The sequence below is a fragment of the Mugil cephalus genome, chromosome 20 (assembly GCF_022458985.1).
Source record: "Mugil cephalus isolate CIBA_MC_2020 chromosome 20, CIBA_Mcephalus_1.1, whole genome shotgun sequence".
In the NCBI taxonomy this organism is placed as follows: domain Eukaryota; kingdom Metazoa; phylum Chordata; class Actinopteri; order Mugiliformes; family Mugilidae; genus Mugil; species Mugil cephalus.
Genome location: NC_061789.1, coordinates 16,130,483 through 16,274,661, shown reverse-complemented (window position 1 = coordinate 16,274,661; position 144,179 = coordinate 16,130,483). Strand labels below are relative to the sequence as shown.

General features: G+C 42.7%; 1 protein-coding gene across 1 annotated transcript; it reads right to left on the bottom strand.

The window, feature by feature from the left end:
* Positions 1-43,737: 43,737 nt before the first annotated feature.
* On the bottom strand, positions 43,738-125,057 carry hs3st4 (heparan sulfate (glucosamine) 3-O-sulfotransferase 4). The gene is made up of 2 exons (XM_047572981.1): positions 123,614-125,057; positions 43,738-45,874 (listed from the first exon to the last, which is right to left on the bottom strand). Exons 1-2 carry the CDS (start codon positions 124,207-124,209, stop codon positions 45,220-45,222), a joined length of 1,251 nt encoding a protein of 416 aa, XP_047428937.1. The 5' UTR covers positions 124,210-125,057; the 3' UTR covers positions 43,738-45,219.
* Positions 125,058-144,179: the final 19,122 nt, after the last annotated feature.

Genomic DNA, 144,179 nt, shown 5'->3' with positions numbered 1-144,179 from the left:
TCAGTCTCAGATAAAAGGAACAGCAATGCAAAATATGCACACTGATCACACATTTGCTTGTTAGGATATGCTTCAGTAAAACACAGTATACTCTGCTATGATACACCTTGTCTATTAGGAAATTTGAGTCTCACAGCATTTTTAACAACAGTAGGAAGACATGTGCTAGAACTTGTATAGAACGTACTTCCTGTGATGTGCACACTGAATAATTTAGTGTTTTTTTTTTCTTTTTGGACCCTTTTTACTCTAAAATCGCCTGAGTCTGTGATGCAACAGCATTTAAGGACAGCAAGAACGTGATGGATGTTATCTTTAATTGAGACTTTTATCTGTCTTCTAGTTGGCTCAACAGAATGACCCAGAAACGACAACTGCATTCACTTCAGTCTGTCTGCACAAAAAACTCCTTCTGATGGACTGTTTTTTTTTTAAAGAAATCGTTTCCGGAGAGTTTCTCTTCCTCCAGTGCTGTACAGCAAGAAGCTTTTCTGATAGCTGTGCTTGTGAAAATATTTATCACTGTGAGCACTATCACCGGTTTTTCCAAGATTTCTAGCTGCCAATATTAAACTCGTCCATAAATGCCCAAACAACTAGACACCATGTTCACTGTGTGTTCTTGGAGTTTGTCTCTGGGGACCTCCAAAACTTTCGCAATGAGTCATACAAATGTTTGTATCTCCAGACCTTGATGGGCTCCATATTTTTTGGTCTAAAACAACCCAATTATGGAGATGGAGAAGCAGCTTGAAATACTAAAGTGGAAACATGGTGCGTAGTTACTCAGCTGTCGTCGTAGTCTAAACCATCTATCAGCCATTAACAACAATCTAGTGCTCACTTCGTTATTTTACATAGGCTTGCAACAAACAGCAATCTTACCAAACCATTAATTTATTCTTTACGTTGTCAATTAAACTATTTAATCTGTCGGCTATTTTCTGAGTCGTCAGTTAATGTGGTTAACCACAAAATAATTTACAGAACCGCCGCATTTGTCTTTCATTTACAATCCTCACATAAAAGAAATACAAATGACAATCTGTACGTATACATATTACACGTAACATAATGTATGGCAAAATTGTGCAAAGATGAGAAAATTATGTACTAATGATGAAGGTTTATCTAATTACTTTAAGCAATAAACAAGGATTCATTTAGAGTGTAGCACTGCCCTCCACGTTAAATAGGTGCAAACCATTCATGCCAATAGGGAGTTAACATGACTAATGCTGCTAAAATGATCGTATTATATTATTTTACTTGCACTGGATGTCAACTGATTTCACCCTGTTATGTGAGGTGAGTGTCAATGTCGCTCTTTAAAATTGTATACAGGAAAAATAAAGTCATACCCTCATTAATGTGTATCTTGATCTCAAAAACGGCCAATGGCGCCTTACAAATGAATTAAGTTTGAAGTTAACCAAGCCTTATGCTAGCCTTATGCTAGCTAGTTATTTAAGCTCTAAGCTAGCTTAGAAAAATAGCAGCTACTGTCATATTTACTATGAAACCCATGTTATTTATGTCCACGTAGATAGCCAAATTTAATTGACACATAACTTTTCCTTGGTTATTACTAAGTTAATGCTGATGTTATATGATGTTGTTATATGATGATAATACTAATTATGATACTAAATAAAAGTAAGACTAGTTTAATTTTCACCATTTCTGAGTATTTATAATTTTTCTGAGTAATTTCAAACTTTTAACGGCAACGGATGAACATGGGAGACAGAGGAGAAGGTAAACACAGCTCCATGACTGATGAGGCGATTGGGCTACAAAGCACCTTAAAATATTTAAAGGAAGTAGACACTGAGATATGTAAATGAGGGCCTTATACATATTGACTGACAGTGGCAATAACATTTATAGGCCTGTTAATGGTGAAAATAAGCGATTTATTTCAACATAGCACATCTGCCCCATAGGGTTACACTGTAGAATCATCTCCGATGTAGCAAACATGGCATCCATGATGTGAGTCGGCCAGACTCTCTCTAATATATGGCTCTGCTGTAGTGTCAAAAGTGACGATGAAAGCAAGTAGAAACAAACAAGCAAAAATGACATTTTTATCATGTACATCTTCTAAGCCCAGGGCATAATTGTGGATGGACGTAAACATTGTGAAGCTTTTTTATGTGGTCAACACCACTCTCACCGTCAGTTAAAGACATCTCCTTTGTTTTTACCCATGTAGTTGTTTGTGTGTTATTCATGAAGATTCATAAAGGGACAGATGTCGCAAAATGCTATATATGCTGTTTCCCTGCCACGGGTTCAAGCTGCAGTATGTTGTATAGTCATCTCCATAAAATAAAAAATAATAATAAAAAAAGATAGATGCTTTAATTCAGTAAACAACAGATCATTTCTATATAAACCTGGGGAAAAAAAAAAAAAATCTTAAGATGTTATATAAGGTTACGATTTGATATTCGGCCTTAAAAGGTCTTCCTTCCTTGCCTGGAATGTAGGGGTGTTTTTATGCCTCCCGGTACGCCTATTAACTTGAACTACTGTCATTGCGCTAGTCAGTGTAATACTGCAGAGCATGCAATGTACAACAATGTGTAAATCTGGCACATGATAAAAGGTTAAGACATATGTCATGCTGGCACTAAATAACGCTCTGAGTCAAAGCGAGGCTCACACAGGAATGTTTATGTGCCGGATGTTGAAAATGAAATTAACCAGGGCACACAGCACATTCATGCACTGGAAGATTTTAGGTTGTGCGTTAGCGAGAAATAGCTTGCTAAGATGTTAAATTGTTTTCATTATATATATATATATATATATGAGGATACATTTTGCAGGTTTTTGCAAATAACAGTGAATACACACTAACGTTGTAGCTGCAGGAGACCTCATATTAATTGGCTTTGTTTTGTCTGTTTCATTTGAATTTCTGGAGCATTGCTGCTGCGGTTCAAAAAGTGAAATATAATGAAAATCCTGTTTGTGTATCTCTGGCCTGATCCCTGGCATTACGGTTTCAATTGCTATGCACAACTGGATTTTCAAAGTCTGGAGCCTTTCTTGAATGAGTGCTCGGAATCTGGCTCTGGGGGTTAACAAGGAGGCTCCATATACTGTTTAACAATTCAGTCCATGCTCGCGCCACGTGACGGCGCATGCAATAGGGCCTGCACTTGTTTATATCTCTGGATAAAGCATCCCACTGGCCGCAAATTAAGCATTCAGGCTCGGCAGCCTTGTTGTGCTCCAGTATGACGTGTGTGGAGTACTAAATCTCGCTCTGCGCCATAGGTACGCCGCAATCTTGTTTATGAGCTTCATGCATAAGTTCTAAAGATGCCGCATCCTTTGAAATGACTTCAATGCACATGATTTGCACTTGATATAAGGTTAAATGATGGCGTTCATTAAATGTAAAGAATGAAGCGGTTATTGATCGGGCCTACGAACTAGAAGCGCAGGTTTGTCAAGCAAAAAATTTGGTTAAAATATTTTGGAAAAATAAAATAAAATCTTGTTCGCCACAAGTTCTTCAGCTGCTCCTCTACTGACCGACAGCTCTCCCTCTGCTAAACTCTTTTTCTAACATTAATCCCGAGAATAAAGGTAGACTGATACACTGTGCATATTTGCCCGAAAAGTAATTTAAATTAAATGCGGCCGAGATAAATTCAGAGTATAATCAGTCATTCGTGCCGAGTCTGAGAGTTTAGCTCGCAAAGACAGCAGTGTCAGCAGAGGAACGCAGATCAATGGAATATGAAGAAATCCCCTCGAATGCGTTTGTGATGATACAGTCCCCCTCAATCACTCGCCAAACTTCACGGAGTGAAATCGCTTCCTGTCACTCAAAAACAAAATGAACTGCTTTTTTTAAAAATCTAATTGAGCCAATTTGCTCCAACCAAACATCTTGCCCCATCTCTCCTGATGAAAACAAAACAGGATGTTCACGTGCGTGAAGACATCTGAACGTGCTTTGCGTTGTTTCAGCTCAAAGCGGCGGATCACCTTAAGCATTTATAGATTACTCCTTCGCTTACGTCAGAGAGTTTGTATCAGAGCAATTAATAGACCTTATCGTGCACTGACGACATGGGAAAAGCTGGATCACGCACACTTAAGAGACAATTCCTCCGACAACATATTACACGCATAATTAAGCACAAGATCTCAGTTAAACGCTGAGAGGTGAGTCTCCAAGGATGATACATATGAGAAGAGACACATGTCCCTGTTTTATATTTTTAGCTCCGTCTCCGGTGATACTCAGCACCGCAGGCCAATGCGGACAAGTAGGCAAACTGAACTGCCTTTCCTTTTTATTATAACTCCGTTCCTCAATTAAAACTCGCCACATTTCCCAGAGATCAATACCAAAGAGTCTATAAAAATGTCGATACCTGAAGCATGGACTGCAGTTCCGGAGAAGCTGGAGATAATACAGCATCCCCCATGTGTGTTCGCCTAACAAGTTCCCCCCTTTGAACTTAATGCAGGCTTCCTTTGTGAAATACCAAAGCATTGATTAATCCATCTGTACTGATCTGAATTTTCTCCGAGTTTTGTTGCATCCCTTTGAAATATTCAAAGCAGAGCTCTTGGAATAACCATTATATGGACCTCTGCTCTCCTTGGGGCAAGCATTGAAAGTGGCTGCATACAAATTAAGTATCAGCAAAGCAAAGGGGGGAACGGAGTGATTGAAACCACACTTGCATAATCATGCCTTTACATGGAGAGAGAGAGAGAGAGAGAGAGAGGAAAAAAAACGGCAAGTCACTCATTATGGAGGGGTTGCAGACAGGGCTGGCTGCTTAATAAAGAGCTGCAGAGGTGTATCTGTGGCAGAAATATGTGTGATATGTGCACATGTGTAGTCACCGAAGACAGGCTGAATATATCTTGTCATAGCTGTCTGGTGCAAATGATGTGAAAATTAGGGGATTTTGATATATATATTTATATTTTTTCATATTTTAGCATATACCAGATGCCTTTAGATATTTTTGGTAGCTCATGAAAAGCTGACTTTCTGACACACGGTGTGTCATCCATAGGACAGCGAGAGTACGTAAAGGAATCCGAGAAATTTTAATGATTTTCTGCAACTAAGTAATTCAGTGCTTTATTAAAGGTTAGTTATTAAAAGATTGAGGTTAAGATTGTTGACCTATAAATGCACCATTACATCCACACCAAGTGAACATTTCCCTCTGACAGATGAGAGACCTGCACCGATCAGGCATAACATTATGACCGTCTTCCTAATATTGTGTAGGTCTCCCTCGTGCCTCCAAAACAGTTGTGACTCACCAGAGAATGGACATGGACCTTCTGAGGGTGTCCTGTGGTGTCTGGAAACAGGACGTTGTTAGTTGGGGGGTTTTGGGTCTATATGGGTTGAGGGGAGGGGATAGGTTCCTGACCCCCTACAACCCTATGGAGGACAAGCGGTTATATATGTCAGGTGAACAGCATATTCCATACAGATTCCAAGTTACACTCCTTTGCCACTTTATTAGGTACACCTGTTCAATTGCTTGTTAACACAAATAGCTAATCAGCCAATGACATGGTTGCAATTCAATGCATTTACTTATGTAGAGGTGATCAAGACAATGTGCTGAAGTTCAAACTGAGCATCAAAATGGGGAAGAAAGGGGATTTAAGTGACTTTGAACGTGGTGTGGTTGTTGGTGGAGTATTTCAGAAACTACTGATCCACTGGGATTTTCACGCACAACCATCTCTAGGGTTTACAGAGAATAGTCTGAAAAAGAGAAAATATTCAGTGAGCAGCAATTGTGTGGACGAAAATGCCTTGTTGATGTGAGAGGTCAGAGGAGAATGGGCCGACTGGTTGGAGATGATAGAAAAGAAACAGTAACTCAAATAACCACTGGTTACAACCAAAGAATGCAGAATACCATCTCTGAACGCACAACATGTCAGACCTTTAAGAAGATGGGCTACAACAGCAGAAGACCACACCAGGTGCCACTCCTGTCAACTAAAAACAGGAAACTGAGACTACAGTTCACACAGGCTCATCAAAATTCAACAATAGAAGATTGAAAAAAACGTTGCCTGGTCTGACTAGTCTCGATATCAACTACGACATTCAGATGGCAGGGTCAGAATTTGCCGTAAACAACATGGAAGCATGGATCCATCCTGCCTTGTATCAACAATTCAGGCTGGTGGTGGTGTGATGATGTGGGGGATATTTTCTTGGCCCCTTAGTACAAACTGAGCATGGTTTAAATGCCACAGCCTACCTGAGTTTTGTTGCTGACCATGTCCATCCCTTTATGACCACAGTGTACCATCTTCTGACGGCTACTTCCAACAGGATAATACACCATGTCACAAAGCTCATATCATCTCAAACTGGTTTCTGGAACATGACAATGAGTTCACTGTACTCCAGTGGCCTCCACAGTCACCAGATCTCAATCCAATAGAGGAACCTTTGGGATGGGGTGGAACGGGAGATTCGCATGATATATGTGCAGCCGACAAATCTGCAGCAACTGCCTGAAGCTATCATGACAACGTGGACCAAACTCTCTGAGGAATGTTTCCAACACCTTGTTGAAAGTATGCCAGGAAGAATTAAGGCAGTTCTGAAGGCAAAAAGGGGGTCCAACCTTTTACTAGAAAGGTGTACCTAATAAAGTGGCAGGTGAGTGTATATCCCTGAATGTAGCATTTCCTGATTAATACATGTGGGACATGCTGACATTATGGGGGGTTTTAAAAACATTCAGAATAGGCTTCTCGACTGGGTTTCTTCCTGAAGGTTAGGCCATATGGCATATGCACTATACACAAAACAACTAGGCAATAATTTGCAAGTATAAGATGCCTGTAAGTCAGGAGGAGACACACATATGCACTCTCATCAATTATCAACAGGTTTTTGGAAATGTGCTGGAACAAAAGCAGCATATGTTGTGCATGTAAAACCAGTGACTGTGCCTCTATCCTTTATTATCTCTTGAACTTTGAATGTGTCAGGTCATTTACTCAAGTGGTTGATGCTGATGATCGTTGATTTTTCTTGGCATGGCCGCGTCATTACTTTCACCCCCACAAATAACTCGGAGGCGCACAATCCTGGGTTGACACGTGTGCGCCGGGTTGGGATGCGGTCCCGTCCTGTTTAGCATATTTTGTCCGGGAACTGGCACACAGTGTCTACCGTGTCACGACTTATTCGGTATGATGCAGACAGTGTGCTCGAGGCACTGATGGATGTGCATTAAATGACGCTCTGCAGTGAGTCGGTGTCTGTTTCCCTCTCCTCACGCGGTTCAAATTTCCATCCCTCTCCCCATCTAATTGGTATAATCAACATTATTGTGCTGCAAGTTATATACAACAACGGCAACGTTTTGTTTGTATTCATGAAACAATATCATATCAGACGAAGCCTGCTGGTGAAATTTAATAGTTATGCTAATTGGGCCTGTAGCTTATATTTAAATTAATTCTATCTGCAAATAGATTGATTTGCAATATACATATTTAATGAGCAAATAAATCTTACCTTGATGATGTCCCACTGCTGTCACATTGGGAAGCAGAATAATATTTTAAGCTGAAATGTACTGAAACATTCAGTATTAGGGGTGTTGAGATGAAACTATTACACAACCCCAGGGAGGGTAACAAGATAGACACAAAATTACTATTTAGAGGAAAAAGCAAGTTAACTTTGGTGGATTTCCAAGATATGAGTGAATCAAGGAGCCAAGCGTTTATTGAAACTGATATTAGATTATATTCAGCTTTACTGTAATTTAGTTACATTCTATTTAATTTATGCAGTGTCCATAACAATAAAAAATGTTTTTTTACAATGGTTGACAAGTCCTGGTCTGATGTAAACACTAAGGCGACTCCTTTTTAAGAGGAAAAACCCTTGTGCCAGCTCACATGGTGGGACCCATACACCGATCCGTCATAAAATTATGACCACTGACAGGCGACAGGGTTTAGGAACAACTCAAAAAACACGAAAAAAGCCAAAAATCTGTTAAACCTGTCCTCCCAGTTCGCTAGATCCCGAACTGATCAAGTATCTGTGGGATGCACCACACCACGGGACACCCTCAGAAGGCCCATGTCCATTCTCTGATGAGTCACAGCTGTTTTGGAGGCACAAGGGAGACCCACACAATATTAATGACGTGGTCATAATGTTATGCCATGTATTTAGCATGAAGAAGGAATAGAGCTGACATTCGGAATATTCATATTCACTGAGGAAATGTTTAGTGGGTATTATGAGTTAGGTGGTATAATGCTACAGTGATTCAGCCCAAGAGGTATCATAAGCAGGTTGGGGGATTATGCTTGAAATATTAATAATAATTATTTTTACTGTATTGATTCCAAATGGGGAAATAGTTTCTCCGTATTTGACCCACTCATTCGTTCACACATAGTCTGTAACAGCGGGTGCGGGTAAGGTGTTTCTCTAACCACGACTCCACGGCTCAATAGTTCAAGTAGAAACAGATCATTTTAAGCCATGGACACCGGGCAGATCCAGGCTGGAGACAGTGGGAGGGGTGGGGGCTGAGGGGGCGACACACAGCTAATGATGTATTAATGATGATAGTATTCTCTTAATAGTACTTCAATCAGAATAAAAATGCCTCATGTAACCGTCTTGATCAGAACAAACTGGCCCGAAGGTCAGATTCAGAAGGTTGCTCTTAATGAATATGCATTGATAGGAAATAAATGTCACTCCCTATGCCTACCTTGAATTCGATTTCATTTGCAACCTCTGATGAAAACGTAAATGATTTGTGTTGGAGAAATATTGTCCATGGAAACATAGTTGATTTGATTCGACCTGCTCATGTTTTCCATTTAAACCTTTTATTACAGGGATTTCAGCGAGGCATACCAGTGACTACTGACATGCTTAGTAACTTAATAAAATAAATGGACTGGACTTGTTGTTATTAAGTGAATTAGGAGAATGTTTATATTTAATAAATTATGTGGTAAAATAAATAAATAAATCTCTGCTGTTAAGTCCTGGGTCTCAGTCAAATTAAGGTTAGCAGTTATTTTCATTGAGAAATCGCAGTCTGTGTCATTTTTGCCCTTTGCAAATTCATGCTGCACGTGGGCCAGATTAGACTCTCCAGCGGGCCGCTTTTGGCCCGCGGGCTGTATGTTTGACACCTGTGTTTTACTATTCGCTGTTAAACACATGAATAAAAGAATACGAGACCAAACAGATTAATATAGACCCTTTACTATTACTTGCCCTAGCCTGCATAACTGCATGTGTTATGGGCTTGTAAATATTAAAATGCTGTATACCCCAGACTGAACAGAGGGAACGGGGTATGTTTAGAACAAATAAGTGGCCTTATCTGGAATAATAATAGCAAAAAAAAAAACAGATAATGCCCGTCCCTTCCATTTCTGTTCCTAATAATTTTCTGTATTTGAATGAGAATACTGGAGGCGAGAAACACTTCATCACCGGGCTCTGCGTTGGCACAAAGCAACGATTTAAACACCTGGTTGCATCATCTGCAGCCCTCAAGGCGAAAGCTACCTGGACGCGCAGACGGACCACTGGCAGGCCCTGCCCTCCCTGAGACCCCAGGCGTCCGCAGCTCTGCCTCAGCTGCTTTCTTCTCTAATTTCGGCTTAAAATATGCAACAGTGTTAAGGCCTCATCCGTTATCAGCGTCCCTGGCTGTCTCGGCCTGGAGATGTAGGGTGTGTTTGACTTTTCTTAAGAGATTCTGCAACAGGGGTAAGCGTCTCAGCTGCCCTCGCTGTGTTATCTCTGGCGCGCTGCCAGAGTGATACAGTGCTCTGCACTCGGCTGGTTTCATCACATTAGAGGCCGACACACTCGTGGCACGATGGGGGGAAATTAGTAGTTAGAGCCAGCCGATGACTGCCTCGCAGAGCTCTACATCGCGTTAGCGGCGGACACTGTTGCTCGGCGCGACTTTTGATACGCTTGCGTCGACGAACTCTTTGGATTAATTAACTTGCATGAATAATCCCTGCCAGTGCATGCAGTCTGCCAGGCAGGACTAGTCGGTGCCGTTCTAAGGATGCAGCCTTGAGCACGCTGACCTCACTGATATGCCTCAGTACTCATCCACGGTGACTATTATGACTGGATACCTCTATACACAGATTACAATAGCTCATACAACTCACTGAAAAGGATGGTACAAAGCAATATTTTTTTCCCCTTTACAACTTATTTCTAGGTTATTCCGATGTTACAAGTTTTTCCTGTAAATATACTTACTTCTGGAGTATTATTTCAGCATATACATATCCAATATTAAATTCTGCTACCACGATGACACGCTAACACGGGGGTTTAGAAGTGTATATGCTTATTGAATTAATAATGTAAAACTGTAATCCAAGGATTCTAATTAAAATCTGTAATTAGTTTTTTTAATGAAGTCTCAGTTGACAAAGAGCAAATAATACGAGGCTGTGTACTGCAGCACCTTAAGAGCCTCCAGGGGCAGCATCGGTCACAGTATGAAATGCTAATGAACAGCTCGTTGAAAGCCGCGCGCGTGAGCGAGAGAATGAAACGTTCAAGTGCAGGTCCTTTACGGAGGCTGCAGAATGGAAACAGTCATGGGTTGTTTACTTTTTTTTTTTTTTTTTTTCTCTCAATAACAGAGACATGAACTGCCCGGGTTCCGTTTTTACTTTATCACCGTGCATAACAGCTGATGCACTAGGAATAAAATCCGTTCTAATGGTGTAGCTTTAGCAGCTGTGCAGCTACATGCTGATGCCCAGAACTCAGGGTTTTATGGGATCATTTATTTAACAGAGTAATCTTCCTACTGACGCCACTAATAAACATGATCTAAATGCAGTCCACGCTTTTGTCCTTAACCACCAACAGTCAAATCATGTTTCTTCAAGGAGGACTTTGCAGAGGAATTAAATGTTTCTTTCCTAGGGTTCTAGTGGGTGGAGATGTGCAGTCTTTGCTTATCGGCATCAAGGATCGAGGCTGGTGATGGCACTGCCTGTTTTCTTATGTTCTTTTTTCTTTTTTTTCCTCCTGCAAATTCCGAGCACCTGCCGGCTGTATGCTACTACTGTCTGCCCATTTGTGATCTCTGCATGGCTAATTTTGAAAAACTTTCCTGCACTAATGCGCACACTCTCTTTTTGATTACTTGGCATTACGGAGCTTTCGTGCATTGATCATCATTACAGTGAAAATTCATATTCATGCTTTGCATTATCAGGATTTTAGACTCAACTGCATTTGCATTCTTGATCTTTGTTGTTCTGTTTGTAATGAGGAACTGCTTAGAGGAGGACTAAAATGTGATAAGACTTTAGTTCAAAAGCAGGCAAAGACAAAGCTAAAACAAAATAGCAAAGAACTCAAAACTGAAATAAGAAAATTAATATTTGAACCTATATATTATTTGAACAGCTTAATATTAAATGCAAAAATTATATCTATAAATAGCATTGGACTGAGTCTAATATAGAACACATAGTAGTCTCCATCAGTTTGGGGGTCCTTGGCCTGAAAGCTGTTGAGACCCCTGGACTAGAACTTTTGTAGGGTGGAAAACTAAGACAAACTGAAAAAGTTGGAAGGAAACAAGGAAACTATATACATGGGGAGCAATGAGGCACAGCTGAGACACATCAGGGTGGGACTAACGATCAGGGACAGCAAACACACGGGGGAAGTGAAGACATTTGAAATGATAGAATTTACAAAAGAAATCAGGAAATGCCCAAAAACACAGAGAAACAGTTGAGCCTGACCAGGCGCTGCGGGGCAGGACGTGACGCTTCTGTCTCTTTATCCGATTTATTGTTTTTAGCCTCAGGGATGTAATCTTACATCTTACATTCTTGCCGTTCCAACAATATTTCTTCTTGTAATACTGGCTCAAAATTAAACTTGACGTGCTTTGTGTGTTACATAAGCTCATGGTCCATTTTTCCACACATTTATATACGCAGTTCTCCTGTACCATACTTCACCAGACAAGTGATAGCAAAAAGTCAAGTAGGAGTTGACTCCATGGATGACTCTCATCTATTCTTCTGCCTCAGTAGTGCATGAAAATACATATTCAAGTACTAACAGCTATGGGACTGCATGATTGTAATTGCAAACACAATACAAAAAACAAAAAACAAAAACAGTAACAGTAAACAGGTAAACTCTTCAAACAGTGTTTAAGATGTGCAATTTGCAAATTTGTTCAGACACTCTTTTGTTGGTGTTAATATTGCTGTCATGTAGGACTCAATGACTAAAAGATCTTAAGCCACCTGGAGATGTATTTGCATAACAAAGTGTTGTTATGAACAGCATTCAAGTGTCATGGTGAGGCATGGATCATATCTAAAAGGAGCTAGCAGCTAACGGCTAAGTTATTCCAAAAGGATTTACAGTCTGAGACTAATTTCTGTGCTAACACAAAACATAAGACGGTAGGTTCAGCTGGCATATGAAACATAAATAAAACCACTTCTTGCCTCCTCTCGTTATATTATATTTGCTTGCAGAGGAAGGCAGGGGATGAGGACCTGCAGTCCTGGGACTATATCATAGGTGCATGACAAAGTAAAATATTTAACTGAACACACTCGCTTGCTTCGCTGATCAAAGCAACGCATCAGATTTTTCTTGTCCCAATCACGCGGCCCTATTGCCACACAGGACAACCTGACATCCCACGAGACATGAGATTTAAAAGCCTCTTTCATATTCATTGAGACTTTAATGTGTGATAACATGGGAATAAAAGAGTTGACCACGGGGCATTTTAGCTATTGTAAGCACAGCACCGCTGCTCTTGCCTACTGCAAATGAAGTCTAGTCATTCAAGGTAAAAATGACATAATATTAGAGTTCGGGGTGTCTACTTCTATTGAATCCACATAAAACATAGAAAAACAAGAGACTATAAAACATTTATTTACACAGTAAAGCAGTAAAATGTCACGCTGTAGAGACACTGCCCTATGAAAATAAGACATAGAAATGCTTCTATGCTTTAATACGCAGAACATGGCTCAATCTCAAATATATTTATTAATATATTAATTAATCAATATATTAATATATATATTATATTTTATATTATATATATTAAGGCACTGCAATTTTTCAGATTTGTGGAGTTATGGAACAAATGAGTGGTTAGATGAAGCACTGTGGGCTTCAACTTCTCACCTATAAGCAGTTGATATAAGAAGCCTCAGGCAAAGACACACATGGCGTAGCATCGTCTGTCAAAGGATAGATAAGAGGTGCGGTTCAAAGAGGCGTTGTTGCAGTTGTTATTGTAGAGCCGCGATTGTCAACCACTGTAGTATGAGGAATTACCATGTGCGCTGTAGGAAATTGTCCAATTTCACTTAATTGGCCAGAAAATTATTTATTTACTGCAAACAATTAGTCTTCATGCAGAACAATCAAATACTCTTCCACTAGATGACAGAAGGTAGATAATTAACCCGTCTATCTAACTGTTGCCATTCAAACAACAGAATCATGATGCTTGGAGTAAGACAGAGATGATAGCGATGGATAAATACCCATCTCGACACATCTTCTACTATCCTCACTGGGGGTAATTCGCGTTCACACTCACACCTTGGGTCAATTCAGAGTCACCAATCAGCCTAATGAGCATGTCTTTGGAGGTGGGAGGAAGCCAGAGTAACCGGAGAAAACCCACGCAGACACAGGGAGGACATGCAAACTCCATCCAGAAAGGCAAGAGCTGGACTCGAACCCTAATAAATACTGGAAAAGAAAAAAGTACTCAATCTGAACTGGGACCTGGAGGAGGTTCTGACCCACATGAAGGTCTTAGTTTGAGTAGTGGTCAGAAGAAAGCAACAAAAAAAGGTGAGCTCAAGGAAAGTTCTCTTTCCCTTGGATTTACTTTTACTGTGCTTGGTGTGTGGGAAAAAGCTGTCTAAGGTCGCACCCACAGTAGGCAATCGTGCTGTACCCAATTAGGTTAGCCCCCTAAAGTCTGGATTCTATGGCTAATGTGAGCGCTTTAGTACGGTACAGTTGGGAGGGTGTACTTATGGCGCATTTCCACCAGCACGATACGGTACGGCACGGTATTTGCGTGTTTCCACTAGCACATAGTACCTGGTACCAGGTACTGTTTTAGTATTGCCTCAGCCCTGGTTCCAAGCGAGCCGAAGCGATACGAAAACGTAACATCAGCCCACTGCCTTCCATTGATTGGACGACGAGTGTCGTCACTGGAAGCGTCGACCGACCAGACTGTAAATAAACACAATAGTGTACCCCACCACTTTTTAAAACCTAGCCTGCAGCCATTATTGTACAATGTAAAGGCTAGCGTTAGCAACCATTGGCTTACCCTCAAACGTCGTCTTTTTGCAGCTCGTGTTCTCTCGTCTGTTGTTGTTCTGGTCTTACGGTTTTGCACGTGGCTTCGCGCAGTGTAAATGACGTCACGGCAGTTTCGCGCAGCCGTGTTATGACGACCCAGCCCATGTCGAGGAGGTACTATATGGTACTCAGTTGTAATGGAAACAGATCCAAACCTTACCGTGCCTTGTCTTGCCGTGCTAGTGGAAACGCGCCATTAGGCGAGCATGCACACAAGTGCTGTTATGTATGCAACGCACAAAACTTAACCATGGCCTAGGTAGATTTCACACTGAGTAAGTGTGAGTAAACTGACAGTAGATGATCATTATTTCATTACATATACTTTTTGTGACGTACGAGGTAAAATATGTGCCATGGCTCAAGAAAGGCTGGGAAACACTGTCGTGAGGTTTCCATAGGTTAAACAGCGTTCACAGTTCTTGTTTCAAAACCAGTCCAAAAGCTAGCCATCTGGGTGCCCCCTTTCTCAACTGTTTTTCACGCTGCGCCAAACAGTGGCTCGGTCTGCCCGTCTGGATGGTGTGCCCCTGCAACCAGGTAGCTCCTCTCATTGAGCCCTGCTGTTCACGGGGCTCGTGTCATGTGCAGAATAAAATTAGATCACAGTTACTCACAGAAAACTGGATAAAGGCCAGCTCCAGTCTGACTACTTTTCTAAAGGGATACCGGTTTGTTTTTCTGCCCCCACCATCCCGTGACCTGTTGTGAGAAGCATGCGTCGTCCTTCGCTAACTTCAAGCGTGACCATATCCCTCAGATCTAATATATGAACATGACAATTTAAAGTTAAAATTGAAAGGCTTCAAGTGGATTTATGACATTCGCAGTCAAAATAATGTCACATTTTGTATCTGTGAAAAGTGATTCACATGTAAAGAAACCGATTAAATGACTTCCCTGTCTATCACTGAGGACTGAGCACCGTAATCAGGCAGGGTTCACAGCTAATTGTTTTAAAGTGTCATGGGAATCCAGTCTGACACATCACTGAACGATGCTATCAGACTTTATGCAGAGGTTGTATTTCAGTTAGTAAAACTGGACGTCACTTATACTTTTATGAAAAACAACACAATTTAAATGATTTTTTGAACATGAATTTATAATCCAATCAGTGAGATCATTGAAAAGATCTTGTGAACCGTGACACGTACTTAAGCCACATCACACGACCATTAAGGGCCCACCCCAAATGGTAAAACAGCTTTCACAGCCTTGGATTATGTAAAACCTAATTTATATTGTAATTAACTTCTCCGAAATACTATGAATAGACTCTTAAACTGAAAGTATCTCATACTGCACCTTCAGGTTTCCCCATCCCTCTACCAACGTATCTGCTGCCCTAGGGCAATTAGCTGTCAGTGAAACAAACGGGATGGTGGACACCATTTATTTGCAGAGAGCTAAAAAGGGAGATAAAAATATTGCAGCAGACGAGCATGCATAACCTCCCCAACATGCCATCTTGCATATTGATTTAATTAATCGCTCACTGGCCACAGTGCTGTAACTATTTGCTAAACATTTGGCTACCTGACAAAAGTATAACACAGTGGTTGAGAGTGAATTGATTCTCCCGCCAGAAAAAGTTTTTTGTACTTAGAATAATACTTAATAATGTTTTCACGCTTGTCTCGTGATCAGAACTTCAGTCGTGCCTCTTGCATTTAAGATGTATCACTAAAATCAGAGGTTCCATCCCCACACATTAAAATGTAGCTCATGGTTTGCAACACAAATGTGCAGGGCTGCATTTTAAATGCAGGGATCCGCAAGGTGATGCCGCGGCCTGCATTTCTGAATTTTTGTCCTTCTTTAAAAACATTGAATCTATTTGGTCTGGTCGTCCTGAGAGCACGGTTACAATTCGAAGGGGACATATTTGCCATCTGTGCTCTAAGGAACACAACATCCCTTGATATTTGTCAAATTAAGTGGGCACTGTCATTCTTCAGTTCATTTAACTAGCCGGAGTTTTTGCTAATCAAGTTGCAGGTTACTCCCATGTCTGGCCAAATATATATCATATATCGTATAGTACGGATTATGCATTGTGGATTTATAATGCATTAATAATAGTTTGGTCTCCAACCTTCAGTTCATCATGTTAAAGGTAATACCAGAATGGGTGCTGCCACCACCACCACCAATGAGCCTGGAACAGGAACATATGCTAAAACCCAGGAAGGCCTATGAATGAACTATATAAAATAAAGGACTGTCTAACACAAGCAGTGTAGGCTTAAGAATGCAAATTAAACACCATTTATTGTAATATTGAAAGTCAGTTATTGAAAGTCAACCAACCATCATCCCTATACAACTATACGTTATGTATTAAATCTGCATAGGGTTTAGTGGAAAATGCAATTGGAAGACACATTTTGCTCTTGCTTTTACAATGCACATGATTTCAAACAGTCGACTTGCAACTTGGGTAAAGAAAAGCTCAGAGTTGCCGAACATCCTTTGTTGTTAGTTCAGATTTAAGATGAGCTCTGTGAATAGTCACCTACACGGAGATGTCAGGGACATACTGTACAGCTCTGTGTCAATTAAAGCAAGCTGACTCAGTTAGCAACCTGATGGAAAGCATTGCCACAACCACTAATTGAGTGATGAAATAGGGGAATAATGTATTTTGCTCATTCAAAGTACATACGACAGGCTGCAGCAAGGTGCTAATCACCGATCCAGGTTTTGAGGTAAGGCCATGACCAGAGGTTCTTGTCTCACTTTCTCTGACTACATAGTTATGCAACTATAGTGTACTTTATAGCGCCTTTGGCAGGGAATATACTGATGCTATTCTTCCTCCAAATTTACTTCAAACAGTGCAAATACTGTGGAAATGATGGCTGGCCACCTGCCAGTCTTTCTGGCAGGGTTGACAGGCTTTCGTTTCACTGCCAAGGATTCAGGAGCATTTGATTTGCCTGGTGGCTAGTACTAATTTGCCACCCCTATACTCCGATATGAAATACTACTCGTCAAGCCAGGCAAAGCGACTAATTGCAAAGGACTCGGTCTTTTGCCGTCAGGAACCAGGACCAGGCTCTTTTGTGCTGATTGATGGGCAACCGCCAGCCTAAAAAGTGTCATAATGAAACATAAGGCAGCAAAACACACTGTACGTCATTTAGTTGAATATTGCTGTTAAATACAAGTTGTGCAGAATATTTACTTTTAAATCATGCTTCAAGGCGTAATTCTTTTCGTTTCTGTATATGTGTTGCTTGTTTTACTATGTGTATGTTTGTTCTGAAACTTACTAACAAGCTGTAACAAATGAATGGATGAATGAATAAATACGACAAAAAAATGATCACCACGAAACTAGTTCTGCAACATGCAGATAAAAAAAAAAAACAATAATAATAATAGGTTCTGTTCTGCTTCATGTAGTACAGAGAGCCTTTTATTATAATGAAGTATTTATAATTTGACCTTTGTAACCAAGACACTGACTCAGTGAGCTGATGCTCCGATGCTCCTAACGCATTCAGGGAGCTAAAGCTACATAGCTTCATACTAACAAAAAAACACGGGGTTGTGACTTTGACCCAGGCCATTGGTGATAGTAGCACTTTTCACCCTGTGAATAAATAACTGTCCCCAAGCTTCCTCGATTCCCTTTTTCAGTTTCGTCTCCAGAGACAGATTGGCTTGGGATTGGAACACACTGAAAACCTCCATCTTTGGACCGCAACTGTGCTCACTTGTTTCTCTAGCAAAATAAATACCAAGTCCATTATTTACTTTGGACAGATGTCACCAAATATGTTCAACAACACAAACACCACTCTGGCTTCATCTTAAGACAAGGATTCAGTGCAGTTTTGTTTGGTGTTTTTTCCGCTCAAAGTCTGCCTTATCACAAACAAATCCCGTCAAGTGGCCCCTTTGGTGCATCTTAATTGGACCCACGGATTTACGGTGGATTTGGCGTCATGGTCTCTGCAGAACAGACTTTAGGCTCACAATTATCAAGAAGCATAAAGTATGGTCGGTCTCGAATTTAAAGCAAAAATCATTATAGTGGACAGGGAAAGAGATGAGGTCAGCAGCAGCAGTGATAAGGCTGTCTCCAAGTGTACCATTCACACAATGATTCACTGACTGTGAACAATAACCTACAATGACTAAATCTTCTGTAATTAATGGGATAACCTGTATTTGCTTGGGTGGAGATTCTTTCAACACAAAACACACTGAGAAGAGCTCAAAGAATCCAAGTAACAACAGAATGACTCCTGATTATTGAGAACACCATGGTTTAATGATTAGTATTAGTGTCAGTTTGCATTTCTTCCTTTGTCGCTTTATGAAATGTGACTACGGCTCCCTTCAGTGCGGTGTTGTCTATTCACTGCAAGGACTTTTGACAGTGACAGTGGTCAAATAACTAAGACGACTGATGACGGTTGTTGCCGCCGTTGTCAGTCTCCTAGCACTCAGCCCAACAAATGAGGGACTTCTCTGTGGAGAATTTCTCTTAATTACAGGGTAACGGAAGATGTACATGCATTAGCGTTGCTTGTGCGGATCCTTATTCTTGATTTCCTGAAGCTATGAACGGCACTGAACTGAACCGTGACAGAGATAAAGAGTTTGTTGTGCTTTTGTACGCACCACATTTGCAGATTTCTTTTTCTTGTTTTTATTTAACTGTATATTCCAAGTTTAAATAAGTAAAACAAAAATATCCCTTATCCTCTCTGGAAGGAATAGCTTTTATCTCTGTGCCTCGGTCAAACATTGTTTTTAACAAAGATCAGGAAAATGGAGAAAACAACAACTCATGGAGCATAAGAACATTAGAAACTGGTTGCTGCAATTCAAAATTAGTAAAAAAAAGAAATGTTATTGTTGTTTCTGTAGTGACCAGTTTTCGTTCCCAATTACCAGTGCAATTAAACATCCGAAAAAATGGAATTACCACTTAACGGTTGTATGCCTCTGCCAACCGATGATGTTCATATCTGTTATACAATACAAATTTTTGATTTAGGGTATTTTAACAAGGAGAGATCAAGTGTGGGCAGAACAAACATTCAACAGAAAACACGAGTGTGCTAGGTAAAGGTCTGCAGGTTAGTATGACAGAAGACTGATGGCGTCGTACGGCTGAATCCTGAGCTACAACAGGACATAGGGACATGTCTGCCGGAGTTTAGATGCTGGTGGTGTTGGAGAAGTAGAAGAAGTTGGCAGGCGTCCGAAGGAGACCTCTGATGAAGGCTTTCGGTGTGGCCATGGAGAGGGTTGGGCAATACATTGACAATGACAGTGACTATTAAGCACGAGGACGAAGGAATGATTGGCCCTGAGGAGGCAGGTGAATAGTTCTTTGGAGCAAAGTGGTGACGCTAAAGTTGAGGACAGACTTATTTTGACAGCACAACGGAAGAGGTAAGACAATAGAGCAATGGTGCACATTTAGAGAAAGCAAGGGATCTCGAGTGTCCAGATCTTCCTTATTGATCAGGATGCTGCAGCCTGACACAGACACACGCACAGAAACAGTTCAGGAACAACTCCAAAAAACATGAAGAACAGCACAAGGTGTTTACCTGGTCTCTAAATTCACTAGATCTCAAACAGATCAATTATCTGTGGGATGATCCACAGAGGCCCCTCCTCGCAACCCACAGGAACCAAAGGCCAACATCCTGTCACCAGAAACCACAGGACTCCTTCAGAAGGACCATGTCCGTACTCTGATGAGTCCCAACTGTTTTGGAGGTTTTGATTTGGTCATAATGTCATGCCTGTTCTTATATGTATGATTCCAGCGCTTAATCTCTATTTCCGAAGCTATTTTACACATAGAGAGAGTTTCGTCACACTGTGCAACACCATCCCCCGAAGCGCAACATCAGCAAAGTCAATGAGCTTGTTGAAGGACTTGCAGAAGGCCCCCTTTCCACGTTGTCATCCGGCAAAATGAAGTAAAGAAGGTGGACTCCTATTCGACATTTGTATAAAATCTCGTCCCTTTAGTTACGGCCATAAAACATGTTTTCTGAGGTCAAAGCGACCATAAGCTTTCACCACCAATCTCTAATCAGTCCCATGAGCCCGAGAGACTTTGGCGGCTTTAAAGACTTCCTGAGGTGGCGCATTCACAAGAATCCAGAAAACAGAGACATAATTAGTGAGAGACACTGACAGCGGATCAACACATTATTTGTGCTTCGCCACATACTGCTAACAGTCACATATTTTCTCATGGTGTAGTAAAAGAAAGGGTTTACTTCAGGAGTTATATCAGCAACATTTACTGCTTGTCACATGTATAACTGACCATGTCTGCTGATGTCGATTGGTGTCGACATTATATTATGACAAGAAAGCCAACTTCTCCATATAACATATACAAATATGTAGGTTAAAAACATCCTCAGATTAGTGCTGAGAGCATTGCAGCAACAGTCATACCTGTCTAACTGCAATCTGTGGCCTAGGACTCCTGGAGATTATAGCACTGTATGTGCTGACAGCACAGAGAACCGGGTTTTTTTTTTTTATTTATGATGCATAGCATCAAAGTGCGTCTCCTCTAAAGAGTGTATGGTTGATATCAAACGGGATCCTCTCAACATTTGAAGATTTTACAACCTGAGACATGACAAAACTAATACAGGTGTCTAAAGTCCTGGTGCCGTCTTTTCATCTCACTATTGACGCAAAAATAAAACTAAATTTTCCCCGTGAAGGGTAATAAAGGGGAGGAAAGGTGTGAATACAGCCCTACTTGCAGTGCCTCCGCAGATGTAATTGATTTGTATCATTCACAATACTTCGACGGATCATTTCTGTACACAAAATGAGAGGACACATGTCGAGTTCTGAAGCTTTTATATATTTAGACCTGCACTCAGCCAGGGATCATATAGATCTTCTCACAGCAGGGTGAGGGCAGAGCGAGGGCCCAGTGGCATACTGTAAGGATGTTGCATAGCACAACGGTTATTTTTGATATGCAGGCGAAGGCTTAAGGTGTTCTTGAGACTCCACTGTGGCCTACCTCCTTCCTTCATCCATGCTTCATGCCAGCAAACTTATAGTTAATGAGAGGATGTGTATCACAGGAGAAAACTGGAAAAAAAAGGAAGGGGGGACTATGCAAGACTTTCAGTTGAAACCAGTTTCGACAGCTGTAGTAAACTACGTCACGGTTTTATTGGTCCAGTATTAGAGGTCTTTGTGGTGTGTTGGTAAAAGATGTTTAAAATAATATGTAAGCCAGTGTTCTATATTAAACTCTATTATTATTATCATTTTGCATTCAATACTAAGCTATTCAAATAATACACAGGTTCAAATATTCATTCTTTTTGTTTTAAATATGTGCAACAGTAGGGTGGCCATGCAACTGCTGGAAACATAAACATACCTACAAAACACAGCTATACGTGGCTAAATTATTTAAACATAGCTAAATAATTGACAGTTCCAGGATTTAACTTTAAACATAGCTAAATGTAGAAGGAACACCGGCCATTTCGGCTGATGGGAGTGGGCTGCACTGTTAGCTTCTCTCCTGCTAATATTCCTTCTGGGGACTGAAGAAGCTCTCGACCAATTGTGGGGAACCTGACAGAATGAGGCGTGTGATTGTGATTGGCTCAGCAGCGATAGGGGCGGGTCCTACTGTGTAGAGGAGGCTTAGATTGACAGGTCTCGGCTAGTGCACGCTGTCCTGTATCGCCGACAGAAAGATAACGTCTACTGCCTCCATTGATGTTGTTACTGAAATATGTTGGATTCCCGTTCATGTGCATTTAAAGAAATTAAAATTTTTGGGTGGAAATTAAAAAAAAAATTAACCAAACATTTTGTGACCCCCTCTGCAGTACCTCCGCGGACCCCCTAGGGGTTGCGGAACCATGTTGAAGCATTGAGGTGTTTCCATGTGCCAAATGCTAACAGGGCAACTCCAAAACATTCAAACATTACTAAAAGGCAACTGCCACTAGTTGTTTGTGGGTGCTCCTCTATCCAGTTCTCGAGATCCTGGTCACAGCGAAAATGGGTTCATTCTTTTCAAGGAGGTCAATATGAAGACAATTTTAGCCAGTGATGTATTCTCACTGGTGCAGCCCAGCATTCCTCAACTGTCATCACCATCCTGGCTCAATAACTTTGAAAGATAGTTCTGGTCAAGGTCGGTCCTCAGTCACAGCGTCCTCGCAGCTTCCAGCCGATCTCAGTGAATTCACAGAGTGAGAGCTGGAAGGAGCTAAGCAGGCTACAGTGATCGACCACATGGCAAGTTACGGGATGCGAACTTGATAAGGACATAGAGAACAGCTCTACAACATATTATGTTTCAAAAAAAACAAACAAACAAAGACATGAAACTAATAATGTTCAGACAGATTTCACTTCCCCTCTCCCTTAAAACACATTATCTTTGGAAAGCCCTGTTTGTCTGACCTGACAGGAAACTGTCGGCAAAGCTCTCCGAGTGGGATGTGGCCCTGAATAAATGTCCTGATAAATTCCACTTGAAAAAAAAAGAAAGAAAGACAGAAAGATTCGTGCTGATTTACATGCAGGGAACACCAGTGAATGTCTGCTCAGATGTACAGAAGGCTGTGTCATTTATCCGCTGCTCATACTGAAGTCTGTTTTCATAAACATTCGGCTCCGTCTCCTTTTGCTGGGAATGAAAAGAGAAGACAGTCAGTTGTCAGATGTCTCAAAACAGGGGAAATCTAAGTGACGATAGCAAACATTAGCGGACTCCACAGCTGTCATTTGCTGAAACTGCTACTGGATGGTGTCACGGTGCGGTATACAGAGATGAACACAACTGAGGAGTATTTTCTGGAAGCCTTGCAACTGAGCAGCTGTGTGCTCTGCAAGTTCAAGTACACTCATTCTCCCCAAACAGTAAGGAGACGAATTACAGACAAAGGATTTTTTTTTTTACTTCACAGCTTCACTTGCAGTGTGCTCACTCATTAATATCGATGATGCAAAATCTTGGAAATGTGAATAACAGTGAAAACAGAACACAATATAAACCTTAATGTCCAACACTCGTAACAACCGATGCTGACAATAGTGTGATCATAGCTTAGCTGAAGCTGTACTCCGATAGCGTGTCACATAATGATTATAGCATTAGAGGGAAAGTCAGTAATTGCTGTTGAATGGTAGTCATTAATAATTAGCTATGTTTTTTTCCACAGTATATACAGTAAAAGGCCATAACATTGAAACCACTGATAGATGGGAGGTGTTCAAGTGAGGACCCAGATGCAGCACTAAACATGAGGCAGGGAGTTCAACAAAAAGTATTTAATAATTAACAAAAGGCACTTCGCAAGGTGGGAAAATACAAAAATCACAGAAAACAGTCATGGCACGGATACAAAGGACATGGCCATGGAAACAAGGAACGTAGGTAACATAATGACGCAACAGAGAACAAATAAAAGACTAGAGGGCTATATATACACAAGAGGGCTCAGGTGAGACGCATGAGGATAATCAACACAGGTGAGACCAATAAGCAATCCACACACACGAGGAAACACAACAGACAGGAAATGAAGTACTTAACAAAATAAAACAGGAAATACAAAACACGATACAAACAGACATCAAGACAGAAACACAAGGAGGCACGAGAAACAGGAAACTAAGAAACGTGACAAAATAAAAGAAGAAACACAAAACGTGGCACAAAATAAAAGACAGAACCATGATGTAAATTAAGTGATACCCTGTGACAATGCAATGTGCTACTGGAAAACTTTGCCCCCCCTTTAACGTGGGTGCTTCCAGTCTTGAACAACTATCCAAATCTTCACGGATCCAAATCTAGAGGTGGAATGAACATGGTGGAAAAGACCTGATGCATGATGGGCCCTCATCACTACCCAAAGGATCCGCTGCTAATGTCCTGGTGCCAGGCAACACAGGACCCCCAAGGAGCCCTAAGTGGCCCTTTTCATTAAATCAGGTTATTTTATTTTTTTTTCAGCAGTCGTGGTCTAAAATATCGACAGGATCGTCAGAAAAGGCAGCTTCTGGTAATTAGGAACTGATATCACGTAGTTATGGAAGCACAAAGTATGTTTAGGTAGGTGGTTAAGGTGGACGGATGTGAATGCTCTTGACAACAGAGGTGGGGTTCTCATTTGCCAGCTTTCTTTCTTTCTTTCTTTTTTTTTTGACAACCTACCTAATTTAAAGAATTAACATTTTAAAAGACCACTGTGACAGGGCCAACCAGAAATACCCGGATACTGAAAGTAAGTACGACAAAAATACGAGCAATTATGAAGCCATTATCGTTTTTTTCTTATCCCACGGCGAAACACAAAAGTGGCCTGTCAGCCCGCTCTGATTTTAACAAACATGGATTAGCTGCAGTATATCAGAAAATAAGAACAGAAAAGCAAGAACTGCCGGGATTGAAAAGAACACCTTTCATTGACAGGGATTAAATGAATGGGACTTTAAACATGAAAAGAACACTATGCCACCAGTACAAAGCATAACACTCAATTTCTCAGCAGTGGCTTGATATATCCACTGTGTAACAGTGACTGTACTCAGGGTTAATGATGGTGCCTTTCACTCTATTAGACAAATCCATAGAAACACGGGTTTCATACTGTGATTTTCTTCCACATCATCTATGTGTTGGCCTCAGATTACATGTGAAATGTGCACAGTCGGCTACGCAAAATGTCCATATCTCGCCTTCCCATTAAGACAGCCGCTGCGGCAACACTACCCACACTCAAAGAAATATGCATCGATTAAAAAAGAAAAAAAAGAAAGAAAAAAAAGTCACAGTCCCTTTCTATACCTTACCTCGCACGATGGCAGCTGAATTATTAACAGTTTTCAAGCTGAGACTGCAAGAGCAGTAGATGGAGTTCAGATTGTAGCGGAACATCACAAATCACACTGAGAGTCGTCTGCACAAAAATAAATCTCACCAGAAGGAGACAAAAATGTAACACACACACACACACATATATATATATACACTGTATATGTATACACACATGCACGAACCTCTCACCCTTGCCTGTAAACTGGCACCACGCCATCTTGTGATAAGGGATGGCAGGTCTGTAATATGAGACACAGCTGTTTGGTGTTATTGGAGAATACTTGGAAACGTGCCTGACCACAGACTAGAAAGGAATTCATCTTTCAAAAGATTTAATACTAATTAATATTATTTCCGGCTTTTTGATGTTGACATCGATTAGCTTAAAATATATCACACTGTTATAAACGGAACATTTAAAATCCAGTGCTTCTAGCACGTCTGACATGTGCCCATGGACAACACACGTTTTTTTTTTTGTTTGTTTTTTTTTTACACAGTCATAGTCTTATTTTCAGCTTTAGGCTACAGTACAAGCCAGAATAAAGTCTTTATTTCTCTTGCCAGGTTGTTATGACTCATGTTTCAAAATGGGCGGGTTTAATGTGTATTCAATTAATGAAACCCAGGAGTGTGTTCACGCCGGCTGTAAGGGGAGTGATATATGGATTTAGGACATCTATTAAGTCAGTGACCTGGAAATCTGGAGGATGCAGCACATAAATAAAACTAAATATCTTTGTCAATATAGTTTAACTGTACTCCTCTTGCTTATATTGCTTCGGGTCCCCTGCTGTATAAGTTCTGGTCACCCTTCGGCAATCTATTCATCAATACCTAAATGCTGCAATACACAAATGGATTCTTCTTAAGCTGAGAAATGTTCACTGGACCCATGCATCACTACAAATAACAGTGCGCGTTTAAAAATAAATATATATACAAAAATGGTGTTTTGAGAGACAACTGCCCAGATGAATCTGTTAAAACAGAAACTGGTGCGCTCTATAAAGCCCGGGCCTCGCTCTGTCCGCTTCCTAGTATAGAGTGAGTGAGTGCACTCCTGGGATGAGCAGCGGTGATTTTCAGCATATTGCAAGTCACTTTTTTTTCCAGCCCTGACATTGTAGGCAAATTGCAGGTGCATTCATTATCCCGTAATTACCCTGCTGTTAGTCTTCTGGTATATTATTCATTACATGCATTCTCTACACAGCGATGTGACAGGAAAGGTAAAATGAATGGGTACCATAGATAGGTTCAACTACACCAACCTGCACTGCCATCATTAATACTGCGCCACAGCCCGGAGAGTAACCTGTTTTCAAGGCCGCTGCTAAGTGACCGCTCTCTCTTTCCCTCTTTCTCGCGCACACTCAACCCCCTAACACAATCTGACACTGAAAGCATACGACGGCCGGTCCGGTAATATGATAAAAACAAATCTCTGAAATCTTTTGTTCACGGTATGCTGAGCAGATAAAATTCCCGTCTGCCGTTGTCAGCGCAAGTGGCTCTTCATTCTTGGAAGTTTTTCATTTTGGTACAGGAAAGCGCCACCGGCTGGAAAACGCAGTGTTTCCGTAAATGATGCTTCGCGCTTGACGGCGAACGCGACGCACGTTGACTGATAATGTTCCAGGGGGTTGAAAGCGGGCCAGCTCAGAAGGATTTGGTGGGATGGAGCGCAGCGACGGGACAGTGAATCACTCCGTAGGGATCAGTGCACAAGAGGAGCGGTTTACATGAGCGCGGGCGACGCTGGGGGAGCTGGATTCCTGTGAATAAGACAAGAATACATCAACTTTGTATTGATCTAGCGGTGGCTCCTGCAGGGAGCAAAGTGCACGGCTTCGAGACTACCCTCGTGGAACCTTGACACGTTATATATATATGATCCTTCTTATGCAGCATGAATCAGATGTTCTTTATAATGCAACAAAGTGTCTCTAGAAATGATGGTCATATTCCATTGATCAAGAATCATGACAAGTATTTAATGTTACTAAGTATTATATTATTTATAAACCTACAGTATTTTCGGTCCCACTGGGGGCAGTCCACCAGGACTTAATAGAGCTACTATATTGAAATGGTGAACAAAGACCAGCAGACACTGTACAACAAAGACAGTCATTTTGAATCATGTGTCTGCCCATTAGCCGAATGGAAGCCTAATAACCTATCTCTTTTTAACTCCATTAAGGGCTTCCCCACAAAAGATAGCTTTTTTTCGCTGGTAAATGCTCTCTGCTACTGGCTGGTCGCTAACTTTGCCAATCTGCCATTTGGTGCTGGGTAGGTAGTTTTATAGTGGTAGGCTAACTGAGAACAGCTTGCAAACTGCAACTGGGAGATGACCACGAGAGCTGTGAGTCTGAACCGAAACAGTAAAGCCGTGGGCCATAAACCAAAACAATCAGCTGAAAGAAAGTGAAATGCCCCATGACTTGGGATTGTGAGGTCACCGGTTCAACCTCTTCTATGTCCACTCCAGAGTTCAAGTGCCTCGGGCAAGCGCTCCAACGCTTCTCTGATGCTCATCAGAGAACGGACATGGGTCTACTGAGGGTGTCCTGTGGTGTGTGGAAACTAGTGATGTGTCGGTTGCAAACGAGCCGACAGTTTGAAGTGAACGACCGGAGTCGGTCCACGTCGTTTGGAGCCGATTCGTTTTTTGTTTTTTTTTCACGCCTTTGTTTCTGTTCAAGCTGAAAGTGATTGGTCAAACCTTTATGACGGTGGCGTCTGTGTGTCCACACTGAACGGGTTGAGGGGTTGCACACATGCAACACACAGAGCACGAACAGTGCATGAACTGGAGGGAGACAGACAGAAACTACATGCATTAGAAAGGGTAAGGAAAATGAAGTAAAGTCTGGACACATTTTAATGCACTTGATAAGATGTTAAAATCCCTTGTACCATGGTCTGAGGCAAAACTTATTTAGAAGCCTAGTCCAACTGAAAAACAGACCAGCAGTCAGCTACTAACTAGCCTAGCCTAGCCTAGCCAGCAGCAGTAGGTAATAGAGGTTATGTGACATGCGACTGCACTTCAACCAACACCTCTCCCTTCTGCCAAGATCAGAAATAAGATACTACCAGACACCAGCTACCTAGCCTACTCCACAGCTAAGCATGTGATGAGAGGTGATGGGACATGCAACAATAATACAAAGATGGGGTGCAGACTAGGAGTTATAACTGTAGAAGAAGATTCCAGGTTGGGGCAGCCTTCCACATAGCAATTTCTTGCAATTTCTTCATTTAATGTAATTCCACTATTCACATAATTTGGTAATAAATTAATTTAAGCAACAAAAAAATCTGAGAAACCAGTTGGGAGCTATAAGAACCGGCTCTTTTTAGTGAGCCGAACCAAAAGAACCGGCTCTCTAAAAAGAACTGGAATCCCCATCACTAGTGGAAACATAGTGTGGTTACCGGGGCCTTCGGTCGTGTGGTTGAGGGGAGGGACCTCTGTGGGTCAGCTGTGTTCAGATACTTGATCAGTTTGGGATCTAGTGAATTTAGAGGCCAGGTCAACACCTTGCGCTGTTTTTAGTTTTTCCTAAACTGTTTTTGTGCGTGTGCCTGTGTCAGGTTGTGTCCTGCTGGGGTATACGTTATATATATAATGAAGCTGTTTTGATGCATCCAGACTGCTCAGCAGCTAGTCTAATCAATGAGAGCTCATTTTTCCTTTCAATGCATTTTTAAGAAATACTGCCGTGGCTTTAATATCTCACTTGCACATGGCATCATCACTTATTTGACATCATCGGCATAATCCGAATAAGGAAATGTTTCACATAACGGCCAATTAAATGGGCATCTTTTTGTTGTCTGCTTCCCGCGTGTTTTCGGGGTAACATTCAAAATTGATTTTGCTGCAGGCGGTTCAGAACTGTCCAAAGTAGTCCTCACCTGTACGTTTTCCTTGAACCTGTATTCCCACTCGAGATTCGATTCTGGCCCTCATCTTGTGTGTCGGCCTAGCAGAGTTTCTGCAACACAGCAACATTTATATTTCAGCGGCTGAATATGAATTATGCACAATAAGCAGTGAGAAGGAATTTAATGATGCCTCGCTGGTACAGTCTGCCTCAACAAACGAAGAGTGATTCCCCCTGTCTTAGCTGCAGGGATGGAGGTGCTGATTTGAACAAATCTTTGACCTCATCCTTCTTGTTGCTTAAGGTTTGCAGTCAATGCACAGGTTCGGAGGGAGAGATGGGAATGAGGGTGCCTCACCCTGTCACAATATTGATCCACTCTGACATCTAATGTAATGATTCTTTGTCAGTGAAGAAATGAGTGGATAGGCGGAATTTGGGTCGTATCACCAGTGACTTTTAATTAAGACTCCTCCGCCATCTCCTTTTGACCTCGTCATCCATAGCACACCGCAGCCTCCCAGGGCTGATTTTTTTTCAGCCGCTGAAAGAGCGGGCACTTCTTCCACAGAAATTAGACGATGAGTTACTCGCCGTCGCTCAGCAAAGTCTTGATTTGTTAGAGAGAAAGACTGAACCTGCTAAATCTGCTGCACTTTGTTACTGTCAGTCATGGTTCAGGAAATGTAGCCGTGTTCCTTCTTCAGTACAGTAACTTACACAGTAGCTCAGTCCTTACCCATCTGAGGGGACTCTAACCTAGGTCAACCTTACACCCTAGGTCATTGTTCTGGGCTTGTGTGAACATAGCAATTGCGCTAGGGTCAGGAACAAATGAACCGAGATGCACCAGGTTAGAGAGGGTGGTCTCTGCCAGATTGCAATCGCTCCCCAAGCAATCGGTTGCAGTGAGAACGCATCTCACCCAAAGGTCGAAACGACTACCTTATCGCACCATACTACCTCAACCAGGCAGTTTAGCTGCAGTGCACCCAACAGAAGTCTCTGGCAGCATGCTGCTGTTTTGTTTTGGAGGTATATATCAGCATCAGTGCACCTTCTCATCCTATATACAGGACGTAAACACTGATTTCTACTAAATTTGCTCAGGTACAGTGAATATTGAGCACGCACACAACATTTTTTATTAATCTTCTCGCAGAATAAAGTCCAAAGTTCTTCACCGCTGGAACAAAATGAAGGTGTGAAAGCTGCATTACAAGCATAGACTGTGTAAATATGGACACCGGAATTGTTCCTCGAAAGTGAAGCCACAGCAAGTAGAGCTCCTCCTGGTGGCTGGCTGCAGTATAGGTCACAAGCTCAACCCAATGCCTTGCAAGTAGTCGAACTAAAACGCTTAAATACGTCAAATAGTTTTATTTCAAGGATGGTTTCTGTCATTTTTTAGTAGTTAAGATAATGCAGAGTGTAGTATTAATTAAATGGAAAGCAAGTGTGGCCTGGTCATTGATATGCGTGGATCCACTCTTAGACCGAACTGAACCTGTATCCCCGGGAAAATAGCATCAGGTTGCAAGGAAGGAATCGTACAGCCTACGATTAGAAGCGTTACCTTTATTATGAGACACATAATATACTATATAATAAACCTTGTAGCTTCTCATATAGATTTAGTTTAAACAGGGTTGTCCGTTTAACCGTAAATAAGAAGCGACGTGCTGCTGTTCTGACCTGTTGTTTCTCCCACTGACTCCTCGGCATTTGCTTTTAAAAGAGGTTAATGTGGTATGAGCCGCTGATGCGCGCTAAGAAGTTAACACGAGATGGTTTCTGCTTGAGCGGCTGTTGACACTAAATATTAACTATGATGATAAAAATAGGCAGGCCCATACTGTGAGATGTGTGCTCGGGTGCGCCAAAGGAGGATTCATGGGGTTTGATTCGGAGCCAAATCAAACACCTTAAAATTAGAAGCACCTGCCTGTGAGTCAGTATTAAAATAGAGAGGTGAAAGCTTGCTTGTGTTTTTTGGAGGTGAGTCTGTTTACCCCACGGTGCCACATGGTTACTTATTATTAATTCCTGTGTCATGACATGCAAAGCTATTAATACAGAGTCATTATTAAGCACTTCCCATGGGGTGAGGACATGGTTTTTGCGTACTGGTGACGCGACACACATAATGACGCCGCCGTCCTCAACAACCGCAGCCTTGTCCTGGCTGCGTTCTAAAAAAAGAGGCCGGGAAATGAGAGGCATGTGAAGGTGTGACGTTGAAGTTTCCCTCCTCTTCTTTGTAGACCCTGAAAATGGCTTTTCAGAATGTTTTAGTTTGTCTGTCTGCGCGTGGCCTCAGGCTTCCATTTGAGTCAAGTCACAACACTGTAAATGCCTTTGGATGTTCACTCACGGCGTTGAGCTATATTCAGTTCGCTGCCAGACTGACAGTCTCTAAATGAATTTTCCCTCATCGCGGGACCAGATTCTCCTTGCTGTACGCCCTGTTTGCATATCACGGAGACAACAAAGAGTGTTTACGCTCAGGATGAGGATTTTTAGGCCGGTAGCCTATGCATGGCAAATTTTCTCCTCCCGAAACAGATCAATGATGCCGACACTGAAAGCTGCGCATCTAAATGATAATTGGGAGTTACACATGCTGTAGGAGCGCTGGGAAGATACTCATGCCAGTCAGCCACGCACTTCAGTTACAAATAAATCTTCTTTTAGTGGGGTTTCTAGCAGCTATGTATCACCGTAACCGGACCTCATTCCTCTGGAGTGTATCCCCACGTGCACCGGCTTCTTATTAGATACTTTTGGGATGGAGTTATTCTGTGTTGTCAACTCTGCATCTTACTGTCTCCTATGATTTCTGCCGCTGTCAGTTTCCCATTCAATTAAATGATAAGCCTTTTTTTTTTCCCCCCACCACTATTTAAATGAAGGTAGTGTCCAAACACTTTTCAATATCGGAGGTTATTCTGCTTCATTTTATGGTCTTCTGTTGAAAGACCAGACTTAGTGTCTTTTACCTGTGCGAGGCTTTTTGCCATTTTCTCTCAAGAAGAAGAAGAAGAAGAACTCTAATCAATATTCTTGCCCGCTTGCTTGCTGTGTGCATCTCTGGGAATCTTTTTGCTTGATTATGAACACAGTCTGTGAGAGCCGGTCTCTGCTGTAAATTGGCGCTTCCAGCAGTTTCGTGCCGACAGAAGATGGCCTTATTTGTTGAAAACATTAACATATGGCTTGTTGTTTGACAGCATGAACAGCAGGGCCAGGAATACCTGTTTGCAGCTGTGAAATCCCAAGAAGGTTCATTACACTAAGCCCGCTCAAGCCGTATTCCCAATTGGATGTCACACCTCACACACGCATCTGCTTAATTTTTCAAGTTTTATTGTTCATTTATTTCCATTGTTTTAAGGGCTGCGGTAATGTCCTGGTTCCGCATGTCATTCCGTGCTGCGGCGCACGGCGTTAAACGAAAGATTTGCACTTAATATAAACTGGCGTGGCATGGCAAGTGTGCTAGTTATCTGCGAGAGACTAATGATGTTTTCATGCACTAACCATCTTCTTTCAATTCAGCAGCGGGCCACGGTGTTTTGCTTAGGAGATGGGTTGCTTGAGGCGAAAACCTGACACAACTTTGAGCCCTGCATCATTTATGCGCTGTCAGCATCGACATGCAGCGGTTGCATCAGGCGCAGTCCAGTGAACTAACGTATCGACATGTTGCCGCCCACTGAGAGATTAAATCAGAGCCCGTATCGCTCCATATTGTTCTAATGAAAGCAATCAAGTTATTCGTAATTAAAACACACTTCACACGGATATCTGTCAACGTCGACAGAGACTGTTAAAGTTAGACTTTAAGCAAAGTGAGCTGACAGAAGTAGGATATAAAAGCATCTGTATGTGTTTTGCTCACTACATGATGTCCTTTTGCCAGGTACTTTCTTCTTCGAGACGCTTCTCAAGGTTGTGAGTTGAGAGCTGTGAGGTCATTACCCATTTTAAGACATGTCTCTATTATTTAGCCTTAGCTAAGATGTAAATATAAAGGACAAAATAATCAGAAAAGTGAAATACAAAAGTGGAAATAGTTTAATTAAAGCAGGGGTGCCCAAATTGTTCCCAGTGGAGGGCCAAAATTAAATCCGAGTGCAGGGTCGTGGGCCAAAATGTTAACTTTGCAGCACATTAAGTTAAATATGGGTATGTACAGCATGCATGCTCAAAAGAAACACTATCAATAAACCAATAAATAATGTGGTACAACAAATTCCAGACTCCATTGCTAAACCGGCATCAGGTCAATCAACTTAATTGACCAACTTGTCAGTCTCTTGGTTGCCTCGGCAACCATTCATCATCATCTGTAGAGTGTTAGAGCAGCTTCTGAAGCTCCATTAGTCCGATAAAAACTCCAACCACAAGCATTAGAGCATTAAATACTACATACTTAAATATGTTGATGGAGATTCTTACACAAAGACGTAGTAACGCTGCACCAGTTAGCAGACAACAGGCTAATCGGTTAGCCTACTGTTCCACGGCAGCACACAGAGCGAACAGAAAACCAAACTAAAATATAAATGACAACACCACTACAGCTAAACACCGGTCTGTTAACATACACACTAACATACAGACACACTGAAAGAGTCTGTCAGACAAATAACAGCAGCATGTTGAACACGGCCTCAGCTTAGCCCCATGGTTAGCATCACTCTCCACCGCACAGACACCACCACGTTAGCCCCGCTAGTTTTATTCTCATTCTGGATGTAGGTGTGTGTTCATGTGTTTGTTTGTGTGTCAGTCAGTGACACACAACACAGTATATGTTAATGTATATATATATGGCTGCTTTGGTTGACAGGAGTATTGTATCCCAGGTTGTTCCTAGGCGTAACCCACCCACCTCAGCTCTACTCACCATCCACCTGTAACTCCTTTTTTTTTGTTGGGTGGAGTTGGGTGGAGTCAGTCGCAACCAGATGGAGCCGGCCGATGTCACCGAAGTTGAGCTTCAAAACCACTGTTTGGGAATCCAGTTGGTGCCATCCATCTTTATATGCAGCCGGTCATTTTACCCCAAGCTTTATGATCAGTATACTCAGTCGGACAGTGGTGACAGCAAACATCTAATAGTTACACAAGATCAAGAATGGAAGTTCAATGCTAACAAGCCACAGGATAAACAGAATCATGAACTCCACGGTGCAACACATCATACAGTGTGGGTATTTTTACTGTGTCCATAGAAGAAAGAGAATAACCTGATGAAACCCCTTGCAATAAGTCAAATGTGCATTTCTGTCTTTTTAAGCCATTTATACTAACTATTTATCTACTACGCCGACGAGCATTTACACCTATACCCTAGTCGGCGCCGTGTCTGCTTCACTTTCACTGAAATTGTGAAGATGAGTCACACAGATGCTTGTACCTTCGATGCTCCTCAGTCAATCTTTCTTTTCGGTGTGTGATCCAAAACAAGAGGGAAGGAAAGGACCCAGAAATATTAAAGCAGAAATATGCTACCCCCAAGTGGACCAATCACAGATCTTGTCGGCGTGACACGTAGTTACATTTCTGGGGAGGTGCACGTCAGGCTACGGTATTAGGATCCGCGTAGGATCTGGGCTGTCCCCATAGCAACAGCGCGAAATTGACGTGGAAGCACTTAAAAACTTTACTTTTAAAAGTAATCTGGTCTGAGCAAGGCCACTAACATGTTAAAGTCCTAGTATAAGATGGAGGGATAAATTGAGTCTGATTTGAGAAACTTTCCACTCTCGTGGCCCCAAGTCATGATTCAGGTTCTTATTGCATTCAGAACCGGGATGCTTTTCCTCCAGCCCGGGATTTATACCAGGCCGCCACATGTGGGGCCAAGCTTCAGACTTTATCTCGTGGCTGGCGAAGCCAGCGCCGGTGCAGACATGGATAGTTTATCATTTAGGAACAATTATGGGGCAAGTTTATGACGATGGAAAAAAAGTACGCCGTTTATGAAAGAGTGAGCCATCAAACATGATGAAAAAAAAAAAAAATGCAGCTTCCGACTGCACTGTCCAGCTTTGACCGAGGCTAGATTTAAGACAAGGGAAACAATATCAACAGTCACTTATCTTTTATTTGTGTTTTATCAGTAGCAATCCATAATGACGACAGCTGGGGTAGGCTCCAGCCCTCAGCGACCCTCCAGAGACTCTTCATGTTTTAACCTACTTCCCTGAAACAACTTTATGTGTCTGAAGCAGTTACACCGTCTATTCATTATTTTTCCTTTGATCCTCGCATTTTTTATATATATTGTTTCATATATTATATATATATTTTAACAAAATAAAATACATCTTTTTTTTTTTCTTTTTTACAAAAAAATTCCCACACAAAATAAGCTCATTAGTGCCAGACAATGGGCCACAGGGTGTTGATTCCCTAAAGTGTGAAAGTTTCTGCCTCTCCAAAGCAACACGCTCGCCTCTTTCTTCTACCTACGCAGAGTATTCTTCTTCCGCCCAAACACTGTGATCTGATTCCTTTAAGCTATAAACTCTTTTATTTATTTTTTTTATTTAAAGTCATATTTATTTAAAGCCGTGTTTTTCATCCCCTCTATCCCCTCCAAACTTTGCGCGGCTTTAATCACCTCATTCCAAAAATGCGACACGAACACGGCCGGTTACGTTGCATTTGCCGCTAAGCTTTACCGGAGCACATCAGGCCTTAGCATTCTGAGCACATTTCAGTTTATGCACCTTTTTCTCCAGTTGTCTTGTTTGTGTAAATCTCCTGGTTTGGTGCAGGATTTACTGGACCCCTGTTGTAGCTGTAGCTGCCTTTCACAGGAGTCAGTAAAAATGAATGAGTGTGATATTCGACGGTGTAGGCCCGTAAGCTGAAGTGTGGCACATGGGAGGCGGAGGGGGGGCTCTGAAAGCGAAAATAGTATTCACAGCATCAGGTGGTGTAATATCCGAAGTTAAAATGCAAGTAAGGTCATAAGTAAAGGTGAGCCGAGTGCGAGCTCAAACTCAATTTAATTTGGAATCTTTAAAGAGCGTGACATTCGAATGTGGTCCAGAGGAGGATTTTCGGAAACTATAATCACCATCTCTTGCACCAATGCACATGTACGTTGAGTTAAAAATCAGTAAATAAATCTTATAAAATCCTTAAATGGAACTGCATAAAAAAAAAACTTGGAAAAAAGTGAAGTGTTTATAGTGCTAGTTAGGTTTGTCCTATAAAATCCTTATTTCCTCTTTTAAAATGTTTGCTTTTGACAGTTCTAGGATGCGGCACATAAAAAAAAATAAAAAAACAGCCAGCAATTTATGCGACAGAAATCATTTGCAGAGCAATGAAGACTTTTCGCAGATGATTAATGTTACGCCCTCAAACTGAGATGCGGTGACCAGGTGCTGCGTGCCAATCCCCTCCACAAAATATACAGAGCATGATAATCGTCCCCAAAACACATGCATGGTTAGGCAAGACAGGACAAACAATCCCGCGTGTCACTTCTGGGGCGAAGCTTTAATCAAGCGAGGTGAGAAATTAGCCGTTCCGGTGGTTGCGGCGTGGGGGGTATCGATAAATCGATCACACGAGTGTAAGGAGTCAGCTGGACGTCATGAAGGACCTCTAACGTCGGGAGCCTATTAATTGTTTTGTTTATGTAGCTGCAATCACAACATACCACACCTCTCCCACAGAAAATTAATGATTACTGGCAAAAGGTTAATATCCACTCAGCTGAAAATGAATCAACAGTGAATTAATGAGATCATTACCTGCATGGATTGATAACGAAATTAGTCTTCCTCCAAAGCAGGACTTTCTGGGATGCGGAGGTATTGATTCGAAAAAATAATGCATCTGTTGGTGAAGCCCTTGACAAGCCGGACGCCTCCGAGACATCCGTAACGTTGGAGGTCACGAGCGGCGAAAGAACGGTTTGTGCCGGGTGAAATCCTGTGCTTCCTTTACCTCAATAAAAAAATACCGTGTTTAGGCTTTTTCCCAAAAATCCAAAAACTATGAGGCCTGCAAAAAAGCCTTTTTCTTTCCCCCATCCCGCTTGTGCAGTATTAAACTATCAGCCGGCCGGGCCATCATCAGTAGTGATTCATATGCGTGAAATAATGTCTCTGCCGAAAAGTGCGCCGCGGTTATTAATTGGCAGGGAGTCCGACACTACTTAGAGTGGGCTCCAGAGATGGGTTGATTCATGTGTCAATTCTTCATTTGAACGGCACTTCAAAGTTAAGCAGTCGAATTGAATCTGCCACAGGACAGAAACCTAGTATATTTAGATGTTATTTATATATCAGCACCAGCCTGCACTGTGCTGGTTGCACATCTAGAGGTAACGCTCGCGAAAGAGACGGCTGTTTGGACAATTAAACTAATCAGCGGTCGTCATAAAACGCTGATTATCTACATACACTGATCAGGCATAACATTGTGACCACCTTCCTAATATTGTGCAGGTTTCCCTTGTGTCTCCAAAACATATGTGACTCATCAAAGAATGGACATGGACCTTCTGAGGTGGCCTCTAGTGGGGGTCTTTGGGTCCTATGGGTTGAGGGGAGGGGCCTCTGTGGATCATCCCACAGATACTTGATCATTTTGGGATCTTTCTTTTTGTGTGCTTGCATTTCTCAGGTCATCTGGAGTTTAGTTACTTTCAGATCCCGTGCACATCGAAGCCAGGTCACTGGGTTTTGATTTAGTCTCTCCTTAAATTGTTTGGGACGTTATAGGCGTCCGTCCACCCCGCACCCGTCTCCGCGGATCCAGTTTGGCTCTGAACACAGACACTTTATCTGCCAGTCAGCGAGCGCTCCTCGCGTCGACGCCGTCAGCGATGACTTCTTTTCCCTTCTCCGTGTAATTATCAAGCAAATTCAGGGGGATTCGCCAAATCGCATCGTCTCCTCGCCACCTGGCATCCGACGTTTGGTCGCCCACACCGTGGAGCGTTATTTGGGGACCCGGAGTATAGCGTGGCGAAATTTAGACTCGCAGAAGTTAAAACCGTAGCCTCGGAGTGATGATCGTCACATGCTTGTTTAGCATATGCATATATGTAAATACACGCATTTCGAGCAGCTGCTGACAAGTAGCGACGCCGTGACTGGAGGGTGAGAAGGTATGTGAACACAATGCAATGAACATATTTTCAGCTGAGGTAACGTGTGAAAAGGTGACACGCAGTTTATTATCAAGGTTTCAGTCACTTGAAGTGATCTATTTGGAAAAGTTTAGTATCTCAGCGGATATTAAGTGTCCTTGAAAGACTGCAGTAGTCCAAAGAGACAGTCTTTCTTTCTAGAAGAGTCAAATATCCACATTGTTCTTGGAAACTGCTCGTCTTATCTCTAAAAAATCTTGAATGTCCTTATAATTAAAATAACATAGTTGAATTTAAAGGTCAATAACGTAGAGAACAGTTTTTTTTCCATTTTTTTCCACCTGTCTACTGAGATCCTAACTTCCTCTTACAATTTCTCCTTCAGACTAAGGCTGTTTTTACCATCAGTGAATTTAACACCCACACAAGCAACACTACTGATCAGTTTGGGAAGGGATCAGCATTCATACCCGCATCACCAATCTCCTCAGAGCTTACAAACACACACAGAGAGAATCGTTTTAATGCTGTATTTCAGCTTTTTCTTTTCCTCAACACGTACGAGTAGCTTCAGAATGTACTATTTTATATGGCCACTGTTTGTCCTCTGGCTTGGATTTTCCTCAAGACCTCATAAATACTCCGCTGTCCTTCAGCCAGCACCGAAGTCTCTATATTCCTTGGCACCGAGGCTTGGTTTTCTGCCTAAGAATCCAACTGATTCCCACTAGGATGTTTGTTGCCTAAGGCCTACTCATACGGCTGCGGAGGCCTCATCATTAACAGAATGAAAATCAATACATAAATGGATAGGCAATTAAAAAATACAGTTTTCTTAATGATTTTAGACTAACTTCTATATCACGCAGAAAACACTCGACCATTTTACACCTGTTTAAATTTCATATTTAGGAAATAAATGGTAACAATATCCGGGACATCATTTAGGGAACGTTTTAGCAACAAAAAACCTACAGCAGGTGTTTTTATTTTTCTGTGTAATAGGTGCAGCAGAAGAGCTTTCTTGTTGTTGGGGTGCTGAGCTTCAAGACAATCCCTTGTTTTGGCCTGGAGCCTAGACACACAGCTCTACTCCTGGAGGGCTGGTGTCCTCCGGGTTTTTGATCTTTCCCTCTGATCCACCTTGATAGTTAATGTGCCCCACTTGGTGCCGAGGAGAAACGGCAACAAGTGGGGCTTGTTAACTGTCAGGAAGGATCAAACGCCTGCAGGACAATAACCCCGAAGGACCTGAAATGAATATCTAGAGGTCAATGTTTTGCAGTAACAGTGTAACGTTTTTCTGTCTTTTTTTTTTGTGCCATTGGTGAAGTCATGGAGATAAAAAAAAATACATAACAGACGATTGGATTGGATAACTTGGTGTAGACCAGGGGTCTTTAACAACCCCCACCCCACAGCCCCCCACCCCAACCACCCACACCCCTCGCACCACCTCCACGGACCCTCTGCTGAAGACCATTGGAAAGACCAACATTTTCTTCAGACATATTAGGGGATAATTTTGAAAGCACTCTAGGAAACGAGTGAAATATCTTAAAAACTGCACATAATATCAAGCATAACATTATGACCACCTACCTAATGTATGTCTCTCTTGTGCCTCTAAAACAGTTGTGACTCATCAGAGAATGGACATGATCCTCCTGAGGGTGTCCTGTGGGGGGCCTTTGAGTCCCATGTGTTGGAGGGGAGGGGCCTCTGTGGATCATCCCACAGATACTTGATCAGTTGGGTGGGGGTGCCCGGTCTGGTCTAGGCAGGTGCTACATGTCTAGGCAACATCCACACGTATGCCAGGTCCAAACACCATCAGAACATTGTATTGTCACAACGTGGTCGGTGTCATTTACTTCACCTGTGGGTGGTCATAATATTAAGCTGGATCAGCACATGCATATGCAGCTCATGTATGGGTCATGTCGCCTTTACACGTATCTATCAAAAAAAAAAGTGTGTGAATATGTGTGAGAGATGTAGAGAGAGAGGGCTGTTGTTGTTGTTGTGAGATTTAATCAAAGAGGAGGGGTTGTGGGAAACTATACCAGGCTAATATCATTCAGTTGCAACTGGATTATTGCACATTATCCTAGCACAGTTTGGGGAGCCAATGCGATTTTCTGCCAATTTTATTAAACATACATTAATTATGTATGCCTAATTTATTAGTCTGCATTATCAACATGTTTATCTTTCGGTGATTACTGTTTAATTGGTGATTAGATGATAGCCGTGACTGCTGATACTGAGTGGCATTATTTGGTTTTTGAAGCCATCTTTGCTCAAGTGGACCTTTACACATCCCGCAGTAGACGCACCAAACACACAGCATCTCATTAATCAACAGAACCCAGAATAGTGAATTTGTTTTAAACAACAGAAGTGGGTGAAAATCACTTACTTTTCCGACTTTCAAGATTCAATTATAAGACATTTTACTGCGTTTGCCTCCGTATTTACATCCGGCTGTGAGGGAGTACGGGAAGGTGTTCCGGGGCCCTGAAGCGATGGCTAGTAATTTGCAAACAACACAACGTGATTTAAATCTGAGTCTTTGTAAAAGCCTCGCGCAGGACAGCGCGCCAGAGAAGGCACGCTCAGAGAATGTAGCAGCAGGGATAGAAAATCACAACCAGCGCAGTGGAGAGAATGGGTTTTCAGTCAAGATTTATGAGAGGAGGCTTTTTTCTCCCGAGGTGGTTGAAGAGGAAGTTCCTGATTCAAGAAGCGGCATTAGATGAAATGATTACTTCTGGTGGTGGCTCTCGTCTGCCGAAATGGCGTTTGATGTGAGGACGTCGGAACCCCGTGTGATTGACGGCATGTGCTGCAATTATTATCGCCATGTTTATATGGAGTTTGTAATGAGTCACAGCAACTTCAGCCCCAGATTCTGCCATGGGTTGGCATATCATTTCTACTCCACGAAGCGGGGCGGCACTTGAATAAATTTAAGATGGAAATGTTGCGGTGAAGAAACAGTGGGGTAGATGTTCGTGTTTGAGTGTTCAGCTACTACGGTGTGAGTCGCCCTTGGCAACATGGCAGTGTCGGTAATGACTGACAGTTCATGCACCTGAAGATAATGATATTAAAAAAAGGGAAAAAAAGGTGGGTTTTTGGGAGTGGGGAGGGATTGAGCTCAGTCCTTAATTTGGTAATCAATGAAAGTCTGGTGCAAGGGTAGCATCTACATGCAATAAGCCAGGGGTCTTCAACGTTTTCCAGGCCAACTGCATTATTAATATACAATATACATCATTTGAGGGGGAAAATTGTCCAATCAGCCAAAGATTTTGCGATCCACCCCCCCGCAGTACCTTTGCAGACCCCCTAAGGGTCTTTGCGGACCCCCTGTTGAAGATCTATGCAATAAGCCAGTGGTCTTCAATGTTTTTCAGGCCAAGGACCCCCAAACTGATGGAGAGATTAATTAGAGACCCCCTGCTGACTATATGTGTTCTATATTAAACTCGACCTAGTGCTATTTATAAAAATGCATATTTTTTATCATTTTGCATTTAATATTAAGCTCTCGCGTATCCCTTTACTGAAGTATGTTGGATTCATGTTAATGTGTATTTAAAGAAATTTATATTTGTGGGGGAAAACAAGAAAAAAAATAAAAATAAATATATATATAAAATGTCCAGTCAACCAAAGATTTTGCAACCCCCTTGCAGTGCCTCCACTGCCCCCTAGGGGTCGCTTATGTTGAAGACCTATGCCTATGCAATAAGCTACTTGGAATCATTCCCGCGCAGATACAATTGGCGTGCGGATAACTGATTTCATTACAGATGAAAAAGACGAGCGTGGTGGAAGAGTGTACAGCTGCATCTAATTTTCATCTTATTTCAATTTGTGGATATTTGTTTTGAAATGATTGCCAGCTGTTGGAAAGCCTTTCATATGCGTTAACAATGAGCAAATACACTGATATAATGTAAAACCTATTGTTAAATTACACCCTGTTTCCTCTTTACTAATGCAGAAATCGTGGCGATTAAAAGGAGTCACTGCTTCGGAGGTTAATTCAGACCGGGCAGTGGAAAGTTGTAAAAGTTGACACCTTCCGCCACAGCTGCTGATCATTCTCTCAAATGAAGTGAAAAACCAATTAGTTGGTAGTAATGGAGACTTCACTGAGTTTTTGCTTTCTTTTTTCCCCACAACCAGACTATTTACTCTGGTTTGGTTAAGCTTTTTCCTGTTGTTGTACTCTTTAATTATGGACTATGTTATTGTCGCGCATAAAACGGAAAAGTGAAAACAGTAATTTAGCGCCGCACAGATTCGAGACCTTCCACCAAAAATAAACACATTATTGCAAATCATTTGGCTGAATTTACACCCAGCAGCTTCCTCACGCTACAAATTACCGTTCCAGCTCTTCGCCAAATTGTCGGTAATGACTGACAAATATGAATTTGTACTTCCTCCCTGAAACAACGCCACTCAAGCGGCGACAATTTTGACGAGCAGGTGATGCTAATTCGCCGTCCCGGCGGTCTTTAGGTGATCCCCTGGAAGCGTTGTTTTGAACCACGCAACTCGCCATGACCCCCAGCGGGAGGGACACGTGAAGGACAGCTTAGCGAGTCTTTCATGCATCAAGAGTCTCGCAGCGTGCATCAGGGTACTCCGCCCGTACCTAAAACAAGCAAGAGGTACAAAAGAAAGTGGTGTGTGTGTGTGTGTGTGTGTGCGTGTGTGTGTGTGTCAGCTTCGGTTAATGAGAGGTTGGAAATGAGTTTCCACGTTGGAGAGGAATTCCCTCAAGCGTGCAATCCCGGAAAATGCAAATGACGAGCACATGTGCATATTCATAGGTGGAGAATTGAGTCCTCATCTGTCCTAATAACACTGTAGGTTGCCTCGTGTGGATTTCCAACACTAAGTAGGAGGGACTGTCTGGTTTCGGAAGGTGGATAATACGTGTTCTAGCACTTGGGGGGGTTGCGAATAAATAAATAACGACAGAGGCTTTTTCTTAAATGTATGATTAGCCTGTCTTGCTCGCGGATGAGTTGTCTTCGTACGGAGCCAGGCGCCTTTTGCGGAAGAGCTTCCCCACACTCGGAGAGCTGCTGTCGCGAAAACACCAAGGGATGGCTGCACAGAAAAGCCTCAAAGTGGAAGTTGTGACTCTGGGATAGTGAGACTCAGAGGTAAGTGTTCAGGCTCGGCGCTACAAAGGGCAGTATAGTGCTTACTTTGATTGAATCAATTGCTCTGTGTAAGTAGCTGCTGGTGCCGGCCTCCCCAGGGTGACAGAGGGGTGTAGAGAGAGCGAACCAATCCAGCCATCCATGGCAAGGGAACAGGGAGGATTAACAGAGCAATGCATCATAGCTGCAGCAACCAGTAATGTGTAGCAGACTGTATTTATTGACTCATTGGCTGTATTGATTGTCTCAATTGATGAAAAATCCAGAGACAACAGACAGACAGACGGACGCACACACACGCACGCACGCACGCACGCACGCACACAGCGAGCTATGCAAAAGTCAGGAAATAATAAAGATGGTGGGACATGTTGTTATTTCATTGCATGAGTAAATGAGCATTTCACAGCTGCAATATTCAATACAAGCATCCAGCCATCGCGCACCGCTGGTCACATGATCAAGCGTTTGCTATTCATCACATTTCCCCCCTCGCAGATATTATCTCATTCACGTTAAGCACATACAGCAGCGGCCGGGGTAATTTACCTGGGCATGTATGTAGCCCTACCTTGACAGCAAATTCTCTCTGACATTGACATTGTTCCAGCGGCAGCAGTTTATTTAACACACCATTAATCTCTAACGACAGAAGACAGCGTGGCAGCAGATGTTTGGTAGCAAACTTCTGCTCGGCCCCCCCGGTGTTTTTCTTCACCCTCGTTGACATGTATTACTGTGACAAGAGGAAGGTCACAAGGCAAACCGGACCAATATTATAATCCGACGTTGTAATATTTTTTTTTGGGGGGGGGGGGCGCCCTTTGCAGCAGGAACTTATTTCTGTTGAGACGCAGAGCTGCTCGATGCACAGGGAGGTGCGTTCATTTGCAGAACTACACCGAAACCACTGATACTGCACCGCATCGCAGTGCTCGGTCATCAGTATGCTAATTTCCAAGCGTGCAGTGAAACAATCCAATTATTGAACGACGGCCACTGTACATCAGCTCCCTTATTGAATATGTGCGCAATTAATGAGTGCAGAGGAACCAGAGCAGTGACACAGAGTAAATGAACACTTTGGTAAACTTAAAAGGATTGTCTACACTCGGAATGTGGACAAATGAAAGGATGAGCACGCGTCAAAGGAGCACTACATCTCTATCGCGTTGTCTTATCTCGCTCCGCTAAAGCAGCAGGGCCGTGTTGAAAGAAATAATGCTGAACACTTCACGGCCTTGGCCGTTGAAATAGAACATCTTTTTTTGTACCGAATGCTGGTGAGTGGGTGTGAGGGCAACAAACTGCAGGAAAGTAAAGGGAGAAGAAACAGGCAGAGTTTACCCTTAGGGCTCATGAGGTAAGGACACTTAACTCATCGCATGCATTGCCATAGTCAACATGATTCTTTTTTTTTTTTATATATATCCGTTCTATGCTTTAAAAACAAAAAGGAATAAATCATCTCCTTTACACAAATATAAATATATTTTATGTTTAGTATATACAATAATGATTTGCCATCATCGAGAAAAAGCATGTCAGTAAACTCTTGCTAATGGATACAGACACTGCAAAGACAGCCATGATTGATTGGCGTGCTCAAGCACTCTCTCCGAGGATGAAGCGAGACAACGATAGTGAGAAGGCTGGTGGTGTAGCTGAGCCGTGCCATGCTAGTCCTGAGAGCCGCGGGACTCGCTGTCCTCGTCCAGCTCCCACTCAAAGTTCTGGCCAGTCATTTGGTAGAACATCATGTTAAAGGGTTTGTAGAACTTGTGCAGCCGCCGAATCACGTCCGGGTCAATTTTAGGGTGAGTTCTCCCTTTGGACTTGCCGAGGCACCTGGGAGTGCTGCTGTCCTCCGGCTTCTTCAGACACGGAAATCCTTTCGTTTTGTTGAAGTAAAAGTGTTTGTCTGTGACGATCCGCTTCAGTCCCAGGAAGTCCTGCACTTTGGCCATTTCGCCCGCGGGGTCCACAATGAGTCTCTCCCCGCTGACGAAGTGCATCTGGGAGAGCGGGAAATACTGCATCCAGCTCTCCAGGTGAAGAGCATATATTCCGATGCGCAACGCACTCCACGAGGCATCTATGAGACCCAGCGTCCGGTTCTTAAAAGCCAGAACCTCAAAAGTGGGGATCTCGGGTTTCTTGGACAGAGTCTGCGTGTAGTCTGAGATGGCTCTAGTGACAGGATTACGCACCACGATAATAAGCTTGATGTCCCTGGCCATGGAGTGGATGCGCTTCGGGGCGTGGTTAGTCACGAAGTAGCTGGGAGTCTTCTCCATGGTGATCTGCCCCTCCAGCGTCGAAGGCATCAGGTCTCTGGGAGCAGAAACAACAGAGAAGGGAAGAAAAAAGAAGAAGCAGCTTAGCACGGTATTATCCTCACCAACTCTCGCGGTGTTAATGAAATACCCAAGGACGCGGTGCAAGCAAATTTGGTACATTTATTAAGCAGAGCATTATTTGAAATTACAAGAGAAAATAACTGTTATTATCACTGGACATTATGTTGTGAGGAGAAACATACAGCTAATTACATCCATGGAGTAATATGCGAGAGATAAAAGAAGGAAGATGAAACGGCAGGCAAGCAAGTATCCTCATTGCTTAATTGACTCCATCTGTGTTACTCCAGGAGCTGTTTTGGAACTTTAATAATGAGTTCACTGCATATCATTAATACTGGGGTGCCTGGGGTATTGTTTTGTCATGCATTTATTATGCATGCTAGGCTCACACTCTGTGGAAGGCAGTTTCTTTCTTATGCACTTCCTCAGCCATTGGTGCAGGCAGCTCCTTTCTCTTTCTCTAAGGTTGTTGGAGGGGTGGGGGTGGGGGCTGTTCACTGAAGGCGGCGGCAATTAATTATTAGGTTCAAGGTGATAATTTGTAGTACAGTTGAAACGTCTCCAACTTGAGAAATGTATCTGCGGGCTTACAGGGAAACCGTTCGCCATTAACACAATGATTATGTTCGCCCTGGTCCGCGAGAGCGGGTTGCTGGGTAGGACGCCGTGAAAGGCAAGTACCACGTGCGCCGAGACGAGCCCGGCTGCTGCAGTTTTTATTTTTGTATCAATAATAAAGCATAGCAATCGCCTCAAGCAAATCCTTATCAAATGTTTACACTGATGCTCAATCCAATCCGTACTGTTTCCTTTGTTTGTCGGCTATGTGATTCAGTGCTAAACTGGTACATTAAATCCTCTGTGAGACATGCAGAGTGTTTAGCCATGAACAAACAAAACCACAGGAGCTCTGCAATATCACATGAAAAAAAAAAAAAGAAACAAGCACATGTCTTTACTGGCTTGCTCCTAAATTCACTTATATTTGCTTTAAAATTAATGTATAACCGGAATCCAAATTATACTATCAGTTGCAGACAACTGCTTCTCCCTAATTTTGGGATAAAAGCTGTTTCTCTGCTGTATGTTTTTTTTTTTTTTTTTTCGCCCTACACCAGAAAACCTACAGTTGTAACGATACAGTCACATCAATCATTTGCATCTCGGACATATTCTAAATGAACTGTCCTCCAGCAAAGAATCCAATTTACTGTGCTAAACACAAGAGCTGTTATGCACGTATCGACCACCCTCACACACGTGTGCCCATGGATGCCGGGGCGGGGAGTCTCACAAGTGACCTGGTAATTGCATCTCAGTAACAGTCTTGCCTTCCTGATGGGTAATTTCCCTCCGGATTATGTTTGTCTCTTGACAGTATAGAAGTGTGGTTACTTCTGGGTCTGTAATGGGATATTAAACATATCTAGAGCTAGCGCAGTGAGTAGAAAGAGTATTAGTTTTCATTATATTCCATCACTTCCGACTCTGGAGTAATGAATGGCTAAAGATTTTTTGTAACCTTTCAAGGACTTTTAGCTCCGTCTGCAATTTAACTCCGAAGTACAGTAGGTGGTCCGAGGGTGCAACGTTGGCATGCAGTGTAAAACGGCTCAGATATACCACAGCGAATCACCTTGAAACCGCCGGCGGCGTATGACCATTAGCTGCGGCGTCTCCCCGGCAGCCTTTGGAGCATGTCCAATTGACGGCACAGATGTACCGTGTTCAAGGTTACTTTTTTTGATATCGCAACAAGCTATTGTCCTAATGCTAATCGCACATTTAATTATGAAGCGGTGGAAAATGACACGAGCACTTCGTTATTGCGTTTTGCATCGGGAATCAGTCATGGATCATGTACACGCAGAAACGTAAGCGGCATGGAAATAATAATAATAATAAAAAAAACGCTGATAAACAAGTAAATTTCTCCGTGCATGGGAAATGACTCCTCCGGCCTTGCAGCCTAGTGGAACTGAAGTAAACAAGAGCAAACAGTTAACTCTTCTTTTTTTTTTTTTTTTTACTCTCTCTCTCCCCACATCAGCTGCCTCGCTCAGCACAGGTCATTCAGGTGGGTAGCTAAATAAAATCCATAGCGCTAAAGAGGCCGCGCTCACCATCTGCTGTTTACTGCCTCACAGCGAGAACGCGGCACATAACATTCATTTTCTTGCATTTTCGACACATGTCCAAAGCTTTATTTACATAGCAAAGGGAACTGTGAAGACGCGGTAACCGGTGATTCGCACTTGGGGCAACTTTTAATGATCGCTGCCATGAGAGTTCTGTTTGCAACGTGCCTGCGAGATCATTGCGTGAGCCTGATAATTCACTGGGAGTATCATGACTAGATCCATTAAATGTAGATTTTAAAAAAAAAAAAATCAGACAGAGGAAGTTAACCTTTAACCCCCCTCCAGTTGTATCTAGTTTGCATACTTGAACTTGGGATGGGAATCCATTTCACACCCACTCCACATGAAAACTCAGATCTGGAGGACGCCCAGTCGTCTCCGAACGTTGAGTCATCGTTCCGTATGCGCGGTACGCCGAATCGCATCAAAATTTCCTTTGTGTTTGTTAAGGCAGAAACTAATCTTCGGAGATAATCACAACTCTTCATGCCTAAACGCCCACCGCGAAAGTGCCCTGGATCACGCCCAAGCGTTCAGCTCGGCGCTCCATTGTGCGCTGTCAAACCGGTGCGCGGGGAATTATTTGGAGGCATGATGAGGTGAGGGATCACGCTAATTTACATTCCCGGATACTAATAGGTCCAAGCTGTTTCTGGTGGGATAGAGTTCCTCTAGAGGAGATTCGTTGGTTCTAATAAAGCCTGGCAGAGGAAACGAAAGCTGTCCCCGACTCTCTCGTTTGGATTGATTGCATCTCCGCTGAGCTTCCTCCATGTCATGTCAAATACAATCAATTATCTTAAAGGAGTCCACTCATAATAAGCTCTGGAGTTTAAGCTGCATTAGGTGGTGGTACCAATAACCTGTGCAGTTTTCTCTTTATCCTTTGAATGACAAGTAAAAGACTTGTAGCACATTTCTCTGGGAATGATTCGCCAAGAAGGCATCAGGATTTTGCTACATAACAAGGGGGACGTTGTGGTATTGAAAGATGGAAGCTGCAGCCTATGCTGCCGTATGTTCTAATACTTCATTTCAAGTGAAGCGCTGCCTTAACATATCGAAGGGGCCAACAATGGAGAGGAAAACATAGCAATTGCGCTGCTGTTTAAGAGTGTGATTGCAAATATCAATGGAGGGTAGAAGCGTCTATTTATCAAAAACAGTCAGTCAGGACAATTGCAGCGAGACATTGGGTGGTCAGTTTGCAATGAATAATCCAATTATTTCGCCCTGAGTGACGCGTTTGTGATTACAGCGGCGCAAAGAACAAAGGCACGGGTTTACTGCAAAGTGGAGGCAACAAAAAAAAAGAAAAGCGCCGGTCAAATGAATCACTCCGTGCTCGGCTCTCGACGAGTGGATGCGCACATGTTTGGCAAGCACAAAAACGAGCCCACGGGCCAGAGCAAAGGGGTCCCGCAGTGGGTCCGCTGTGGAGTGGGAGGCATTGTTTTGTCACGGTGAAGGTGCAACTATTACGAGGAGAATAGATGCAGAGTGAGCCGGCGTTCCGGGCGATCCGAGCGGGCTTGGGGTAACGGCAGAGATTTTGAGTTGTTTTTGTTTTCCTCAACCTGAGTCCGACCTTAGCACCCGAGTGTGAAGCGTAATCCTGGCGAACTTGCCTCGAAGCTCTCTGCTGGATTAAGTTATATGACATATAACTGTCTGCTGTAGACTCAGTTGGGATAATTAAGAGAACTATGGATTTTTTTAATATATATATATAGAGAGAGCAAAATGGGAAAAAGTGACAACAATATGACTGCTGCTGTAATATTTTCTTGCAGACTCTATAAAGTGAAACGAAGCTGCAACGAGATCTGCTATATCCTCCCGATTCAAATATTAGACCATCTTGCCCTCACACCCCTTATTACTTCATATCCTTTCATCCAGTTATAGTATACATCATTTTCTTCACACACTCAATCCATTTCTGTGCTTTTCATGGTTCCTCCTGAATCATTTATCCAGCTCCTCTTTCCTCTTTCTATCTTCAAATCCAGGAGGCCTTTCAAACTAAATAGGTGTGAAAATTGGCGTAAAAAACTTATTTAAAAACATAAAAAGCGGAGATGCGGTTGAACGTGTTTAATTTTTTATCTGCATGTTACAACTGCTGGACAGCGGCAGAGACAGAGCCGTTATTAATCTTTATCACATCAGGGCAGGTGCACGGTGGAAATAAGCTGTTTTCATGTTGGTGTTTTCATTCCCGTTCTGCTTCAGTTTTATCGTTTTATTTGCTGCCTATGCTGCTTATAGCTGGTTTTGCATTGTCTCCACTATATTTGCTGTTATAAACGACACAGACGCTATATTGTCAGAAGTATTCTCTCACCTGCCTTTACACACATACGAACTGAAGTGAAATCCCATTCTTAATCCATGGAGTTTAATATGACGTCGGCCCACTCTTTGCAGCTATAACAGCTTCAACTGCTCTGGGAAGGCTTTCCACAACATTTAGGAGTGTTTTTATGAGGATTTTTGACCATTCTTCCTGAACCACATTTGTGAGGTCAGACACTGATGTTGGTTGAGAAGCCCTGGCTCACAGACTCCATCTAATTCATCTTAAAGGTTGAGGTCAGGACTCTGTGCAGGTCAGTGACGTTCTTCCACACCAAACTCCCTCATCTAAGTCTTTATGGACCTTGCTTTGTGCACTGGTGTGCAGACATGTTGGAACAGGAAGGGGTCATCCCCAATCAAAGTTGGGAGCATGGGATTGTCCAAAATCTCTTGGTATGCTGAATCATTCGGAGTTCCTTTCGCTGGGAGTAAGGCGCCAAGTCCAGCTCTTGAAAAACAACCTTACACCATAACCCCGTCCTCCTGGCATAACTCAGTCAGACAAGTACCGTTCTCCTGGCAACCACCAAACCCATATTACTCCATCAGATTGTCAGACGGAGAAGTGTGATTCGTCACTCTAGAGAACGTCTGCACTGCCTATTAGCTTTGCATTCGGTGATGTGTGGCTTGGATGCAGCTCGGCCATGAAAACCCATTCCATGAAGCTCTCTTAACACTGTTCTTGATCTAGTCTGAAGCCCGCATGACTTTTGGAGGTTTGTAGCTACTGGATCTATAGAATCTACAGAAAGTTGGCGACCTCTGCGCACCTCAGCATCCATTGACCCCACTATGTCATTTTAAGTGGCCTGACACTGGCTGTCATTCCCAGTCGCTTCCACTTTATTATAATACCACTGACAGTTGACTAAAATATTTATTACTGAGAAAATTTCACTACTGGACTTGTTGCGCAGGTGGGATCCTATCACAATACCACGCTGGAATTCACTGTGCTCCTGAGAGAAACACATTCTTTCACAATGTTTGTAGAAGCCGTCTGCATGGCTAGGCGATTGATTTTATACACCTGTGGCCATGGAAGTGATTTGAACACCTGAATTCAGTTATTTGGATGCGTGAGTGGATGCTTTTGGCAGTATAGTGTATCTCTGTGGGACACTTGGTGGGTTATTGTGGGTTTTAATTCATTTTAGTACCAGCCCACCAAGCGGCCCTGGCACTCAATAATTTAACCAGAGTGACTATAATGAAAGCTCATCATCATTGTTTTTCACATGGAGTGTACACCGATCAGACATAACATCACAACCACTGACAGAAGAAGTAACTAAGACCATCTTGTGACAATTTCTGCAGGGAAACCTTTGGACCTGACATTGGGTGTAGATGTTACATAGTTACATGTCCCACCCACCTAGACCAGACCAGACATTATCTAGTCCATCATACCATACAAGTAATCACCTTTACATTCCCTATCGGTTAAGTGTAGCACGTTGAGCCCGATCATTAGATTTTTGCCATATTATCTTGTTATTAAATTTTTAATGTGGATCCAACCGCGATATAAGTTTTAGGGACGAGTAAATCATGTCTGCTAAGAGGCATGGAGAGTAAAACCCTGCGACTAATTAAAAGACAATATAGCCTCCCCACTCTAAACACACCCATTATATTTCCTGCCTCTACAGGACTGCGGGCTCCAGCAGTCCTGTTGAGGACAGAAGTGACAGCTGGTCCTGATCAAAACCTTTTTTTCCCCCACTCCCTTCCTGGGATCCCCTAAAGACCGTCCCACTTCCAACAGTGGGCAAGCCAGGTACCTCACTCCCCACATCACCAGCCTGCAGTGCTGAGATCTGAAGCTGTGTTCAGATGCCCTTTGGACATAAAACATCATGAAATAAAGCATGGAAATGAGGAAAACTATGAGGATGTTTGGGATGCCATGGATGCCACCCTGCATCATTAGCTCAGAAAAGTGTGTATGAGCTTCAAATTTAGTCTATTTTTAAACCGGTGTTTAAGTCCGTAGAGAGAATGGAAGCAAGCTTATCTCAAATCAAAGACTCCAAGGATATTACTTTTTTTTTTTTTTTTTTTCCAACTTCGCTGTCTAGTCTTAATGTTGCAGGCTATAAAAAGCCCCTGATTTCTGATAAAGCTAGAAATAAATGTACAGTACGGACCCTGAACCCAAAATAATATCATTACATAATGGCTCATCTGTGCTCGAACGAAACAACAGCCTCTTGCCACTCCACTGAAAAGACGATTGTCTTCTTTTATTGTTCTTTACTTGTTTGTTTATTTGCCTTTGGATGAGCCGATGAGAGCACTTCAGGCTACACTCATTCAATTTGATCACAATTGCCCTCAATATTCCAGTATTGATGTTGCCACTACAAAAACAAGCTGTCGTGATATGCTGGTTCCAGCATAGACGCTCTTTCATGCAGACGCACCCAAAGAATAATGGGCGCCCGTCACTTTCTTTGCTATTTATTTACAAGGCTGAATCAAAACTACATGTTGTATAATGTTATATGACTGTATAGACCAGGGGTGTCAAACATAGGGTCCAGGGGCCAAAACTGGCACACCAAAGGGTCTCAACTGGCCCATGGGATGAATTTGTGGAAAAATTGCATTGAAGACTATTTTTCTTAAGAAGTTTCAACTTGTTCACAGTTCATTAAATGTAAACCTTTTCATAATATACCACTACTACTACTAATGTAGTTTGGAGCAGCGTCTAGAGACTGTTCTCTTTAACATTCTTGAAATTTTTAATATATTTCCTCTGAATGTAATTGCTTGTAATAGAATAAAAGCTTTGCACCTTTTCTCTATGAAACAACAATGGTTCTTCAGTCATCTCTGCATCTGCCAGCATTATTCAGAACCCTATCTAGATGCGTATTAGCTCGAAGAGTAGCACAAAACGGCCCAACTCTAATTGAAAGTCACACCTGAATACGTCGGAGTCAAAGGCTAAAATTTACATCCTGGAAACGTTGCAGATCCGGCTCAGTTAAGCAGAACCAATTAATATGACAGTTTGAACATGATAGATTTCCTTGCCTGAGAGAAATGCCCGACACTTCAGGATCCAGACGTTTTTAAGACGACCGGAGACAAGACTCCGAAGCACCTGTTTGGCTGCAGCGTACGAGGCAACTTTCCAAACTGTACACATTCACCTTGTTCTGTTCGTTATGAGGCATATTTATCAGATTTTATAAGAAATATGTGCAAGAAGTGGGCTCATCAAGTAACTGAGGTCCAAGATTAAGTTGTGTGTAGCTATTCCAGATGCAATGTTCGGTAATATCAATTTCCCAGTTGCACAGAGACCTGAAGTGATGCAACAAGACGACAAGACTGAGGGGCATCAATTATTGTGCGAATAAACAAGTGGGTACGGGAGATGTAAACTGCCGCTTTTCAGGAGAGCTACGGCACGCGCCATATGGCTGAACCCATTAAAAGAAACAAATGCATCATTAAAGTCACCAAATGAAACCACATCTGCGTCTGATATTATTTCCTGTGACAGGACGGCAAAGTGATTCCTGTTTCATTCCGAGTACGACACCAATGTATGAAGCAGCCTGACGATGTGTTGCCCGTAGGTATGTTGGTATACTGTGAAAAGCTTAAAAAAAAAAGAAAAGAAAAGAGACATTATGTATCCAAGAGGCACATTTTTGGCAGCGCTATCAGTCAAACACAAAACATGTCCATGAACCTATCACGGGCATTTTTTTCTTTTTTTTTACTCCATTTTCTCAATTTAATATAAAAGCTGTGGGTCAGTGTGACACAGCGAAGGAGAGGGTTTCACACCAAGTCTTTCTGTTTTCTGTGGGATGCCACAAGGTGCCTCTAAGCTGAAGGTAACTCATAAATACGAGGATAGGTATCGACAAGTCATTACGGTCACAAGCACATTTCTTACGTTTGACATTTTTATTTCATGTTTGAAAAAAAAAAAGAAAAATGTTAATGTTTGCCATGAAACTATTGGGAAATGTCACAGCGAGCCTCCGCTGATTGTAATTTACCAACCTTTAGCTATTTACGCTTTCCGCCGAGCACAAACCGACTCCCTCAAATGTAAATGTTAAGTTACCGACAATAAGAGAGGTAAATAATACCACACCGCAAATGCACAAAGTCTGATAATGCCTCAGATATACTGAATGCTGTAACATTATAAAACGGCATCGAGCAAACTATGAGCTATTTCCAAATAACACAGAGCACTTACTGAGATTTTTTTTAATGACAGCAATTAGTTCAAGTCCAGTCTTGGTGGCACTTCAGCCTAAGTTCTCTGTCTGCTCATGTTTGCCTCAGCGCTTCGGTTCAAAAGCTAAGAGCACTATTCTGTACACTTTAGAGTCTTTTCCTGGTAGCTAAAAGCCAGACAAAACATAAAGCATAAAAAAGGAGGACGCCCGCAAAGGCATAATTATATACTTTCTTTCCTTTCTTGTACACAAAAATGTTTTTTTTTCTTATTCGAAGGGGATTAATAAAGAGGCTGCAACGGAGCACGGAAACACAATCTGATTTGTGAAGACTTGGGCAAATGTGTCTCGTATTTATATCGCGTATTTCTACCTTTCACAGTCCCAAATACACGTCTACCCACGCGTTCACACATCGAGCACTGGGAGCGGCTCTGGGTTGCGGCTCCGCGTACCGCCGACCCTCTGGTTCACGGACGGCTCTCTCTGCCCGCCGGCTTCCCTTCCGTGTCTGGGAGCTGCAAACGACTGGCTTGATTTTAATTAAAACCCTTAAAATATTTCACAACATCCGCAATTTAGATTAGAACCTAACGCTGAATAAATTGCGAGTCAAGAGCCACAGTCTCCGGTCGGCTCCTCAGTGGACTGTGTTAAACGTTCGACCCCAACAGTAATAAGAACTGCCTCTTGCACGTAAGTCCCTTCATCCCAGAGCCAGTAGAGATGAGGTCATGTCTTGATTATTTGCACCAGCTTCTGTGAAGCGTTGGCCTGACTGGGGAAAAAAAAAGAAAAGAAAAAGAAAAATCCTCAGAAGATTTAGTCATGACGTGCGTGTGTGTTCCCTCTTTGTTATGCATCCATTAAGATCATTAACACGATGGGCTTTTATCTACAGTGTTCCTTCCTGATCTTTGCTGTTTAATTTCTTTCTTTCTAAATTGAATCATTGAGGTGATTTAATGCAGAACAGTAGTGGGCTAATAACTGAATAAAAACGTCATTAAATCGTAATTCTTCTGTATTTCCACTGCAGTGGCGTCTCCATCACTGGAAGTGCCTCCACCGCTTGTGACTCGTTTCTGACCCCTCCGTATAATGGCCCCGTGAGCAGCGGCAGCAGCAGCACACCGACACTGGAAGATCTCCGGAATGCGTATTGATCCCGCTATTTAAGTCGCAGTGCAACTCGGGGGGGAAAGGCTTTAAAATAAATTTCACAAAGCAAAAATGTACGCGAACTGTTTGGTCAGCGGTTTAGCCGCGACCGGTCAGCAACTAAATGTGACAAACGGAAATGATTTTCCCTCCTGAGGACGAGGGTGTGAGTCTATTCTGTCTGGTGAGTGTGGCAGCCTGCTGCGGTGTGTGATTTTTAGACGCCTTCGGGCGATAAACACCATCATATTTATGATACTGTGCTGATAGCCTTTTGTAAACATTGTATGTCATTTTAAATATGGTGTGACTCACGATGCGGTATAAGTTACTGTACGGCGTGTTGATGCCGTCGGTGGCGCCTGACGACTAATCTCACGCTCGCTTCACTGTGCGGCTGTGTTAATCCTTTTAATGTTATCTTAGCCGTACATGCCGGAGTTCTGTATCTCTGTGAGAATATGTTAAACTTTGGTCTTCGCACGTGAAAAGATTATTGCTCTTCCGTGAGAAATTTACCAACTCCCTCTCCGTTCATGCAGTGCAACAGTGTGTATTTTCCTACATCCTTATTACTGTTCAAACACAGCGACACAGGCTTAATTTTTTTTCCGCCGCTCTGGCAGGTCATCTGGGCAGGTTGGCCCATCTTACTACTCACTGTGAAATATTAATATTGGCTCTAGCAACAGAGGATAGAAAACGAATGGAAATGGCTCCTCAGTGAAATGGGGGAGAGGCTGAAATGCCGGCGAAGCCGACGCTGGAAGGAGACCGGTTGTCAGGGTTTATTTTACGAAATCCGCCAGAGCGTCTTCATTCCGGGTTTCTGAACAGCGGGTCAGATCTCTATTAACTAATCACTTCCATCCCGCGTCTTGTTTTGTTAACTCGGAGGAATAGGCTTTGAAATGAGATGTAGCCAAGACAACATTAATATTTCTGGCGTTTGTGGTTCAAGCGAAACTGTTTTCTAAGCGCCAAAAACTACAGTATTAATGAAGCTCAGCAGCTAGGGCTGCTACGTGATGTTGTCCACGCGGGCAAGAAAATCTAAAAAATAAATCCTTAACACTAAAATATCATGTCCAACCCTTAAGCTATAAGTTATACTACATATTCTATGAGATCCCATCGTAATTAGTTGTTACAAAAAGGCAACTCCTGCTTAGAAAAATGCAAAATTTTGTGTTTTGTGTTTTTTTTATGTTTCATGGCCATGTTTTAACTAACCAACCAACCAACGAATCACAGCCATTTTGTTGTAAACTAATTCAGTTCCACAGATGACATGGATGACTATGGTGTCGTCAATCTTCTGCCCATCTCCACTCACAGCCCGTCTACATCTGATCTGCCAGAGCTTTTCCCCCGAGCACAATCAGTTCCCAACGGAGCAACGCCACGACCGCCCGGAGTTGGCCGGGCATTCCTTTCCCGAATTGCCTTTCGATGCTGATTTGAAGCAAAACCGAAGAGCATTTACTCTTTATTAGTGTGTGTGTGCGTGAACACACTGAATGTTCTCTGCTTGTGCGAAGAGCCTGATGCTTATTGTCGGCATTGTGGGGCTCGTCACTTTTCAATTTTACCCTCGAGTAAACTCTCTATCTTTTGTAGCTGAGTGATTTCTGTTTTGACTGCATTGGTTTTTCATGATAGTTGAAACTACAGTAACCAATCCGAGTGGTCAAAGTGCTAAACGAAATGAAGATTTGATATCTATACTGAAGCTGAAGCCTGGCCACCTGGTTATATGCAGTATAGGCCACACGGACAGCTACTTCTTAATTATCTTTTTAGTGTTACAGACTTCTTGGGCGAAGACAGCGGCGGTTTTCCGAGCCTATAAGCAACAACGCTGTGCATTCCCGACATTTATCTCATTGCCTCCTAGATGCTCTGTATTTATAAGGCTGCGGGCTGCCCTGCAGCGGTCTAGTGAAAAAAAGATGTCGCTCATGCGCTTCCACTTTGATGTCGGCAACTTGTGAGCGGGAACAAGCGGCAAAAGCACTTTCCAGGAAGCTGCGAACAAAAAGTTTGTTTGTGCAAAGGAGACGAGTTGAGGAACAGTGGATCAGAAGAGGCTGGGAAACTTGAGCGCTTTGAACGCCACCAAACCACACAGCAGTTTTGTCTAAACATTCAGACTGTCATTTGCAAGAATAAACTATTGATTCTTTTTTTTTTCTTTTTTTAAACTAAGCTCCTATTCAACTAATTTCCATCACTGACAACATCATTTATGAACCTTTAAAACCTCTAACCTCGTCCTGGCCTGTTGTACCGGTTTATTGATCGTGCTGATAAAGCACACATTGGGCTGAAAGGAGAATCACTTTGTATTATTATTAACAATACACACTTGAGGTCCGGGTGTGGGTGAGTGCATTAAGCCTTTCACACACAGCTTACTGGCATGTAAACACGAGGATATTCACTTTGTCATCGGTGCGTTTCAGGAGAACAGCTGTCGCGCTCTAGAGGGAGGTTTAAAAGAGCAGCCCCGAACCCGAGCTGTTGGAAATGAATTGCCGCCGAAAGGCTGGCGAAAATACAGTTTTTCGAGGTAGAATTTATGGCTGCTTAAATGCAACGAGTGAGAGCGAAATAACTATGCTGCTAAATATCAATTAACTATGGCGCATTCTTCAGATGCCGGCAATTCTAAATGAAGTGTCACCGGCAAATTGTCTGCCGAAGTAGTTCAATTCTGTTAAAGTTTAAACTGCGACGCTTTGATTCTGCAAACAGATGAAACAACAAAACTGTGTCAAAGATAATACGTTTTGCGAGAAATTGATTGAGGCAAACGCATGAGAATTATTACTTGAAATCCTTTAAAGCTTAAGAGATCATTAGATTTTTTTTTGGCCAAAATCTAACGCACATGCAAATAATGTGGCTTAAAGCTGCGCCTCATTTTATGATGCGATCTAAATTTGTGTTGGGCTTAAAGGGAGGCAGAAATGCTCATGCAGCAACATCTGGATGCAAGGAAATAGGCTGCTAAGAATGTTATAATCACGCAGACAAGGCCTAAGCTGCTCCATTACGGGCTAAGCTGACCTATCAGTGGGGCTTTTGCTAATCCAAATTGTGCTCTAGCTGGCAGAGATTGCTCAATTCAGGCGGTCTGTGGGGAGAAAGGGGTTACAAAGGCTAAAACAGTTCACCTGCCGTGCGAGTTGCCGTCGCTTATAAGATATTTATCTCCCTGTATCATGTATGCACAATAGCAGAGCTATTTTTTTTTTTTTTTGTTCCCCCTCCACTTAGAAAAGCTAATTTTCCTGATGGATATTCCACTTGCCAACCATGTAAATACCAGCTATGACCAGTTCGAAGTGCCTTAAGGGTGCTTTCGTTTGAGTGACAGTTATATTTACGACTGCAGACAGGAGCAAGCACAGAAATGGCTCTTTAAGAATCTTACATTGCTGCGTTGAATTGTACAAACGCATGAATGTCAGGCAAAAGAGCTTTCCGTCATTTCCAGGGATGCAAATGCACAATTTGGCAGCCCTGGATTCTCTCCCATGGCTTAGGGGAGTTTTTGTTTATAACGCGACTTTTTACACAGAGGCCAGCCATTTGGCTAACTGTATTATTCCGAGCCTGCACGGTACGACTGCACCTAATGTGAGCGGGAGCACCGTCGGCTCCGCAGACAGACTGTGTTACCCGGGCTGACATGACACTGGGGAAATTAATTTGCTACAGTCATATAATGGTTGGTTATTTAATCACTGTTAGATTTGATCTAACACCTTAATCTCGGAGGGCTGCTTCTCCTGCGGGAGTCTCACACCTGCAAAGACTGAAGGGATTAGAGACAAGATTAGAGCGAGTCCACTACGAAGAGGACCTAGCTCGGCAGCGCGAGCGGGTTCACTGTGCTGTCAGAAGGAAAACATGAAAATAGCTGCTAAACAACCACTCCACTAAACGTCTCTCTTCGTAGCGTGGCATCTGAGCTTTCAGGTTTCTGTCATGTATATTTAATCACTCTCAAGATCAAAGACTCCCAGACTCAAAGACTTGCAACCATAATATTAGCTGAACCAAATACGCTCCGGAGCCCCCACCCCTCTGCAAGGCCTCTGACCCGCGGCTCCGCATTGTTTCTGCTGGTCCCAAAAACCCAAAAAACCCGACCCAAACACACACACACACACACCGTTGAGGAAACGGGCAGGCGAACACCTCAGCTGTGAAATGGCTGTTGCAAGTCATTGAGCATCTTTCTGGTTTTCAATACTCAAGATGGGAGGAGATATGAGGGTGTAATCCTTGAATGGATCTCGGTATAGCCCTCAGCCCTTTGAGCAGCTTGTTTGAGCACTTCCAGTAAACCCCTGTACACGCCCTTAATCTCCCCAGCAGAGGTAGTCTGACACAGCGAGCGAATCTGCCGTAAACACACATCACAAATGCAGGATAATGTTTTAGAGATATACAGATTAGCTCGTGTAATCCAAGCTGCCAAAGGGAGAGCTTAAAGAGAAATGTGTCAAATGTTTATAGATAGAATAAAACCAAATATTAAACCTTAATCTTCAAAGGCTTTTTTTTTTTTTTTTTTGCTTTCTTTCCTGCTGTTGTCCTCGTGTGTCCTCATCTTTTCTGGGAGTCTGAGGATAATCAATTACTTTAGTAATCGTAAAGAATGCTTTTTTCATATAATATATTTGAACTTAAAGAGAAAATTCACTGATCGAAGTTATGTCATCCTCATCCAAATGGCTTATCCAAGTAATGCGATGGCATGATGGCATGATGACTAAGAGCCTCAGTCTACACGTGAACGTTAAAAAAAAAGAAAAAGACAAACGTTACTCCGTTGGGAAAGCGAAAACTGCTCTAATGGTGGTCATGTACGGCGTAAATATTCATTGATTTTTAAATGTGTACAGTGTATATAAATGCTAAATGTGCCTTTCTATGATTCACCCTGCATATTAACAATCATTTCTAAATATGAGAGCTATCCACACAGAGTATTTGGTAGACGGGGAGGGGGAAGAGGGGGCGGTGCATTTCCAGACAGAGCCAGTGATCAACTCCTTAGGCAAAGCAGTCGCATTTTCTCACGCCGGCCGACTCTGGACGTCACGTGGTCACATGTTCTCTGACGGCAAATGGGACATGTGAAACTAAACTGCGGAATTCAGACAAAGACTTGTGTGAAATAGCATTTTTGGGGACGACTGGGACAAACTCTGTGGGTTTAACCACACATTTATGAGCAGTGGCATTGGACGCGTTAAAGCAAACCACCCATGCAAAAACAAACAGCTGAGGGCCGTACAGTACGGAGGGGCGTGGTGTTGATAACGCGCTATGGAACCCATTTGCTTTCAGATGACATATGTTTAATGCTTATGAAATCCCGTAGCTTGCTGTATCTGCACAGCTTGCAGGTATGTGGCAATCCATATAGCATCTCTCTACCTGCTCCGTGGTGCCTTTGTTTGCCTCTGTGCACAGCGGTCTGAACAGTATCCTCCCCGGCTGAAGGATGAAACTGAATTCTGCAGAAAACCCCGATGCTTTCCGTAGTATTTTTACTTTTCCTCACAGCATGTGACGGCGTCACGGGTCAAATTTGCCTGAACAGATACGAGCCACGTTCGGGGGGGGGTTGTCGCGCGTTGCCAAATGTTTGCCAGAGCCTGGCTGTTCATTTGGACCAGGTCCCTGCCAAAGAGAATTTGCTGAGTGGATAATGCACAGAGAAGCATACTGTGCACCGCGTCATCCCTATGCACATAGGCATTAGCTGATAAATGCATATTTGCGAAGCAATGCGAAGACGCTATGGTGCGCTGAACTTAAGGGTAAGTCGCGGTTGTCGTATTAGCATATTTGTCGATGTTTACTGTGTTAAAATGTAAATGAACAGCATATTTCTGAGAGTCGGCCACCGGGCAAGACCCTGCGTCGTGATTCTAATGCTTCCAACGGATAATAGAGGTTAAAACTTTTAAATTATAAAACAGACTACTACTTCTATTGCATTGTTATATATGTGAAGCAAATGCAACATTGACATGAAAACCTCTTCTCCAAAGCAGGTACACTTCCAACGGGAGAAAGCGATTTAAAGCAAATTATCCATATGGACTGAGTAGAATGTTTTAATTACTTGTGAAACCTGCTCTGCTGTCTCTGGCAGTCTGCATTTCACATCAGTATTCAATTAAGCACTGTGATCAGATGATTTGGCAGAGGAAACTGCATTGCGGCTTTTTGGTGCTTCTCCCGCCGTAATGAAAAGAATTTACCACCGAAGGTACGTTACAGAAAACACAAAAATTGATTTCTGTTTGTACAGTGTGGGCACGCGTGAATAACTGTCCCAGAAAACGTTTCAGAAATGCATTTTTTTTTTTTTTTTTAATAAAATATGTCACGTTTGATATTAAGAGCACTGTAATCCGCTTCCTAAACAGGAAATAATGGAGCCTGAACTGAACTGTTGCCAGCAGTCAGGTTTCCTTCAGAGCAGTGGGTTCTGTGTTACCACACATCATTAACCACTGTGAGCTCTTTACTGATTTATCATCCACGAATAACAGTCTTGGGTGTGTACACACCAAGCTGACCAATACTTGAACTCTCCATGCTACGCTGCAGTGAATGTAGACCCTCCCCGTACATGGAGGCAAAAAATCTACATCCATTTGAAGAATCTAATTTTACTTTTAATCCACACTCATTAATTAAACGAGTCGCATGGTGTGTAAAGTTGTACAATAAACGAATTGTCTAATGAGCTGCACATACAAGCAATATATTCTCATAACAACAGCAGAAACGAGGGCTGTTAAAAGGCTTATATTTTATCTGAGGGCTCACAAAAAGCGCCGAGTTCTTTGTCGCTCCCCGTTAGCAAAAGTGTCTTGTAATCTTGTAACGGCAGTTCAGATATCATTCACAACACAACGTGACTTCATATTTTCTTCAATAAGAATCTGTTTCGGCAATGAACGTGCGGCTTCGCCAAAGGCCCTCTCCAGTGACTCTATCAGCTCGTTCAAGTGCCAGAAGTGCGTTAAAGGAAAAGTGATGCGAGGTATGATTATCTCCATCAGTCAGAGATTTAGCCTAAATGAGGCTCCAGTGTAAAGTACAAAAAGGAGGGTAGGAAAACCCAGCTGATATTCCATTTAGCCCTAATTAAGTGTTACACGTATTCTTTTTTTCTTTTCCAGAGGAAACCGTTGCCAGGAAGGGAGTTGTTTGCATTATTGGCATAATTCTGAGAAAGCTGGTGCTTAAATCATGCTGTATTCATTTCCTGAGCAGAAAACACAACAATAAGACCTTCAAGAGGTAGATTATGTGTTTGATTCACTGCATAGAAAATTTCTGAGAACAAGCACAGTGCTATGAATAAGTACTACTGCCTCAACAGTCAGTACAGTCTGCTTAGGAGGTCTGATTTAATTAAATGCATTATATAAATTGCTGCAACATATGCGCTCTCAGCTTCGTGTCAACATTGCTGGGAAATACACAAAAAATCTTTAGAAAAAAGAGACGATATTTTTGGTGCCCACCATCCACCCCAACCTCCTCCCTCATAATCCCACTCCCAGTCGACGTACGGAGCATGTCCCAACTTGAGACACAACTTAATGCATGTAAAAACCAAATTTCATTTTAGTTTTGTCCTTTATTTTGCTGCAGAACAACTGGACTGGCAGACCCTGATATCCAACCTAGCCAAAACCTTTGGGTTTTGCTGGAATGCCAATAGTAAACAAGGCCTTACTGCCCAGAACTAATGCTTCTGTGGCTGAATAAGAGAAATAAATCTCTGTAGCCGGGATCCAAAATCTAGTGAAAAGCCCTCACAGAAGAGCAGCCTTTTAATCCCCATGGTTTCAGATTCAAATACAGTATTTAGCCCTCACAGGCAGGCACAATGGCCACTGTTCACAAATAGTTATAAAAAAAAAAAACAGCAACAGACAATATATTATGTGATGCACAAGACACATAATGTTCTCACGCAGTCATTATGCAGAATATAATGTTGTTTTTGCCCCATTTACCAAGGACTGCGTCCATTTTTGTTGGTTTCTGGCTTTTTTCGCTGCAGCAGATGTTGGAGTAATTAATATTACGCTCCACCACCATCTTTCATGCAAGGATTAATGCTTCCTGGTTTCAGCTGGAAGTTTCAACTGTTGGCCCCCTACCGCCACTTGGATCTTAAAGAAATTATAAAACTAAGAGTGGTTTCAACGGGGGATAATCTCAGATGAACTGAAATGGCGATGGAATTATTAATGTTTTTAGCGGACACTTTATATATCAGTGCATAGCAGTTAAAAGCCTGTCAGGAAGAATTTGCTCCTCAATTAATCCTCTGCTGGGGCTGTTCACATGATCACTTTTCAAATGTGTATTTTCAAAGCACAACTAATCTTTACAAGCCCAGCAGAAATGTTGTGTTCGAAACCTTGGAAATTGGCATGATTCATGTTCACACACTGCAGAGGCATGTAATGCGTTGTTGGTTTTTCCAGTTGTAACAAGCTCAGGAAGAGTTCTGCTGCTTGTCTTAGGGAAGGCTTGCGTGCCAGGAGAATTTCAGGGTATATTATGAGAAACAATATTATCGCAAGCTCCACCTGATGATTGCCTCATTATAAATGGTCTCCACATTGACTTTTACCTCAGCGAGACAGCGGGCTATTAAAAGATGCTTTATTCTCCTTCTGGATGTTCATTATTTCTCTCAGCTAAGGATGTTGACATCTCAAACAAAACCCCTGAAGTGTCCAGCCTCGGGCCTGTCAGGGGGGATTCAGATAAGCCTTATGTGCATAAAATTTTCCCCACCAAAAATTATGAGGTACCATCGTGATTATGTAGCTCTGGGCAAACACGTATAACTCTTATACACATTTTTTTCCACATATTTTCACTGTTTTTGTCTAACCCGGCAACAAAGAAGTGGAAACGGTGATCTCGTCACGAATGCTTCAGACATTTCTGGGACTGAATGACAAAGTCGGAGAGAACAATTGATATTATTGATAAAGATATGGTACAAGTCCCGCTTGGACAGCTCTGTATTCATGATGACTTAATGCGCAGTTTGTGACAAACACAGCCAATCTCATGGCCACAGTGTCAGACATTCACAAAAAAGCTTGTAATTATTCATGTTGCTTAAGAGCTTTAAAGGGAGGAAAGTGTTGTCTTTGGTTCGCTTGAAAAAACTTGTTTTCGTCTTTACACAGCTGAACTCTATAAATTTCATAAACTGCTTATTGAAACAAAACCCAAGTGGCAGGTTGTCGACCACATGAGGCTGCGGCTTCTGGATTTCTCTAATTGCTCTCAGGTAATTAACATGCCTACTGTGTTTATATACCATAAAGGTTAACCGTGGCATCCTAGACTGTGTTTTTTTTTCTTATATGTCCCTGATATGCTAGTAATCACATCAGACACTGATTATGTTGATTTGATAAGTATTTAGCAACATTTAGTGAACCCCTGGTATTTCCTTGTTATTCTCAGAACAGATGTTCAGTCAATCACATGGAGCACCACGGGAATGTAGAAGAAGCTGTTAAAACAGATATTAAGGAGCTACCGCATAGGCATATTTATGGAATCATTAATTAGACATACTGTGTAAAAATACAAGAGAATTAGTTGCCAGAGTAATTATTTTCTACACGCAGTGCGTTAAGCTTGGGAATAATGGTGAGCAATCTATATTGAGTATAGACCCCTTCATGGCCTAAGTCACTGTGACGTCACGATGTTAGCTGGAGGCAAAACAGAGGGAAACTTGAGGCGAACACTGTCACTTTCATATCGTCTTGCTGTATTTTTGGTGTACCAAAAAATTAAGAACACTAACTTGAGGTTGTCACATACCAACCACTGCCAGTCGTAGACATCTTTGGTTTGGCTTCGGCGATTAAAAGAAATGAATGGAGTGAGACGATCGACAATGCGCACACTTCATATCAGGTCAGAATAATATGTAATGCATCATCATTTTCAGCCTGGATAGCATTATGGATTAGACTAAATTGTGACTGAAAGTACGTTAAGTTAACCTTTGTTTAGGGGATTCTTTTCACATGTTAATGCTAACCGCTAGGTAACGCAACATTAGTTTACTACGTTACCCTCCACAGTGGTTCCACTTACTTCATGTGCTATTTTTGTCGGAGAGGCTTCACTTGATAAAGACAGACCAGACTTCGTCCCCTCTGTGTCCTCCATTAGTCAATTCATCCATCCAGTGAGTGAGAGTGTAGGGGTCGGTGAATATAGTCCCATCAGTCAGAGTCAACTTTTTAAAATAACACTCACGGTCTTGAAAAGTAAGTGTATTAGTTTATTCTCTAAAATATGGGTTTTCCTCATCCATTCTTACCAAGACAGTCCAATGAAATACGCTTACTGCCATTTGGAGGGTATGGTGTTTGAGATATGTTGCATCCAGTTAAGCCCCGCCCCTCAAAAACAGCCCCTTCTCCGAGGTTTAGTACAGACAGAAATGACGGCTAAGCTTAGTGACTGCATGTGTGTTATATTTTGTGCTTTCACACATTTACCTGAGGCAGTTCTAGGCTGTTTTGTGTCCTGGGTAAATTTTGTTAATGGTGCCTGATAGAGTCAATACATTACCCGTCAAGATTCAAGACTAGACCAATTCACCTCGATGGGGGGTAGACACTGCTTTAACTTCATTATTTAACACAAACTGGAAAATTCTGGGTCCACACTAATAGAAGAATTAATTTATTTCTGACAGTGTTTCGTAGTGTCATTTTAAATACATAACAGTCAACTGTAGAAGTCGGCTATTTGATAAAGCCCCGCTCCCCACATGAAATCTCCCGCTACATCTGTGAGTGAGATCTTTTGCCCAGCAAGCAGAAGGCTGTCTGCTCATCAGAAAGTTTGAGGGCACCCGCTTCAACCCACAAAGTGAAACCATCATATCAAACTGACGGTGAGCAGTGTGCAGGATGGTACAAAAACGGTCCCGTAAATGTAATGAAAATTCGGATTTCGCCCACGCCGCCGCTGAAAATATGCCGCCTGTCACATATGTGGTGAAGTTGGACCTAAATGCGGGACATGGGGGGAGGCAGGAGCAGGAAGCCAAAATTACTTTAATGAAAAATCTAAATCCAGGGAACAAAAGGCGCAGCAGGGATGACAGGATAATCCAAAAAAACACAAAAGGACCAAAACCAAAAAGAGAACATGGGGAACTATGAGTAACTGAACAGTGAGACAAATGGGAACATCTCAGAGGTAGAAGAACAGTGGTAACATCGTAGACGACTTGATAGAGAACAAAGGCAAAGGCAGGGCTATATATATATACACAGACACACACACACACACACAGAGGAAAGGGGTTAACGAGACACAGGATAAATTAATGAGGGTGGAGCACACAAGGAGAAACTAATCCAACAGTCAAAGGGGGAAAACACTGTTAGTAAAACAAGACGAGAAACAGCAAGGAAGAGCTTCACAAAACCAAACAGGGTCATAATAAACACTCAGAATTCAAAACTGTTACGTTTTGTCACCATCAGTAACTTAACCTTGCATTTAGTTGTTTAAAATTATGAGCTGCCTTTAGATGAGTTATCAGTTACCATAAGATAATTTGAGCTAATTCTATGAATCAATCAGCTTTTCCAAAATGCACTTTTTTAAAATCAAAAAGAAAATAGATGTGTTTGTGGACTTGATGGCTGCATACGTGCTAAAAGACTGAAAGACTTTGGCTAAAGCTACATGTCAAAGGTGAGAATACCTTCACAAGCTAATCTATTGTACCACGTGGAAGACATGGAGATAAAATCACAGCGTTGTTCTTATTAAAGATTAGAGGTAGTTATCGCATTTATTGCATGATTAGAGTCTTAACATAATCATAACATAACCTTTTAATGATTGGGATTCTTATTCTGGAAATATATTTGGACAACCTACACAATGTTTGGCTTCATGCTTTATATATTGTGTGTAATATATAATGTATGTAACAGTTTGTTTCGCTCATATAGGAGATAAAATAAATGAGGGTGAAGAATAACCGCAGATTGTTCCTAACACAAGCTGTCAAGGTGTGGACTTGTATCTAGTAACTTCACAAAATACGATCAAATAACTTGGTTCTTACCTTTAAAACTAAAGGTAGAAAGCAATTTAGCTAAGCATGCTAACATTTGCTGCTTTCAATAGAGCATATAGGCATCTATTCCTATTTCCAACTTATTCCGACTTGTCTGAACCTGGCCTCTTCTGCTTTAAAAACATCACTTTCACTCGCAGCCAGAGTGTTTTGTGATGTTTTGATGATATGACACTCTCTTGCCGTGTTTTCGAGTGCGTGTTTCTTGGCCCCAGACAATCCCCCACCTCTGCTGCGAGCTGATGTGACAGAGAGTCCCGTCTGGCTGTCATTTGCCCTGACCATGACAGAGAAACACATGGCTGTGAGCTGCATACACATTCCTCGTCTTCGAATATGCCTTCGACGTTGACACTCTATCTCAGCCGGAATGAGTTGTGTTCAGACCGCGAAAGCCAATGCTACTGTCTGTAATAGAGGAAGGTTTGAAGTGGCTCTGAATACCTGTCAGGACACATCATTGTTGCTCCATTTGGCCATTTTAACTAAAGCAGCAGCACAAAAAAAAAAAAAAAAAACACACAATGGAAGCTCATATAGCCGAGCTAAACCCCTTGCCCCACAGTTGACAGGCTCATCAGCGCCTTGTCTCTGTATTTAAGAAACAGCAGTCCTCCCTAAAGTAGTATCAGGGATGTGGATGTGTTTGCATGAGGAGAACAGTAATCCTGACTGTATATAAAAGATGGACGTAGGCAGTAGGCCTAAATCAAAGTGGGCGTAGCATAAAATGCAATATGACTGCTAGGTACTGACTCCAAGAAATCTAGTCACCCATTTTCTAAAGTTATTGTAATATCATTAGCTAAATTTGCTTCATTGCTGAAATAATTCTGTAATTAAGGAGATATCTCCACCCCAGCTCCTACAGACATAATATGGGCACTATTAGCTAGAAGCGAAAACCAATATGGCGTTAAAGGTTCCGAATGGTAGCCTAGCATAGCAAGACTCCATTGTTATCAGAATACGAGGTTGGAAACGTTATGGAGTGTGTGTTTCAAGCTATAAATCAGAGCCCTTTTTGTCGTGAACAATTTCAACCCTGTGGAGCTCAGATGATGTGTTTGACTATTCTGCCGTTACTCTTCTGTCCATGAGCGCACAAAACCCATCGATGTGAGTGGACCAGTGGATCTCTTCCGCGGCACAATCAGTTCCCTAGGGAGCAGTTCCAACTGCTGGTGAAAGCTGGTCTAGACCTGGGGTGCCCAATACCTCGATCGACTAGCAGATTGTGAAAGTAGTGCGGGTAGATTGTGTGCCATTGAGAAAATGTTTTAGTAATTTACATATCTGTTGCACCTCCATATTTTTTACTCTTTATAAAGACACCTATGGCATGGACTTTGGGTAACGACCGTAACACCAAGATTGCAGCCAAAATGAGCTTCGCTCAGCCTTAGAGATAGGATTAGGGGCTCTGACTGAAAGTAGAACCGCTGCTCCTCCACGTCGACAGGAGTCAGTTGAGGTGGTTCGGGCATCTGGTAGGGATGCCCCCCCGGACGCCTCCTGTTAGAGGTGTTCTGGGCGTGTCCCACTGGAAGGAGGCCTCGGGGTCGCCCCAGGACATGATGGAGGGATTATATCTCCCGTCTGAGCTGGTGGAAGCGGGCCGTCTGGACTTCCCTGCTGAGGCTGCTGCCCCCGCGACCCGGCCCCGGATAAGCTGAAGACAATGATGACTTTTTATTTTAACATGCTGTCAGTTTAACGGCACAAGTTTTTTTTTTTTCAAAGCCTCTCAGTACCTGTGAATTTAAATGATGCCAACCAACCAGAGTGTTTTTAAAAAGTATCAAATATCAGTCCAATAGAATGTGGGATTCACTATCAAGCATGATTTGAAGGCAGGGCATCCTTTTCTGAGGACATGGTGTGAGAAGAAGGTAAGAATATTTACCCCAATAATGACAAACGGTAAATAAAAAATACATGTGTGAGTATTAACTTGTAGAGAAGTTTTTTGTCATGAAGTTTTCGAAAAGGGGTACTTCTTGAGGGAAACCTCGCTAATGGTCTGTTTGAATGTAATCATATATTGTTTCATGTTTTTTTTTTGCACCAAACTGGCTGTTAATACAATAGTTTTTGGATTCATATTGAATTTGACTTATTTTAACACATTTTGACATAAAAATGGACGCAAGATTGTGTTATGAGAGGACAGAACAGGAAATCCCATCTGACAGTGAGGACAGTGACATAGACAGCAATGACAGCGAGGAAGAGCGGACCGGAGGGAAAGGTTTGAGCAGAACAAAAAAAAATAGGGATTTCATCTGGTTGTATTTTCATTAGCACTGAGAGCTAACTTTTTATATATTTTTAATAGATACTCAAGATACCAGTGACAGTGAAGAACAAGGAGATGACGATGACAATCCATCTGAGGATGACAGCAGTTCTTCGAAAAACTCCTTGCTGTGACAATGACATCCAAGTACAGTCTCAATGGCTTCACATTGCCCCATCAGCCAGTGAAATTCTCTCTACATACCAATATTTCAAAACCTTTCTCTCTGACAACCTCCTCAAGCTAATTGTTCATGAGTCAAACCTGCACAGCAGCATCCAGTGCAATCCTGCAAAGCCGCTCAACCTTACTGTTCAAGAGCTCGAACAGTTCCTTGGTACTGTGCCGTACGTGTCATTATTATGCTCTTCCTGCCACCCGCATGTTTTAGGAACACAGCAGGCGCATTTCACATGTTGCTGATGTGTGGTGCGTCTTGCATGGTAGGAGTCCATCAAATGATATTCTGCATTTCAGCAACAACAGTTGCCAGCCCACAAGATAGAACATATGGGTGATTATGATGAGCTGTACAAGATTCGGCCTTTCCTGAATCACATCCTCGTGAAGCCGAAACAGCTTCCTATGCAAGAGACACCGTGTGAACAAATAGTGCCATTAAAGGGCAAGAGCAAATTCAAGCAGCACCTACCCAGTAAACCGAACCAAAAGCACCAATGAACGGAGATTTCGCACTGTTCTTTGACCGGTTTAGTTCAGTCTCTCTGATTCCTTCAGTGCTGATGCTGATCTGAATGCATTCAAGACACTTGGGCCACATCATCAGAGATGCTAGCTCTGTGATGATGATGATGGTGATGATGATGTGCAGCGCCAGTGCTGTAAATTGTAAACGAACATGCTAGCACCCAAATTCCATACGCGTACTGATAATGTTAAGATCTCACTGCACCGCTCCATACAGCACCCTGGTGGTGCAGCCACAGTAAAGCAAAAAGTTTCACGTGGCGTATAATGATGCTTTCAGGATACTGCTTAAACTTCCAAGGTGTGCAAGCGCACGCCAAATGTTTGTGAGCAGTACTGTCCCCACTTTGAATGCAGAGCTGAAGAACTACGTGATTTAGAAGATCAGAAGTGTCAGTAATCTCTACTATGAGAATAAACAAGGCACGACACTGGACAATGCAAACCTAAATATGTTTCAATTGTTGTAAATTCTTTGCTTCATAATGTGTTGACATTTTTTGCAAGGTTTTCTGACTTTTTATGGCTCCCTAACAGTTGTCTTACGACGTATGACTTAATAATTTGACGATGAAATTGTTCAAATTCAACCAGTAAATCATGTTGGATCATTTTCAGCAACAAGTGTAAAAACAAAGACGAATAAAGCTTTTAACACTGTAGTAACAATTAATAAGACTTAGGACAGGGTAGAAAGAATTTTTTTGGGTGCCGATGAACAGAAACAGTGTCTATTTGGAGTTTATATAGTAATCCAGGAAACTTTTAACGCATGTTTCTTTTGTTTCTCTTTTTTGAGTCAGTGTATTAGTATTGATGAAACGTCCCAGCGACCTCTACGGTTGATTGGAATGCAATGCGTTCTTTGCCAAGATCCTCACAGCTGCTGGCAAGCGCGTGGCATTAGGTTAGTTTGTCACTGTTTTCTTTCAATTAACATAAGCTGCACTAATGCTAAACAATGCTCTTCCTCAATGCCACCCCTGGGGCAATGCCTTGGAGAGCGAAATAATTAACAGCTGTGCTGACACTTCATTCCGTGGCGTTATTAGTTGTGTCAAAATCATTTGTGTCATCACCGTCAAGAAGAAAAAGGGAAATTCTAAGCAACGAATGATCTGAACGCGACATCATCAAATGAATGTACACATTTTTAAAAAAACATGCCCTTAAACCGGCCATAAGATGGCCATTCACTTCCCACAAAATTTGTGGCTAAGCATGATATTTATGTTCATTTTAACAGCACTTTAATTTAGCCTAGCATAGATACAGGAATCAGTAAACCCAAACAGCACATCTAACATACAATACTGGATTTGGAAAACTTGGAATACCAGTATTTTGGTTTTAACTGCAACTTTTTTCCAGCCAATTTTTTGCCTTTTCTTGCATTGATTTCACCATTTTTTTTCATCTTGCTTGCAACAACTTGCACATTTTCTTACTAACAGTGTGCCATAAGAGAGCGTAGCTAGTTTCCTTCTCCCGTTGCTTTTCTTTCTGCACCTTTATTACAACAAATTGACTGCGCTTGTCGCAGTTTCTAATTGTCTTCAGAGAAAGAGGCAGCTGAGACTGATCAACAAATGCTCCCTTTCCGCGGGGAATATAGCCCCGATTTTCTGAAATACCCATGATGTTCTGCATAACAACAAAATCAAAGTATTTTAAAGCTGTCAAGAGATGGCGTCGGGAGGAAAATGCAATTGCTTTTGTCTTATAACCGTGTCTTTGGAATATTGTCACTCTGTCTGTCTCTGTATATCCGTGGGCCACAGAGGAAATAAGTCTGACTGGTTGCTGATCCCGCCATTCATTTCCCTCTCTGCACTTGCGTGAACTACTTGTTGTACTTTAACATTAGGATGAATCTTGTCTAAATAGCTGTCATCCCCCCAGAGTAGAGCTATTTCAAATGCTGCACAAAGGACATGGCGAGGCTATTACCCACACAGGCTGAAGTGTTTTGATAGCTGTCTTGATGTGGTGGCCTTGAGGAATCTTGCGAACAAAAATATGAAGAAAATGTCAGTCAAAGCAGTAAAATGTCATCGAACATACAGCGCGGATCGGGGCCAAAAACTCCATCGCAGCCAATTAAAGATAAATATGCCAAAGACTGATTCGAGAGACGCTAGGTTATCAGGTCACTGTAATTAGTCGACTGTAGAGTCAAAGATCTTGTGAAAGCTGAGCTGCTCAGTACAATGTGCCGAGCTCTGAGGACCTGGCACACGGCATCAGTTAGTTCGAATCAAAGTCTGTGACCTTTTCTGCCTCCGAGTGTGTCGAATTTTCTATACAGCGCGTTCTACAACTGTGATTCGGACATATCACAGGGAGGGCTAATCTCATGACCCTTAGGCTGATGTAGTGGCTACTTTTACCCTTCTGTTGTTCATGCCTTTTATGCTGAACATGTAAGAAATAAAGGAATAGCTTGCGGGACCTTTGGAACATTCTACTATCGTCATTAAAATGTGCTGGTGGTGTTAATTATTTGTCTTTCCTGTCTCCCAGCGCAAACAAATACAGAAAAAATGAGCATGATATCAGGGGGTTACAATGTCAAGTAACACGCAACAGAGACCGCTCTCAGTGTATCTGGAATTTTATCGACTTGAGCAGGAATATGATGTGTTATCAACCTTGTTATGAGAGATGAAAATGCGAGTTCAGTTTCACCTCGTTCCATTGGCTGCACTCGATTAACCTTTGCTCGGGTTTTAAAATGCGACGGCAACATTGCTAATGCGGAAACGGCGACGCTGAATGAAATTTGTACAATTTGCACAGAGCAGCCGCAGTCCAACACACCGCGAGCCCCCGCGCCTCCCGTGCCGCAGAGTTCTCAGATAATGAGTGTCATAGAAGTGATCGCTTATTTACACTTGCGTGACATTATCACATTAGCGGCACCGGAAGACTCTGCGGTAATTTAATATGGAGAGACTAACTGTCAGAAGCTTCATTTGATCAAACAATTAAAAGATACAGACTGCAGGGGAAGTGACCGTTTTGAGGGGTAAAGACTGGAAACGGCAATCAGCAGAAATTAAAATCCGGCTAAATGGTTGAAACTGGAGGGATGCTGCCTTTATGAGACTTAAACTGATTGGACAATAAGTCGCGGCCGCGGTTAGGAGAAAAGAAATTAACCCTGACTGATTGTTGAGGAAGTGAAGGATATTTAAGAGCCAGCACTAATCTTCAGCTGACACTTTGAGTGATTTTATTCTATTTTGTTGTTTTTTAAAATGTGGATGTAGTGTTTCTTCTTTATGTACGTGGCTGTGTTGGCATTTGGCTCCTTAAGAAATCACAGTTTTGAGCACTCAGGTGCTTGAGATGATGTTCAGATGTCCAGTAGTTTCTGAAATACTCAGACCAGCCCGTCGGGCACCAACAACCGTATCACGTTCAGAGTCACTTAAATCCCCTTTCTTCTCATTCTGATGCTTGTTTTGAACTCCAGCAAGATGTCTTGATCACCTCTACCTGCTCTAAAAGCACTGAATGTGATTGGCTGATTAGCTATTTCTGTTAATAAGCGATTGAACAGGTGTACCTAATAAAGTGGCAAGTGAGTGTATATATGTTCCTCATCCAATATGAGATTTTATGCACCGACGAAGCTACAACTAAACAAAGAAGGCGACATTAATCTCCAGGATGTAGCATTCAGCAATCCACAAAATTACTGATGCCTCATGTCACGTCAGCGTGTCAGGCGCTCGTCCCACCCCGCCTGGAGTTTAACGGGTCAGCCATCCAGCCACGGTGAAGCGCAGATTTTTCGCAGGTTTGACGCCTTAAGAAAGACTGTCAAATTTGGACGATCTGACGCTATGCATGGAGCACAGCTGCCGGGATGGCACTCAAGAGAGACGACAAGAGATTTCGGAAACAAACAATATCATTAATAATGAATGTTTGTCTTGTCTTCTAAAACAGTGTATTTGACCAGCTAATGGATTGTTCACATGGCAGTCGAAACACAAAGAAGAAAGCTATTCAAGCAAAACAACGCGGCCCTTTGAGAGTTTATGATCTCAGTGAAAAATAGTGTATGTCTCGCCCATTACTGTTACTGCAGCACTGGGAAGATAGTGGAAGTGCTTGTAAAAATTGCACACACACACACATGCATACACTATGTTATGCTAGTCTGACAAGGCCTGTCTGCAGCTGTTACATTTTAACTTGTGATGAACTGCGCGTTCTTTGATGTTTTATTCCGATGTCCAATGTTCGTCAAGTCTTCTGCTTAAAAGTATCTTTTTAGTGACACGCGCTTCCCGCCTGAAGTGCCTCTTTCATTTCCCTCTCTGCCCACTTTTAGGCGCATTTTTCGAGCACCTTCGTCACTGAGCGAACGGTTGAGAGCTTATGAGAGGGGCGACGAGTGGAGGTGCATTTGTGTCCGGAATTGCTCAAATCACAATTGGCGAAAATGTTCGTCTCAAAGGAGGGAAACATCCCGGTCTGGTGAGAGCGGTCGGCTCCGGCAATCTGGTCAGAATCGTGGATTTTTAGAAAAGCAGAAGGGGGGGAAAAAAAATACGCGTCTTTTAAAATGGCAATAGCTGCAATTTTCAGTTGAGTTCTGAATGAGTTAACACACACACACTGACACAGGCACACACACAAAAACAACACAAGGTGTCGACCTGCCCTCCAAACCTGTAGAATCCAAAGAGCCCCGCTAACAACATTCTGATGCCTCACAACTGTTTTGGAGGCACAAGGGATTACTGCACAATATTAGGAAGGTGGTCATAATGTTATGCCTCATCGGTGTATATATGCAGCATAATTAAGCACAGGATGTCTGTGGTGGGATTACTGGAGGAAAAATGTTGTATAACGTTCCTGCTAATGTAATGTCTATAGAGAGGAATCTAAATACGAATGCGAAATGAGATAAATTGTCATGAGACATTAGCCAGTGGCTTTTGTTGCAAATGCAACTACTGCAGCGGCTCGATATTAAACGCATTTAACTGGCAAAACGCTAACTGACTTTTATCATGACGTAAATGCAGTGCACTTGGTCCTGTAACCGAAAAAAAAAAAAGACGGTGGGTTCTTTTAGTCCTTGACAGCAGATCAGTTTAAAGTACAGTGTAGCAGGTGGTAACGGAGCAAGAAGGAGCAGCGGCAGTGAGCCGTCGCGTGAAAGGCTGCAGACGACAGGCCGGACACCAGCAGCTTCTCACCGAGGGAACCGGCTCCCTCCTTTTAATCAAAACAACAGCTATCAGGCGTAAATGAGGGGAGGAAAAGGTTTTCACTCTATATGTTATAAATAAGTGTGCAGTCACGCAGCAGGGTTTCAGGCTAAAGTAACTTAAAAAAACAAAAAAAAACAAACAAGTCATTGTGTGAAAGGAGCTGTGCTACTGTGGCGGTTTTCGGGACTCACACATCACGCACTCCCTGCAGACTCACATTTGTATAACCTGCGTTAGCGCCTAATTAGCCATTATTCATTTCCAAAATGTTCCGTTTCCAAATACTGAAGACGGCTTAATACAGCATGCTATCATTTTAACATTGTTTCATATACTCCTGCTAAGAGGGCTGCTGTGATTTCAAATATTCCATTCTAGTCCGCGATTAGCGCTGAAAGGTGTGTGTGTGGTGCTGCTGAATGGAAACATTTCCTTTTCCGCAGTTCACTCGAGGTGATGCATAAATAAAGGTCAGAGGTCGGCGGATCCATCTGCTGTTTGCTTTCAGTCACTGCCACCATTCATGAGATGTGATATTTTGTCTCCCAGCGCGCAATTTGATATACAATAATGAGCCTTCAAGACATCTATTTCAAAGTCCTTTGATAACATCTTTTCATCTGAAAGATTCAGAACGACAGTGCTCGTTTTTTGTAAACTCCCTAATGCAACCTCAGTTCAGTTTTACTTTTAGAGCCTGTCTAAAGAAGTGCGTATGGCTGTTTATTTTTTTATTTTTTTTCTATACTCTCCTTATCCATCAACTTATTCTCAAAAACACTTCTAAACTCAATGGAGACGCACAAATACAAGTAATAATGGAGTAATGAAACATGTGCCTGGTGACAGTAAAAAGAGCGCGGCTGCATAGCATCAACATTGTCAATTTACGAGAGTGGCCGTGTTTACATATAAAAAAGCTTGAAAAAGCAAGATATACGTAGGGTATATCCAAAAGGACCTGGATGAGTGATACATTAGCCCTTGCCCTGTTAACCGGTTACCATGGCAACAGCACAAAAGAATCCCACTACGGCCGTCATATTTAAATATGATTTTTAAGGGCACACAAAATTCCTTTCAGGACTAAAGAGGCATTAGATCGTGCTTTTATAATATACATAAATAAATTCTTTAAATCACTGGCATGCTAATCCTAAATGAAGGGTTTCCTTACATTATATGTAAAGATGTGGACGGTCAGCTGTTCAAATCGCAAAATACATTCCTACTGAAAATTTAAAAAAATACCCAGTTTAGCTCATCACATTACGTCCTTAAACTTTTTTTCTGTGTATTGTGTCACGTAGCCTACGTGACATTCCTTCCTTTCCCACTAGAGTAAACCTACCGAGGTAATGACTCACTGCAAACACTCTCAAGCTGTGACACTTGGAATGAAACCAAGGAGCTCCTTTGTTTAAACCGGTCAAGACATTTGGAAATGTAACACATAAAGTGATACCACAAACACAATACCCAATTATTTCCATCGATGGAGAGCGCTGATGAATATGGAGGAAAATGGTTATTTTAAGGGAGAGATGTTCACCGACTTGTTTGAAGGCCCGTATCATACAGCAGCATTCGTGGCCGGAGGCGAATTCGTCGCACATGTCCCTGCGTTTCCCCTAATTGTTAACCGATGCCTAAATGCTAACACCATGAATTTTTCAGCAACTATTAATGGCCGAGAGCTCAGAGAAGGCATTTAATGAATTGTTGTTGAATTATGAACCTTCACGAGCGTTAAAGGATAATGTCAGGTATCGTGCCACGTATAAAGTGTATTAGCCTTTTTTTCAGGTGGTTTTATTCCGAGGCCCGGAATAAAAAACACTATAATTTCCTCAAGTGTGTTGAGTGTGTACAGCTGAGTCACGAAACGGTGGCTTACTGTTGTCAGCCTCAGTCACCTATGGTTACTGTCTGCGTTTCAATAATCTGAGACATCATTCCTTCCCGAACAGAAGGCAGAAGAGATATTACACGCGTTCCTTTTCGCCTCGGCGACAAGATGTGTTTGGCAATATGATGTTTCATATCCAGGAAGCTGCAGGACGGGAGGTTTGCTGAAGGAGGTTCGCAGACACTAAACCTGACCAAGGGGCATTTGAAGCCACAGATTTAAAGGAGGCTGATTACAAATGCAAAACCTGGATTTTTATTTTTTTTTTATTTTTTTTTTTTAACAGAGCGCCGCTGAGCTGTGTATTCCCTGGTAATCCTTTAAAACCCAACAAATTCAGGGAATTTGGGAAACTAATGCCGCGCTTGACCGCTCTGATATGCCTTCGCCGCCGCACTGTGTGGTGAACAGAGCCGGTTTTTGACATCTAAATCACTGTCTGTTAGCACATGCGCTGGGAGACTGCCGGGTTTATGTTGCCACGACAGCGTGTTGTAAAATATCCTCCCGAGGAAATCGCGCGCGATCATCGGTTCTCGGAGCTGCTTGCGCTGGGTAAGCCGTAATTATTTTATTAGAGAACGGAGCAAACAAGAGCCATTATCAAAATGAATGATGGAAAAGACAAACTAATTGGGGGCGTTAAGTGTCCTCAAACCAAATGAGGTATGACTAAACGCATCCTTGGAAATATGAGGCTGCGTTGGGTTTTTGGAAAAACAAACAGTCACTGCGTTCCTCACCAAACACCGTGGAACACGGAGGCATACGGTTTCGTGCCAGATACATAAAAACAGCAATCAGCAGAAAAACAGAGTGCCAAGCGTCAAACCCCGTGATTTTTAAATGCGCTGGAAATCCTAAATAAGCCGCGCGCCGGGTTCGCCTGTCCCCTTCATTACGTCGCGATGTGCCGTCACGTTTCAAACGAGCAGCGACGGCAGTCGCACGCAAGGAAACGGAGATGGAGAAGCTGTGACTGATGCACAAAGAGGACCTCAAACAAGCCTGAGATCCGGCGAGTGAGAAACTCTTGTCCCGCCGGTTTACATTCGGCAAAATAGCGCTCCCTTTATGTGCTCTATTAGTTTTACTTCTTGGTGACAATGAAAGACTGTAAAAATAGACGCGGTGATCAAAGGCACATCTGGGACCGGTGAGAAGAAAAAGAATTCATCAGCAGCCGCGGAAAAAAAGTGGGTCTGCGGCTCGACGCCTGTCTAAAAAGCAAAGTGGGAGCCGCGGGGGCCGCTCCTCGCCCGTCACTCCTGAGAGCCAGGTGCTCAAAATCACCTGAGGTCGCCAACCGTCCTCCCACGTGGGCCTCCGTGCCCCGCGCAGGCACTATCAATGTTTAAAAGCTTTGTAAGTGTGGAGAGACCGGGAGGCGCGGTGGAGATCTGTCATATAAAACTAAAAGCAAGGGAAAAGCTCGCCGGGTTTAGGGAAACTGGATAGATCATAGGTGGTCATTTTTGTTCACTTTACCCACCTCTATCTCTGAAACCTCTTATTTTTTTAAAAGAAAAGGGGGAAAAAAAGAAAAAGAAAAAAAAAAAACAACCCCAAAGTGGGTCATTCTTTTTGGACAGTTTGTTTCTCACAAATCGGCTAAATCGGCTCCCTGGTTGAAAGCGCACTAGGACACAAGTATGAAAAATTGATGGGAAACAAAAGACAGCACTTTCCGACACACCAATTAAAACTCTGAGTTATGGTGGCCGGGACACACACACACACACACACACACACACACACAAAAAAAAAAAAAAGTAAATAAATAAAAAAAATATAAAAGACAAAGTGTCCGCTAAACACGGGACAATAATGGCTAATTTTATTTAAACATCACTTTAGCCCAAAGGAGCAGCGCCTCGCAGAGTACAACCAACATAATTAAAAACTCACTCGCAGCATATGCAGCAGGTCTAATTACTCCCCGAAGCTGTAGATAAAAAGCCTTTTTTTTTTTTTTTTGTGAAGTAGCAGGTTTTGGGTTGACGCTAGGCTGCGGCCCAGTCGCCGTGATGTGTCTGTGTTTGTGTGTGTGTGTGCACGCCTCATAAGGGGGGGGAGGGGGGGTTACTTTTAGCACAACTGAGATCCAGAAACCTGCAGCGTAAATTACAACAAGCGCGGCCGTCAGCTAGAAGTTGGCTGGGTGGGAAAGCCATTACTTGAGATGTTACAAGTCATTACTAAGTGCGAGGGTATTCTTGGTAGCGAGCAGCATGCGTGCGAACGAGCGCGCCCGATACGGGGAAAGACGTACGGGGGCGTGCGACGGGGGTTGAGGCTCGCTGTATGTTTTCTGTGACAGCTTTGCCTCAACAAATATAGGCCGGCACACGTCTGGGGAGACCTTCTTTTTTTTTTTTTTTTTATCTCTAGTGCCCATCCTTCACATGGATACTTTTGATGATTCTGATCTGGCGCGATGGAGATGGAATTTCAGTCACCCTTCTCAGAATGTGAGCTTGTGAACTTTCCTGCATATAATACGCGTTACCAAGCAGTGCTTTACAGACGGCAGGCTAGAAAGCAAAGCAGATCAATGAGCGGAATGACTAATGTTTTAATTGGAATCGTCGGTGAAGGTCGTGCTTTTCTCAGACTTGCCCTAGACATAAAGGCTTGGTTCAAGCAAACTAATCAAAAACAGATTTTTCTATTCATCTCTTGTGATATATTTTTTTTTCTTCATACCTTTCTCTGGTAGAAAGTAGTTGCGACAGGAAAAAGAAAAAGAATTCTTTGCACTCATAGGTGATCGGTGCGCTACGTCATTAATACTTTCCTCGCCCTCGCTGAGAAACACTACAGCGAGTCCATCCGGAACTGATACATACGCAGCTTTTCAAACATTCCACAAATGAACTATTTTATCCCCGACATCCGTCGCCAGCTCCACCTCTGCGCTCCGTGCGAATTGCATGGAGCCCGCGCTCGGCGGACGTTAAATAGTGCGCCATCAAACGCCGCCTCATTAACGCCAGCATCATTAGGCTGAAGGCTCTGGGAGCAGTACTCAGCCATGTGACAACACTGTCAGAAATGTGAGGTGCCGGTGAAGCTTAATGAAAAATTTGCATCTCAAAACAATTTTTTTTCTCCTTCTTCTCTAGTGGGCAGGACGGAACGCCGGCTCACGCTGCGTCTTATGTACATTTCAAGTTGTCAGCGTGCCGGCCGTGTCGCGTTCCTGAGCGGAGCTCTGTGAAAGCAGCCCACTGCGCTGTAAACGAGATGAGATGAGCCCTGTTGAGAGGTGGTTGCACACTCTGTCTCTTTTTTTCGTGCGCCTCTGACCTTCTAATGATCGAGTCACGGGCGCGGGATGGCAACCTTGTCTAAAACTGCAACACAAGCCCGAGCGGGGAAGGAGATATGAGCGGTTAAGACTATGGCTCACAGGGCCTCATTTCATAGAACCTTGCGAGGCTGATAAAGAAATCCCTCTGACATTAGGGAGGTAGCCGTCCTCCCTTTTTAATTACCAGGGAAACTGCAAGCCAAACACTATTCCTATTGCCTCCGCGCTCTTTGATGGCATTTGTCATTTTAGAGAGATAGGAAAACTGTCAAGTAGAGCTAACCCCTCTCTAAACTGGAACATAGATTTACGGCTAATCCGGGTGGGACGAGGAGACTGAATGGATAAACACAGAATAGAACTGAGCAAGCAAACTATTTTAGCTGCCGCTCAAATCATGTCTTAAAGTAAACAGCCCTGTCAGAGCGTGAGACATCCTAAACGCCCCTGCCCCTGGACACAGGGGTTTTTCTTAAAACTGGGCTGAAAAACTGCAAACCAGTGTACTTTTTTGTTGTTGTTATATATTACAGTTTTTAGCTGTTGTTTGACAGGTAACATCTTTATAGATGACCCAGAATGGATGAATATATCCTTTGTTTCCTTTAAAAAAAAAAAAAAGAGAAATACTGTGCTCTTTGTAAGGAATACGCTCAGAGTGAAAAGGCGCTAAAAGCTAAGGTCTGCACACAGACGCTGTCTCATCCACAGCATGCTTAATGGCGTGGAAACACTTGAGGTCATATGTTTGTGTTGGTAATGGCGCAGCATCTCAGCTGATTCTATGCGCTCGAGTAATTAGTGAGGTCAGAGAATTTTTTTTTTTTTTTTTAACTCAGTCAGTGGTTTTTGGCATTTCAAAATGATTCTTTTTACTTGGTATTGTTTCCATGGAGGTCTGGCTACGGATTTAATGGTTTAATATTTAATTATTCCACCTACTCTTTATGAAATCATATGCATAACACCAGTAAGGACATTACTGCGTGAAAAATAGTACCAACAGTATACCATGTCCGTGGAACTGGATAGCTTTGCTTTAGATCTTAGATTTTCAATAGGGGGTCCGCAACCCATAGGGGGTCCACGGAGGTACTGCAAGGAGGTACTCATCAAAAACCCTCTGTTGCACAAGTTTGAAATAAAAAATAATATTTGAACTTGTGTATTATTTGAATACCTTAATATTGAATGCAAAATGATAATAATAATGCATATTTATATATAGCACTAGGCCAAGTTTAATATAGAACACATATAGAAGGTAGGGGGTCCCTACTTAATCTCTCCATCAATAATACCAAAGAGGTTTTATTTATTATTTCAGGATTCTTATTTATTTTATTTTATTTTTTTTTAGTTATGGTTGCATTTTTACAGATTACAAGCTTTTTTGAGCAAAGATTTATATATAGTATGAAATTTCAAGTAAGAAAGTGAACCCCAAAGGTTAGATTATAAATTGATCAAGCTCTTGCCTTGTTCTTTTTTCTTTTATTTATTTTTTGTTTTTTTTAGAAATTTTGGGAACAAGATCCAACAACAAGGCGAACGACAGTTGATGTCTGACTGTATTAAGTTGCAGCATTTCCCAGCAACAAAAAGGGCTATACTGTGGTATTTTTTTTATTTCCAGGTATTGGTTTGACACAGCGTGGTTGCAAACAGGATACACGGGGAGGTGTTGTGTGACATGTAACACACCCCTGGCGAGAACCAGACTCAGCACATTGCGGTCGCACAGTGTGCTCCTTAGCATTCTGGGCCACGAGGGTGACCTATGATGTGGCTTGGAAGGTAAATAAATAAATAAATAATTAAATGACACAGCATCACACGTACCAGCTGTTTTTCCTTGATCTCGATTACTTTCCGCCTCTGCGTAGAAACGAAAAAGAAAAAAAAAAAAGATTTAGAGATTTACAGATACGATCATTTCATTATTTAGTTCCTCGGAGGAAGCAGGTTTCAGACACCGTCGTTCAGAGCAGTAATAAGTGTTACACCGCCTTTTGAGCCAACTGGAGTTTAAGTAGCACAGCGAGGTGATGATGAACGACTCTGAAGGAGGATCCTATTTTTCTCCTTGATCAATGTTATCTTCCTTTCTTTTTTTTCCCTGTGATATTTTCTGCACTCCGTTCTTGTCCACTTAGATAGTGTCAGTGGAATGGGTATGCTGAGCACTTTAACAACCCCTCTGTTCTCCAGGCACTCTTCCCCTCTCATCAAGTATCCAACCAAGACACGGACGAGCACGCTCAGAGGTTATCCGTGGTCATCGCAGACGACCATTAAAAAGACACCACCCGGGGCGCAATTCGGATGCCGGGGCTGGGGGGGCGCCGCGGCGCCGCTTTAACGTGCTAATATAGAAAGTAAATAGATAAATAAACGTTTAGTTTGTACGTTCAGTTTAAGGAGCGCATACTTGCTTCATGACAGATTTTTCCTCCCAAGCAGCTTTTTCTGCTGCAGTAAACAACACACTCAAAGCCTGACTAAACTGTGTGATTTTCAGAAAACGGAGACAAAATATGTCTCGGGAGAGGAGGAAAAAGAGCGCTCATTTGATTCAGCGCACAGACTGCAAAGGAGAAAACTTGAAAGACACAGGTTTTGATAGAGTGAAGCGAGGCTTCCCCCGGCACACAGTGAATTATCGCTTTCACTTGAATTTAGAAGCAGGAGTATAACTAGGAAAAACTGCCTTCGGGGAAAAGACGGACATCTGTGAAGAGTGCCACGTTAAGGCAACGACAACAACAACAACAAAAAAAAAAGATGTATGTTTATTTGCCATGTTTTTGTATATCATGTTCAAATCCGTTAATTCATTTTCAATACGTACTCCTGTTCAAATTATCTGGAACGCTGTCTGGTCAGCTCATTGTAAGGGTCTTTATCTTGTCCGGGAAACACGCTTCACCATTCGTCATAGAAACACGTACTGTGCGTTCTCCTGGGGGGCTCCTCTTATAAAGCACCAGCTCTTAAATATCTCTTCAGAGTCCGATAAAGACGTGGGAGGCCTTTCTCGTGATGAATTAAGTTTCTTCTCGCCGCTCCTGACATGTGGCGAACGCTCTCTGCATTTAACATTTTTCACGGATTTCCAATGGGTTTTCCAGGAGTAAGAGGCAATAAAAAAAAAAAGGAAAACCAGTCAAGCATTTACTTGGTTGGGCAAATGTGCGTGTCTGTGTACAGAGTCACGGGGTAAGTTTCTGAATGCTCCCGCTCTGCTCCATTTCAAATCAGTGCAGTTTGCGGATGCAGGTTTCGTTATTTCGGAAATCATGGAATCGAATGCCACAACATTAAAACCGCTGACAGGAGAAGTAAAAAGTGACAACAAAAAACAAACACGGACCGTTTTGTGACAGTAAAATGGGAAATTTTTGGACGTGGCATTCGCGTGGATGTCACTTAGATGTGTGACCAGGCACCCCCGCCCCATAGCAATGACACTCCTATGGCAGCAGGATGCAGCCTGACACACACACACACACAAAAAGAGTTTAGGAACTCAAAAAAAAAACCCCAAAAAAAACCCTCCTTTCAACCCATAGGACCCAAAACATCTTGTTTCCAGACACCACAGAACCCTCAGGAGTAAACTGCTTGGGCCATGAGGGCTCACAGCCATTAAACTACATTACTGTGCTTTCAGTGACAATAGGAGACGTCCCTAAGGGACCCCCACCTGACTGTGACTCCTAACTTTAGTTAACTTATCCGTTGATATCTAGAGTGGATTCTTTTTGCCCTCCATAAGACTCCAGAACCACAGCACATTTATGCAAGTGGTGCATCTGTCACTTAATTAATAAGTCATTTTCCCCAACACGCAGAGACAAAAGTGGTCAGACTCAAACAGCAAATGACCCTCTGTAGCTTCAGACACATATTAATAGTTTATGGGCTACAAACAAAACATCCATCCTCTCGCCGGGTCCCTCCCCTCAGTCAGCGCTGTCAAAACACTTCCATTTCACCGCAAATAAAAGTCCGAACCGTTCGTTTCGTCGAAACTATTTTTCCTTCGTGTCAAATTTATTGCGGCAGGGATTTTTATTTATTTTTTTTTTTTTTGCCGTTTCACTGCTTGAATTCAAAGTCACACACCTGCATTTCTAATATTCTAACATAATATTTTACAGTGGAGGCGTGTTACATTGCAACGCGCGTGTTTAAGAAGCAGCGCGTCGGTGGTGTCGTTGTTAAACACTCAGAACTCACTTGCACCTCATGGTGACTCACGGGAAAAGTCAGACCATCGCCAGAGTCGTCATAATTCATCACCTGCGGACGGTAAAAGTCTGTATTGTGCGACTCCACCTCATAGAGGTCCACTTTAGACCAGAGTGGTGGATACACAGACAGCGAATCATGCGAGCCATTCGACTGGCAAGACTTTGCCTGAATATGATCGTCTTTTGTTTTGAAATGTGTCTGTGTCATGTTTCAGTTAGGTCCCACGGTTTACTTGTTATAATGAGCAGCATGTGCATATAATTATTCTAATTGATGAGATATTTTGACAAGATTTAATGGGATGCTATTCAGTATAAATATTCAGTAAGTGTAAATGTGCCTCCACAAACTAATTAAAAGACTGCAGCGGGCTATGCAGGGTACAAATTGGGGTTCACTGCCCAGACTGTAAACAGGCAGCACATACCGAAGATCAACAAAGAAAAAAAAAGAAATGAAGCTATAGAGGAGAGGAGGCCAGAGTCGGAAAGTTTCACACATCTAATGCACGGCATTCCCCTCTGTTCACTGTCGTAACATTTGGCAAAGGGGAAGTGAGGCTTAAGTAAACGAAGTCTATTAAAAGCTTTAGCGGCGGTTTGAGGCACTTGGTCAGCCGCGGGAAAAGCAGAGGTTAATTTTTAACACATCTCTTCACTTATTTATTTTCTCACTCGTGTGCGTGCGTGCCGTCCAGCCCAACCCGTAAAAAGGAGCCGTCCCGTGCACTTCCACAGGGAACCGGTCATGCAGTTAGAGACGTTAGAGAGCGCGGGGGGAGATAAGAGTGGGCTTTTGTGACACACAATAAGATGATCAAACACAGAATCTACGCAGTTTAAACGCTGGGACAAAAGGTTCATTGTTAAACTACCTTAAATAATCTCAAAGACAGGTTCCCCGTTATTAACCTGTTACGCCGCCATTATTTAACTATCACTACTTTCAGATTAACTCCCCTGCTTAGCTTTTTTCCTTCCATTATGTACATATGTGAAATGCGCCTGTTAGCAATGACTGTAAGTGCATTTGAAGGCGTGCTGACAACGAGGGAGAAGGGCAGTAATTGTGATCTTGGCATTTGTCACACAGTAATGGAACTTCATGAGCATTTTTTATTTTTTTTCCCTGCCATTAATCGACTCTATGTTTTACCCATGAAAGCTGTGGGCATGTGGAAGCTGCACGGGGATGCATCAAAAACACCTCGTGTCGCCGCCGTGAGGCAACACATCAGCGCGCGCGTTGTGTAAGGCCGTAACGAATTGTCACAGAATACCGACTTGTGTACCTTCTTCACAGCCTGTGCACAGGAGACAAAGGCATAACAGAGCTAGTTGTCTCCGATATTGGATATTACACGCCATGCTCACAGAATCTCTAATGAACTTCATCCAGTTTCATGCTAATGGTTATCAGGGTGAATTCATTCCCTCGGCCTTTGTGTGTAATTATTGATTTCCCCAAGAAAGGTGTGGTGCATAAAGCCCAGTAAACAGCAGGTAATTAGTATTTCTGGACCTTTGGCAGGATAATGTTCTGTGTTGCTTCTATTTGTATGCATGAAGGCAGAGAACGTAAGAAGTCTTTTCACACGCCGAGATAACTGGGAGTTGCCTCACAAGCTGTTACCCAAAGCTTCGCTTTATCTTCGCTCTTAAACATGCTAACAATTAGAATTTACAACAGGACGTTATGGGTGTTTTCAATTAAGCCCGATAAGACTGATAATCTGCTACGAATCTGAGTTTTCCATGAGAATGACCGCGATGCTCGATAGACGAAGTCCTTTATTCCTTATTGTGCCTGAACGTGAGGAGGAATACCATTTAGTCTCATTCCAAAAAGCAGGCATTGTTCTCATTATCATGATTAATCTGAGCCCTGTTGGGAAATACAATGCGTGAATGGATTCTTTTTTCTTCCCAGAGGATAAATGGTACGAATTAAGTGTAATATAGAAGGTAGACTTTCATATTCATGCAGTGTCTTCGCTTTAGGATGCATTGGTGGTCTGATGTATCAGTTTAAAAAAGTAAGGAAGAAAGCACATCAGTTCATAGAAATCACAGACGACGTCAGTTCAGGTTTTTGTTCATGCAAAACTGGATGCGTTTAGATATTATCACAGGAAATCCACCTGTAGTTGGTTGTTGGGCAGACATGTGCGATAACTAATTGATCTGTATTAAAGTAGTATAGTCTTTATTAAATATTTTTCCCCCTTAGCCCATCAACCATGCAACGTTTGACCTGCGACTATTTAAAAAGCCCAAAATAAAATGTATCACCTCATTTTTGGTGTTAGCCAACTTAATAACTATATACCGGACACTTCCGGATTATGTGAAATGGAAACAGTTGAGATGAGTCGCATTTGACCTGAAGGGCAATACGAGAACAGATACTCAGTGTATGCTGTACAAACGAACATAGTAAAGTTTGAAATAAATAAATACATAATAAGATTAAGAAACCTGGCTTACATCTTGTCTACAAGAGACAAAGCTACCAAATTGCCAAGCATGCCCAGAGTGTGCTCATTCACATTGTATCGCTACCTATCATTGTAGCTGGTAATATTACTAACATATATCAATAGCTGCCAGTCTCTGCCAAGCCACTCTCTTCTTATTAATTTCACTGTGAAAAATGAGCTTATTGGGGTTAAATTGTATTGGGAGCTTAACTGATTTTTTTTCCATTTTTCAGACCGAGCGGTTCGGGCCATTTTAGGAAAGGGAAATGGAACTGGCTTTTCTGCGTCATTGGAGCGCTGAGAGAAAAAAACTAAACAAACAAACAAAAAAAAAAAAAAAAAAAAAAACAACTGCTTGTATTCATTTTGCCAGCATCCATTGGAAATGACTTGCAGTCAGTGGTGGATGGTTTTCTGAACACCACTATCAACATATGGATCAGTGTTAAAAAGGCAGTCACATCCATAGGTTTCCATCATAGACTGTAAATAATGACAGCCAAGAAACATCTCCTCAAAAGTGAAGCCGAAGCAAGTAGAGCTCCCCCTAGTGGCTGCTGCAGTATAAGTCATAAGCACAAACACTAAAGTACGCCTCAATTTTTAAGGATGGTTTCTGTCATTTTAGGTAGTTAATACAACACTGATGTAAGTGTTCACAAAGTTTAATTTTAGATAGTTATTTGTTTCAAGAAACAGGATGTGACCTCATGATGACGACCAGTTGCCATGCCTACCACTCCATAAAGCAGTGCAGTAGGATCGCAAGAGTAGGACAAAATAAATAAAGTGCAGTAAATAATCCAATGTTTCTTTGTTACTGGTAGAGGTGGAGCAGAGCACATTACGAATAAAACAAAAACGCCTTTGCCAGTGTCCATATTTATATACAGTCTATAGACTCAGTATATGCTGCATAAACAGCATCTTGAAAATGTATTTCATGTAGCCTACGATGTAGGCTACATGAAATACACGTTTGACACGTTTGATAAAATCCCCTCCTTTATCAGCGCCAGACTGTGCCACACGAATTTTGAGGGGTGTCATGATTTTCTCATGATTTTTTGATGAATGCCTCCTTAATTGTAGCACACAACGTTGCTGCAGGTTTTCTTGTTCGGAAGCCAAGCTCGAAATAGGCTGCGTTTGGTTTCCCGATCTAAACCGGCGGTCCTAGATTCTGCAGCAGCACACACGGAGGTTTCAGCTTAAAAGCTTCTCTTTTAGGAGTTTTTGTTGCTCCGCTGCTTATGTTATGCAAGCATAGACTTGGGCGGACGCGCATTTCTGGAGGTCATATCCTCATTAGCCATCCTTTTCTTGTGGGACAGAAGGGCAATAATAGCGTCTTGTTTCATATCTATTAAACTTTAATAGCTGCCATTCCTCCCAAGTTCTAAGCACTGATTACCAAACACTCTGCAAAGTGAGGCTATGTGTTTAAATCTAGCGGTATTATTACTTGTATTTTCATCATGGGACGCGGCCACTTACGAGCTGAAAACCATTTTCAAACAGCATCTGTCATGCAAAGTGAAATGGAAAACTGATTTGTGCGGGTTGGTGAAGCATTACCTCTGATGGCTCGGATGACCTGCGCCGGGGCTGGGAGAATACAACAGATTTCCATGAAATGCAACACACCATTAATGGACATTTGTTGTGGATCACTCACTCCACAAAATGTCAACATGCTTCCAGGCTGCCACTTTTTTCTTTTTTTTTTTCTCTTTCCTTCCTTTGAGTTCTGGAAGTGAGGCAACACGGGGTCACTATGAGAAAGCCCCTGCAGCTCCACGCGTGTCTGCATCATTCACTGGCTGGAGACAACACGCACGCGAAAAATAACATTCCCTGAACGAATGAACAGAAGCGTTCTAGCATCTTGTGAAAAGTGCATACGTTTGAAGTAAAAGGGGAAAGACTGTTATGGTTTATACTGAAGAAACTGAATCATGCTTTTTTCTTTTTTTCCGTTTTTTCCTCTAAGCCTCCTGCAGTCTGCCCTAGACCCTAAGTGTTGGCACAGTCCTTAGATCCAGCTGTCTAAAGTTTTAGGAACAGAGTGCCAGATTCCCGAAGAAATATGCGCAAACACAAACATAAATCAAACCTGGTTTTGTGTACACAGTTGGCAGAAAAGCCGACTGTACATTTAAAGGAATATTTGAGAAGAGCTCATCTCTAACCACGCCATTTCCCACAGTCCTAAAATGTTTATTTAATAGCTCAGACCTCCTTTATTTTAAATGGTTATTTTACCAATATTTTATATGCTGTTTGGGAATGGATAGCATTTATTGAATGAATAAAATACACTATTAAATGTCTTAATAATGCATTCTGAATGCATTCCATCATGGCAGGGAATCTAAAAAAAGAAAAACAAATAGAAATAAGTCTGAAAAATAGTGGTTATTTCCACAGCTGCTACCAGCAGAGGTTTGAATGTGCATTTGCTTAATTCCCAACATAATCAAGAGTAAATTCATAATAGATTTAGCGTTTTAGTCGAGCGGTTCTGTTACAAACACCACCTGCAATGGCATATGTGAATCCTCCTGCTAGGATAAATGAAGCCCCCCCAAAAATAACACAAAATGAGAAAGTAGCGTTAAAAACCCTTAAAAGAATTTTAAAAAATCAATATAGATCCACAGAACTTCGTATGAATATGTTTTATGCCAATTTATTTTGTATTAGTGTTGTTTATTTATTATTTAACCAGAATCTTTTCAAAATGTCTTCAAATCTCAATGTCAAAACCTGAACCCGCTACGCTATAAAAGCGCACGGCCCCGGAACCGCTGTACCTACCAGAGGTATTTGGAGTCGGAGCACAAAGGCCCCCTCTCCTCCGTGTAACCGATGCATTATTGAACCACCTTCTAATGACACTCGGAGTCTGAAAATTGAATAAACATCAAAGCGGCAGCGACTAATTTAAACAACCTTTTCATTTATGCACATGTGCACTGTCAGCGGCGCAGGTAGCCATCCTGCGGCCGGGGACGGCGGCCGCGCTCCCTGATGGACAGCCCGCCTCTGGACCCGGCTGTCTCACCCCTCCCTCTCCCCGACACCAGATGACCCGACTGATTACAGCTACTGCCAGTCTCTCTGAGAACTGCCAATATCCAATGTCTTGCCAAAATAAAGGCATCAAGTGTCTCCACACTGAGATCCTCTGCATGTGGACCGGAGAGTCCGGCCCACGCGCCTGCCAGAATATTTCACGTGGCTCCGTCATTCTCTTGAATTTGGGCCTCATTTAGAAAGATTAAAGTCATCGACAGCTTGATGCTGCTTTCGGTGGGGTTGAAAGAGAGCGAGATAAGCTGGAAGCATAATGATAGGGAGCTATCCATAGAATGCAACACACACAAAAAAAAAGCTTTTCTTCTCTACGAGGTATAGGATAATTATTCCACTTTTTTCCCCCCCTTCCTTTTATCCACTGCGGTGTTAGATGTTGTCTCTGAAAGAATATTGAGTCCAGCGCGTCATAAAAGGGAAGCCGTGCCGATGCCCCTTAAGAACTTTCAGGGTGTTATATAAAGGTGAAAAACACTTCGTTAAAAAGACAAATGTGAGGAATGGTGAGATGTGAACAAAGATCAGGAGTGTGTATCCAGACAACACACCTCTTTCTGTAATTAATTCTGCCACACGGCTCTCGAGCTAGCTTCTCAGATTACAAAGAGCAAATAGCTACGTAATTGCTCCCTAAAAGTTAGACAATTACAGTCATACACCCTTTTTTTTTTTCTACAGTAACAGCAGCATAATCACATGTAAATTGGTTTGCGGGGCTGTTATCACGTTTACCTATGTGAATGGCATGCTGAAATCACTAAGGGGCAATCTGACTCTCAAATGACTTATTCTGAATAACAACGACTAATGCGGAGAGAATGAGAGACGAGTTGGGTTCTTAATGCATCCAATGCGTATTAAGGTTAAAAAAAAATGTCTGGGGTGTGATTTCACTAATAATAAGAGCCTGTTCTCTAAATGATGAAAACGCAATGTAGGGATCAGTTCGGCCGTTTGCTCGGTTTATTTCCCTAAACGTCTTAGCGGTGAGAATATGAAGCGAGTCCAAAATGGGAAATCATTTTTTTACGATGTTTTTAAAGCAAGCGAATCAGAGAGCGACCCCTCTTTTGAGTTCCTTCGCTGCACTACCTCCTGGCAATCACTTATCAGCAGGCAAATCAGCTTAGTCATTGACCTCGCGCCCCCTGGCACTCATTAGTGCGGCATGTGACAGTGATGGAAGGGTGGGCTTGTCCTGGAACGCAGCTCGCACGCCGAATACACGGGTCACGACTGGTGGGTGGCCAGATTAGTGTATACCAGAGAGAGCTCTCCGGCGCGCTGTGCCCCGGGCGAGCTTTTCCCTCGCTTTGTACCCCCGCCCCTGCCTCAAACCCCTGTTCCACCTTTTTCTCTTCCAGTTGTTCTATTCTTGTTACCCTGGATATCGGAGGAGAAACTCGAATCAGAGAGCGGCGGCGCTGAGTGATGTCATGTAGCTCAGGCAAGCACTCAAGGCATTATGGTCCCAATGTGCTGAGTGCACTGAAATGAGAGAGGATCAGCTGCGGCTTTCTAGCTCTTTCTTTGGCGTCGCTGGCTACGAACAGTGTGGCATCTTTTGAAGAACCCCCGGGGTGACTGCGGTGTGCATTGGTGGTGTTGGTTTTGTCGGCTAAAAGCTGGCAAATAGCGCGGCGCTCCATCTAGCATATAGGGACGGACACGACAGTGACAGCTCGAATAAATCTGATACAGCGGCACGCTTGTATATATGTATTTACACAGATCAGGCTTAACATTATGACCTAACGAGCTAATATTATGTCGGTGACTCATCAGGGAACGGACATGGGTCTTCTGAGGGCGTCCTGTGGTGTCTGGCAACAGAATGTTGTTAGTGGGGGCCTTTGAGTTGAGGGATCAGACTTGTTCCAATGCCTCCCACAGACACTTGATCAGTTTGAGATGTAGTGAATTTGGAGGCCCTGTGCCGTTTCCAAGTTTTTAGAGTGTGTCGAGCTGCATCCTGCTGGAGACGGCTGCTGCCATCAAGGAGTTTCATTGCTTTGGGGTTTGGGTGTCTGGTCTGATCTAGGTGTCTGAGTAACATCCGCATGAACACCAGGTCCAAAGGTTTCCCAGCACAGCACCGAACTGTCACAAGATGGTCAGCGTTATTTGCTTCTCCTGTCAGTGGTCGTAATGCTGTGGTTTTCTATATTAAAGAAGCCTGTGGTGCTGAGGTACAGAACCGCACATTGTAGTATTTTGAAGCGAGGCATGAGAGCATTAGTCGCCTGAAAATGGAACACAGGGCAACTCCATCCATGATCAGTTTCCCATTCATCATGCATCTCCTAGTATCATGAATTCTTGTTTACATGATTTATGCTGCATGAATGCTTTATGCAGATGAATGAATCATTACTTCTGCTTCTCTCTTGCCTTCCCCTCTTCCCTTCGCCTCTGTCCCACCTCGCTCTATTTCGGTACCCAGGCGGCCTCAGCCCCCCTCCCAATTCAGCATGATTCTACTCAAGGTTCCTTCTTGTCAAAAAGGGAGTTTTTCCTTGTCACACCAAGCTGGCGGTCAGTCAGGTGAAGGCCAGTGATTGGTAGTTGTGTATGTGACTCCTAGTTGGACATCGTTTCCCATGCCATTGCCACAACTCGGACCTGGCATCTTTAAAATACACAAACAATGTGTACATGGTAATCTAGAAAGAATTAAACATACACCAACTGGTCAGCATGATAGGCTACCTCTATACGTCAATCCTAGCCTCCCACTTAATACTAGCTCCTCTACTTCTTCCTTTTCAATGACGATTACAGGCTACTGACACCTGCTGGTAGGGAGTATTATTTCCTTTCTCACAGATGGTTGGTTGTAGTCTTGGCAGTGAGTTCAAATGCAACTTGAATCAATGCTCATAGTTCTTTATGTCGGTTAGGCATCATGAGACAGCGTGGACTGGAATCGTCTCTGTATGAATAAAGCTGAATTTATACATTTCAAATCAATTGTTGGTGAGGCAGTTGATTATTATTTATGCTAGCATTTTCACTTGCATGGTAAATAGTTTTTTCACATCCTCTGAGGTGTAAGTCACGTGTATTCATGAGTATATTTCATTCACTTTTGTTTAGCCTATCTTTTTGTTTTAACTCATCAATAGATCCCTCCCACCTTCTCTTAATTCCACCTGGGATTTTCAGTTCTGATGCAACTGTACGTGCGGGCGATGACGCGTTTGGAGGAGTCTTCTCGTGGTTTCATGTGTTGACGTCTCCTGATACAATTACTGACTGAAGATACGTAAGGAAAGTGAAGACTCGGGGATGTGGGAGGTGTGGCTAATTTCATTCTTTAGTATAGGCGGGTGTGAACGCTATGGGATGGTGTTCGCCCACACTCTGCATTGGCCGATTAAGCTCCGGTTGGACAGAAGCTCCCGTGGTATTTAATCAGCTTCCCCAGACCATAACCTCAGTATGGGGGAGTGCAAACACCCTGTATTGTCTTTTCTCTAATTCCGCGCTATCTCTTATTCAACCAGCATGACAAGAGCAGACGTGGGAGCAGGGATGATGGTGTGTATGTGTGTGTGTGTGTGCATATGCAAAGGGGTGGACTCATGCAAGGCTGGCAAGACTGACAAGTGCAAGTCAGTCCATAGAGAGAAAGTAAATAAAGGAATATCTCAACCTCTAACAAGGATTTTAATTGGCTATTCAACTATATAATTACACAGCCTTTAAGTAACAATTACTCCAAATATATGACCTTCAGTGCTGTTAACAGTAACCAAATTGGCATTACGCCTCTATAGTTACTGTGTCCTTAGGAAGAAATTATTCAATAATGAAATTACACTCTATTAAAAATGATAAAGGGCAAAATGTGGATATGAAGGGAAATGGGAACTTCTTTCCTTTCAATTTTCACCTCATTGACTTTGCTTCATTTTGCTGGTTTGGCTCCTTTTTTTTTTCCTTTCTTTTTTTTTTTTTTTTCTCCTGCACAAATTAAAAATAGAAAAATAAAATAGGGGTTTTGTACAAAAAAAGCCAGCCCTACAGAAGTGGAGATGTGCTAACTTGAGCAAGTGGCATTAATCTGCTACTTTGGGAATAGGTGCAAACTACGTTGCACAGTGTGAAAAGTTCAGGTGTTAATCTCAAGTGAGCAACTTTACACTATAAGTCTATTTTGCGCCGACTTAAAGTCAGCTTTTCAGAAATAAAAGAAATTAATTTACATCAGCGCTAATAATCGTGCATTTCAGCTGTAAATTGACATTTTGCCTGCGATGCCGGAGTCAACCTAAACCCTTCAGCTCTTCTTTGTTATTTTTTATAAAAAAGCACACGTCTGAGCTGCAGAGCAGACTTGAGGAAGGAAAGTCGGAGGCAGTTAAGATGTTCCCGGCAGAACTCGTTCAACAGATCAAAGTGTGGGGCTTTGTCCGGTGTGAGATCAGTCTGTGAAAATGGGACTGTGAACTGGCAGACTCAGCTCTTTCCCCGAGTATTGGGTTAATGCAGTCGTGCCACTAAACCTGTCAGAGCCTGTAACAGCAGGGCAGATGTACAGCTGCTGGCTCTAAAAATGCTATTACTGGGCCCCACAGTCAAAAGCCCTACAAAAATAGTCACAAATAAAAACTGATTCATGAACCCGATGGTCGAAAAGTAGATTTTCCATCACTGACCGTGTCGACAGTCTCTTTATTCCGTGACTTATAAATGGAAAGTGTTGAATTTAGCCGTCATTTTTAGTGATTCATCTCATCTCATTATGCTGCGATGAATTAAAAAATGCCAGGGTAATGATATGATGTGATATGATGATATATGACAACTGTATGTTCAAAGATTGGACGGCACAAATGACAGTTACATGCTGTATATATACATACATACATATATATATATATATATATATATATGTACAGACTGCTGATTTACCATCGACTGGAGACTTCTGCGTTGCAGTATGATGTGTCTTTGTTGTACAGATGAGAAGATTTGAAAGCTATGTCACGCTTTCATCTCAGGCTGACTGACTTCACAGGCCGCTCTCTGTGAATACAGCTAGAATATAAGTGTTTTATTGTATAGTTCCATCCCCATGTCCAAAACAAGGACACACTAAGATATAATTAGCATTCAGGCGGAAGCAACACCAAGAGGACATACCCAAGAGCATCCTTTTCTACCATTTCTTTTTGTATCCATTATGTTCTGATTCAGAGACCCTCAGAGGGGGAAGCAAAGACGATTTACTTTGTTCAATACAATGTAGGCCATAAGCCTTAAAGCAAGGGTCAAGCCCCAGAGTATTCTCTGACCGAGTCTGGAAGAGAATCAGAGAAAAACACCAAACCCACACTCATGTGGTGGGTTTTTTTAACTGTCTACTGTTATTACACACAGTGGTAAAACAAACAAATCCCTGAGTGAGGACAAATAATTACACAATTCTGTTATGTAAGAAAACGAATCCTCTTTCGGTGTTTCTCTCCTTTAGGATCTTGCAAGGAAGTTAATTGATTTCCCCAAATAATTAAAACATTGTTATTGTTGTTGCAACTTTTATCATATTGTAATATTTATCTTGGCCGTGCCAGGCGCTATAATGGAAGCGTAGTGTTCTTCTACACAAATAACTTCTACTCTGGTAGAGCATTAGATGCTAATAATGCTAACTACAAAACCTTACAGCATTTTTTTTCTTTTCAAGATGGCTATCCTTAAAACACATGAGGTCAAACGCTCTGGTATTACCACGGACGTAATTTGGAGGAAGGGCACAGGGGACATGTCCCCTGCACTTTTTCCAAATGGCTGTTTTGGTCCCCTGCAGTTTTTACTGTCCAAAAACAATGTTACTCTACAGGTCCCCCCCACTTCTGAAATCAAAATTTCGTCCTTGGGTATAACATTATATGCTTTCAGAACCCATTGCCCAATGGAGGCAAATGTAAGGTGGCCAGGAGCGCAACGCACTGCAGCTTGCTAATGCTAATGCACATGCAGACAGACAAAGCACAAGCATTTGACAACAGGTGCACTACAAATACCCCCCAAAAATATGAAAACAGAACACCAGGAAACACTAACAACTTGAGTCAAACAATTGGCCATTTTCTCTACTATGTAGGCCATGCCACAAATCCTTCAGAACGTTACAGACAACTAAAATCGACCAATAAACACTCCAAACTAAATTCAAAACTTGGGAGCCCTGCCAATAACAAAGGATCGTCATGACAGCAATTTAACGTTACGCTAGTTTACCTTGCATATCCCTTGTGCACTTACAGGTATGAAAGTAGCTTACAGCTAACATAATGCTAGAATAGCTTGGAAATCCAGTTGTGTGTTTTGTTATAATATTTGAATTGGTAGCTAGTAGGCTAAATGCTTATTAAGAATCAGGTTGTTGAAACAATGATAATAATAAGCAGAAAACCTCTCACCAACAGCAATCTTAAGTAACTCCAAAAGTCATAAAGCTATGGACACAAGTGTGTCTAGTCCCAGCTCATCACTTCATAGGGTACTGGGATCAATAGCTTTTCAGTTGTGTTGTGGGCATTTGCAGTGCGCCCCTTGTCATGTGGATCATCACATTTTCTTAATTTGCTTGCGTTTTATTTATTTGCTGTTATTTTCTGAAGTTGCAGTGCATTCAGCTCTCTCTGCCGCCAAAGAAATGCAACTAGAGCCCCTGCTCATTTTTACTGCATATTTGTTATATAAAATGATTTCTTTAGCATCCTATGCGCACCATCATCTCAAGTTGCTTTCAAACTTAACAGCTTCAATTTAACCACATCCCTCTTGCAGATGTTTGGTACAGTCTAGACAGGCATCAAACAATGAAAAGAGAATTTTCTTTCAAAAGATTCAAAACATTTCACAATTTCAACATCTGACATGCCCTCTTTTACAATTTAAAATGGAATATCTGGCTTTTATTTGTATTATTTAGACAAGTGTCTCATCATTGACAGGAGGCTTGCCTGCTCATAGCTTCCCCGTTCGTCCTGCTGATGCCTCAAGTTACATACCTTTGTATCCCCAGTTGTCTCCTTAAAGGCTCAACTGTAGGATCTTTACTTTAATGGTAGCAGATTCCTCCGCACAGCAGCTTTTAGGCATTTTAATCTATTAGCAGACAGATACAATTCAGTTCAATTCAATTTCATTTATATGGCGTCAGTAACAATACAAATTGTCTCAAAACGATTTGCAGCACCAGCCTGAAACGCCCAGAGCAAAGCACTACCTAACAGATACAGAGCAGAGTGATAAATAGTTTTCTCCTCCACTCCAGTGTAGGTTGGTTTTAATTCTCCCTTAATTCCATTTCTGAGTAAATAATAAACTGCTTTATGAAACTATTAACCTACAAACGTGTTGACGCATCGTCACATTTATATACGCATGTTTTATAATCTAAGTAACATGTTAATCCTATAAGGATTAATGTTGAATGAATAAATTATCAGTTGTTTACGCTAACCCCGAGGGGCGTTTCAGTTATTGTCAAATTCTCATGAAATAACTCGAACGTGATGTGGAAACTTAGCCAAAGTGGTTACTGTAAAGTTGCAGCCATTACGTTGAAAATGAGTCAGAGTTAATGTTATGTAGCTGTGAAATTTTAATTTAAGATGAGTCAAAGGGCTTTGCCGATTAGACACTCGGCATTATTTCCAGGAAATTTGTTTTTTTTTTTAACATTTGTAAACTCAATGAACGCATCATGTCGGCAGCAGCTTCAGCCCCGGGTTATTATCTACACTGGAAGTGTTCCGCCGCGGTTCTCCTATGGGCTCAGACTCTTTGTGCCCAGAACAAAAATCAATGTAGCCACACACATAAGACGGGAGAAAACAGCTTAAAAACGGTGGCCCGCGCAGGTGTATTGACTGAAACCGAAGCCTCTCTGTTGAGTCCGACTCAAATGCGACGGACATCCGAAAAAAAGCGACGGGGTGACGGGCGACACGTGTAGACAGCCTGCGAGATGAAACTAGCGTGACACTAGCTGGAAACGTGACTTCTCAAAAAGCCTCTTTTGGTCCCGTTATCGTCAGAAAAAGAGGAGTCAAATCATTCACTGCGTTTTGACGTCGCCATGTTTTCAGCAAACACTCACTTTGACATTTGACGTGTTGTCGGTTAATATTTCGACAAGCAGTAACGTTTTCCAGGTTCTTACGGAACTTCTAGAAAACAGCTGCAGTCACCTTGTTTTCCTCCTTGTCTACATTTCAAAATCTTCACTATTTAACTAAACTACACAGCAGTCTACTCCTGTATTCAGCGAAAAGTACAACAGAGCAAAGTCTAGAGATTTCCAGCACATTATGCCTTTACATGCAGCACTATTTACCCGCCATCATGGAGGGCTTGAGCTGCATAACGCTGCAAGAAGTGAGACTCATTGCTTCCCTTGATTCAAGAGCCGCTCTTTCGCTAATCTGCTGTGCAGCGTCAAGAGCTGATTTTGATTAGCTGGCCGGCAGAGGGGGAACGAAAAAAAATAAAAGTCAGTTTATTGTTGCCATGGAAAACTGCGCTTCACACGGAGATCATTTAAAATAAACAAGGACGCTGCTCCGGTGGAGTTCAAACGATTCGGAATCAAAGTATTCACCGTGATCAAAAAAATGTAGAGACCACGAAGATTCCCTTGAAAAATTAAAACGAAAACAGAACATAAAACAATGAACAGCAGAATATATACAAGATTAATGATACCCTGACATTTATTATTTAGCGTATGCAATGCCACACTTCATCATTCATGGTTAGATTTTGGGTCGTGCTTGATCTAGGATAGCTGACTAAGATGTAGGGCCGGCATAGTCCGCAAAATATTGGAACTTCACAACCGAGGATGGCCCCAAGAGTCTGAATATTATGTATGTATAAGTATATCCATATTACGACAACTTAGCAAGAATTAAAATGAAAATGTATTTCTGTGTTGTTGATTCATGTGGGAACATGTGTGGAGGTCTCCGTTTTTTTGTTGTATTTTTTGAATTGCACTCTCATGCTTTTCTGTGCAAAGCATTTTGAATTGTCTGCGCGTTTGAAAGGAGTCCTTGCAATGAAGCCTTCTTCCCTTCCCTCGTGTGAGTTTCTTTTTTTTTTATCATTATTACGAAACGCTCGGTAATCCTTTCTCAGTGTAAGGGGCCGAAGCAGGAAGGCTTTCCACCTTTGTCTTGTGCTATAATGACAGTTTTAAGCACCGTGACATAAAATCTCACAGTGTTGCACGGGCGGATGCAGTCTCACTTTGCGCAGACTCCCATAGATGTGATGCTTGATTACTGATACAGCTCAGACAAACTGGTCTGCACTTACTAATTTAGCCATACATGATACAAGCGTGGGAATGCCCTTGGAAATATTTCATTAAGAAACTGGTACATATGCTGGAGCTACTTATGTTAGACCACTGACTAGATGATCCTCCCGGTCATGAATGACACTAGTATGTGTCCAGGAAAGGGTTAAGTGTATACCAACTCTGGCTCTGATCTGACAGCGTTACTTTTAACAGCGACCAGCCTCTATCAGGAGGGACGCAGCCGACATTACCTCGGACAGGTATCACTACAGCCGGGATGAATGAGGACAAGAATGAAGGTGGATATTAACATATCCCCTCATTACCATATTAACAGTGTGCATTAAAATGTGGCCCGAGCACTTACCTCAATTAAATTACGGTTGGATTCCAAGGTCACCGATACATTATCACCAATCCCTCGAAAAAAAGTCTAAATAATTGAGAACAACATGCTTAACCTGAGAGCTGGAATCTATGTCCCTCAGATGATAGATATTAGCATAATATGCACAAAAATCGTGTTAAGATCATTTCTGTGAACAGAAGTTGTCACATTATTAGGGCCGTCACAACTAAAATAAGACCGTTGATGTTTCAATCATTCTGCTGCACAGGCAGCCTCACAGACAGATTGTGCCGTTCACTGTTTTGAATGGTAGAGTCGGACAGATGGAAGATCTGAGCTGAGTGTAGGTTAACATACGCTAAGGCAGGGAGCTAAATCCCACATCGGCACAGAACGCACACTGTTTACATAATAAGGGGAGTTTCGCGCCACATACCGCACGCTACATGTTATATATTCCACATTTTCCACAGTAGGTGGTGCGCAAAACGGGTCACTTTAGTCAGTGAGTCACATGGTAAATAAATAAAGCGTGCGGACGGGGTTAAAAGGCTCAGCTACTGCTCGTCGAAACGCTCCAACGGGCAGGAAGTGTGACTGCAACTTTTAACGTGTCGTGAGTGCTGGTGCCGGAGTCTCACAAACAGCTAATCTTCGGGGATTCTGGCAAACCGTGGTGTCGAAACTTAACTCAGAATGGTGTGATGGACTAAAATAAACACGCCGTCAGGGCAGGAGGGTGTAAGAGGCGGCGCAGGGAACGTTTCGGCGTAGCCAGGCTCCGCAGTGTGAACACCGTAAGCATTGTTGCTGACAGTATGCATTCTATAAAAGCGCACGTGTGCCACTTTGGAAAAAGGTGCCAAAAATAGCAAGGCACGCTAACATAAAAAAAAACCCTAACACGAACGCGACTTTGCTTTACTCCAGCTGTCCTTACAGTTGTCAGATAAACTCCGCAGAGCAAATCAGATGAAGTGGAATGCGTTTCAACTTTTTCTGCCAAAAATTTCTCTGAACAGCATGGAGCATTCAAAAGACGTTGCTAAAATCCTGGAAATATCTGCAGGGTCTCTTCAATCCTAGATACACTATGTGTTCTCAGCTGATGTCTTATTAAGCACACTGGCTGTCTTTATTATAATCCTGGTGTTTTACCTCTAACATTTTTATATTTGTAGATTTACATTGGTTTTTATGTTTGAATGAATTCAACTACTTCCACTGCAAACTCACCTGTTTGAAATTGACAGTTAAGGAAAGAATAATGTACTGCAGCCTAACATGTCGTGGGAAGTTATTATTCTTTGTTGAACACAATTATATTCCTCCTATGTGATTAATTCAAATTCCTATTAAAGTTATATCCGCATAACACATTTTCATTAGTGATGGGAAGTTCTCAAAGATTCGGCTCTCGTGGCTCAGCTCCCGTACAGGAGTCGGCTCTTATAGCTCCCGAATGGCTCCTCACATGCGATCATTATAATTTAGTGATTGTGAATGTCTTGTGTGTTGGTAAGCACCACACCATCCCTGTGTGAGTACCTGGCCACTTCGCTCGCTTTGGGGAATCGTCTCATCTCTTTCGCTACAAAGAGTTGTCTCTTAAAGCCGGCTCACTCATGAATAACACAAATTTTCATTGCTATTAATGCAACAACTAAACGTATAAGCAGAGTAGGCTTTAGTATTTGGGAGGAAAATGATAACAACTACAGAGGTTATTTCAGTTTCAGTTTGTGTCCCAACTTTAGGGTGTAAGGGTTATGTGGTAACTAGGGGTGGGCAATACTGGGAATTGTGGTATCGATTCGAGTGTCGATTCGATACCGATACTGGCCTTGGTATCGATACTATCGATATTTAGATCGATACGCCCAGCCCTAGTGGTAACAGCCTAATGGGTTTCACATAAAAAACAGAAACTATATCACTTATACACCTGTTGGTGGTCTCGAACGAACCATTTGAAACTCACAACAGTCATTTTACTGACTTGTGAGTCATGACTCCTCGTCTCCGTTAATTCGTTCATGGACTCGCTAGCTAGCTAACGGCACAGAAGAGACCAGACAACACGTCACGTGTACAAATACATCAGGAGAATCGCCGTATTAGCCTTGTGGGAAAAGCAACAGCTGGCTTCTTGTTTCAACTCAACTCCCCTTTTCCCTCCCCGCTATGAGGTATGAACGAACGAATCACTCAGCTGCTGACTCCCAGCCCAGCAGCACTCTCTTACCGCTGGGAGAGCCGCTCCCCTACCTGAGTTGAAAGTCTGCTGCTCTGCTCTAGTAATCTCTGAGTGACGGCATAGGAAGAATTCATTCACTGCGCACCTTATTTTGGTCTTGCAAAGTTAATCAGTTGGCTAAATGATAAGAATAATAAAAAAAAAAACAACGTTTAGTCAGCTCCACTGTCTATTCTGAACATAAACTACAATAGTTTGAGGGCTGCAGCGCTGTCGCTATTGAGTTCCTCAACACCTCGACAATACGTGTGAATTAGAGCGAGAAAAATAAATGTTTCCCCTTTGGTCTCCAGCTCTTTTTTTTTTTTTAGAAAATCCAATGGATAATTTTCCCATTTCAAATCAGCAATTTTAGCCACATGAATCAGCGGGGGCTGGGTGTGGGTGGAGCTTGTGTGCCAGCGGCTCAAATGACGCAAAACCCTGCATCTCTTTGGTGTGTGGGGGGCGGAACTCATATAACCTGGACTCAGTAAAAAGAGTCTAGTTTCCCTAATCATCACTAATACTGTATCATTATCTAACTCCTTTCCAGCCCTTATATTTCTTGCGCCTTTTTAAACACAGTCCAACATCAAGTTGGCTTGCACACTTATTAATAGGTTAAGTGCCACTATGAATCAACAGGAGAATTTCCCACTACGACGGGGAAACTTGCGTTACGCCACAAGATAAAATTAAGAAGTGGCGGTACTGCATACGGGAGAATACCAGCCAACTTAAACCAGTGTCCAAAAGCACATCATAAATATAAGGTTTGTCACATACATGCACAAATGGCAACAGGTTTTGTACTAAGAAAAAAAAGTGAAGGACGAAACTGTTAACTCCCAGTTAAGTATGCAAATTCCCAATCCGCACATTTTGCCTTTTTTTCCCAGCGTTCAGTGAAATCGCACGTCCGTCGACGCGTTGTTACGACCGGCTGCCACTTTGAGGGGCGGCTCGTCGTAGCCGTGCCCATGGGCAGTGGGAAGTGAGCGGCGCAGCTGGAGTTATGTTAAGCGTAAGGCGAAGTGACAGAAATGCTAATCAAGTATCAAAACTGACGGTGCATTCCCATCGATGCACATCAGACCCTCAATGATTTATTAGTCGGAGTGAAAGCATGTGTCACCGTGCTGAGTGGGCTCGTACTGTAGGTAAACACAGCTCTCGCCAGTGTGCGCCACTTAGCGGCGCGCCCCCCCCCACCACCCCTCCCTTCCTCCCTGCGCTTCCCTCAAGTATGAACGGCACTCTCCGCAAAGGCCACTCATGGCGCAGTAACTTTTAAAACAGGACAGCCGCGCGCACTATATCCAAGCAAGTCACTTAAGAGTTTTCCAAGGGGCTATTATAAGAGTGGGAGGTGGAAGGGGGTGTATGTCCCTACTTCAAATGGATTCTTCTGCTGAGTAAGCCCCGCTGCTTTCCTCTTTCCCTCGACTGCCATCCCTTTCCTGTCCCCATATCAGAGAGAGGACCGAGAGCAGCGGCAGCAGACTCCAATTATCAGACCGTCATTCACAATCCTTCATTTACCTCCTCAACCGCTGCTCTCTATACTAAATTCTTTTTTGTCGGGATGTTCCCTCCGGAGCCCCGGGGAACAGGGAGGTTAAGCGCCCCACGGAGCGGCAGAGTTTTGGCATAAGAACCGAGTGGATGAGACGTAAAAACCTGGAGATTTCTGCTTCCCACCACCTTTAACTGGACAATATTTGCATCACAGACACGGAAAGAAACTTGTCTGTTTGCTGTGTCTCGACTTTGGTGTTGCCAATTAATTCTGAATTTCTTTGAGAGAGGATTGCTGGAACAGGGCCTCGTTTGATGGATAAACAATGCTCCAGTGCATAATTTAGCCGTGCATGTGAAGTGAAAACACGAGATCCATTCAGTCTCACTCTCCCAGTTGTATTCTTTAGCATCCACTTAGGTTCACAGCAGAGTTGTAATGAGATTATGGCGGTTGAACAACTGTAAAACAGATAATTGGACACTGTTTTTGTTATTAAAATGTTTGCAACGTCAACAGTGGGGATATCTCAACATACGGCGTGTCAAGACCGCTTGCCTCCTTCCTCGCGCAATAAAGGAGTATCACGTATAATGATAAATATTGGAATAGCTTCGGAATGCATTATTCATACATGTTAACATCTGAGAGAATCGCCCACCCACTCCAAGACACTTCCTTGGCTTCTTTGCGAATCAAGACAAGGTTCCTGCTTCTGCCAAGGTTTGCACCTATAGCGGGTTCGTTCATGTTTAATAATGAAATAAGGGGGGGAAAAATAGAATGGCTAATTATGTTGGTTTTCCCGGAGAAACAGAATCGCAGACTTTCCGCGCTAAAGTCCTCACGGCAGCACACGTGCGCACCCAACAACTCTCCAAGGATCCCATTTGCATTAAGTTTCCTTCTGTAACTTTGATGGTGTTTATCACCATTAACAAGATTCCTTTGTTCATTTATGTAATTAATGCAGAGTCTCTGATTACTCCGATTTAATTTCTGGAAGAGGTTGAAATTAATATTCTACCTTAGGCAAAACACATTTCCACAACATCGTAATTATATTTAATAAAATCTCCCCAACCATGAACAATAGTGTTTTTTTTTTTTTCTTTTCCTCCTCTCAGGGAGTATTGTATGAATACGGTCCCTGCTTTCCTCCGTTACAGCGCGGACAGTATGAGCTGTCGTTGCCTGGGAGTAGCCTGGAGCAATTTATGCTTTCATGTGAAAAGTGAAGGGGAGAATGCGGTGGGAGATTAATGGTACATAAACAATGTAGATGACCGTGTAAGCAGAGAGACTATCGTTTATTTATTTTTATTTTTTTATCGTTATGCATAAGCCAGCGAAGGAAACCTTGCCGAGAGGTTTGCGTCCCCGGTGCATCTCAGATTTGCACGAGCAGACCTTCCCTCCGCTGATTCGGGCTTCGCTATACATTCGTGCAGCAGGTTGGGTTTTAAGACGGCAGCTAGAAACCGGTCCAGACCCGCACTTCCCCGGCCAAGCGTGAGTCATGAGTCGGATGCAAGTTTGGGGGGAAAAAAAAACGGTGAACATCTTGAGTTATTGAGCCATTTCTCGTTTCGGATGCCTGGTGGCCTATTTTCATTTATTTTAGTCGTTTAAACGCGGCGTTTCTATACAGGGATTTAAACGCAATTTGCATGAAAAACAGGAGGGGATGTTTTGGCATTATTCAAAGTTTAATCTCGAGGCACGCATGGGTTTTTCAGGACACATTTGCACTTGAATAAAACAAAAGGCGCGTGCTGGGTAGAGTTGATTATACAGGCCTCAATCAAGATAAACACATGCTGACAACAATAATAATTCGTCTGTCTGACCACATCCGTATCATTGGATGATAAACGAAATCTGATACGTTATGTGAAGAAAGGCAGGCTGCCGCGAAGGCAAATCTCTGGCACCGCTGCCTGAGAGTGACTCATTTTATCCCTTTGTTTCATTTCAAACAGGTTAGTTACAAATCCTGTGTGCTCACGCGGGGCTATGCACAAGCAAGTGTACAATCACGCTGTTAGTTTGTGTTTAAATTCCACCTTAAATGCTTGATACTGTGTATATTTTTGCCTGCACACTTTCAAAGATTTTTAATTTTTTTTTTTTTATTCATAATCTGCTGTAGCGCTTGCTGACTAAATGAAGGTTACATCTTCCGCAGATAAACCTACCCTCGGAGGATTTTTCAGATGAAATTTAAATGTAAGCATCCTGCGGGGAATACTATCTGTAATTAATTTGGACACGGATCACATGTTTTGGACCTGGGATTTAAGTGTAAACTGATTTGGCACCGTACCTCCTCACATAGCGGAGTCTGTGGCACTCTCGCGTAGGTTCAATATGCAAGTGAGGAAATTCACAGTGCGCCCTGATTTATTTCCAGTTATTAATGGGGCCGTGTTGAAGGAAGCGGTCTGTGGCTGCCAGCAAAATATCTGACCTCTGAGAGTGCATTAAATCAAGGCATTAGGGAATTCAGTAATAAAGAGGCCAGGCAAGTCACTGAACCCACTCTAAAACAAACAAACCGCAACACTAGCTTAGAGCAGGCTGAAATCACACCCGGAGGCTCATCTCATACTTCTCTGTATGAGAGGAGCCAACGTGGCGTTAGCCAGGCAGCAGCCGGTGATGCCTAATCATTCTCAAGTGTTGGAAGATAAGGCATTATGTTGAAAGCGCCTGCTTCTCCTTCTCGTTACTCAACAGGATATCTCGCCATCTTCATTGTAGATGTGGAAGTCCGTTTTGCATGCTTTCGTAAAAGTGTGCACGAGCGTGAATTGATCTAAACATTTTCGGGATCATTATATACGATCTGGTGCTTTAAGCTACATGCTAACTCTCGTTCCTACAGCGTTAACATCTGTCCTGTATGTTTAGCAGGTTATCGCTAAATAGCAGCAGGATGCCATTAGTTTTAATTTGATCAAAGGCTAAGTACGTTAAGTGAGACTGATGCGAACTCTGATTTAACTGTTATCAGAATATGAGTCTGGTAACACGCTGCAGAAAGTCCGGCTCAAACGATTTGACTGGTTTGGGAGAATTTAGACTAATTTAGATTGAGACTTAGACATCATTTCCCAACTGTTGACTCCAGTCCACATTCCCCCCCACAAACGTTTTGAAGATGGTTGAGTTCAGGAAAGCTATTTAGCAAGAGCCTTAAGCTCCTTGTATCCTTGTAATTTTAGACATGTTCACCATTGTCAAACCCTGGGATCCTTGTGTTAATACAGTGCAAGACCTAACATCTGCCTACGACTCAGCAACTCTCCGCTCGGCCGAATGGTCTCTTGACTTCTTCTCATATCTACACAATCTGTCTGACAACCTACACCGATTATACACATTAGAGTTAGACGTTGCACCAATATGTTCAGAACATTGCTTCCTGGTGTCATCATTTTAATGATTTATTGTCCTCGATGATATATTTCTGCCGCCCTCCCATTTATCTACGTGCATCATGGCCATGGTGTGTATACATGTAGGGAACTTCTGACAAAATTAACTGTTAAAAATTAAACTATGGTTTCAAGACCATAATGCTGTTGAAGAATTATACAGTCCACCCTGGTTGTTTTAGTATTCGGTCGTCTCGGTATTATGCCTCACATCTCGTTAGGATGTCTTTGTCCTCGGCTTTGGTCAGCTTGTTGTGTCTCCGTGTTCTAATCTGACATGTCAGGGTCAGTGTTAGAGTTTAAGTGCCACTCATCATTCCGTTCACGTTTTAAATGTACGCCGAGTCTCTGATGCGGCGTCATCAAATTAATCGTGCATGGTCTGCAGCAGATGATAATTTGCGTTATCCCACTGTGGTCCGCAGGACATAATCTGTAAATATAGATATAAAATGATCTTTATTTTGTGAGAGAACAACAATCTCTTCAACCTCTGTGCTTATTATTCACTGAAGCGCTGCCAGTCAAAGGTAATAAACCATATACTCGAATTGGCCGTGAGGGATCTTTCACCATTTTACACACTCCGAGCTCCGAGACTCGACGTTCTCGTTCCGTAATTGCATCAAAACAATGAGCGGTTGGGTGATTACATTAATTTTCGCTGCACAATTTCTATGGCGATTTTCTTTTAGAAATTGACAGAAGGCGCGATGGGCAGTGTTGTGCTTTCAAAAGTGAGGAAAAAATACGAGCATAAAAAAAAAGACAAAAAGTAATAAATTCATAGAGGGAAAAGTGTCATGTCTGACTCTGTGGGCTAGCACTTATACAGGGCAGGGGGCATAGCCTTTATGATGTCAAAGTGTCGGAGCAACCCACCGTCTCATTATACATCAGAATAATTTGGCACCGCGGCGCCACAGACATTCCACTGTGAAGTAAAGAACCGCCAGCCTCAAAAATATTCAAAAATCTTTTCTTTTACATTGTTCCATCTCTCATTTATTAAGAAATGCAATACGCTTTTGAAAGGGGAAACGTTCACTGAAACGCACCGGCGCAATTAGAGTGGATGGTTTTTGGAAGTAGATGAGTGTTTCGGTCCTCTTTCCAAGTCCTCTGGACCTAAAGGCCCGCTGGCTTTCGCTCTGAAAATGTAATCAGGAAGTGGTTTACACCTGGGATGGCAGGTGAAGGCAATTACCTGCAATCAAGTCGTTGGCAGGATAGAAGGAAGCGGTGCTCGGGGTGCTCCGAGCTGCATTCAGTGTTGTTCAAAATGTACAAATGGTTTTGCTTTGAAAGTAGTGTTCCATTGGACATCTCATTACTAGATGTTTTATGTCGCTTTTGCATAATGCTTCATTAAATTTTAAGCTAGAATATGCATACCATGAAGTACACATGTGTTCAGCCACGAGAGGATACACATGTGGCGTAAATAAGTGTAAGATGTTGTAAATGTAAACGTGCTACATCTCTATTTGCGGTGCAGAGGCGCGGCGTCCGCACGTATAGACTAAAATGTCTTCACAAACAAAGATAATGCAAAACAACAAGCTGTTCTTGCACCAGAATGCGGTTATTATGGAATACTGAGACCAGACCAATAGCGGGAGGAAACATATTCACATTCCAACCAAGGAAAATTACAATATGTACTATTAAACTCAAGGTGTGAAATTCCTTCCTCTGGCATTGCTCCATTGCTTAACGAATTACCATGGCGCATAAATTTTCAAAACCCCGAAGCCTTTGTCGAGCTTACCCGATGTGCAAAGCATACATGTTTGTTCCTGCAAAAATGAGGTGTACTACAAAACAACTTTAAGAGAAAGCTGTTTGCTCTGCGCCGAGACGACACGGAGCCAGGCAGCTGCCGGGGCTGCTTCATTTGCATTCTGCAGATTGTATCAGAAATTTAGAAAATGTTAATTGGAAACAAACGTGTTAAGAGTCAGATATGGTCTGACATATAGCCAACATAATAGTATTAAGGATGAAGTAATTATTCCAGTATGCTAAGGGGGGAAAACAGAATGCCGTCGTCAATCCATAGAAATACATAATAGATGAAAGCGATAGTGGTGAATGCTAAACATTTGCCTGAGCAAATATGGTGGAGTGTGTTGAATCAAAAGACACTGCTTCCCAGCATCCAACAGTGGACATGTTGACAAAGCTCTCATTTATTACAGATTCCCAGCCCGGGCGAGCATACCCCCAGCGTGACGCTGATTAGAAGGCTTGTACCAAATAAGCCTGAGAGCCCCATTTCACCACAAACCTATATTCATTTAGTTCTGCAGATTTATACATCCAGCTATCTAGGCAGGAAAATCCAGCATGACATGAGAGTGTATTCTGCCCTTTCGAAAAGGGGGTTAATCTCTCTTTCTTTCATGAAGGAACCTCAATCTTACAGTGACCAGCATGTCTCATATGATGCAGCAGCCAAAGCAATAAATTGAATTAAATAAACCCATTAGTTACAGCCGCTACCTCCTCACCTCGGCCCAGATACACTTTCATGGTAAGTTGGTCCTTTATAAAGACCAGAGGACACAGCTTAAACTGTGATGACAAAGTGACCTTGCGCTCAGAAAAGGAAAAAACAAACACAAAACAGAGCGCACATCCTCGTTCATTACTCAAATGAATTAAGACGCCGTGTTTGCTGCACAGCACAAGCCCACTGTGTTCTGCAGGTGTTTAAAAGTAAATGTATGCTCATTCAAAAATCAATTCATACTTAGGATTCTGTCTCCTCCTGTCTTGTCGACATGAAACAAACCAGAGGTCGATTAGAGTAGAAAGTGACTACTGGGAGTTTCACTCGGGGCATGCTTAAAATGCATGGAATGAATAACCAAGTGCAGTTTGAGAAGCACAAGAAGAAAAGAAAAAACCCCAGAAAGAAGTCCGGGATGCTCATCCAACAGACTGATATGTTTTTCACTTTTGCCCTGGTAGGTGAATCGAATAAAACACAGACTGAATTTTCACCAGTGTTTCACGGAAAGGTGGTCACGATTTCAAAATAGTTTGTGAATCTTCTTGGCTTCTGCTTTTTGTGAAATGCAGAATATCTGGCACATGTAGTGACTCGTCAATACTAATTGATTATTTTGTAGAGTTTCAGCAACACCTTGGGTCTGAAATGCGTTCCTTGATCAAGCTTAGCTTGGTTTAAAAACCTCATTCAGTAAATTTATTTTTGACATTTATGACAAACTTGGTCGGATCGACACAATCCGGGCTGCTTTTGCTAAAGTCACATTTTGGCTACAGAGGCTTCCTCGGCAAAGAAACAAAATGCTTATTGGAAAATGATTTGAGTTTGAGTTGTCATGGAACTTCCCCAGAATCAGAAAAAAATTAACGAGTACACATGGTGCCACATTTCACCCTTCAATGGCAGAATACAGATGATGAGACGCATCGCTGCACTGGGTCTGATACATTGATTGGGATTCTGTCTGAAAATGACAGAGTTCCAGACCTCAGTTGCCTGATTCCCCATCGTTGCTTGAGGCTAGCTGCTATATCAGTTTCAGTCAGCTTACTACACTGAAGACCCTACACAGCTCCTAGCGTTGTTGCCTGACATGCACCTCCCCAGAACTACGCATCACAGCAAGAGCTGTGATTGTTCTGATTTGTGGTCGCGTGTTTCCGCATAATTCTGGCTACTTTGCAATTTTCGATTCAATTAGTTTGGATCAATAAAGATGGAACACATCGAGAAAAGGTTAACTGAGGAGTTTCGGAGATACAAACATTTGTATGACTCTTCTTCAGAGGGAAATTTCCAATCATGAAAGAGAAGCAGGAAGTATTAAATAATTGCAAAAAAGACACACCAGTGACTAACAGTTTTACAGAGTGAGTCAGACTGATGAGTCCACAAGTATAAAGGGCTCGCGCCTATGCCGTACGCAACGTACGTAAGTAATGTCGTCTATATATATATATCTGTGGACATGCAGACCTCTAGTCACGTGTGAGTCTTCCTTTAATGTGCACTTTGGAGAACCTCACATTCATATCAGCATGAATGATTTCCCTTGATTAGCAATGAGGAAGCAGTGTTTAACAGCAAAATAAATTTGATTCACGATACAGTAGTGCACTGCCACGGTGTCGACTGCTCAGGACGGAGCCTAGTATTTGTTAAGCTGCTATATAGACACGTATCAAAATTAGAACCTAAAAAGAACACTGTGAATAACAACATGCAGGTGTTTCTCTTGTTTTCAGAGCTGATGAAGGGAGCAGACAGGTGTAAGTGAGTTGGAGAAGTGCATTGCTTTTCCTGCCGGCACATTTGTGTGTTCGCTGAAGATTTAGTACAAAGAAAATAAAACTAAAAAAATGGTGTTACAAGTGAACCAATGCTCTGTTCTCCCATAATGCAAATATATTTATTGCAATTTGATGAGCATTTCAACAGATGATATGGTGGAGGTAAACTGAAATAAATACTGTATATTCAGAGTTACCGTCGCCAGGCTTTTCAAAACCCGCCACCTGATGCACCATTGTCCTCAGCATGTTCAGACACACTGCGATGTGCTCAACTGGCAAGTCTGAGAGTCATAACACCCCTCCTCTGAATTCGCGGACACTGATTTGAGCCTGTGACAAATTCAACTTTTGGCTAAAAGGCTCAACAACAATGCTGCACCCATTCAATCTCCTTACCTTTCACACGGAGGAGGAACGAAGGTGCAACAGAGCCTTGAACAGGCTTTGTGAAAGGGTCTATTGTCTCGCAAACACATAACACTGCTCCACTGCTACGCAATTTTACTGTCCGTCATGTGTCTGACAAAGTTAAAGGAAGACAATGCTAAATCGGCGCGGTACTGAAACTGCTTTCTTTGATTATACAAAGAGCACCCTCGTGGTTAAAGGGGTTATATCAGATCTTTGTAGAGGCCTGGAATATAACTTACACCAGGGATGGGGACAAATAAACAAATTATACCTTACATGCTAACATGACGTTACTTTCATATGTAATGACAAGCGATCAAGACACATTTAGAGATATATTCACTTCCAGGTGTGAACGCGCATACTTTCAGCTGCCCACACAGGATGCGCATGGATGCTACCACATGTGAACAGGACCTAAAAGCAGATTTATGATGGCGCGTCACGTCCAGCGCGACCGGTTCAAAAGCCCAAATTTCCCCGTTCACGTGTCTCGTTGGAGAAAACTCTCGTTTGTTCTGCCTCCCACAAACCATCTGCTCAGATGCACTGGCATAACGCGGCTACACAACGAAGCCCGTAGCATCTGAAAAATTACCATATCATTCTAAATGTGTCTAAATTTTTTACACACTTCAAAAGTGCTGCAATAAACATGACTTGTGAATGCTACGCAAACAGCGGCGGAAAAACAAGAGGCGGAGAGGACCCAGCTGAATTCCCCCATTAGCCCTGGGGCGACGCTGATGCTGTATTATTTGTATTCAAAGTGTTTCCAGGTCGCTTTTTGTCTGAAATGTGAGTCGTTGTTGACTTTATTGTGTGTGGTTTTGTGAATCGTGCAGCACACAGTAAATAAAACAATAAGGCATAACATTATGACCACCTTTCTAATATCATGTTGGTCTCCAACGTGACTCCAGAACATTTGTGACTGGTCAGGGGATGGACATGGGTCTTCTGAGGGTGTCCTGTGGTGTCTGGTATCCAGATGTTGGTATTGGGGGGGCCTTTGGGTCCTATGGGTTGAGGAGAGGGGCCTCTGTAGACCATCCCACAGATACTATCAGATCAGCTTAGCATCTAATAAATTTGGAGGCCAGGTCAACACTTTGTACCGTTCTCCTTGAGTTAAACCGTTTGTGTGTATCAGGCTTTATCCTGCTGGGGGTGGCTGCTAGCATCAAGGAGTGTCATCGCTATGGGGTGGGGGTGCCTGGTCTGGTCTGGGTGGGTGGGTGGTACATGTAAGTAACATCCACACGAATGCCAGGTCCAAATGCTTCCCAGCAGAACATTGAATTGTCACAAGATGGTCAAAGTTATTTAATTCTCCTGTCAGTGGTTTTAATGTTGTGCCCGACTGATTGTGTATCACACATACCAAGGTAATAGCATCCCATGAAGTTGACTTCATGGTTGAGAGCAGGTAACAACCTTATTAGGAAAGCACACATCACCTTCCTCCTAAAATTCTAAAGCCAATAATCCAAATTACCCAGGAAAAAACAATAACTTCCTGATACAGCTATTAGCAATTAGCATAATCCCTAAAAGCACCCTTTTGCATTTCATTGGCTTAATCCAAGTCTCGGGGGACTTTGGCCAATGCCACAGCCGGCGTTAATAACTTCCACCGTACCAACCGAGAGTGCTGGTGGCAAAGACGTCAGCGGCACGTCTCATCGCAGAGTTATGAAATCGGGACTAGCACTGAGAAGATTCCCTTTTCAAAGTCAATCCGCCTCTGAAAGCATCTCCTACTGTATGTAAGAAGCGTGTTGAGTGCAGTTTACGCATCTAATACTCGGCTCATACATTGTTTCACACTGTGCTAAAATTATTCTAACGGAATACCCCATGGTGATCTGAGGGAAAGAAAGAGCATGAATAAGTAAACAACATAAAGCGATGAGAAACTTCAAAGGCGATGGGACAATCACAGCAAACAAGATCCTGGAAGCCAATGAATGTGTTTGTCTTTGTTTGTGACAGTGACTCAGGGGTGTAAACAGAGGAATTAGCTCACACCTCCGGAGTCTCAACACATCACACAGCCGTAATTGAATTAGGTCTGTCAGGTTGCCGCTGAACTGTAGATGTTCTGAGGAGCACGGGACGCGCTTGGCTCCAAAGGCCACGTCTAAAAATGGTCGGGACTTTCCGTTTTCATCAAAGCCTTGAGAAACGAAATGCTAAGTGGCGAAAACGAGAATCCTGAAAAATGGCATCTGGGCTCAGCGGCCGGAGTTAAATGCTGATTTATGTCTATTATCGTCGCAAAATGGCCAAACCATATGCTGCATATTGTTGGAAACGTTGCGGCGTCACACTTATATGATAATACCGCCTATACTAGAGGGAGACGCCAGCATTTTCAATTTTCTTCCACCCCCTCCCAATCTTTCAGCACAACATACTATAGAAGCACCTATCAGCTCCTGGACACACATTTGAAACATACTCCCAGCAGTCCCTGTATCTTGGCTCCATGACCATTCCTGTCAGGGTTTTCCCTTTGACTGAACAAATGCATCAGCTTGTGTCATGAGACCACATCCCTCGCAGCCAATAAGGAGCACGAACAGCGCAAGTGCTCCAGGAGATGTGGAAGGGAAATTGGAATCCTGACAAGTATGATTGACATGCGTATTTGTCCCAAGGTAGTCTTATTTGCAGAGATTTAAAGACGTCTGTAAACCAGCATTCTGCCCAACACAGTCATTGTTCCCCCAGACTAGAAGCACATCACGGCAATTCAGTCGCATGCAAATAATCTTTTGGGAGAAATGAATCCCTCTGAGCATAAAATGACTTCAGCTTATACTTTATTTTGGGTCCAAAATAAATAATTTAACAGATGAAGCTACGTCTTTCATTCTCAGACAATCTGTCCATGTTGTGGAACAGAAACTATGGAGCCCGAGTCCTTCCTTCTATCCCCGCAACAGAGAACGAGGCTGCTCTCAATTTTATCTGGCTCTTAAGATGCAAAAAAAAAAAAAAAAAAAAAAATGTGAATATGAGCCCTGATGGTGAACCATAACCCACGGCCAGTTTATAGAAATGGAAGGGGAAAATGGTGAATCAAATTCTAACCCATAAGTAAAATAGACTTCCACTTGAAAGCATTGGAGTGTAGCTACAGCGAGGCAAGAGAAAGAGACAAATGTGTGTGTGAGAGGAGGAGGAACGTGTATGAATTCTGAACAGGACCGAAGGCAGGACCAAATTGGCTATGCCCATTAACGGCTCACAAGTATTTTTTTTTTCTCCTCCATATGCAAAAGGGATGGAGAGTTATTACTTCTTCCATAATTCTCGTGTTACAATACAGCTCACTAGAATAAGATCGAATCTATCTGTAACCCTGGAATGAAAGGAGACTCCGTTCAGATGAAACAAATCGCTGGTGAAAGGAAAGCCCTCCTCAACAGTGATTTTGCACTATGCTCTGCACAGTGCATGTTGGCGCAGGGTGTTTGCTGCAGAGGATACGAAACCTGGACCGCTGTGAGGGCTGCGCTAATTAAAGCTGAGATCGCACTTGTTAAAGTAAGAGGTTCCACCTGAGCTTCAGAGAATTAACAACCCGATGGTGTCGACACGAGCCGCATATTTTCACACGCTCGCGAGAAATGTTTTTTTTTTTTAGCAAGACGTTTTGCAAAATGTTCATTTGAGTTTGACGTCCTGCGGCAAAGGTTCAGGGTTTGGGATAAATATTAAACAATGAAGACGTCATGTTGAGTCTGTTCATTTTTGATGTGTAACAGGCATGTCTGAGCATGAGTTTAACATGTTAAACATGCTACTTGGTTGCCACAAGTTGACAGTGATACCAAATAAGAAGATTTCTTTATAATAAACAGGTACGCCGATCAGCCACAACATTATGACCATTGACAGGAGAAGTGAATAACATTGACCATCTTGTAACAACATAATGTTCTGCTGGGAAACTCCTGGACCTGGGCAATCGTGTGGATGTTACTTAGACATGTAGCACCTGCCTAGACCAGACCAGGGACCCTCACCCCATAGTGACGACACAGCAGCCATCCCCAGAAACAGACACACACACACACGAACGGTTTAGGAACAACTCAAACATCATGAATAACAGCAACAAGTGTTGACCTGGCCTCTAAGTTCACTAGATCCCAAACTGATCAAGTATCTGCAGGATGCTCCACAGAGGCCCCCTCCCCTCAACCCACAGGACCCAAAGGCCCCCCACTAACACCATCCTGTTTCCAGACACCATAGGACACCATCAGAAGACCCATGTCCATTCTCTGATGAGTCACAACTGTTTTGGAGGCACAAGGTAGACCTACACAATTTTGGGAAGGTGGTCATAATGTTATGCCTGATCTGTGTATTATTTGAATATAAGTAGGTGTAGATGTGTATTTGTTGCCTGCACAACACACAGGCAGCCAGCGACACTCTACAATTACAGCCGGCCTTTTTATCTGCCAGTGATTGCCCTGGGAGTGCCCTTTCACAACATAAAAGTCATTTCTAACTCAGAAATTGGTAGATGACTTAATCACGGGGTGATACAACAAGGTGCACAGCAAAAACACAGAACACACCACTGTTCAAGACGCTCGCTGATAAATCATCGGTCATGATGCGAGCCCCGAGAACCCGGCCGTCCTTTCAAACCTCACAGGACACAACGAGCCATTTTTTTTCGCTGCGTTTGAACCGACTCCCGAACGAGAAATAAACACGGCCGCTCCCGCGGCGACCCGGAAGCCCCCGTGACGCTGGCGCGTTTAATCGAGTAGAAATGGGGTGGGCCGCGAGAAAGACCTGAGCGGAGCGGTCCACTCTCCTGACGGCGCAGGGGTATGCTGCTGCTAATTAAAAAGTTTAATTCCACAACTGCAGCGCTGGCACCGGAGCACTCGGAGGTGCGTCCTTGTGAGTCTTGGCGCCGTCTTATCAGGCGTAGGCAGATCCTGCCATGTTGAGAAGGCGTGGGGCAGGGAGGCACTGCGGCGGCAGCACACAGGCCCAGCTGGAAGGGATGGCTCCCTGCCTACTCGGGGAATCTGGCCCACCTTGCTCTTTCCCCCATCTCCCCTCTGAGTGGAGTCACGGGCTCCCAGTCAGGTGGCAGGAGTCAGGGGCTAAGCTGCCCGCGGCGCAGCTGAAAGAGGGAAAGCGGGGCTAAACAAGGGATAAACGCCGGATTTAGACTTTCCGCTGTAGCACTTGGCCGCAGATCCGCGTCTCCGTTGCACACTTCCCGCCACAGAGGGCCCGTCTCGCGGCCCGAAGGTCGCAGGTACGCCGAAGCCCGCGCTGCATCACGCGCCGTTTCTTCAAAAGTCCCACAGCATCTAAATCTGGCATGATACGCGCACGCCGCCAGCCTGAATGGGCTTTAATATTTCCGAAAAGGGAAGTGATTATTTCTCACAATATAGCGCAAAGAACGGATCTGCTCGTCTGATAAGGTGAGGCGAGGTGCGAGCGCGCTCCGTCGTGCGGCCTTGGCGGAGGAAAAAAAAAGTTTGCGGGATCTATTGATTAGACCGCCTCGCAACTCGACACAAAGGAGGACGTCATTGAAAACAGCAAGGCTCGTTCTCTGACATCCTTCAGAGAGAAAAGAAAAACACGCGTTCGCTCACAAAGAAAGATGATTGAAAAAGGCACAATAACAAAAGTAAAAATTCTTTCGGAATAAAACAAGTGTCTCCTGGGACTAACTAACTCTTTTTCTCAGCGAAGGGACGCGGCCCTGAAAGAGTAAGAACCTCCAAAGATTTATGAGAACATCCCCTTAGCTTTTATTGCAAAGTGGGTGAAAGTGTCATTTTAATAACACAGAGATATTAGCTTGCGAACCTCGGAGAATTTCTGGTTCTGGTTCACGGGCGGCCGATTTATCATTATATAAAATGTATGTGTTTTATTTTACAGGAGACGGTTGATGCAGGCTTTGCAGACCTTTATATTTCCTTACATTTCCACTAAAAACATCTTAAATCTTTAGTCCCTTCTTGGATTGGATTCGGCTCAAAGTGTATGAACGACCTTTTCGTTCATTATCGCCAGCAAAATCAATCAATCAGACGTTCAACTACTTTGACCCAGAATGATCCAGCGCTCTCTTTCCACTTAAATATTATTTTAATCTTGTGCCGTCAAATCTCAGCTGTGCGTCTGTCATTCTGTTCAGAGTTGGAACTACATGTGCGGGATCTTCATCCCTGTTACACTGATGTATTTTCTGGCTACTATTAACTTGGACCATTGGGTCATTCTCAGCACCTCCTATTTGATGAGGTTCAGCACATAAATTGCCTTTATATCCTATTAAGTGTTAACTGCTAAAGAGTGGAGGATAATTTATGGGTTTTGGAAATGAGCGGAAAACGATGACGCGGCCTCTTCGTATACATCAGATATGTTCGTTGCGATGTTGATTTCCGTTCACGAGATCAAACTTTGAATATTTTCCGCGACCCCGTTTGGTTGCTCTTGTGTTTCCTGTTTTTATTTTATGAGCCATTTCCTTGGTGTTTCGTGTCCCGCTTCACTTCCTGTCCGTCTCTGATGGTTTCTCCTCGAGTTTCACCTGTGCCTCTTCATCTCCTCAGCCCATATGTGTGTGTGTGTGTGTGTGTGTGTGTGTGTGTATATATATATATATGTCCTGTCTTTCTCTTTGTCTCTTGTCATATTGTCTGTGGAGTTCCCATTGTTGACTTATGCCTGTGAAGTTGCTCCTGAGTGTCTCGCTTGTTGTTGCAGCCTCGTTTTTCCCACCGTTTCAGTTCCCCTCCTCGTGATTTCTGGTTCTCCGAGCTTTTTTTCCTCGCAGCAGCGTTAAGGGTACCCACGATTTCTATCAAAAGATGGACGCCTTTAAAGCCAACACGTGTTTTGTGTGTGTGCGATTGTCGGTTAAGTCTCAGATGATTCAGTTTGTGTTAATCTCACTCAGAGACGTGCGCCGCCTTCAACTGGATTCAGCAGAATACGAAATGGGGCGCAGACAGATATCTGTGGGATTGCTTTCAGACGGTGGATGTTTTAAGGCCAGAGATCGGGTGGCCGCGCGGTCACGCGCAAAAGCACTCGCACACATGCGGGGCAGAGGCACAAGGACACAGAGATGGAGAGTCACACTTGAACCGCTGTTCCGCGGCCGTATTGATTTTTGATGAATTTCACACCGAATTTGGTTCAGATCCGCGGTTCTGTGTAAGTGTAGCTTTATCTCTGACTCCTGCATCTTTTCTTTTTGATAGGTATCACTTCAACATCCAACTCCTGACAGATAACGGCGTGGCCGGAGCGTGAAGCCGGACTTACTAACACCTGCCGCGTGACATGCTCTTTCATTACCGTGAATCCTGGAATCCTGAATTATATATTTCTTACATAATTCCATTATTACATAGTATATTTCCCAGCACAATTGTCCCACACTGTGTTCTTTCAGGGCGCAGAAAGCCATTCTTACTCTTCGTGAAAAGACTAATATAACTTTCCCGACTGTCCAGTGCACACATCAATGCAGAGCAGAATTCCATTGAGCCTCAATAGATGAGAAACCTCATGCCTCCTGCTGTATTATTTGATCCGGCCGCACACGCTTTTCAACTGGAATTAATCTAAAATGGACAATCTGACACTCTGTGATGTTATTTTTAACAATGTGGCAGCCGGATATTTTCCACTGTTAATCTTCCAGTTAAGGCGCTTGAACACAAAAAAAATGTAAACTTTTTTATTTTTTTTAACAGTATTTTTCATTTTTAAATCTACCTTTTGATCACTGAAATGTGTCAGATTTCTCTCTCTGGTAGTTTGTAGATTCTCGCCCTGCCAGTCAAGCCTCGCAATCCTTTCGCCACGGTAAACAGCGTTGTTTGACATTTCAAGAAAAAAAAAAAAAAAAAAAAAAGTGACGAAAATACCAAACAGTCAGCCTCACTAATGGCTCCTCATTAAGTCGGTCGAAAGAGTGCAAATTCCTGCTGACACGGACGGCAGATGCAGATCTCCGCACACGACTGATAATCGATGACATTCTACGGCACGATTTATGAGGCGCGTTATCTTTCCACTGTCTACGAAACAAAAAAAAGATAAGAGGCGGTGAATTGGTCATCGTTGGTGCTTCAAATAATTCCCATTTCGGGTATTGGGCATTTTTGCACCAGGTTGAAGGAAACTCGAGAGCACAGATAAGTTAAACCCTCGCAGTGATGCCTCATCCTCTTTACTCAGAAATAGCTCGCAACATTAGAAGTGCCAATTGGCTGATGAAAGTCCTCTATGTGTGGTAATGATGCCACTACATTGCAAATTGCTTGTTCAAGTAAGCCCAAAACACACTGGAGGAACTATCCAAGAGTGCCGCGCAGACATTCCGACTACGCGCGAGTCCCTCAAAGCGACGCCTTTGTGCTACCTTCTCTGCGGCTCTTCCAGCACATCCATCAAGTTGCGGAGCAGGTGTTACTCAGACAGGCCCGGATTAATCAATCACGTTTCATGAGATTACCGGTCTCGTTCAACTACGCCGATGTCAAACGCTTGCAGACGCCTGTAAGTGATCATGATTCCGCATCCATTAAGCGCACATTAGCCGGAGCATCGCCGACGCAGGGGAGAGGCGCGGCGTAATGCGTCGTTTACAAACAAACAAAGGTTTGGTGATTTGGTTTTTTGGTTTTTTTTTAATAATAATGGCTCAACTCATGAATATTTTCAGCGGTTTAACTATTCCCTTTGACCATTAACACGATGCAGGCATCTCAGTTTCCTAGACGAGGCCTCTACCCTCGTATGAAAATGCCACGTGTGTTCATTTCCTGTCTGAACGGGACAATGTCAGGTAGAAAACCAATCCTCCTTCAGAAATGATTTGGCTCAGGGGCCCTGAAAGCCACGAGCATGTTTATTATTATTTATGTAAGCATGTCATCCTCCTGTCTAATGAGCCTTTCACCGCGAGCATAATGACACAGCTTGCATTAACACAGGCTAAATGAACAGCCGAGAGCTCCCAAGTCTACGCGGGGAGATGAAAGCAGATGTTCCACAACCCAAACACCAGCGTAACAGGCTCACTTCTACGGAGGGAACAGAAGGGACTTTGAGTCAGCGTCATTCTCATCAGCTCATTGACTCCATTAAAAAAAAAAAAAAAGGAAAAAAAAAAAGATTCCCCTGGTTAAACATTATTACGTGACAACAGCACCTAACTAAGCCACGACCAACTGACCATGAATGAACCCTCAAATTGATTTTTCTCTCTCGCATAAACGCGGGTTCGGTGACACGCAGGTTCTTCTCTGGGTAATAAAGCAGGAGTCAAAGTGAATGTCAGACACGACAAACATGAAAGGTGGTGTAAACACTTCACACGCGTTCTGGGAGCGAGCCGCGAAGCAACAGTCATGTATTTCAACATTTGTGTATTTAGATTTGGAGCCTGTGGCATTTTAAGGCAGACGACGACTGACTCAAGAAAATAAAACGCGACAAACGCAAAAACGATGCCCCACCTTCTCACTTGTGTACATGGACGTCCAGAACAGTTGTGTTATGTACTGACCAATAAATGACATACGTGACAGATGAGGCCCATGTGCCATGTCATATATATGTGTCATATAGAAGGGCGAGATAAATAAATAAATAATAGTGTATGCTCCTCTCTTAATCTACAACCATGACTATGCATTTGTGTTTGTGACTATAACAAAACGGTGAGTTGGTTTATGTTGTCAGTGTTAAAAACGTGGAAAATGACTAAGATTGTGTCAACCCTTTTAAACCAAGGGTGCAATGATTCTTCTTCGTGGTGTTGTGCATTTCATTTTTTTAAATTAAACTTGTAAATGTCTGATACAGGGGATATAAACCTCTGACTCAGACATTAAAAAGGCTTCAGAAGTGGCACTCCTCTGTGTGTGTTTGTGTGTGTGTGTGTGCGTGTGCGTGCGTGCGCCTCCATTTAGCCTGTGTTATTAAATTGTAACACGTCCAAACTTCCACCTGCTGTGCGAGAGAGAATCTTCTCATAAACGAGACGCTGATTTTTGGTACTTGGTAATAATCTTTACAGAAATGAACCGACGTCTAGGGCTGCTGCGTGGCTCCAAATGGGTTGGACATCATGATTAGGAAACAACTACCTGCTAATTCTTGTTTGGTAGTTGAACTAAATGCACGACCAAAGACTCGAATGATGAAAATGATTGCTGTCTCGTAAAAAGGACCATGATGTAGAGTTTTAATCACTGTAACTGTGCATTGCCCACGGCTTATCCCAAACTGTGATATTACATTTTTCTCGCTGCCATTATCTTCCACTCAAGTGTATGAAAAATCAAGTACAGAATTAAGGATATTTATGACGGTGGCTTTTTATTCCATTTTATTTTATTTTATTATTACTACTATGCTTTTTAACCGAGAGTGCAAACTGACAAGATGAAAAGTTGACATTATAAGGCATGGGGGCATTAACCTCCCTGAGGGCAGAAATCGTGATCACTGTCATGGATTTCATGTCAGTTCTTCCTCTGGGATGCTGAGTTGTGAATCTTGAAGCAAAGGACATCACCAACACACTGCTCTTTGGAAACCAAAACGCAAAGTGCACCTAAAATTTGCCCTTAAATTCGAGTAAAAATGCACCGTCCTTAATTCGCCACGCAGGACCGAAAACGTTAACTCACCTGTACCAGTCCAGCCCCTTCTCATAGTTTCTGTCAAAGAAATGTGGCTCATTTCCAACGGCTCTGACGTCCGGGTGCACCCTGAGAGCCTCCAGCAGCGCTCTGGTTCCCCCTTTCTTCACCCCGATGATGATGGCTTGGGGAAGTTTCTTCTCTCCATAATCCGAGGTGCAGTTCACCCTGAGTTCGCTGTCCGTGGTGCTGAATTCCTGGTGCTCCCTCTCCAGCGCGGTGGTGTGATACGCCGCCGCCGATTTAGTCGGAGACGCCTGAGTCTTAATCCACTCCACTGTCCTTTGTTCGGCCTCGGCGTGCGCCTTCGCGGTGGAAGCCGAGGTCGTCCTCTCGGCGTCGGTGAATTCTGTAAAAGCCTGCGAAGCGGAATAAAGTTTCTCCCTCAATGTCACAAAAGTTGTCTCCTCCGTCACCAGCCTCCCCTGATACACATAGTTCTCTTGCAGCGGGAACTGCAGCGAGTTGTAGCAGCTCATCAAGCTATAGAACAAGTAGGTGACAGAGAGGGAGAGGGTGAACATGAATAAGATTTTCCGGGGCACTTTAGAGGTGAAAACCGAGGTGCTGGACCAAAATGCCATCTCTGATAGCAGTGATCCTTTCAAAGAAGTGGCCAGACATGTTTCCACCCAGAGTCTTGCATGGACAAAATCAACAGCAATAATCAGTCACTATCAGCGCTGCTCCAGCTGAAAAAGCGTGAAGCTGGACCAAACCATCCTAATCCAAACCAGATCACATATTTATAAGAACAGCGGAGAAACGGATCGTTAAAATTCCGGAAGAATATCGCGTCCCCTTTTCACGAGTATCGATTTCTTATTCCAAGGCTGACAGACAATGTCACAATTTATTGGACTGAACTTGCAGATTTGAGAAGCTGGAGGTCTGGCGTCCTTCCAAATGAGCAGCCTGGCAAGAACTGGACAGTGTATGATGGACGAAATCCTGGCATTTTAAGAGAGGGAGAGGAGGGGAAAGAAAATGAACAGCTGAGTGGTCAAAGTAGGAATCTTATCACCAGCCGCTCAGCCCGAAGTCCAGTCCCATCTGGAATAAAAAGAGTGGATTTCCATCCATCCAGGCAGACAACAAATCCACTGAATACTCCCAACATGAGACAAAGAGGCGCGCAATCCTTTACGCTCCTCTCTATCCACTTTGTGCGCTGGAAACTCGGCAGCCTTTGCACAAAAGCGTCCACACTTCCCACTGACCAGGCTGCTGCTCGCCGTCCTTTGCGCCTTCTCACATTGGTAGGATCCTACGATGTGCGCATCGGCTGGGTGAGCTCATCTGAGCCGAAGCGCTGTGAAGCCACACAGCACAACTAGTGTGTACACCCACTTTTTTTCCCCCCCTCTCTGTCCGTGCGCAAGTATGGGGCTATAAACGTCAGATTTCCTAATCTGAGATAGCTGTGTGGAGAGCAGACTCCACACCACACCATCCCCGTCACTGCTGGCGCAGGAGGGACTCCTGGCTTTGCCGGAACACGCGAGAGTTTATTACAATTTCCGAATTTTTCTTCATATCGCATAAAGTTGACTGTTACACTCAATCTCGGAGAGATTATATTATTAGAGATTATTTTTACAGAAAGCTCATGTGTGCACCCTGCTGGTTCCTTTGTGGAGCATTACACTGGTTAATTTCTATAAAAAATAAAAAAAATAAAATACATAAATAAATATATAAATAAATTGAAGAAGTTTATTGTGATATGAGTCAACGTGGATAATGATTTTAAATAAAAAAGATGAGTCAAGGGGTGTGGGGGGTTTGGCTCTACTTCAGGCATTTCTACAGAACAGTGCACACGCAGAATGCTGTGTTCTGCACTGTGCCGAGAACAGGGACGCTGCTCAGACACATTAGCCCATACACTGAATTCATTATATACTGGTGCAGACGGTAATTACCGGTGGGAATATTCAGCAGCCTTAACTTGCGCACTTTGTTGCCGCCATACGAGGATCTAAAATTGCACGCCACCAAAACGTCTCCCTTTATTAGGGGATCTCATTCATCACGCACCTCCAACACACCAGGCGAGCCATCCTCACAATAAGTACTGGGTCACAAATAATTTGCAAGGCCCGACTCTCGGAACAACGAGATGCTGCTGCATTTAAATTCGTGCGTTCAAATGGAAGAAATATATCTAGGTATATAACTCGTCATCTTTTTATGTGCCTATAGCTGACTATGGAGCAAAACCAAGGGTAATACCACATCAGTGTTGGGAATGAACACCAAAGTAAGAATTCAACCAGTGCGTGTTCACCAGATTTGAATATCTCTACTGTCATAAGAGCTATTATTGGGTTACAAAGAGAAAATACCACTTTCTGAATGTATCGTCAAAAAATTATAAAAGCAATGGATGTCGAATCCTCACAGCAAACGACTGGCTGGAAAGCAATGAGATAATGGAAAAGAGGTCGCTCACAGTGATGAACTTATGGGGAATTATCACCCACATCTGCTATCTATCAGGGCTAGAGGAAGTTTTAAGAGACTCAGCTCACTGTTCAAGCGTCTGACCCACAAATGCGCTAATTTGGTTGGGCCTTGCTGGACTTGCATGCTTATTTTTGGTTGTGACTTCTGTCGCTGCCGTCAGTTTCAAAAGACAGACATGTGCAGTGAGTGAACTGGTGAGTGCAGCAGTGCACTTAGTGGCTACGGATCAAGATATTCGCTGCAGGGGCTGGTAGAGACCAAAAAGTGAGCAAAAAGAGAGCCACACAAAAATGCTAAATATGTAAATAATAAACTGTTGTTCTTAACCTCTGTGATGTTTGCTTGGAACATATTTAATAAAAAACGTCTCTGATCTGATTTTAATTCCAGCTTCGTGCATCAGCTTGGAAATAAAGTCACTGGGAGACCAGCGCTGCATGTAAGCAATGCAGGTGATTGGGCGAGTGGGAGGGAAGCATGGGCAAGTGTTTGGAGCACAATGGTTACCGGGTGTTTGGGCAGTCAAGAGAGCGTAGGAGAGCTCGATGGGTTTGTTGAAATTGTTGTATTCGCAAATTGCCACTCGGAGAAGCCGAGAGCTCTCTAAAACCAACTGCCCCCTGTTTGTGATCTCCCGCTGTCGTCGGGGCCTACCCACCTGTCTAAGAGTCACCCCGTCACAGATTTTCCCGAGCACGCTCAGACGCCGGAGCGGCCCGCAGCAGAATGTTTCGTTGTTAACAACACGAGTGAAGTGGTATTAAGACGGCCGCCGCTTCTCGGCGCCGATGATGGATTATTATGTGGGCACAAGAGAAAATCTATTGAGCCATTTTATCTTCCCCTTTGTTGTGTCCGTTATCTGAGCCATTCATAAATCGCTCAGACAGTATCTTCCCCCGGTGGAAGCTGAGTGCTCGCGTCGTGTCTATTTGCATTTACAAATAAGCAGTCAATCAGGAAAAAAAAATGCTGCTTATTGAAATTTAGTTCCGGTCTAGACAGCCGCTTTGTTGCAATCGGAATCTATTGTTTGTGGCAAAAGGTCAATATCAAATGAATATTTTCTGGCATGCCGGGGCAGCAGATCTTCACAAAGATTGTAAACCACGCCTGTTTGTCTCTCCGAGTTAGCCAACAGCGGTCTGCTCAATCCGGAGCTCTCCTATCTCCTTATTACATGCAACCAGGGCACGAGTTAGCTCCTCTCCCAATCTACCAGCCGGTATCCAGCGTTCATCAGGATTAGACTCGGAGCCTCACAAAGCATTTCGCAGCTCACATTAACATTCCCCTCATGTCTGGATTGTATTCTGATATGAATTATCCATATTACATTTTCACCTGGAATTAAAATGTGTCTCGGCTTTCCAACGTGTCTGCAGTTCCGCCCGCAATTACAATTTTCGCTCCTGACAATATCCACTCACGGTAAATGCAAAATTATTCATCTAATATAAATAAACCCGTTATAAATATCATCTCTCAGGGTTTTTAGAGGAGGTGTATGCCACGAGTCTACTTTAAAGCACGGCGTAAGTCTGTCATACGCGTTTTGACCCGTAAGCATTTCATTTCATTTGCATGAAATTAAAACCGAACAGGCAAATCGTTCTCAGGATTAATATTTCTTTTATACATGGCGGCGCCAATCAGAGTTTTTCCTGAGCTTTTAGCTTTCAAAATCCAAACCAATTAGCTCACGCTTACAACGCTTATTGTCTTTTTTTGGTGGTGTGCTGGGGATGCAGCCTTGTTAGCCTGGAGGCAGTTAGCATCTAACAAGACACCGATCATCACTCCTACGGTGAATTAATGTGGCAACAGGGTCCCTTCGCTGTCTGATTGAGCATCAGAAGGCATAATACAAATGAGCCCAGAGACTGTTGCATGTCAAAACCCCAAAGACCATAAAATAATCCCCGTCCAATTTTGTAGATTGTGACACACGTGAAGTCCCCGCGCTGTCAGTGCAAAATACATCAGGCCTCTGGCACTTTCTCAATATAGTTACAGCTCAGGAGCTGCTGCACCACCTTTGAGATTTGGGTCTTCTAATATGAAATGACCTGATTCTGAACCCCGCAGTCTGAGCGCGTCTGGTGGAGCCCGAGATGAACGGCTATTGTGGGGAGGTTTTGGCAGGTGCAGATGTGCAAACTGTTACAGTGCTTGGTGTAATTTAAGTCAGAGCAGTGTGGCCAGGCCATCAGGACCACGCCCCTGTCGTTCCACCGGGGCGGGTTCCTGGTTTATCGGACTGAAAAACTGACAGGGAGTGATGGAGGCGATATTAGAGACCAGCGCTACTGTTAAAATTTAACTGTCCAGGCTGGATAGTAACAAGACAGTGTAGAAAACACCATCAAAGAATGTGGCTTTGGCCCCGAATGTAGCATAATCTAACGGCGAATCAATATTCATAAGACCTTTATTTCTCTCTTCTTTATGGAATATCTGAATTAATTATTGGCATCACAATCATAATAAAGTAGCCTGCACATGTCCCATTGTTACGGAGGAACAAAGTGATCTGCGTACGAGGTTCCTTAGCACCACTCTTCACTGAACAGTGCTGGCTCGGGTTCAGTAGAAACTACAGTCTTGTTGACTGCATTTAATGAAGATAACAAAATTCATGAGGGAAATGCCTTTGAGTGATACTGAAGGCTTTTCCCCTCGTGGATTCCCTTTGTAGAACTTTTCTGCAGGAAGATTGGAAAAGCAGCGATTCCTTATACTGGGATAGGGGGCTGTAAGAAATGTTGCAAGAATGTCAGACTCCCGAGAAAAGAAGAAATTTCTCTTGAAACTCCGAGCTGGAATGACACATTTCTTACAACAAATCACCTGCACACACCGCCACAGATGCGAGACTTTCTGCGCTTTATTTCTGGGCCCTGGCAAATGCATTTGGACCAGTATCACACGAACCGCTGCTGCGGAAGGCATTTCGTTTCCAAACCACATATAATCAGAAATCTGGTTAGCGCGTACGCGAAGGCGAGCTGAACGACAAAACGGGCCAGGCGAAGACGTGCGTTCCGTGAGACCTGAAGCCCGGGGCCCTGCGTATAAACAGAACCTGGGATGTATAAACACCGTGTGCAAATATGGGTTCCACGCTGCAGCTGGCACCACCACGTGTATGCACTGTACTATTTGAGGGGGAATTTGTGCCTTCCGAATGCCAGCAATGGCTGAGTTTGCTTAATGAAAGCAATGAAACCTGGTGCACAGGACAAATATGCTTAAGAAGAGCTTTTCATGTTCACAGTGTGTACTCCCTACATACAACAGCGGAGTTACACAACATAATGACTACCTACAGTCAATCCTCCATAGGCTGCATGTTCAGAAGTCTCTCTGCGCTCACATGGAATTAATGAGAACAATTCAAGTATTTATTCTATATGGATATTCATAAAACTGTGGTTTTCATATTATTGTCCTTGAGCTTGAGCGGGGGCGGCGGTTGCATTGTGAGATACATGTAAACAGAAAGTGAGTGAATAGAACCGGCAGTGACTTAATAGGAGAAGATGGAGGCATGAGTACGGATTCATTCAGCTCTTTCATGCTCTAACACCGACCCGCAACCCTGGATACAGCGGCACGCTTAGGTCATCACCCCGCTGGAACAAAACATCGCCACCTGATCTCACGGTCCGCATTGTAAAGAGGTCTCCTCCTCCTCCTCCTCCTCCTCCTCCACCTCTTTTTGTTTTTGGCATCCCATAGAACGCCCAAGGAACTCGCACGCGCCATAATTCAATTAGGAAGGTCAAATTCGCTGATTGAGTTTTAACGCAGCCGCCTTAATAAAAGTGAACGTCAAAGGGGGGGCGCGCCGCGTTTGATTTATCCGCACAGGTTGGTCGGTTTAGATGGGTCACATCTCCAACATAAAGCTTAATGTAAGACGTCAAATGAAAATTACATATGCATATGCCCGATTTCACCCCAGCACTAAAGATGTAATATTTCTAAATGCAATAATGCGATAATTCTTGCCATGTTTTTTATTTTTATTTCACAAACAACACATTAGATAATACTCAGATAATAGGACATTGGGAAATAAACCGAGTCTAGACCTCATTCCTCTTTTTCTGGCCGTACTTCTGGAACAAATTAGGATAAGCTGAGCTCTACATTCGACGAAATCTTTCAGAGGACCCCCCTCTAACGAACATAACATCTGTTTTGTGTTGATTTTCTGAACTGATTTATGTGTATTCAGTTGACAAAAAAGGAATGGAGGTGACAAATGTTGCCGGCCGAGAAAAATAATGGTTTTAAGGAGCAATTTATGGCTAATTGTAGGTGCTGGAAGTTATTGATTCACTCCTCTATCAAGCTTGTTTTGTTGTAATGTAGAATTTTGCACAACTGTCATTCATAACAATGGTTATTTGCACTGATTAGATATTTCAATGTGGTCTATACTGGTCATCCAAACCTTTATACACTCACAAGTCCTCTGCCATGAATGCTCAATTTTCCACATGATGCACATTTGCCTGCAGTTCCAGGACAGCCACAATACCCTCTGGTTCTAATCCTCACACAACTACAGAAACTCAGAATTCCTGTGAGGGCTCTTTGAAATAAACAGATAACTTAGATGTCAGTGTAACCTATTTGTGTTGCAAGAAAGCTGTCATTGAGTTACTGAATGGGTCTGCACAACTCAACAAGGCCAACAGTCAGAGTGACTAATTGACAGTATTGATTTGTTTGTTCTAACATTACAGCGAAGGTGATTGAGACGGCGTCCCAGTTCAGGGGCTGCCTCCTTCGTAAAGTCACATTTCTGAAAGCAAATACATCAAAACGTGTGGAAAAGGCCTGCCCTGTTTCAAAGAATAATCCGTGGAAAGGCTTCTCAATTTTGAGGACACAGTAATCCATGGAATTGTGTCAAAATTCCATTTCATGCGTCCCGTGTTTGTGTTTTGTTGCTTTCTGCTACAGCAGGGTCATTTTCTTAATTTTTGTTTCCACTTCCTGCTTCACTTGTTTGCATCGTTTGCAATGTTTGCGTCTCCGAACCACCTACTATTTAACTTTTCCACCTGGTCTGTGTAGGGTTGTGACTGAGGCATAAACCACGCATTACGCGCACACGCAACTTCAGCCAGTTTAGAATCATAATAAATAATCTAACAAGCATGTTTTGGAATGTGCAAGGACGTTTCTGTGATTCCAGAAGTAAACTGAGAGTTGACGCCGACTGGCCATTTTATTAGACCCACCTGTTTAATTGCTTGCTAACACCACAAATAGCTAATTAGCCAATCACGTGGCTGTAATTCGATGCATTTAGGCATGTAGAGGTGATCAAGACAACGTGTTGAAGTTCAAACTGAGCATCAGAATGAGGAAGAAAGGGGATTTAAGTGACGTTGAACGTGGTGTGGTTGTTGGTGGAGTATTTCAGAAACTGCTGATCTACTGGGATTTACATGCACAACCATCTCTAGGGTTTACAGAGAAAGGTCTGAAAAAGAGAAAATATCCAGTGAGCGGCAATTTTGTGGATGAAAATACCTTGTTGATGTGAGAGGTCAGAGGAGAATAACTCAAATAACCACCTGTTACAACCAAGGAATGCAGAATACTGCTGGTGGTGGTGTTGTAATGGTGTGGGGGATATTTTCTTGGCACACTTTGGGTCCCTTAGTACAAAGTGAGCATGGTTTAAATGCCACAGCCTACCTGAGTACTGTTGCTGACCATGTCCATCCCTTTATGACCACAGTGGACCATCTTCTGACGGCTACTTCCAGCAGGATGATGCACCATGTCACAAAGCTCATATCATCTCAAACTGGTTTCTGGAACATGACAATGAGTTCACTGTACTCCAATGGCCTCCACAGTCTCTAGGTCTCAATCCAATAGAGGAACCTTTGGGATGGGGTGGAACGGGAGATTCTCATCATGGATGTGCAGCTGACAAATCTGCAGCAACTGTGTGATGTTATCATGTCAATATGGACCAAAATCTCCAACCTTTTACTAGCAAGGTCTACCTAATAAAGTGGCCGGTGAGTGTATATGTCCAGGTCTTGTGAGACACTGAAATGCACCATTAGTTAGGGTTTCTACAGCATAATAAAGTTTTGACTTGGAGAATAGTTGGTATATTATATTGCCTACCTTTGTTCGCCCTATGTCTAGCAACTACTTTTATGGATGCATTTTTTTTTCTATCTCAGCCTGCATTTCCTCAGATCAGATTGAGTACTATGGCTCAGGTGTTGGAGCAGGTTTTCCGCTAATTCAAGAGTTTGCTTTTCAATCCCTGGCCAACTGAAGGCCAACCAAAGCGTCCTTGGGGAAGACACTGAACCAGAAGTTGCTCCCAATGGCAGGCGACCTTGTACGGCAGCCTCCACCATTGTTGCCAGAGCGCTTGTAAAGCCCCCTCAGTAGGAAGAAAAGCGCTACGTCAGTGCTGACTATTTACTTTTGCTGTAGATTGTGTTTAGCAGGGAAGAAATATGACCACCATTAAATCTGCTGAAATGATTTTAAGTTTGATTTTTGCTTTCAGATACTTAAATGCTAAACACGTGAAGTATAGATAGATACATCGAAATATTTCCCAGGTTAGTATTTATTACCTCTCTAATACCTCTTCTCATAAATACACCTCACAAAAACCATTGCTTAAAACAAAACATCATTTTATGATTTATGTCTCATGGTTGTGCTATAATAAAAACTGTCAGGCTGTGTAATATTGAATAATGGCAAAACCTTTATTTATAGCAATAATAAAGACATTTCGTATAAGTTCTGAATAGATGATAGTTGTAAATAACCCCTGAGACTTTTAATTTTTCAGACCTTGGTGCAATTCTACCATGATCCAACCGGTGCATGACACAGATCATAATTCATTTCAAGTGAGGTACAGTATTTATCCGGATTTAGCTACAGCACAGTTAAACTTTTGCAAAGTGAAAAAATAATATTATTTTATATTTTTTTTATATACAGCTGTTTTTCTTTTTCAAATCCCACTAGCTGTTTCACCGTAGGGTCAGTACAACAAGTCTATTAACCAGAGGCCCAACTGAGGAGAACAAACTAATTGCCTGTGCTGTGAACGGCATTGGAGATTCTCATCCCACAGTGCTCCAGCGGTATTGTCTTCTCTTGTTTTCAAACAGCCTCGGGAGTCAATGCGGAGGTGAAATGATAGATACTATCCTTTACTTGATCAATAATTCTGCCTCCTTCCAATGTTGACCAAGCTGCCACACAGTGGACTAATTAGATGATAAAAAGTGATGGATGTGTATTAAATTCAGCCGGCCCTTAAGATAGAAGAACTCCTTTGGGCTTTGTCCCATTTCCAGCTGACCTTTTGGATCCTAACTTTATTGTACATGGATGCAGTTATATCAATTTGTTGGATGTTTGTGATTCAGCAATTGGCCTGTGTGCATTGATTCGATAGATAGATAGATAGATAGATAGATAGATAGATAGATAGACAGACAGACAGACAGACAGACAGACAGACAGACCCCCACTGTTAATTATGTCAAAACACACATAGTGTGATTTCACAAATTTCCTCCCAGATAAGTCAAAGCGCGTTTGCTGCATGGAAAGGGACAAATTATTCCTACTGGAGTTTGCCGTTCTCCGAGAATCCAATAACCTCCAAGAATGTAGGGTCATATGCTCGATAGCATCCTATGAGGACATGAGGACCAGTCATCCATTACTGGAGGGAAAATGAATAAGGTGTAAATCACACAGACTGGGAATTCCCAGCAGGATCAGTGTGAGGTGACTAGAAAGCCCTTAACTGCAGCAGCGTGTTTTGATTTAGATGAGATTTTTTTTTTTTTTTTTTTTTTTTTTCCATCAAGGTAATGTCCAAGGTGTCCCCTGTCTAAGTTTTGGAAATATGAAGCATATTCAATATAGTTAAAAATGTTTTTAGATCTTGCACCTGAATGACCACCATTTGGTTAGGGCTAGAGCTAGGGCTAGGGTTAAGACTAGGGCTAGGGCTAGTAAAACTAAAACAAACCACAAAAAAAAATGTCATCTCTCCCCCTCACATTGTGTGAAAACACCCTTTTTCTCAGGCCAGAGTAGGGACAATATTACCAGAAGGTTGTGCTGTTTGTGTGGACACAGGATCAAGAAAGCAGCCACAGTAAAAGTGTATTCAGATATCACTTGTTTCATCACTAACTGCAAAAAATATTAGATTGGAACAGTTCATGTTACCACCCCAGAACTGTAATCGACACACCAATCTTCATGATGGGAAAACATAGTCCGTTTCACTAAAATCTAAACATATCAATATATACCATCTAACTAATTGTCCAAGACACTTGCAGCCAAAGGCCACTGTTTCCCTTCCAAATGCAACACCTACTTAGTTTTTTAACACGTTTATGTATGTAACACTTAAAAGGTGTCAATATAATTCTTATATAATCCTACAAAAAATACTTGGAAAGTAAACTTTACTAAAATAAAAAGGTAGTCATATTTGGCAGTTCAAAAATATTTATTTTCAAACTTGCACCACAAATATTAGAACATGCAACAGTAAGGCACAGTGTATGTATGTAGAGTTAGCACCACGTTAGCACGCTACCTAGCAACTCCGAACCATTGGCATTAGCACCATTAGCATCTTATCAGGTTTTATGAAAACATTTATTTTCAAACTTGCACCACAAATATTAGAACATGCAACAGTAAGGCACAGTGTATGTATGTAGAGTTAGCACCACGTTAGTACGCTAGCTTGCAACTCCGAACCATTAGCATCATCTTATCACGTTTTATATTTATGGTTACAAAGTGCATGACTCGTCTCACTCCAAACGTCAAACGTACCGTTTACTGCCGTTACTCACTTTCTAGGTTACAGTGAGGCCAGGCATGCATGCTAACCATGCTAACATCTAGGGCATTAAGCAGGTGTTCGTGTGGTTAGTAACAGCGCTACGAGTAAAGTTTCCGTGGGTCACCGCTGCAAAATAGTTTCGGGTGCCCGAAGAGTGATTTGGGGGGGCGTTAACACTTGAGGTGTTAAATACAGGATCAGAGTTTAGAGTAAGAAGTTCGGAGTTAATATTTAAACATTTAAATTCAGATTCCCTAGATTTAGATAGTCCCTAGATTTAGTGATACTTCTACTATTTATCGACTGAGAGTTAATTATAATGGATTAACTCTACCCAGAGTATTATTAACTCTACTAGTGTATGTGTAGTTTAACCAAGAATTCAACTCTTCTCAATTTGCTGTGCACATAGTCAATGCTAATAGCTAACAGCCGTTTATTTACCAGTGTAGGACCCAATCTCTCTTACTGTCTTTCATTTACTTACCAAAAAACACGTGGGGGCTGTTGATGGTGATAATGATCTCTTCACATGAGCTTCAGCCATGTTGCATTTGCTGCTCCATTTATTGAACACCTGTCCTTTAGAATTATTGACAACAGGTTAGCATAGCCCCTCTGGGCTCTGATACTTCTTTAACTTCTCATGCTGGATTGATGGCAGACTTGCTGCTACACTGACTCACCATCGCCTCTTGAGGGGGTAAGTGGCCTTACAAGACAGGACAGGCCTGGGCCAGGTTGTTAATTTATGCTAATGTTTCAATATCTTGAACAGAAAAACAAAAGGCAAGTTGAAATATATTGACTGTACATCTGGAATTTCTATAGTAGTGAATATCACAAGTTTGGAGGGTGGTGTCCGTGTGTTTCTTTGTAATATCAATCAAACAGTGTCCACAGGATTTAGTGGTTTTCTCCTCTTTCCTCGTGTTGTTTACTCATGCTTTTTGAAAATAGTTTCTTTGTTACTCATGCTCCCATTGTGCCAGTATGCTATCTTCAGGGTGTTGATGTTAGACTGATGCAACATTTGGCCTGCCGTGCTGTATTTTTTCCAAAGATGTCAGAACACAGTCAGATAATTGGGTACAATTAGAGCACAGGTGAAAAAGTTAAGAGTAAGTACCATCTTCAATGAGTTTCTTTTGGGTTCTGTCCTAAAAATCACTTTCCCTAATGATCTATCAGTGGAAGGTGTCTTAAACTGATGATATCTGCTTGGCCTTTAGACATCTTGTGCTTTGAAAGTCAATCCCAGCTATAATGTCCTCCATGGAGTTTCTGTAAAGACTTTCTTTTCCCAAGGCGATACAGAGTCGCTTCGATGGGATCTGCATGGAATGAGGTGCTTTTGGACCTCGGGCCTTCTCCCGAGTCGTTGTTCCTGAGTTAGCAACGTCCCCCCGGTGCCTCCCAGGTGTGGCTCCCTCAGCATAATTAAGGTGGGATCTGCCAGGGCTTCTGGGCCGGGGTCATTCATCAACTGGATCACCCGCAAGATTAATGTGCACTTGCTGCAGCGCTCCAATGGATTGCTGCCACTTGCTGAGATCATTAGCGGTGGCCTCCGTATGACTGCAGAGGGGTCCGCTCAGTGGATGGGGAGATTTGCAGCTTTGCATACTAAATGAATAGTCCATCATTGCCTAATTAAGGGATTATTGGAGACACTTGTGTCCAGTCCCCCGGACAGTAAACCATAACTGAAGGGCAAAGTAGATAGATTAGCCCCACCTGCTTTGTAGCAAAGTGCAAAGTAATGAAAGTGCTGACAAAAGTAAGCTCAAAGGAGAACAAGGAGGGAGGGGGTCATTACACCGCATGTAAATCCTAAGGGACCCAGATCCTCTATTGAATAACTCAGAGTTTTTACAGCGTACGCAGTCAGGATTGCAACATTTCACCATTCATGCACAGTTTAGCTAATACTAATCCTGCTGATAATCAGGCGTTATCATCACCTTTAAAGGAGAGTTTAAAATGAGTATTACCTTCCATCCCAGTAGCCTCTGGAGGAAATTAATGCAGATATAAATCTGAAGATTGCAAAAATATTAACTTTGGGACTACTGACTGAGAAATCACAGGAACGGCATCAGGATCTAAATTTCAACAGAGCAAAAAAGGGCCAACCAGCATATTGTCCAGCTGTTATCTCTGTTTCCAGACTGATCAACTTAATAAAAAACCTTTTTAGAACGTTTTTGTTGTTTTTGTGCTTCCTGCTAAACTATCGTTTTGTGGTTCCTGCTATTAGGTCACAACAAAAAACAAGGCAGCTTCTGGTGCCAGTGCAATTTCTGTTGTTTCTGTTGAACTTGAAAAAGGAAATCTCTCTTAAATGATATGGGTAAACTTGTTAGGTTCCTTATTCTGGCATAACATTATGACCACATTACTAATATTGTGTAGGTCTCTCTTGTGCCTCCGAAACAGTTGTGACTCATCAGAGAATGAACATGGGTCTTCTGAGGGTGTCCTGTGGTGGGAACAGAACGCCGTTAGTGGCTAGTGCCTTTGGTTCCTTTAGGTTGAGGGGAGGGGCCTCTGAGAATCATCCCATTGATACTTAATCATTTGGGATCTAGTGAATTTGGACACCAGGTCAACACCTGTTTTTTTGAGTCGTTCCTCAACTGTTTTTTTGTGTGTGTCTGTGTCAAGCTGCATCCTGCTGGGGATGGCTGCTGCCATCAAGGAGTATCATTGCTATAGGGTGGGGGGTGCCTGGTCTGGTCTGGATGGGTGCTACATGTCTAAGTAACATCCACGCAAATGCCAGATCCAAAGGTTTCCCAGCGGATCAGTGAATTGTCACAAGATGGTATTTACTTCTCCTATCAGTGATCATAATGTTATGCCTGATCGGTGTATGAATTCTAACATCCGTTCATATGCCTCTGTTTATGGCCTCTGCAAACGTCTGCAGAAAGCATCAGACTCTGTAGCTGCTACATGTGCATACATATGCCCACCAGCTAACTGCGTCTGTCTCTTATTTGGAGCCGAGCACATTGTGTGCGGCGGGATCAATTTGCCGTAAATTTGCAATTCAGACAGCAAAACAATGAACTCCGCCTCGGAATAAAGCTACATGAAGCCACGTGACACTTGCTGCCTCAGTAGAAACACAACGATTTCCAGACTGTTCCAGTGTTTCCCCATTAACATTTGATATTATTGGTCAGTTTAATTATCCAAATGCCTCTTGTAGATTTTAGTCTAACAATCTGAATACATAATACTTAAACGTCTCTCTGAGGCACGCTAATGTAAATGCATGTCGCTGAGATGTTAGCAAATAATATATCCTATTAAACATTAAATAAACAGGTCAAGTGCCTCCCTAAAGTGGATTAGTTAGAGCACAACCACCGAAAAGCAACTAAAACTTGCACCGTGCCGGTGCTTTGTATTCTTGTTCAGTACGAGGAGCCGCAACTTCGGATTACATCACAGTTACTCGATTTAGCGTCTACAGAGATAAAGGCCAGTTCTCATAAAAAAATAAAATAAATGATTGTACTTGTACAATATGGAATTCTGTAAAACCCCGCTCGCATGCATAATCCAAAACACAAATCTGAAACGTGCTAAAGCATCCAAAAATGAGAGGAGACTCCACTTGTTGTGTAAACCATTATGCAGTTTCACACTGAGAGACGAAGGGGAGGGCTGAGCACGGCTTCTCTGGCTGTAAGCCTCCCTGTATATGAGGCTTGTTTTTCATTGACTGTGTCAGGAATCAAGAGGGCTAATCCCTCAGAGACTTCAGATGAAAGTTTCAAAAGAAATAATGAAAGGCATACCGCCTGAGGGTGCATATCGGGGTGAACGTACAGCAAGCTGGAGAGAACAGCAGCGGCGCACGACAAGCAGCAAAGGAAGAACATAACAGCTTCCCTTGCTGCCACCCCCACCAGTCTAACTATAAATCACATATTCTGTTTCCAAGATATAAACAAATACGCAGCAGAGCACATCAGAAACTTGGCACAGCATGAATACTTACAAAACGTAACATTTTGCAGCTTGTACTTTCAAAATATCTGAATGATCCGCAAAAATGACTAGAGACTTTATAGAAGGAGACAAGAGACTGCTGGGTTTGTGAGCTGGCCCCGTGCCAAAATGTCTTCCTAAAGCATTAAGAAGCCTTCCGATGTGAAACATTTGAATATTTTGTGACTAAAATATATGTAATTACGAGGAGGTGTGCTAAAATATACAGAGTGGGCAGCTATGTTTAGTAAAGGTCCCCTCTGTGTGGTTGGGGTTCGCATTTATTTCTCCGTGCCTGTGTGGGTGCATGGGCGAGTGCCATGTGGATGCCGGCCACATTGTTTGGTACGTAGATAGGAAGTCTAAGGATTCTTTGGCTCGCACGTTGGGTTAAATAAAACAATGCTGTGAGCATAACAGGATTCATTTCGCAATTAACAAATATTTCTTGCGAGTTAATAATCGCAAGTGATTAAAAAGCCGTGAAAGTCGTCTTTCCTTCCACTCACAGCTCACCGCGGCACGGCTGTGCCACTCCCACACCTGTTGGCCGACTCTCTGTTAATGCACACCATCTGCAAACTATGACCGGAGAGTCCTTTAAGCCGCAGGGTAACTGCGCGCGTTCCCCTCCTGCGCTGACCCTAATTTCCTTGTAAGGGAGCAGGCCAAGCAGCCGGGGAGTGACACCATACGTTTCCATCGCTCCTTCCAGCCGAAAGAGATAAAGTGACCCCGCCGGGAGATAAGTCAGCGTGAGATGTTACATTCAGTTGATTTTATGATGGGCTTCACAAACAAATTATTCTCGTGGCCTCGGCTCCCGCGGTAGATGAGACATGTTGAGTCTGACTCCGGGGCTCGGGCCGCGCGGGGTTTTTCGCGCCGTACCTCTGAAACGGCCAAATTAGAATTCCATACCGCTCACGCGCCATGTGCAGTGAATGGAGAACAGGCCTGATAGCGCTGGCAGAAAAATGCATCTGCATTCTGCTGGTTATGTATATGTAAATCTTTTTTTTTTCTTTTTCCCACCCCTCCACATAGTAATGACTTAACAAGGGCCAGGCTACTTGGCCAATAACCCTCGCAATTATTCATGTGCAAAGAAGATTGTTTTGAAAGATGCTGTTAAGTGAAATTCTGTCTTATATAGCTGGATAGGTTTAGGTGTTAGCAATGGTTGGTATTGCTGCTGCCAGATTTACGCACAGCAAGGAAGCTGCGGGGAGCCGTCGCGGCGGCAATTAAACCATTGCTCATAACTGAAGTTTTTGCAGACATAAACTCCACTTTCTTTGGATTACTGTGTATTAAATAATAATTTAATGGGCATCGTGCATTCTGCATATATAATTTAGCGTCTAGCCTGGTGTTCAGCACACAGATAGCTTAAAGCAGAACGCTATTAACCTTTGTGCCGGGAATAGATGCAGGTCACAGTCAGGTGCTTCGTATCAAATATTGCATTGCTACACATATCCTAAAATGAAAGCTCCAAGGTCTAGTAACATTGGGCTAATCATTTGATCTCCTCTTCTCTCCAGCAGCTAGTGTTGCTTGAATGCTGCAACGTGGTTATATGGTGCAGACACCTCAACTGCAGCACCTGCCCAGTTAGTGAATGTTAGCATATTCACCATCTAAATTCACTGGCATGCTAAACAGTGTTGGAGCTCGTTGCTATGTTGCAAGTAAACAGATTTCAGGCTTGATATTTTCTTGTTAACCAATACAATTTTTGTTCAAATGCGCTTTGCGAACGACTCAGGTCCAGATCGGCCGACCACACATCTCACTGTTTCACGACGAACAGTGGAGGCAGCTGTATTTGATTCTCCACCTGATTTACCAATAACATGACATGCATAGCGGGTCTCCACGACTGCTCTGCTCTGCTCTGCTCTGCTGGGCTGGGATTTAGTTTCACACGCTGCATCGGATGTCAGAAAAACACAGGGGTCAGTGTTCGTTGGAGGCATCACGAGAGAGAAAACAACAACAACAGAAAAAACAACAGTGTAGTTTCATTTTCCTTATGTGCGGCTTCACTCAAAACCCAAATCTCGTCTTCCCCAACAAGTCCTGTGCCTTTCCACAGACGTTCCTCCGTGTAATATGATGTTGTGGAGCATCAGATACGGAAAATCGTTTTGCTTTCTGTATGCATGGTGTGAATGTAGCTTCACGTTATATCTCAGTGAGCGGTGAAGCCACTGTGCTCTGTTTTCCCCTCACCATGCTGGTTAAGACTGATGAGTGCTGAAGCTTAAATTGTGGCAGAACTGAGACGGCATGTCCCCACAGTACCAGATCAGCTAGTGGCCAAACTTCCTAAACCCTTTTCTAATAGCAGTTTTACATATTCTTTCCCTCCCAACATAATGTCTTAATTAAGCTGTCGGCATTTGAAATCCTGTATCCTTTCTTCCAGATAGTACGGCGACTTTACCCATTTCTCGAATCGAACGTTCAATCCGACCCTAATTTTTCAGTTTTGATTAGTTTGCGGTGAATTACTCGGTGGATGTGTCGTGCATTTTGAAATCAGGCTGTTTGGATGCATGTTTCGCACCTCAATTTGTTCTGTACAAATCATATCCCCTTACTCGGTGGTGGGAGAGATGAGCAAGGGAGAGAGAGAGAGAAAAAAAAAACAAATGTCATGTTTCTTCCTTTGAACACGCACGGAGTAATTTAAAGGATTTATCATAGGCGAGGCATGCTGGGTGCATAGGGTGCATTTGTCCACACGGGGAGATTCAGGATATACTGTACCGTTCCATTCAGAGAAGACCGGAGGGTGAATGCTCGCTTGGGCAAGAATTATGGTCCTGCTCGCTGACGTTTGATAACACCCCGGCAGAGGTTAAGTTTATCCACTATGTCCAGAGATAAAGATTCAGGTTTGGTTTTTCCATTTCTTCCTGGATATACTGAGTCCTTATCGACTAAAAGTGTGACATGGTGAAAAAACAGAAGAGCCGCATTGAGTTGATGGAAAGCACAGCAGTGATTACCTAGCGGTTATTATGAGATAATTTTGAGTTATGAAGCATACACAACAGGTGGATGTCTTAATTATGACAAACACAGACCGAACATGTAAACGCTGTTCTTTGTGTACGCTCATGCACCAAATCCTTTACATGCATCTGCAATAGCTGAGGGTGACGAGCCAGATTGCTTGAATTAAAATGTAAAGAAATGTAATATATGTATAATTTGCATACATTTGCATGATGTTTAAGCAGGAGTTTTTCTTTCTCTTTCTTTCGGGCTGAGCATTCAGAGATTCACTTTGAGAAGCCAACTGTTGCACTTGTGCCTCAAATGAAAAGGTTTTCTTTTAAAAACGCGCAGATTCGCTAGAATTAAAATAGGGGACGCATTAAACGTGAGCCCACGTTGCATGCAGTGAAGGAGGAGGATGATGGTGCACCTATCAAATCATCACTCCCGCATAATTCTGCATATATTTCCTAATAAGAAAATGTACACAGTTCACCCCGGCTCTATTATATTTTGCTCAGCTGTCTCCATTTGGTGCTTAGCAAGATACACCACAGGGTTATTCATTTTTTTTCTACACAGAAATATGCTCCAAGTGCAGGTACGAGTGATGTGAACAGATTTTTTTTTTTATCAATATATATTAAAAGGAACTAAAAGAAGCTAAATAAATACGTTATTCTGAGGCGCAGTGAAGGTCACAGGGAATAGATACGCCGCAGAGGGACCCTTCTGAATTCATGCCACGTTTTGAATGAAAAGCAACTCAAGCCATACCATCAATTCACAGGACTCTCAACTGTCCAATTAGTCTTATCTGTGCTCGGCAAGAACAAAAATGTGTCACCTAATAGAAAAATGTGATAAAAATGCGCGACTTCAACTGTCTGAAGAATCAAGGACCAAATATATCACCTATTTAATAGCTAATTATATAATCATTTCAGAGCCGTACTTGTGTCACTGCCTGTTTTATGGGGTCCCAGGGTGATTGTGGCCAAAATGACAAATGAGCATTTCTATTAAATATGGCTGTCAAGAATGGCAGTCTGTTCAGTCTAATAGTCAGCCAGTGGCTCTGTTATTTAATCCTTAATAGTGCATCAAACTGCAGGTGAGAGTGCAGAGGGAAATCAACACAACAACGCCGAGAAGACAGTTTATGGATTTTAGTTTAATCGGTAGAAACTTTAAAAGGTCCAGATGAATTTATTTTCCGCACGCCACGACAGACAAAAGCACCGAGCTCAACATAAGTAAATGTTTCCCGTGAGTGAGGCTACTGTAGCCGTGATAAAAAGTGACTGTGTATAAGGCTGCCGTTCTACTGGATGATGGACACGTCTAAAAATGTGCTCCTGCAAATGTTTGCGCAGCATTCCAGCTGCTGGATCTCAAATCTCAAACGGTGCCATTACGTCCGCCGGCATCAAGGACGCCTCTCTCCTGAAACAGTGGTGCACTCCTCCGCGGGCGAGTTGTTACTCGTCGGCAGGTGCCTGTTGCGATTGGGAGTGTATAAATCACGGAGCAGGAAGGCTGTCAGCCGTGATGACACTCCTCATAAACACTGCTGACCGCTGGCCATGGCATTGTACTTCTTCATCAGCTCTCTCCATCTCGGAAGAGGGCTGAGGGCGCCGTCCACGTCCTCACTACGGCGGCAGGCAGAAAACAGCTCCCTACTCCGGAGCACACTGCTCTGAGTTGTAGCGATGTTTCGTCTTTGGCAAAATTTAGGCCCAAGTGCCCACGGCTGTTGAGGTGGGAAAAAAAAAAAAAAAACTTGATTGCAGCGAGTTTACATCACATTGCTGTAACGTGGCACAGGCTTTTATCAACATAAGCAAGCTGGGCCACTGTGATTGGATGTTTGGTTCACATTAATATTTCTCTCAAGGCTGTTATATTAATGAATATGGAAGAAAAACACAGACTCCGTGTAGTTCCACACAGTTAATGCAGGGTGACGATAATTCAGCAAGACAGCGGCAATTTGATTTAATGGTTTTCAGAGATGTTCCGAAGCACTCCGCGGTGCCGTGAACGTTCGCGCACATGCTTTGGGTTATTTTTTTTAACAATCGGAGTAAGTGTGTGTCTAGTTAAAATGCAGTAATAACAGCAATGGTAAAGATATTGAAAACAACACCAGTTCTCAGGAGAGAGCCC

Bases quoted from the DNA above. Each gene is read 5' to 3' on its own strand.
- hs3st4 (XM_047572981.1), bottom strand. From the start codon at position 124,209: ATGGCATTTTGGTCCAGCACCTCGGTTTTCACCTCTAAAGTGCCCCGG. The intron at 45,875-123,613 runs GTGAGTTAACGT...TTCTGCTCCCAG, and splicing joins AAGGGGCTGGACTGGTACAG to AGACCTGATGCCTTCGACGC.